The following is a 144,179-nucleotide window of genomic DNA, read 5'->3' on the forward strand; positions in this document are numbered from 1 at the left end:
TTTGAGGAACCAAAGGAGTTGCCACCAAGGCGAATGACGAACCATCGCATAGAGATTGTGCCCGGGGCTACATCGGCAAATGTGAGGCCATTCAGTATCTGTGCAAAAGGAAGTTATTTCATAGATGGTAGTCAATATGTTAGGAGTAAGGCCTTATACAACCAAGTTATAGCTCTTACTCATCGCTCGTGCTATTGGTGCGAAAGAAGGATAGGGTATGGCGTTTTGTGTCGACTATCGGGGACTAAACGCTATCACCGTCAAGGGTCGGTATCCCATTTCGATCATAGAGGAGCTGCTGGATGAGCTTGCAGAGGCAACTATATTCAGCAAGCTTAACTTGAGGGCCGGGTATCATCAAATTAGAGTTCACCCGGCGAATGTGTACAAAACTATATTTCGAATTCCAAACGGGGGGCACTATGAGTTCCGGGTGATGCCTTTTGGACTCACCAATGCTCTAGCTACTTTTCAAGGCCTCATGAATGATATTTTTCGGCCTTTATTGCGAAGGTATGTCTTGGTATTCTTTGACGACATTTTGTTAAAGCAAAACCAGCTTAAAATCAAGAAGTCCAAGTGCCTATGGGGAGATATAGCGGCGGATCCTTAAAAGGTAGCATGCATGACCGCTTGGCCGATCCTTACTACCACCACAGGATTGCGAGGATTTTTGGGGTTGACCGGATATTATCATCGTTTCATCGCCGGGTAGCATGCATGTCCGATGGATCCTCAAGAAGTTCGCTGCTCCTCTCACTTTTTTATTAAAAAATGACTCTTTTAGATAGATGGATGAAGCCACTACAGCTTTTGAAAAATTAAAAACAGCAATGTCGACGGCTCCCTTTCTAACGCTACCGGAGTTCCTTAAAGAGTTCATTTTGAAATTTGATGCGTCGGGAGTTGGCATAGGAGCTGTACTAATGCAAGGAGGACATTCCATAGCTTTTCTTAGTAAAGCTTTATCACAAAAATCTTAGTAATTATCGACTTACGAGAGAGAGATGTTGGTAATTCTGTATGCGGTGACAAAGTGGAGGCCTTATTTGATCGGTAGGCGATTCATTATCCAAACCGATCGAAGGAGCCTTCCATAGTTTATGGGACAATGTATATACACTCTGACATAGCCAAGATGGGTCACAAAATTGCTGGGGTACGATTATGAAATTTAATACAAGAAAGGAACGGAAAATAGAGCAGCGGATGCACTATCATGCCAACCCGATACCGTTGAGCTTGTAGCCTATTCTTCTCCCACTTTTTCTTTTCTTGATAAGCTGAGGTATGCATGTACATTTGACCCAAATATTTTGAGATTGTTGCAGGAGGTGATGGATGATCCGAAGCGCCATTAAGAGTTGGAGAATCGAGGCAATTTGTTGTTGGACCGCAGATGCATTCGGGTACCCGTAAATGTTGGATTGTGGCAGAAATTGTTGGAGCACTTCCACCAAACTCCAGAGGCTGGTCATGAGGGTGTCTTGAGGATTTATAGGAGGATATCTCAGAGTTGCACGTGGCTAGGATTGAGGCGAGATGTGAAGAGTTATATCCGTGCTTGCGAAGTCTGTCAAAGGGCTAAAGCAATCATATTGAAACCGACCGGATTACTATAGCCTTTACCAATACTGGATCATGTTTGGGAAGACATTTCTATGGATTTCATAGAGGGTATGATACACTTTGTTAGTCTTTTTTTATTGCATTCGTTATTTATTTTTATTAAAATAAAATTCCTATAGGTCGCATTCGAACGCCTTTGCAAACGCATGCATTAGGTTTATGCAAGAAGCGTGTTCGAATACGGTCGGGCGCATTCGAACGACTGCATCGCGTTCACACATACAAAGAATATTTTTTGTGCGTTCGAATGCAATCGGGTGCGTTCGAATACGATTGGCGGGATTCCACTAGGATTAGAGTTAATTATTATTATTAGGGCTTGTTAGCTAGCCTCTATAAAGGTGTGGATGGCAGCCAAATTTATTAAGTTATTGGATTATTGATTTCTTGCCTCCTATCATCTCTCTATTATCTCTCCCTTCTCCCTCTTCACCAACCTACCACTTTTACCGTTGGCAATGACTCTCCTAACTTCTAATCTCCCTCGTTTGTCGAGTCCTCCCTCTTCTTTGGGATCTCGACCATTTCTTTCCCTTCATCTATATCCCTTAACCACATCCACTATCCACCTTCATCTTCATTACCCTCCATAATCCTAACATCCACTCCACCCGTCACCACCACCATTACCTGCGTTATTTCATGTTTTTCGTCTCACTTTCAATTCGAATCTGTGACGGAGATAAATACAGGTGGTGGATTCAAGGGGGTGGACTCGCGTCATGGGGTTGATGGTGCGTTCCCGTTCGCCATTGCTTCCCTTATTGCCCTTAGTTCCCGCATCATCTCCATCATCATCTGGTTGTTGATGGCCATTTGCTCAGAAAGAGACCCCAACATGGCTTGAACGCTAGGTACTTCTGTATTCCGATTAGATCGGGCGGTTCCACGAGTGGAGGTCCCCGCAATCGTTTCCCCCTCCTCTATTAGGAGAATCTCTTCTTCATCATCTCGCTGTACAGCCATGGATCTGGTGGTCGTCATTGGAAGCGCTTGCCCGAGGAACGGTGGCTCTGATACCAAATTGATACGATCTCCCCGTTTTGGGCTAAGGCCCTAATACCAAGCTTGATATGATCTCTCCTTTAGGCTAATATTCGATCTTTTCTAATTTCCTAATCTGGACTAGATCTAGCACGGAACTTTGATATGTTGTAGCCCTAGAAAAGGGCTTTCCAACGAATCTAGTTTCAGGCGAATCGGATGTGGGGATCTCGAGATATCGTCCGATTAATGGATGATGGTCAGGGTAGTCTGTTTTGAATCCGTGGATGGAGGCACGTGATCTTAGGTAATGGTGGTTGGTAGAGGACTGACGTTAATGGGGTGGCACCGGTGAAAAGTGGTGGATGAAGGGTTATGGTTGATGGAAGGGTTAGGACAAGTGTCGGATAGATTGGAAGAAGGGGAAGGAGGGGGCCACCCCTAAGGGACTAGGGTGATTGGCCGGTCGAGGAAGGTTAGAAGCGGCGTCGCCGGGAATTGAGAGAACGGGAATGAAGAAGACGAAGGAGGCAAGATAAAACTCAATTCTCAAATAATCAATAATGACTTTGGTTGCCATCTACATCCTTTTAGAGGCTAACCACAACTCAAAATTAACCCTAACAATACAATTTTCGCCGACGGCGTTCGAACCCACCGAGTTCGTTCCTCTAGATTTGCGAACGCGATGCAGGCGTTCGAATGCACGATCGAACACGCTTGTCGGTATTTGCGAATCCGATGCGGCGTTCACAGTGCGTTCGAACGCACAGTGCACTCTCTTCACCCACGTTCACAACCCCGTTCACAAACCGCGTTCGAACTCACTACACCCACGTTCGAACGCGACTTACAGAAAACTTATTTTAATAAAAATTAAACATTAAAACATGAAACAAAAACACTCCTAAAGTGAATCCAAACTCAAGACGATTCCGAATCGTATCAACAAAATCTAATTATACGCAGAAAACCTCCACTTATTAACTAATTAGTTAGTGTTGCATTTCAGAATCAGAATATCTTATACATATATATGAATTTATATATTATATATATATATATATATATATATATATATATATACAGAGAGAGAATATATAAATAGAGAGAGAGAGAGTAGTGCTAGAGAGAGAGAGTAATGCGATATAATTACAATTAACACCCTATATTTTAATGATATTGAAAATAATAACTCTTATGCCAGTTCCCGTACCGTGTCTCTTCCCGCTCAGTTGTTTAGTCACCTCTTGATCCGCACGTCTTGATCTGGGAACAGAATTCATGGGTGTCGACCAATTTGCATATTGGCTCAGGTGATCACCATATTGAGTAATCGGAATTAACTTGATCGGACCCAGGCTCAATAAGCAAGGCTAGTTTTACACCCCTGAACTTGATCTCACACGTGCATATGTATATGATTTGGTTTCCTCTATAATAGTGAGTTTTCGCACATACAAACAAGAAAGCAGCAGATAATTCTTCCGATCACAACAAGAGGAATCATCATTCAACATTTGTTGCTGTTACACATGTAACTTCCAATACATCTTGGCTTCTTGGGGTGTTTCAAACGAAATCCAACCTAAAAGAACATCATAGATACTGAAGAAATTTAACTAGCTAATGATTGAAACCCAAAGACATCCGGTGCGTAATTTCTTCTACGCACCGGAGCCATTCATCTGCAACGGCGGGTTATGGCGATCAGGAGGCAGCTTGATCCGGCACATCGACCCAGCCGGCACGAGCTCCAAGTTCTCGCAATTGCATATCTCTATCATGAACCCGTCTGGATCGTTGAAGAAGAGCTGATCGATGGGCGCCCCCTCCTCCTCGTTAATTGTCCTCTTCAAGTAATCTATCTTCATCTTCTTCAATCTTCTCTCCATTGCTCCCATGTCCTCGCACTACCGTATAACATAGAATTTTTAATGCAAGAACGACATGTTCAAGTTGTAGAAACTAAGTAGGATTAATTTAGTGGTCACCTGGAAGGAGATGTGGTTGTCCATGGGATCCAGGCGATCGGGTACGGCATCCGGTGAGTTTCCGCCGTCCTCGTTTTGGACCAAATGGATTCCAATTCCATAGTTAAACAGCCTACATATGGAGGGAGTATATAACGTACGCATAAGAACACTAGAAGAGTAGTACAGAGATCGATACTATATACTTTATCTATATCTATATACCAAGCTCCCTTGAAGTCGAGGGAAGTGGGCCGGTTGATGAGGACGAAGCCGAGAACCTTGACGTAGAAGTCGATTGAGGCGTCGACGGACTTGCAAAGCCTGGAGACGTGGTTGAGAGCCATGAGAGGCATGGGAGAGACGTCGTCGTACTCGTTGGACTTCTGCTTCGTTGCTACGTCTCCCATTTTCGGCTCTAATTCCGACATCGAAGGAGACGTGATGAAGTCCTTGTATTTTATGTGATGAGCACCGAATCGAACTGCGGAAAGCGTACGTGGATCAAAGTAGCTCGGGCACGTCGACGAGTTGCATGAGAAATGGGTTACATGTCGACTCCTGATCAATTCCACCGCCACTAAACTGATATATGGCTGCCGCGCTATACTTTTTTAGTTGTTTTCAAATTAATTAAGATTACTTGGACATCTTTTGCATACCAATCCCCTTGCTAGAATTTCTTGTTTTCAATGAAAATGGAGCTGCAAGCTGCTTACAGCAGTCGGCCTATTGTAGTGGTCAAAAACGGACAAAAGCCCTAAGTGGATGGATGAGGCATATTCTTAGAGCCATAAATCCAAAACTAATCCCCACTGATCTAGTTATGTTGGCCGAATCAGTCAGATTTTCTTGCCTATATGTGTGTAGAAGACATTTACAAAATATTGTAAAAGAAATGTTCATTCCTGAAAAATACTGTAAATAGCACAGGGGTAATTTAGCCCAATTTTTAGAAGCATCACCGGCTCTTCAGCATCTAGCTCTAGCTCTAAATTCTTCACTTCCAAAGCTGTCGCTGCCGTCAATGCCTCTAGTGCTCCCTTTGCCTCTGACCAAAGTGGACCAATCCCAGCTCCTTTCCTCCAGCACATAATAGAATACCATTAGGATTCCTCATTATGTAACTCGAACCCCAATAAGGGGCTTCCAGCTAACAAAATAAAATGGACGAGGTTTAGAAAGTGTAACGCCTCATGTAAAAGATACCAGGGCTGCTGGGAAGGAGGCGGATAACCTCCCTAGACCAAAGGACGGCGACATGCTATGCTGGGTGGACGCTGCATGGAAGGGAGGTCATACAGGAGGTGTTGGCATTGCTCTCTGGAACTTCCCAAAGGAGTTTCTAATAGGCAAGTCCCTCCATCTGGAGCATTGTGAGAGTGCGCTGGTAGGTGAAGCGAGAGCTGTCTTGGAAGGAGTGAAGGAGATATCTAAGCTGGACACACGAGGCTAGTGCTGGCTGTTCAACGATTCACAACTGGTGGTTAAGGCAGTTAACGGTGGCAAAGATGATTTATCTAGTACGCATTGGACAATCTTTCGGATCATCCAAGAATGCATGAGTTGGGTATCCAATTTACCCCATGTTAAAGTCTACTATACTAGTAGGAGCAATAATAAGCTTGCTCACTTGTTAGGCAGTTTGACTGACCCTAGCACACCTTGTAAAATTTGGGCCAAACCGCCCATGGATGTAAGCGGCAACTTGGGTTTGAATGAAACTATCTAGTCTACGGACTATTCTTATTCTTCAAAATAAAAAGAAATGCCTCATGTAAAAGGGAGAAATTAAATAGAACGAGGTCATTGTATATTTCATTAAGATGAATCGAGCATATAAATAGGAGGAGATTACAACTCTCCTACAATTAATCTTATTTATCCAACAAATTAGAATAGAGGTGCTATCTACAAGGAAAGTAAATAACAAAAAGATAATAACAGATTAACCAAATCAATGACAATAGTAAAAAATCTAATTTCAATATTTCTTTCCAACACTCCCCCTTAAGTTGGAGAGTGGATATCTTTCACCCCCAACTTACGAACCATATGTATAAATGTTTCCTTTTCCAAAGGTTTATGATACACCTTGTTAGAGCTTTTTCTTATTATATTAGTTATTTATTTTTATTAAAATAATTTTTTTTGTAGGTCGGGTTCAAACGTAGAAAGGGGCGTGTTAGAATGGTTTTGCGAATGCCTACATCAGGTTTGCAAAAATAGAGAAAGCAAAATATGTGTTCAGGCGCGTTCGAACGCCACATTCGAATGCTTGCATCAGGTTCATATCGATAGAAAACGCCTTTTGTGCATTCGAATGTGGTTGAGCGCGTTCAAACGCCTGCATTAGATTCACATCGATAAAGAATGACTTTTGTGCGTTCGAACGCGATTAGTAGGAGTCCACTAGAATTAGGGTTAATAATTATTATTTTGGCTTATTAGTTAGCCTCTATAAAAGTGTGGATGGCAATTAAAATCATAATGCTTAATGAATATTAATTTCTTGCCTCCTCTATCCTCTCTCTAGTCTCTCTACCCTAATCTTCCTCCTCCCTCTTCACCAACTAGCCATCTCTACCGTTGGTAAGGTCTCTGCTAATTTCTAATCTCTCTCGTTTGTTGAATCCTCTCTTTCTTGGGATCTCGATCACTTCTTTCTCTTCATCTTTATCCCTTAAACAATATTAACCATTCACCGTCATCTCCATTATTATCCATAATCCTATCATCTACTCCACCAGTCACCACCACCATCATCCACACTATGTCATGATTTCGTCCCAGTTGTAGTTTAAATCTATAAAGGGCGTAAATACAAAAAATATAGATCAAGGAGTTACGGATCGATTCCACTTGGTTTGGCAATTTTTGGACTATGGCAAAATATGTGGTGAATATTTTTTCTTGATTTCGCGAATTGCTTCCTACAATAAATCCAGATCTTAAAAGAATTGTTCCGTATACCCTATCATTGGTATTAGAGCTAGGCAAATCTTAAACCTTCATTAATGGTGGAAATGAGGAAGATGACATCAACAAAAAGATCAATGGAGAACACACCGACAAGGAAAGACTCAAGCCATGATAACCCTAACCGTGAGGCTGATTCCTTTGGGGCGGCCATGGTAGGACCGAGTCAACTAACGTCCATGGGTGTGAACATGGGCTTGGCGGATGATTTTAGGGGCATGTTCCAAATATTGCCGCATAGGGTTGGCGTAATATAGAATGATCATAATGCTTTAAAGGAATATGCCATAAATTGATTGGCTTCGTTATCTCCTCGACGAAGATCGGTGCCTCAAGAAGGACCAGTGGTAGGACTACACTGAATCGATACCCTACAGGTCCAGGTACGATATGTTAATATCAATGATCCTCTTTTACCTATTCCTACACATCATCTCCCATCTATGATACACAACCCAAGACTGGCGATGGTGGAACTCAAGAGGCGTGCCACACCAATGCACTTTGTCGATGAAGAGGATTTGCACTTAGAAGATGATGTTAATCCCTTCGAAGATGGTGATGGGCATGCTCGAGGATTCAGAGAAGAAGATCAATAAGTACAAAGGTTCAAACCGGAACCAAAGATTTTTCGCGAACCCGACATGCTATTCAGGGGAGAACCGCACGTTTGGACTTTCTAAAATTCCAAGGTAGTGATCCGATGGATTGGGTGTTTCAAGTGAAATAATACTTTGTTAGGTTTTTATTTGTTGGCAATTGTGTACAAAATATTCTAAGTGTATTTTTTACATGTATATGAGCTTTACACAAGTCTAGAATATCTATGGTCTAAAGAATTGCAAGGTTATTGGAGAAAAGCTGTTGAGTTCACACCGCGTTCACAAACGCGTTCGAACACGGTGCGTTCACAAAAGAGTTCGAACGCGAAATCTGCGTTCACACAGACAGACAGCCGCGTTCACAAACGCGTTTGAACGCGGGCACTGCGTTCACACAGACAGAGAGCTGCGTTCACAAACGAGTTCGAACGCGGTGCGTTCACAAACGAGTTTGAACGTGAAATCTGCGTTCACACAGACAGAGAGCCGCGTTCACAAACACGTTCGAACGCGGGCACTGCGTTCACACAGACAGAGAGCCGTGTTCACAAACGCGTTCGAACGCAACCTGAAGAATTCAAGCTGTCGCGTTCAAACGCACTCGAGCCCGTTCGAACGCACCAACAAAGTTTAAAAATATTGGACTTTCATGAGTACGGATAAGACTCGGAGTTGGCTCTATCTTGAAGATCATGAGTACGGATAAGACTCGGATTTGGCTCTATCTTGAATATCATATATAAGGATTATGAAACCCTAACTCTAGGGTGGTGGAAGAAACATTATTGAGGGTGACTTCTTGAAGCTACATCGGTTCTTCTACCAACAAGGTTCCACTCATCTACAAGAATTTAATCTTTCGTCTTAAGGGTGATCTAGACGAAAGATCAATCTCGAGGGCTACTGAGATTGGACTTCAATCACAAGAAGCAGTGAATCGTGGGTTCTAGCGATCAAGACTGAGAGAAACAAAGTCGTTTGGATCGACGGGGTGTTTTGTGAGTCAGTCTTGTAACTGCTACTATTATAGTGATTGGTTTTGATCCGAGTTTGGATCCGTGGTTTTTTCCCGTTTTGGGTTTTTCCACGTTAAAATCTTGGCGTTCATCTCTACTTTCGTTTTTAATATTTCTTCCGACTTTTACTTAAGCGAACGAGAAATATCATTGCCTAGAGGTTAGATACATACGTGTGTCTAGGGATTTATTTTTTTTCATACTTTGATTGTCAAGGGACAACAGAGGATGCAAAGGTCTAGATGGCAAGTTTTTACCTCCAAGGAACGGCATTGCATTAGTATCGATGGGCTATTCATGGTGGAGGATTTACCGATTGGGCTGACTTTTGTAGGAGGATTACACGTAGATTTGGGACAGCGATATATAAAGATTTTGCGGCCATATTAAGTAAGATAGTTTAGAGGACAACCGTATTGAAGTACCAAGCAGAATTTGAAAGAGTTAGTAGTTGTTGCGAGCCACCTTGGCTAACCGACATTGATGAGCATATTCATTTCAGAGCTGCGGGAGGAGATATAAGCGGATGTTCGTGCTCTCTGTCCTACCACTCTTAAGGAGGCCTTTGAGAAGGTCGTGAGAATGGAGCAAAAGCATAAGGCTCTCAAGATGGCGCAAAAGCAAGTTGGGGCAACCTAGAACGTCGATTGAAAATTCTGCGAGTTCAAAGACAGCGGCTACTAATATTAGAGTATGACCATATTTGAGACTTTCTTCTAATATTAGAGGAGGCACAAGACCCTCCGCTTCGAACTCTCACACCTGCTTAGGGGGAGGAGCGAAGAGTGAAAGGCCTTTGCTTTCGATACGATGAACGTTTCACCTGTGGTTATCGGTGTTCCAAAAAGATCAGGAGTGTAATGCTCATCGACGGTCTTGAGGAGGACGATGAGGTTGTTGGTGATGGAGTGTTCAGAAGAGGTCTATGAGGAGGTCGTAGAGTAGGGCACGAAGGAAGATATCTAAGCTGAAATATCGATGCATGCATATTCGGGCACTTCCATGTCGAGGACATTACAGGTGGACAGAGTCATTAGAAAGCATTGTGCACATCCTCATCGATTCCAGGAGTACACATAACTTTCTAGATGAGTGGTTAGTGAGGAAGTTGGGCTTGAATGTTGAACCGACCGTGGGGTTTCACGTTACTATTAGAGATGGTATGAAGCTTCGGGCGGACTTGTATCCGTTGGCACTACGAGGAGTAGACATTGTCCTTAACACTCAGTGGTTGCAGAGCTTCGGACCCATCACTTTTAATTTTTGGAGCATGTGCATGAAATTTAAGCAAGGAAACAAAGATGTGAGGCTTGATGGTGTTTGATATCCATCGATTCCAGTAATGCAGCCGATGGTGGGGCTGCTTTGTATGAGTGATTTGGTCAATCTTCTTCAGTTAGGATTAGTAGGAGATGAGCTTATAATGAGTCCAGGTACTACAATTGATTTGTCTAATTTATTAGATAAATTGGCTATACTGTTTGAGAAGTCAAAAGAGTTGCCACCAAGGAGAACGACGGACCATCGCATAGAAATTGTGTCTGGGGCTACACCGGCGAACGTGATGCCGTATCAGTATCCACATATGCAAAAGGAAGTTATCTCTAAGATGATAGCCAATATATTGGAGTAAGATCTCATACAACCAAGTCATAGCTCTTACTCATTGCTCATGCTATTCGTGCGAAAGAATGATTGGACATGACATTTTTGTGTCAACTATAGGCACTAAACGCTATCATCGTTAAGGACCAGTATTCCATTTAGGTCATAGAGGAGCTACTAGATGAACTTATAGGGGTGATCATATTCAGCAAGCTTGACTTGAGGGTTAAGTATCATCAAATTAGAGTTCACCCATTAGATATATATAAAACTGCATTTCAGACTCCGAACAGGCACTATGAGTTTCGGGTGATGCCTTTTGCTCTTACCAATGCTCCAACTACTTTTCAAGACCTCATGAATGATATTTTTTAGCCTCTACTGTGAAGGTATGTCTTGGTATTCTTTGACGATATTTTGGTATACAGTGGGGACTAAAATAGAACTTTGGCGGTATTTGGAGGATGTGCTGAACTTGTTAAAGCAAAACCAACTGAAGAGTAGGAAGTCTAAGTGCCTATGGGGAGTACCACAAGTGGAGTATTTAGGGATATCATCACAGTGGAAGCAGTGGCGATGGATCCTCAAAAGGTGGCGTGCATGACCACTTGTCTGATCCCTACTTCCACCATAGGATTGTCAGGATTGTTGGTGCTGACCGGATATTATCGTCGCTTCATTGCCAGGTATGGCAAGATTGCTTCTTCTCTCATTCTTTGTTGAGGAAGGATTCTTTTAGATTGACGGATGAAGCCACTACAGCCTTTGAAAAATTAAAAACAGCAATGACAACGGTGCCCATTCTAGCTCTATCAAACTTCACCAAAGAGTTCGTTGTGGAATGTGATGCGTTAGGAGTTGGCATAGGAGCTGTACTAATGCAAGGAGGGCATCCCGTAGCTTTTCTTAGCAAGGCTTTATCACAAAAATCCCAGCAATTATTGACCTACGAGAGAGACATATTGGCAATTCTTTATACGGTGACAAAGTGGAGGCCTTATTTGATTGGTAAATGATTCATTATCCGAGCCAATCAAATGAACATTTCATACTTTATGAGGCAACATATTCACACTCTGACACAACAGAGATAGGTCGCAAAATTACTGGGGTATGATTATAAAATTCAATACAAGAAAGAAACATAAAATAAAGCGGGGGATGCACTATCGCACCAACCCAATACTGTCGAGCTCGTAGCTTTTTATTTTCTTGACAAGCTAAGGTATATATGTACATCTGACCTAGATGTTTTGAGATTGTTATAGGAGGTATTGGATGATCTGAAGAGCTATCTAGAGTTAGAGAATCCAAGCAGTTTACTGCTGGACTGTAGGTGCATTCGGGTGCTCGTAAATGATGGATTGTAGTAGAAATTATTGGAACACTTCCACCAAACTCCAGAGACTAGTTATGAGGGTGTCTTGAGGACTTATATGAGGATATCATACAGTTGTACATGGCTAGGATTGAGGCGAGATGTGAGGAGTTTTGTCCATGCTTGCAAAGTTTGTCAAAGGGCTAAGGAAACTATATTGAAACTGGCCGGATTACTACAGCCTCTACCAATACTGGATTGTATTTGGGAAGACATTTCTATGGATTTCATAGATGGTCTTCCATTGGTACGTGGTTATTCCATTATTTTTGTGGTGGTTGATAGGTTGAGCAAGTATGCACATTTTTCTGCATTATCACATCCGTTTTCAGCCAAGTTAGTAACTAAAATTTTTGTTAGAGATGTTGCTCGGTTGCATGGCATGCCACGCATGATGGTCTCAAATCATGATCATGTATTGATGAGTGACTTTGGAGTTTTTTAGATTATAGGGGACTCAATTAAAGTTCAGTTCAGCCTACCATTCATAAATGGACGGCCAAACAAAGGTGGTCAATCAAAACATTGAGTAGTACTTGCGGTGCTTTGTTTAAGAGATGCCGAGACAATGGTTGGAGTTCTTACCGAGGGTGGAGTGGTCTTAAAACACTGCCCACCACAGCAGTATTGGCATAACTCCATTCGAGGTGATGTATGGGCGCACGGCTCTGATATTACGTGTTTATGACTTAGTGGCATCTGCAAATCGGACGAAGGTGGACTTAACTTTGATGGATAGAGATGCCACATTGAGGTCGTTGTGTGCCCATCTTAAACTTGCTCAAAACTGTATGAAGGAAGTTTGCAATTACAGTCATCGAGAGTAGGAGTTCAACATCGGCAGTTGGGTGTTCGTGAGGGTACAACCGTATCGGCAGATGACCTTGCATCTGATGCGAAACTAGAAGTTAACACATCGTTATTTTGGTCTATTTCGAGTGTTAGAGCATATTGATTCGGTTGCATATCGTTTGGAGCTGTTGGAGGGGTCGAGAGTACATCCTATCTCCATGTTTCACTACTGATAGAGTGGATTATTGATCATGAGGTCGTTGGATCAGTTCTACCGGAGCCATTGGAGGAGACAAAGACCATAGAGCCAATTCGTGTACTTGCTAGGCGTTGACGATGGCATGGTACCAGATTAGACATGTAGATTCTAGTCAAGTAGCTTGGCAAGCCATTCAATGAGGCGATGTGAGAGTTGGAGACAGACATTTTGGAGCATTTCCTCGACTTTACACTTGGAGGACAAGTTGGGGAAGCATGGTGGGCTGATACACCTTGTTAGAGTCTTTTCTTATTTCATTAGTTATATATTCTTATTAAAATAAATTTTTTCTAGGTCACATTCGAACACAGAAGTTCAAACGCTTTTGCGAACGCCTACAACAGGTTTGCAAAAATAGAGAACGCAAAATGTCGTTTGAATGCCTGCATCAGGTTCATATCGATAGAGAACACCTTTTGTGCATTCGAACGTGGTCGAGTGCATTCAAACGTGATCAATAGGAGTCCACTAGAATTAGGGTTAATGATTATTATTTTGACTTGTTGGCTAGCCTCTATAAATGTGTGGATGACAGCCAAAATCATAATGTTTAATGAATATTAGTTTCTTACCTCCTCTATCCTCTCTCTAATCTCTCTATCCTAATCTCCCTCCTCTCTCTTCACTAACTAGCCACCTCTACCGTTGGCAAGGTCTCTCCTAACTTCTAATCTTCCTCATCTGTCGAGTCCTACCTCTTCCTTGGGATCTTGACCACTTTTTCCTCTTTGTTTTTATCCCTTAAATAACATCAACCATCCACCCTCATCTCCATTATCATCCATAACGCTATCATCCACTTCACGTGTCACCACCACCATCATCCGTACTATATTATAATTTCATCCCAATTGCAATTTGAATATGTGAAGAGTGTAAATACAAAAATCATACGTCAAGGAGTTTCAAATCGATACCACTTGATTTTGTAATTTTTTTACTACGAGAAAATATTTGATGAATATTTTCCCTTGGTTGCCCGGACTACTTTGTGCAATAAATCTAGGTCTTAAAGGAATCGTTTCATATACCCTATCAGTTTAGTTAATTAATTTGCCAATTGATGTGTTGAGCCAATATACTTAGTAATTATTGAACTATCTTGAATCTTGTCTCAAATATAGTGACAATCTATTTCTATGTGCCTCGTGCATTCATGAAAGGCTGGGTTTGTTGCTATACGCAGAGCGTCCTTGTTGTCATAATATAAGGAAGCATGTCCATGATGAATAAGGCCTAAGTCTCCTAATAGGCATCGAAGCCATATTAACACGCAATAGACTCTAGTCATTGCACGATATTCTGCTTAGGCTGAAGGCAATGATATAGTTTTCTGCCATTTTGATTTCTATGAAATTAATAAGGACTGAAGGAACACACAGTATCCTGTAGTGGATCTTCTAGTGGGAGGACAACCTCCCTAGTCTGAATCACACTAAGCTCACAATTGAAATCATTATTTGAAGAAAAGAATAGACCTTAACCTAGGTCACCTTTTAGATATCAAACAATGTGTAAGGCTGCCTCCATATGATATCTTCCAAGTTGATGCATGAACCTACTCAAGACATGAACAGAATAGGTGATATCAGGTCTTGAAATTGTCAAATATATCAGGTGCCCAACTAATCTTCTGTATCAGCCTGAATCTTTAAGCAATTCATCTTTATCGAGCAATTTCAAGCCTCTTTCCATAGAAGTGTCTACTGGATTCGCATTTAACAGACTTGCATCTTTGATTATTTCGAATGCATATTTTCTTTGTAACATAAAAATCCCATTCCTAGATGTAGAGATTTCTATTCCTAGAAAATATTTCAACTTGCCAAGGTCTTTAAGATTGAAATTTTATGCAAATGCTTCTTGATGGTAGCAATACAATTTGGATTATTTCCAGTGATTAAAATGTAGTAAACATAAATTAGGAGAATGATAAAGCACTTGCCTTTCTTTTTGGTGAATAGAGAGTAGTCGGCTCGTGATTGTACAAAGCCAACGGAAGTGATGATAGAATAAAACTTTGAAAACCACTGGTAGGAGACTTGCTTCAATCCATAGAGCAATTTGTGTAGGTGGCAGACGAGATGTTCCTCCCCTTATCTCCGAAGCCTTAGCGGTGTGAGACATGTAAATATTCAATCAGGTCACAATGGAGGAAGGCATTGTGGACATCAAGCTGATGAAGTGGCCAGCCTCTGGTAGCAGCTAAGGTAAGAAGACAACGAATAGAAGTAATTTTTGCTATGTGAGAGAAAATCTTGTGGTAGTCGATGCTCTCATTTGGGTGAATCCTTGGGCAATCAGATGCGCCTTTTGTCGCTATATTGTGCCATCAGAGCGATGCTTAATCTTGTAAACCCACTGACATCTTATGGGTTTCTTGCCAACCAAAAAAGAGGTCAGACTCCATGTGTCATTGGCGGTAAGGGCATATAACTCAATCATTGTAGCATGCCATTGAGGGTTGGTGATAGCTTCATTATAAGAGGCCGGCTCTTGCTCTTGACTAATAGAAGCAAGAAATGATTTGGGTGTAGGTGTATATTGATGATAAGAAATGTAATTGGTCAGTGAGTACCTTGTCCCTTTGTGCGAATCTAGAGAGGAGGAGGTGACTAGATCGGAGGGTGGATGCGTGATGGTAGAGCAAAGGTAATCGTTGAACCTCACAGGTGGATTAGATTGCCGAGTGGAGCGGCATAGAGGAATATCGGCTGGTTGTGGTGGATTAGGTGTTCCGATAGAGAGAATGGTGGTAGTATGGCAAGGTGGTGGTGGTGAGGAGGAAATAGAGGGGAGAAGGTTGTTGGGTGAAGAAATTTTAGGTGGTTGCAGGTGTGGTGGTGGTGGAGTTGCGGTGGAAGGTGGTTGTGATGTTGCCGATGTGGGTTTAGAAGGGGCAACATTTACGGATCGTGGAAAATAATGTGAAGGTGGGCTAGGTGATGGTGAGGAGGGTGGGTTAGGTTCAATTGATGGTGATGTGGTTGAGTTGGGTTCAGAGTTGGTGTTAGGTTCAAAGGAATGGTCATATGGGCTTATGCGACCTGTATCATCTCCCCTTAATAGGCTTGCTGTTTGGATCAATGGAAAGGATAGAGAATAGGTATTATTTGGAGAATAAGTAAAAATATCTTCTTTAAAATGAACATCTCTGTCTCTGCTTGTCAAAATTTTTTATTAATAAATCAAAATGTTTGTAACCTTTTTGACCTATCAAGTATCCAATGAAAATGGAAGGTGTAGCTCGGTAGTCAAATTAATGAGAGGTATGGACGTTTGTGGCATAAGTCAAGCAACCAAAAACTTGTAGATGGGAAAAAGTAGGAGGTTTTGAGTAAAGAAGCTCAAATGGTGTCTTGTCGGCTAAAATTGGAGAAGGTAGCTGATTAATGATGTGTATAGCAGTAAGAGCACATTCTCCCCAAAATTGGGAAGGAAGATTAGCTTGAAATTTTAATGCTCTTGCTGCTTTGAGAATGTGACGGTGTTTGTGTTCCACAACCCCATTTTTTTGAGATGTGTAGATGTAAGAATGTTGAAAAAGAACACCATTATCTTGAAAAAAAGAGTGAAGAGAGATAAATTCATCACCATTATCATTTCGAACAGTTTTGATGCGAGTTTCAAATTGAGTAGAAACATAACTAAAAATACGTATTAAAAGCTATTGCGATTCATCTTTATGTCGCATTAAAAATATCCAAGTAAAATGTGAAAAGTCATTGACAATGGTGAGAAAATAATGAGAACTAGAAAGAGAAGGATGTCGATAGCGACCCCAAATATCGCAATGAATAACATCAAATGGTTTAATAGAGAAAGTATTATTGATGTTGAAATGTAAACGATTTTGTTTGGCAAGTGGACAAATGGAGCAAGCTTTATTGGAATTAGTAGAAAAATTTAAGAAATTTTGGATAATAAAATTCAAATGGGAAGATAATACATGCCTTAAGCGGTTGTGCCAAAGGTCGGTAGGTGAGATGGTGAGATTGCTTGTCAGTTGGCTTGAGGACATGGCTTGTTTAGTGGTAGACTTTCTTGCTCCTAATGCTACCAGATAATAGAGTCCATTAGTAGAAAAATTTAAGAAATTTTGGATAATAAAATTCAAATGGGAAGATAATACATGCCTTAAGCGGTTGTGCCAAAGGTCGGTAGGTGAGATGGTGAGATTGCTTGTCAGTTGGCTTGAGGACATGGCTTGTTTAGTGGTAGACTTTCCTGCTCCTAATGCTACCAGATAATAGAGTCCATTACACATTTCACCCAAACCAATCATTTTCCTCGTATCCAGATTCTGCAAAATACACCAATAAGTGAAAAATGTCACTAAACAATTTAAGCCTTTTGCTAATAGCCCTATTGACAACAAATCAACTTTGAATGTAGGAATAGATAACACATCATGCAATTTATAGACAGAATTCAAGGGCATGGATCTTTTAGTAATAGTTTTGGCCTTCTCTCCACTAGGTAATAATATAGGTGACGACAAGAAACTTTTGTCTTTATGCAGTATTTTTGATGATGAGGTGATATGATTTGTTGCACCACTATCGATAATCCAATTTCAATGAGCTAATTGAGACAAACCTAGTTTTGTGACCGCATTTGTGTTAGGATTAGGGGTACCTTTTGCTTGATTATTGAGAAGTTCTATAATCTATTTTAATAAGGCCTCTATAAATGTGGTGTTAGGTCCACCTTCTTCATAGTTCGCTTGGTTGACTATAGAGTAATTGGGCTGAGCAAAGCCTGAGCCTAAATTGGACTTGGCTTTTGGATGGCCAGGGGGGTAGGCATGTAATTTGCAACACTTTTGGACCCAATGTCTATCGGCATCACACTAGGTGCAGTGGGGTCGCACCTTTCCAAAACTGGGTCCATTGCATTGTAATATGCTCTGATACCAATTGATAGGCTATGATACCACTTGATAGACTCTGATACCAAATTGATAGGATCTGGAGCCAAAAGATCGACTATGGAACAATTCCTTAAGATCTGAATTTATTGTAGTAAGCAGTCTGTGTAATCGTGGGAAAATATTCGTCAGATATTCTCCAGTAGTAAAAAAGTTACGAAATCAATTGGATTGGATCCGTAACTTTCTAATCTACAACTTTCATATTTACGCCCTTTGCAAATTCGAACTATAGCAGGGACGAAAATACGGAATAACGTGGGTGATGGTGGTGGTGATGGGTGGAGTGGATGTTAGGGTTATAGATGGGTATGGAGATGAGGGTGGATTGTGGAAGTGATTAAGGGAAGTAGACGAAGGGAACAAAGTGGTCAAGATCCCAAAGAAGAGGGGTGGCTCGACAGTTGAGGGAGACTAGAAGCGAGGAGAAACCTTGCCAACGGTAGAGGTGGAAGGATGGTGACCACACCAGGTTCGCAAAAACAGAGAACGCAAAATGCATGTTCAAATGCGTTCGAACACCTGTATTGCGTTCGCATCGACAGAGAACATCTTTTCTGCATTCGAATGCGTTCGAGGGTATTCGATGTTCAAACGTGATCGGCGGGAGTCCAGTAGAATTAGGGTTAATAAAGGTGTGGATGGCAGCCAAAATCATAATGCTAATTGATTGTTGGTTTCTTACTTCCTATCTTCTCTCTATCTTCTCTACCCTAATCTCTCTCCTCCCTCTTTACCAACCTACCACCTTTACCGTTGGCAAGGTCTCTCCTAACTTCTAATCTCCCTCATCTGTCGAGTCCTCCCTCTTCTTTGGAATCTTGACCACTTCTTTCTCTTCATCTTTATCCCTTAAACTACATCAACAATCCATCCCCATCTCCATTATTATTCATAACCCTAAAATTCACTCCACCCGTCACCACCACCATCATCCGCAATATATCATATTTTTGTCCTAGTTGCAATTCAAATCTGAAAAAAGCATAAATATGATAAACGTAGATTAGGGAGTTATAGATCAATTCCACTTAGTTTCATAATTTTTTGACTATAGGAGAATATTTAGTAAATATTTTCTCTCGGTTGTGTGGACTACTTCCTACAATAAATCCAGATCTTGAAGGGAATTATTCCGTAGCCTTTCATTAGTATCAGAGACTATCAATTTGGTACCATAGACCCTATCATTGGTATTAGAGCCAGGCAAACCTCAAACCTCAATTAATGGTTGAAACAAGGAAGATGGCATAACAAGGAGATTAATGGAGAACACACCGACAAGGGAAGACTCAATTCACGATAACCCTATCCATGAGGCCGATTCCTTTGGAGCAATCATCGCAGGACCGAGTCAACCAACGTTCATGAGTATGATGACGCAATACAGAACGATCATAATGCTTTAAGGGGCATATTCTTAACATTGCTATATAGGGTTGACGCAATACAGAACAATCATAATGCTTTAAAGGAATATGTGATGAACCAGTCAGCTTCGTCATCTCCTCGATGAAGATCGGTGCCTCAAGAAGGACCAATGGTAGGATCACACTGAACCGATACCCCATAGGTCTAGGTGCGACATGTTAATGTCAACGATCCTCTTTTACCTATTCCTTCACATCATCCCCCACCTCCGATACACAACCCAAGATTAGTTGTGGTAGAACCCAAGAGGCGTGCGGCACCGGTACGCTTCGTTAATGAAGATGATTGGCACTCAGAGAATAATGTTGATCCCTTATGAGATGGTAATGGACATGCTTGAGGATATAGAAAAGGAGATCAATAAGCACAAAGGTTTAGACATGAACCAAGGATCTTTCGCGAACCCGATAGTGCTATTCGAGGGAGAACCGCACGGTTGGACTTTCCAAAATTCCAAGGTGGTGATCCGACAAATTGGGTGTTTCAAGTTGAATCATACTTTGATTATCAAGGGATAGCGGAGGACGCAAAGGTCCAGATGGCAAGCTTTCACCTCCAAGGAACGGCATTGCATTGGTATCGATCGGCTATTCGTGGTGGATGATTTACTAGTTGGGCTGACTTTTGTAGGAGGATTACATGCAGATTTGGAACAGCGATATATAAAGATTTTACTGCCACATTAAGCAAGATGGTTCATAGGACGACCGTTTTGGAGTATCAAGTTAAATGTGAAAGAGTTAGTAGTCGTTGTGAGCCACTTTGGCCCGAATCGACATTGATGAGCATATTCATTTTAGGGCTAAGGGATGAGATACAGGCGGGTGTTCATACTCTTTGTACTACCACTCTTGAGGAGGTCTTTGAGAAGGTCGTGAGGTTGGAGCAACAACACAGGACACTCAAGATGGCAGCGAAAATAAGTTGCGGTAACCAAGATGTGTAGTTTGCGCCTACAACGTCGACTACAAATTCTGCGGGTTTAAAGACAACTACTACTATCCAAGCTGAAATATTGATGCATGCATATTCGGATACTTTGGCGCCGAGATGAGAGTTTAGTGAGGAAGTTGGGCTTAGATGCTAAAACGACTACGGGATTTGACGTTGCTATTGGAGACGACAAGTAACAACCCAATCCCAAAAAAAAAAAAAAAAAAAAAAATCTTTGCATGGGCACGACGTGGCCGGCCATAGTGTGACCGGCCTCGTGCCCATGCAGTGGGGCTGCGTGGGGGAGGTGCCACGCACCCGCCCTCGCGTCACCACAGCCAACCGGCTGCGGCCATCTGGCAGCGGCGGGCCCCAGCGCCGCCGCAGCCACCGCCAACCTCCCACCGCCCTCCCTCTCTCTCTTTAAATCTCTCTCTCTCTCTCGTTTGGTCTCTCTCTCTTTAAACCTCTCTCTCTCTCTTTCTCTCTCTCTCACACATCAAGGCCGGCCTATCGCCGCTGCCACCTCCGCGAGCTTCGGCGAGTTCCTTTCTCTCCCTTGAAAAAATAAATCCCTAGACACACGTATGTATCTAACTTCTAGGCAAGGATATTTCTCGTTCGCTTAAGTAAAAGTCGGAAGAAATATTAAAAACGAAAGTAGAGATGAACGCCAAGATTTTAACGTGGAAAAACCCAATCGGGAAAAAACCACGGATCCAAACTCGGATCAAAACTAATCACTATAATAGTAGCAGTTACAAGACTGACTCACAAAACACCCCGTCGATCCAAACGACTTTGTTTCTCTCAGTCTTGATCGCTAGAACCCACGATTCACTGCTTCTTGTGATTGAAGTCCAATCTTAGTAGCCCTCGAGATTGATTTTTCATCTAGATCACCCTTAAGATGAAAGATTAAATTCTTGTAGATGAGTGGAACATTGTTAGTTGAAGAATCGATGTAGCCTCAAGAAGTCTCCTTCAATAATATTTCTTCAACCCCCTTGTGATAGGGTTTCACAATCCTTATATATGATCTCCAAGATAGAGACAAATCCGAGTCTTATCCGTACTCATGAACTTCAAACCTTTTTCTACTCGGAACAAACCTTTTTCTACTCACCTTATGTCGAGGAGAGTGATTAGAGTTTACCTTTGGTACCGTCGAATATTCACCAGTTTGTATATTCAAGTTCTGTTTAGAAGGGTTCATCCACAATTGCTTTGTAAATATGGTTGATGGCTTCAGGTATTATTTCTTTTGTATACCTGCAGAAACAAATACAGTTTTATTATTATTTGAATTACCAGTGTATCCAACACCATACCTGTCTTTTCTAGAGATCTGAGCTTTTAGAATTTCGTCAAGTTTGTTCTTCCCTTTCAGAAATGTAACTTCCTTATGCAATCGCTCTAGTTCAATTTCATCAGCCTTCATTTTATTTTTTGCATTGTCAAGTTGTTCAGAAAGGTTTTTGACACGTTCAAGCTCCAATTTGTACATCTCTTCAAATTGAATTCTTTCTGGTTCGATTACCTTGAGTCGTTGAAGTAGTCTAAGATTGCTTTTCTTGAGTTTAAACGACTCTAAGTATAAGTCATTATATGCCTTTTGGATTTCAGATTCATCTTCCTCAGCAGGTAACATATCCTGATCATCTGTACTATCAGTATCAACAATAGAGTCAGTATAAAGTAGAGAAGAGGTAAAAGCTACAAAGTTTTCTTCGTCCTTTTCAGAATCATCAATAGATTCATCTGAGTCATCCCAAGTAACTTTCATAGCTTTGCCCTTCCTCTTAAGACGATTAGGGCATTCTTGTGCGATGTGTCCAAAACCAGAATATTCAAAACATTGAACTTTATTCTCAAAATTCTTATTTTTCTGTTTGACATTGTTGTTGGTACCACCTATATTTGAACTCACAGTATTTCTTCCTTTTTACAAAGGCTTTGCTTTTCTCAAGTTTTTCAGCATTTAACTTGTTTGGCTTCCGAAAGAAATTATTGAACTTTTTGACAAACATGATCAACATCTCAACATCTAAATCACCTTCATCATCCGACTCCTCTAAATTTTGTTCAACTGTAGATAGGGCCATCCCTTTGGACTTCCTTGGTTTTGAAAGACTGGACTCAAATGTTTGTAGATTTCCTATCAATTGTTCAACTTTCATTGAATCGATATCCTTACTTTCCTCAATAGCTGTAACTTTTGCCTGAAACCTTTCTGGAAGGGACCTAAGGATCTTACGGACAATTCTGTTTTCAGGAAGTTTCTCTCCTAGGTTGAAACTAGAGTTGACTATATCACTCAGCTTTGCATAGAACTCATCAAATGTCTCATTCTCCTCCATACGTACGGTTTCAAAACTAGTAGTCAACCTCTGAAGTTTCGAAGGTTTTACAACCATGGTTCCTTCGTGAGTAGTTTCTAAGATCATCCAGGCTTCTTTTGCTATCTCACACGTAGAAATTCTTCTAAATTCTTCTGAGGAAACACAACTAAAAATAGCATTTATTGCTTTGCTATTCCAGCCGACTTTGTCATAGTCTGACCTATCCCATGAGTCAATCGGTTTCTCAATAAGTTTTTCATTCACCATGTACATTGGTGGACTCCAACCGTTCACAATGGCCATCCATACTCTCTCATCTATAGACTTCAAATAAGCTCTCATCCTAGCTTTCCAATATCCATAATTTGATCCATCTAAAATAGGAGGTCTAATAGATGAGGGTCCATCTCTATGAAAATCCATGCCTATTTGATCTCTCTCAAAGGGTGAGAGAACCTGCTCTGATACCAATTGAAAAAATAAATCCCTAGACACACGTATGTATCTAACTTCTAGGCAATGATATTTCTCGTTGGCTTAAGTAAAAGTCGGAAGAAATATTAAAAACGAAAGTAGAGATGAACGCCAAGATTTTAACGTGGAAAAACCCAATCGGGAAAAAACCACGGATCCAAACTCGGATAAAAACCAATCACTATAATAGTAGCAGTTACAAGACTGACTCACAAAACACCCCGTCGATCCAAACGACTTTGTTTCTCTCAGTCTTGATCGCTAGAACCCACGATTCACTGCTTCTTGTGATTGAAGTCCAATCTCAGTAGCCCTCGAGATTGATCTTTCGTCTAGATCACCCTTAAGACGAAAGATTAAATTCTTGTAGATGAGTGGAACATTGTTAGTTGAAGAATCGATGTAGCCTCAAGAAGTCTCCTTCAATAATATTTCTTCAACCCCCTTGTGATAGGGTTTCACAATCCTTATATATGATCTCCAAGATAGAGACAAATCTGAGTCTTATCCGTACTCATGAACTTCAAGATAGAGCTTACTCCGAGTCTTATCCGTACTCATGATCTTCAAGATAGAGCCAAATCCGAGTCTTATCCGTACTCATGATCTTCAAGATAGAGCCAAATCTGAATCTTATCCGTACTCATGAAACTCCAATATTTTTAAACTTTGTTGGTGCGTTCGAACGGGCTCGAGTGCGTTCGAACGCGACAGCTTGAATTCTTCAGGTTGCGTTCGAACGCGTTTGTGAACACGGCTCTCTGTCTGTGTGAACGCAGTGCTCGCGTTCGAACGCGTTTGTGAACGCGGCTGTCTATCTGTGTGAACGCAGATTTCGCGTTCGAACGCGTTTGTGAACGCGGTGTGAACTCAACAGCTTTTCTCCAATAACCTTGCAATTCTTCAGACCAGAGATATTCTAGACTTGTGTAAAGCTCATATACATGTAAAAAATACACTTAGAATATTTTGTACACAATTGCCAACAAATAAAAACCTAACATCCCTCTCTTTCTCTCTCTCTCTCGCTCACACCCGAGCTCGGGCACGTCGGAACCGAGCCGCCGGTGAGAGGCCAGCCGCTGGTTAGCCAGCAGCGGTCGGTGCCCTCCCCGCCGACCCGGTTCCGCAGTTCCTTCTTTCTTCTTCCTTTCTTCTTCTTCTTCCTCAGCTGCTTCTCCTCTTCTTATTTTCTGCAATAGTGCTGGGCTAGGCCCAGCACTGTAGCAGGCTAGTGCTGGGCTCGAGCCCAGCACTGTAGCAGAGATCCTTTATCCTTTTAATTTTATTATTTATTTATTTAGGTATTTCTGTCTTAATTAATACAAATAGATTTAGACATTATTTATTTTAATAATAATACATATTCATCATTATGATTATTATAATTAATTAAGTTATAAACTATTACACATAAATATAGGTGATACTTATATTTATTTATTTATTTATTTACTTATATGTATATTAGATTAATAGATAAATTTGTAAATTATAATTATTAGATTTATATTCTAATATTCTTATGATATACATTTTAAGTAATTTTATTAATTTAGTATACATTATTATTTTGTAACAAATAAAATAATGACTACATAGTCCCTAATTAATCAAAATATAATTTAATTATAATTAGTTTTTTTATCTATATTTATATTTTATTTATAATAAAAATCTAGCCAATTATAAAATTAAGTAGAAATTCTAAAATCTAATAAATCATCATATTTTACTCGAACGGATTATAATGGGATAAACAACTAACTTTATGTTACTTAAACATTTTCAGATCCCGAACCTCTTATTTGAGACCCCGTGGACCTTGCTAGCGAGAAGTGTCACACGGTTGATGGGCGGATGGATGTAAAGGATACGTGGTTTGTATTTTCTGATCAGTGTGAGTAGTCTTATCCCCTAGATCCCTTTCTCAAATTAGGTTATATTATATATTATGTACATGCATGTTTTGGCCTCCAGCATGATTATATGACTTTATTTAGAGATGATTTCAGTCGAGCATACTTTATCATGCATTTGATTAGGCTGATTTGGGATATGAATACATTGGTGATATATAGAGATGATTGGAGATGATTATACTGTTCTGATTTTATACCGAGATGATCTCTAGCATGAGTGTGCATGTGATAGACTAGCAAGAGTATGCATGTGTTGACTATATAGTTGGAGACTGTATTGCATTATTTTTCTCTTGATTCCTATTCCACCTACATTCCTGTTATGCATTGACTTGTTATCGTACTGGATATATACATGTGATCTGGCATTTAGAAGAAAAGCATGAAATGTGATTGATAGGATAGTTGATAGAAAGCGTGGGGATACCCAAGTAGGCGCTAGGGTTAGGGGTGCCTGGAGTGATGATTATGGTCGCTGATATGCGATATCTCGTGGCCCATGTCCGAGGTCAGTTGAGTCTGTGCGCACAAACAATCAGATACATGCCGTTCGCCAGGGCATATGTGGCGAGTTATCCTCAAGAGGTGTTGGATGATCCGAAGCGCCATCCAAAGTTGGAGAATCAAGGCGATTTGCTATTGGACCGCGGATGCATTCAGGTTCCTACAAATGATAGATTGCGGCAGAAATTGTTGGGGCACTTCCACAAAACTCCAGAGGCTGGTCATAAAGGTGTCTTGAGGACTTAAAGGAGGATATCATAGAGTTGCACATGACCAGGATTGAGGAAAGATGTGAGGAGTTTTGTCCATGCTTGCGAAGTCTATCAAAGGCTAAGGCAACCAAATTAAAACCGGTCGGAATACTACAACCTCTACCGATATCGGACCGTGTTTAGGAAGACACTTCTATGGATTTTATAGAGGGTCTTCCGCTGGTACATGGTTATTTAGTTATTTTTATAGTGGTTGACAGATTGAGCAAATATGCACACTTTTCTACATTGTCACATCAATTTATAGCCAAGTCAGTGGCTGGAATTATTGTTAAAGATGTTGTTTGGTTAGATAACATGCCATGCACGATTGTCTTGGATCGTGATCGTGGAGGGAGGAGTCTAGGGAGAAGATAGGAGAAAAGAAATTAAAAATTCAATAACATAATGAAGTTGGTTGCCATCCACATATTTATAGAGGCTAGCAAACAAGTCCTAAAACAATATGAAACCCTAATTCTAGAGGATTCCCGTCGATCGTGTTCGAACGTGCCCGATCATGTTAGAATGCACTCAAAAAAACCCTTTCTCTGGATTTGCGAACGCGACACAGGCGTTCAAACATGGGCGTTCACAAGGCGTTCGAATGTGGGCATTCACAAGGGCGTTCGAACACGACTCCACCTGCGTTCGAATGCGACCTACAGAAATTTTATTTTAATGAAAATAAACACCTAATGTAATAAGAAAAGATTCTAACTACGTGTATACATCGGTGATTAGAATCAAGGCAATCACTCCTCTCATTCGTTGCTGGTGCCGGTGGATGGCCATGGCAACAATCGAGGTCGGCTCGGTGGAGGAGGAAGCAACTCCTAGATGGCGTTGTTTCTCCTCTTGAGCAACGAAGGAGTATGCTTTGGACACCAAAGGGGAAGGTTTCATTATGAGGGTCTGCTTGCAGATTGCACTGTAAGATTCATTCAAACCCATTAGAAATTGCATTACCTTTTGTTGCTCTAGTTGTAGTGTTTCACAATGCATCCCTAGCTCATCCCATAGGGTTTTCAATTGAGTGTAATAGGTGGAGATAGAGGTGGTTTCTTGGTTGTGGAGGGCGATGTCCTGTTTGATCTCTAAGATGTGGGCTAGCAATTTCTAGATCACAGGTGTTGACTATCCAAGAATGAATAATGTCATTGCATCTTGACCAAATGGCGTGACCTTTAGGATCATTTGCTTCTGAAAGAACTGAGGTAGACCTATTAATGAATCCGAGCTTGTTTCTTGTATTCAAGGCTTGAATCATGGATCTTTTCCAACTGGAGTAGTTATCTCCATTGAGGGGTTTGGAAATGAGAACTAATCTGGAATGATCAGAATAATGGATGAAGTAAGGATTAGAGGGGTCGGCAAGGGATTTTTCTTTCCCTACTTTTGATGGATTTGGTAGAACAACACCTTGGTAAGAAAAATGATCATCTTCAGCCATTGAAGGTAATGAACGTTTCAGTGGATTAGAGTATGGCTGCAATAGAACTTAGTTGCTAGGATTCTAGCTTTGATACCATGTAAAAGGAAGAAATTAATAAAATGAGGTGATTGTATATTTCATTAAGATGAATCGAGTACATAAATAGGAGATTATAGCAACCTCTCCTACAATTAAGCTTATCTATCCAATAGATTAGGATAGAGCTGCTATCTACAAGGAAAGTAAATAACAAAAAGATAATAGCAAATTAACCAAATCAATTACAATAGTAACAAAATATTATTTCAATATTTCTTTCCATCACCTCAGTTGTACGACTACATGCATGCTAAGTGCTCACATAGTATGAACACATGACAAAATGAGCGAGCCTATCACACGAAGATAAATATGTACAGCCCATCATATAAAAAAATTAATATATTTCTCAATATTTTAATCATTAATATTAACTCTAAATAACATCATCATACTAGCCCACCGTGCATAACGACACCTAGTATTTGATCTCATCATCCCACCCCAATGCTCAAAGCATCCTACCATTAGCTAAAGATGTCTTAATCGTAATTAAACTATGTCATGTGCTAAGGATATCCCATCTAGACTTGATATGTAATAACCCAAATAGTAAAAATAAAAATAAAAAAAAAATAGTTAGGAAAGCACGATGCGACCGGCATTCTTTCCATGTTGTGGCAGCAATGGAGGTGCCACGCACCTCTGATACAAACTGGATCAGATCGGATCACATCAAAGGGAGATTAGGCTCAATGGATTGAGTCTAATTATCTTATTTGGTTATTTGGTTTAGTTAGAGTCTTAGTAGGTTAGGATTTTATTTAATTAGCTAAATTCAACTCTACGCAGTTTTGGGAAAATATTTGTAGAATATTCTACACATATCGAAATAATATCAAACCAGTTGGATAAGGTCACCAACCTCTAGATCTACAACTTCTAGAATATTCTACACATATCCAAATAATATCAAACCAGTTGTATCATCTTCCCACTTGAATTTATTGCCCAAAATTTCTTAAATTTTTCTCATAATTCCAATAAATCTTGCTCTATTTGTCCACTTGCCTAACAAAGTCTTTTACCTTTTAATGTCAGTAATACTTTCTCTATTAAACCATTTGATGTTATTCATTGTTATATTTGGGGTCGCTATCGACATCCTTCCCTTTCTAATTCTCATTATTTTCTCACCATTGTCGACGATTTTTCACATTTTACTTGGATATTTTTGATGCGACATAAAGATGAAACACAACTGCTTTTAAAACATTTTTTCAGTTATGTTTTATACTCAATTTGAAACTCGCATCAAAACTGTTCGAAGTGATAATAGTGGCGAATTTATCTCTCTTCGTTCTTTTTTCCAAGATAACGGTGTTATTTTTCAATATTCTTGCGTATACACACCTCAACAAAATGAGGTTGTTGAACGCAAACACCGTCACATTCTTCAAGTAGCAAGAGCATTAAAATTTCAAGTTAATCTTCCTTCCCAATTTTGGGGAGAATGTGCTCTTACTGCTTTTCACATCATTAATCGGCTACCTTCCCCAATTTTAGCTAACAAGACACCATTTGAGCTTCTTTACTCAAAACCTCCTACATTTTCCCATCTACAAGTTTTTGGTTGCTTGGCTTATGCTAGAAACATCCATACCTCTCATAAATTTGACTACCGAGCTACACCTTCCATTTTCATTGCATACCCGATAGGTCAAAAAAGTTACAAACTTTTTGATTTATTAACAAAAAAAATTTTCACAAGCAGATGCGTCCATTTTAAAGAAGATATTTTTCCTTATTCTCCAAATAATACCTATTCTCTACCCTTTCCTTTGATCGAAACAACAAGCCCATCAAGGGGAGATCATACAGGTCCCATAAGCCCATATGACTATTCTTTTGAACCCAACTCAACCACATCACCATCATTTGAACCTAACCCACCCACCTCACCACCCTCCACTGCAACTCCACCACCACCACACATACAACCGCCTGGAATTTGTTCATCCATGAACCTTCTCCCCTCTACTTCCTCCCCGCCATCACCACCTTGCCATACTACCACCATTCCCTCTACCGGAACACCCGATCCACCACCACCAACCAATATTCCTCTTCGCCGCTCCACTAGACAATCTAATCCACCTGTGAGGTTCAACGATTACCTCTGCTCCGCCGTCACGCATCCACCTCTCCAGATTCGCACAAAGGGACAAGGTACCGATTGACCAATTACCTTTCTTTTCATCGCTATACACCTACACACAAATCGTTTATTGCTTCTATCAGTCAAGAGCGAGAGCTAACCTCTTACAATGAAGCTATCACCAACCCTCAATGGCGTGATGCAATGAAGCTTGAGTTAGATGCCCTTGCTGCCAATGGCACATGGAGTATGACCTCTCTTCTGGTTGGCAAGAAACCCATAGGATGTCGGTGGGTTTATAAGATCAAACGTCGCTCTGATGGCATAATAGAGTGACATAAGGCGCATCTGGTTGCCCAAGAATTCAACCAAATGGAGGGCATCGACTACCATGAGACTTTCTCTCCCACAGCAAAAATTATTTTTGTTTGTTGTCTTCTTGCCTTAGCTGCTGCCAGAGGCTGCCACTTCATCAGCTTGATGTCCACAATGCATTCCTCTATGGTGACTTGACTAAAGAAATTTACATGTCTCCACCACTAGGGCTTCAGAGATAGGGGGAGGAACATCTCATCTGTCGCCTACACAAATCGCTCTATGGATGAAGCAAGCCTCCCGCTAGTGGTTTTCAAAGTTTACTTCTGTCATCACTTCCGCTGGCTTTGCACAATCAAGAGCCAACTACTCCCTCTTCACCGAAAAGAAAGGCAAGTCCTTTACCAATCTCCTAATTTACGTCGACGACATTTTGATCACTGGAAATGATCCAAACAATATTGCTGCCATCAAGAAGCATTTGCATAAAAATTTCAATCTTAAAGACCTTGGCGAGTTAAAATATTTTCTAGGAATAGAAATCTCTGCATCTAGGAATGGGATTTTTATGTCACAGAGAAAATACGCATTAGAAATAATCAAAGATGCAGGTCTATTAAATGCTGCTCCAGTGGACACTCCTATGGAAAGAGGCTTAAAACTATCAGATAAAGATGAATTGCTTAAAATTCCAAGCAGATACAGAAGATTGGTGGGCCGCTTGATATATTTGACAGTTTCAAGACCTAATATTACCTATTCTGTTCATGTCTTGAGTAGATTCATGCATCAACCTAGAAGACATCATATGGAGGCAGCCTTATATGTTGTTCGATATCTAAAGAGTGCCCCAGGTCAAGGTTTATTCTTTTCTTCAAAAAATGATTTGAAATTGCGGGCCTACTGTGATTTAAACTGGGGAGGTTGTCCTCTCACTAGACGATCCACTACAGGGTATTATGTGTTCTTTGGGTCCTCACTAATTTTTTGGCAATCAAAACGGCAGAAAACTATATCATTTGTCTTCAGCCAAAGCGGTATACCGCGCAATGACTGGAGCTTGCTGCGAGTTAACATGGCTTCGGTACCTATTAGGAGACTTAGGCCTTATTCACCATGGACCTGCTTCCTTATATTGTGACAACAAGGCTGCTCTGCATATAGCAGCAAACCCAGTCTTTCATGAACGCATAAAGCACATAGAAATGGACTGTCACTATATTCGACACAAGATTCAAGATGGTTCAGTAATTACCAACCATATTGGCTCAACAAATCAATTGGCAAATTTGTTAACTAAACCTTTCGGAAAAGAAATATTTATACCTATGGTACGCAAGTTGGGCGTGTAAGATATCCACTCTCCAACTTAAGGGGGAGTGTTGGAAAGAAATATTGAAATCAGATTTAATTCCAACTTGAGGGGTAGTATTGGAAAGAAATATCAAAATCAAATTTTATTACTATTATTATTGATTTGGTTAATCTTTTTGTTGTTTACTTTCCTTATATATAGTAGCTCTATCCTAATCTATTGGATAGACAAGCTTAATTATATGAGAGATTGTTGTAATCTCCTCCTATTTATGTACTTGATTCATCTTAATGAAACATACAATTATCTCATTCTATTTTAATTTCTTTCCTTTTACACATCGACAATCCACATTCATCTCCATACCCATCCATAACCCTAATATCCACTCCACTCATCACCACCACCATCACCCACATTTCTTTGTATTTTTGTCCTTGTTGTTCAAATCTACAAAGGGCATAAATGCGAAAGTTGTAGATCAGGAAGTTACAGATCTAACCCGATTAGTTTCGTAATTTTCTAACTATCGAAAAATATTTGACGAATATTTTCCCACTTTTGCGCGGACTGATTTCTATAATACATCTAGATTTTAAAGGAATTGTTGCATAGAGAAACCATCAAAATGGTATCAGAGCACTTCAATTTTGATATCAGAGCCTATCCTTTGGTGCCGTAACCCATCAGATTGGTATCAGAGCAACCTCCACCGAGCCATTCTTTCTTAGCGTTACAACGATGCGTGGAGGTGGGACCGAGCACCCTGGCCTCTCTCCCTCTCCCTCCCTCTCTCACTAATTTTTTCTTTCTCCTCCTCTTATTCTCTCTCTCTCGCTAGCTCACTCTCCCTCTATTCCCTAGCAACCATCGACCACCGAGTGTGCTACCATCGGCCCTTCTAGCCTCTCTCTCTCTCTCTCCTTCCTTCTCTAATTCTCTCTAGCTCTCTCTTTAGTTCCCTCACTCTCTCTCATGGTTTCCTCTCAAGGCTACAAGAGGACTGAGCCACAAGCGAGAGGTCGGCCACTAACTAGCCACCAACAACCGTTCCCCTCCTATGTGGCCTAGCCCCCCTTCCCTTTTTCTTTTTACTTCTTCCTTCCTCTTCTTCTTCTTCTTCTTCTTCTTCCTCTTCTTCTCCTCCCTTTCTTTTTCTCCTCTCGGGAAAACTGCCCTTGGCTGCATGGTGCTGGGCTGAGCCCAGCACCTACAATGTTGAGGTGCTGGGCTGAGCCCAGCATTGTGTATAATATATATATTTAAATTTTTTATTACTATTAAATTATGTTAAATTATGTTATTAGTTATTTAATTATTATAGTTAATCTAAAATATTTAATTTCTATGATTAAATCTAATTATATCATGATTAGTAAATTAATCTAATAATAGCAGGATTAGCAAAATACATGCAATATAATTTACTATATTAATCCTAGCTAGGTAAAGCAATTGTTTTATGTACATATATTCATATGTAATTACTTACATTAATTTAATTCTTATTTTCTTAATTATGAAAGAGAATAATAGGCAGATAATTATGTCTTAAATAAATATAATTATGGTTAACAAATAACAAATAAAATATAGGAATTAATAGTATATAATTATGATGAGCTTTGATACCAAATTGATGGGTTCTTGTACTAAAGATAGGCTATGGATGTATTATAGGAATCAGTCCACACAATCGTGGGAAAATATTCGTTAGATATTCTCCAGTAGTTAGAAAATTACGAAATCAAGTGGGTTAGATCCGTAACTTTCTGATCTATAACTTTCGTATTTATGCCCTTCGCAAATTCGAACTAAAATTAGGATGAAAATATGAAATAATGTGGGTGATGGTGGTGGTGATGGGTGGAATGGATGTTAGGGCCATGGATGGGTTTGGAGATAAAGGTGGATGGTGGATGTGATTAAGAGATATAGACGAAGAGAGGTGGCTCAATAGACAAGTGAGATTAGAAGTTAGGAAAAACCTTGCCAACAGTAGATGTAGAAGGATGGTGAAGGAGGAAGGAGAGAGTCTAGAGAGAAGATAGGAGACAAGAAATCAATAATCTAATAGCATAAAGGAGGAGGGAGAGAGTTCTCAAGACACCCTCATGACCAGCCTCTGGAGTTTGGTGAAAGTACTCTAAAAATTTCTGCCGTAATTCATCATTTGTGGGCACCTGAATGCATCCGCGATCTAGCAGTAGACCACCTCAATTCTCTAACTATGGATTGCGCTTCGGATCATTCATCACCTCTAGCAACAATCTCAAAATATCTCGGTCAAATGTACATGCATACCTCAGCTCATCAAGGAAGGAAAAGGTAGGAGAAGAATAGGCTGCAAGCTTGGTGGTATCGGGTTGGCGCGATAGTGCATCCGCCGCTCTATTTTCTATTCCCTTGTTGTATTGGATTTCATAATCATATCCCAGCAATTTTGTGACCCATCTCTGCTGTGCCGGAGTGTGTATACGCTATCCTATAAAGTATGGAAGGCTCCTTTGATCGGTTCGGATAATGAATCATCTATCGATTAAATAAGGCCTCCACTTTGTCACTGCATATAGAATTGCTAACATCTCTCTCTTGTAAGTCAATAATTGCTAAATTTTTTGTGATAAAGCCTTGCTAAGATAGGAAATGGGACGTCCTTCCTGTATTAGTATAGCTCCTATGCTAACTCCGATGCATCACATTTCAAAATGAATTCTTTGGTGAAGTTCGGTAGCACTAAAACGGGTCCCATCGTCATTGCTGTTTTTAGTTTTTCAAAGGCTGTAGTGGCTTCATCCGTCCATCTAAAAGAGTCCTTTTTCAACAAAGAAGTGAGAGGACCAGCGATCTTGCCATATCCGGTGATAAATCGGCGATAATATCCGGTCAGCCCCAAAAATTCTCTCAATCCGGTGGTAGTAGTAGGAATAGGCTAAGCGGTCATGCATACAACCTTTTAAGGATCTGCCACTACACCATCCGCTGAAATGATGTGGCCTAAATACTCCACTTTTGGTACTTCCTATAGGCACTCGAACTTCTTGATCTTCAATTGGTTTTGCTTCAATAAATTCAGCACGTCCTCCAAATGCCGCTAATGCTCCAATTTATTTTTGCTATACATCAAAATATCGTCAAAAAATACCAAGACATACCTTCGCAAGAGAGGCCGAAATATATCATTCATGAGGCCTTGAAAGGTAGTTTGAGCATTGGTGAGACCAAAAGGCATCACCCGGAACTCGTAATACCCGTTCGGAGTCTGAAATGCAGTGTTGTGCACATCCGTCGGGAGAACTCTAATTTGATGATACCCGGCCCACAAGTCAAGCTTACTAAATATGGTCGCCCTAGCTAGCTCGTCCAACAACTCCTCTATAACTGAAATGGGATACTGTTCCTTGACAGTAATAGCGTTTAGTGCCCGATAGTGGACACAAAAATGCCATGTCCTATCTTTTTTTGTACCAATAACACGGGGGATGAGTATGAGTTATGACTTGATTGTATGAGGCTTTGCTCCAACATCTCGGCTACCATCTTTGAGATAACTTCCTTTTACACATGTGGATACCGATATGGCCTCACGTTCACCAGTTCAACCCCGGGTACAATCTCTATGCGATGGTCCGCCGCTTTCCTCGGTGGCAACTCCTATGGCTCCTCAAACAGTCCAGAAAAGTTATCTAATAAATTAGACAATTCAATGGTAGTACCTGAACTCATTTGAGGCTCATCTCCTACTGGTCCTAACTGAAGAAGACAGGCCAAATCATACGCACAAGGCAGCCCCACCATAGGCTGAATTGCAGGAATCGGTGAAGACCAAACACCACCAAGCCAAACATATTTGTTTCCCTGTTTAAATTTCATCAACATGCTTTGAAAATTAAATGTGATGGGTCCCAAACTCTATAACCACTGAGTACCAAGGACAATGTCCACTCCTCATAGCGCTAACGGATACAAGTCCACAATGATGTCGTGTCCTTGCACCTGTATACCGACTCGGCGACACAAGAGCTTTGTGCCATCTCCAATAGCAATGTCAAATCCTGTGATCAGTTCGGCATTCAAATCCAATCTCCTCACTAACCTCTCGTCTAGAAACTTGTGTGTACTCTCCGAATCGATGAGGATGTGTACACAATGCTTTGTAATAAGTTCGTCTACCCATAACGTCCTCAATGCGAAAATACCCGAATATGCATGCATCAATATTTAAGCTTGGATATCTTCCTCCGCACCCACCTCAATAGCCTTCTCATGGACTTCCTCTGGACACCCTCATCATTAACAACCTCATCATCCTCCTCAAGACTGTTGATAAGCATCACACTCCTGATCGGTTTAGAACACCGATGATTGGGAGTGAAACGCTCATCACATTAAAAGCAAAGGCCCTTCGCTCTTCGCTCCTCCACCTGGGCAAGTGTGAGAGTTCGAACAGGGGGTCTTGTGCCTCCTCTAACATCGGAAGAAGGTTTCAAAGGTGGTGATGGTCTAGTGCTCGCAACCGCTATTTTTGAACCCGCAAAATTTCCAACCAACGTTCTAGGTGCAAACCGCCCATCTCGGTTGCCCTAATTGGTTTTCGTTGCCATCTTTAAAGCCCTATGCTTTTGTTCCATTCTCACGGCCTTCTCAAAGGCCTCCTCAAGAGTAGTAGGATAAAGAACACATACATCCGCTTGTATCTCATCCCGTAGCCCTAAAATAAATGTGCTCATCAATGTTTATTCGGGCCAAGGTGGCTCACAACGACTACTAACTCTTTCAAATTCAGCTTGGTACTCCAATACGGTCGTCTTTTGAACCATCTTGCTTAATGTGGTAGCAAAATCTTTATATGCCGCTGTCCTAAATCAACATGTAATCCTCCTACAAAGATCAGCCTATTCGGCAAATCCACCACCACAAATAACTGACTTATACCAATGCAATGCCGTTCCTTGGTAGTGAAAGCTTGCCATCTAGACCTTTGCATCTTCCGCTGTACCTTAACAATCAAAATATTGTTCAACTTAAAAAACCTAATCCATTGGACCACCACCTTGAAATTTTGGAAAGTCCAAGCGTGCGATTCTCCCGCGAATAGCATTGTCAGATTTGCAAAAGATCCTTGGTTCAAGTCTAAACCTTTGTGCATGTTGATCACCTTCTCTAAATCCTTGAGCACGTCCATCACTATCTCCAAAGGGATCAACCTCATCCTCAAAGTGCCAATCCTCCTCACAACGAAGAGCATCGGTGCTGCACGCCTTTTGGGTTCTACCGCCGCCGATCTTGGGTTTTGTAACGGAGGTGGGGGATAATGTGTAGGCATAGGTAAGAGCAGATCATTGACACTCACATGATGCACCTAGACCTGTGGGGTATTGGTTCTATGAGGTTCCACCGCTGGTCCTTCTTGAAACTCTAATCATCGTCGAAGAGATGACGAATCCAATCGATTCACGACATATCCCTTGAATTTATTGTGATCCTTTTGAATTGTGTCAACTTTATATAGCAATGTTTGGAACATGCCCCTAAGTTCATCCATATATTCGCACTAATGGACATTGGTTGACTTAGTCCTACCGTGGTCGCTCCAAAGGAATTGGCCTCACAGTTAGGGTTATCGTGGATTGAGTCTTCCCTTATCGGTGTGCTCTCCATAGGTCTCCTTATTGATGTCATCTTCCTTGTTTCAACCATTAATAAAGGTCTGAGGTTTGCCTAGCTCTGATACTAAATTGATGAGCTCTGATACTAAATTGTTAGGTTCTCGTACCAAAGATAGGTTACGCAACGATTCCTTCATGATCTAGATGTATTATAGGAATTAGTCCGCGCAACAGTGGAAAAATATTCGTCAGATATTTTTCCCTAGTCAGAAAATTATGAAACCAACTAGGTTAGATCTGTAACTTTCTGATCTATAACTCCGTATTTATGCCCTTCATAGATTCGAATTAAACTAGGACGAAAATATGAAATAACGTGGGTGATGGTGATGGTGGTGGTGACGAGTGGAGTAGATGTTAGGGTTATGGATGGGTATGGAGATGAAGGTGGATGGTGGATGTGATTAAGGGATATAGATGAAGGGAACGAAGTGGTCGAGATCCCAAAGAAGAGGAGTGGCTTGATAGACGAGGGAGATTAGAAGTTAGGAGAAACCTTGCCAACGGTAGAGGTGAAAGGATGGTGAAAAAAGAGGAGAGAGATTCTAGAGAGAAGATAGTAGGCAAAAAATCAATAATCCAATAGCATCATAAATTTGGCTGCCATTCACATATTTATAGAGGCTAGACAACAAGTTCTAAAATAATATGTAACCCTAATTCTAGAGGATTCTCGTCGATCGCGTTTGAACGCGGCCGATCGCGTTCGAACGCACCAAAAGCTCCATCTTTGTATCTGTGAACGTGATGCAGGCATTCGAACGTGATTGGCCGCGTTCGAACTTGGCCAACCACGTTCGAACACACAATATGTTCTCAAGGGCTTTCGAACGCGTCCCCTCCTATGTTCGAATGCAACCTACAGGAATTTTTTTTTAATGAATATAAACAACTAATACAATAAGAAAAGATCCTAACTATCTGTATCAGATTACAACGAGAAATCATCTTTTAGTCGGGTTAATTTTAATTAGTGGAAACACTGACATACATGTTATAAATAATTTTATATTTTGACCCCCCTGTTCAAGACCCTGTGGACCTTTCTATTAAGGACTGATCATTGTTCTCGCAAACATGAATGGGTGGTTGCTTGGTAATTACAGTTGTGGTGAGTAGTCTTATGCCCTAGACACCTTTATCAAATTAGATTATATTATATATTATGTGCATGCATATTTTGGCCTCAAGCATGATTATATGATCCTATATAAAGATGATTATAATTGAACATATTTTATCATACATTTGATTAGACTGATTTTAGATATCAATATACTAATGATATATAGAGATATTTGAAGATGAATAGATTATCTATACTTTATGTCAAGTTAATCTATAGCATGAGTATACATGTGATGGAAGGGTATGTATCTGTTGAATACATGGTTGGAGACTACATTACATCATTTTTTTCTTGACTCCTCTTTCACCTAAATTTCTAATATGCATTGACATGTTATCGTACTAGAAATATGCACATGATTTGTCATTTAGAAAGAAAGCATGAAATCCGATCGATAGAATAGTTAATAGAAAGCATGAGGATACCTTACTGGGCACGAGGGTTAGGATGCGCTTGGTGGATGATTGATCGCTCGACATAGTCGCGATCCTATGGCCTTACATCTGAGGTGCTGATACACCTAGTTAGAGTCTTTTTTTATTATATTAGTTATTTATTTTTATGAAAATAAATTTTTTGTAGGTTGCGTTCGATCGCGGTTGGGGGCGCATTCGAATGCATTTGCAAACATTTATAAGCGACTTTCGGATAGAGTTTTTCAAATTACAAAGGACTCGATTGAACTTCAGTTCGGCCTACCATTCACAAACGAATGACCAAAACGAGGTGGTCAATCGAAATATTGAGTAATATTTTCGGTGCTTTGTTAGAGAGATGCCGAGATGATGGTTAGAGTTCTTACCGTGGGCGGAGTTGTCTTACAACACCGCCTACCACAGTAGCATTGGCATGACTCTGTTCGAGGTGGTGTATAAGCACACGGCTCCGACATTACGCGCATATGACCCAGTGGCATCTACTGATCGGAGGAAGGTGAACTTAGCTTTAATGGATAGAGGTGCCACATTGAGGAGGTTGCGTGCCTATCTTAAACTTGCTCAAAATCGCATGAAGCATGTTAATGATCGCAGCCATAGGGAGTAAGAGTTCAACATCGGTAGTTGAGTGTTCGTAAGGGTGCAACCATATCATTAGGTGACCTTGCATCCAATGCGAAACCAGCAGTTAGCACATCACTGGTTTAGTTGGTTTGTTAGGGTTTCATATTGTTTTATGACTTGTTGGCTAGCCTCTATAAATATGTGGATGGCAACCAACTTCATATTGCTATTTGGATTCTTGATTTCTTGCCTCCTATCTTCTCTCTAGACTCCTCCCTCCTCCCTCTTCACCATCCTTCCACCTCTACCGTTGGCAAGGTTTCTCCTCGCTCCTAATCTCCCTCGACTATTGAGCCACCCCTCTTCTTTGGGATCTCGACCACTTCGTTCCGTTCATCTACTTCCCTTAAAATAAATGGATTCATCAATATACGTTCGGGCCACGGTGGCTTACAACGACTACTAACTCTTTTAAACTCAACTTAGTACTCCAATACGGTAGTCCTTTGAACCATCTTGCTTAATGTGGCAACAAAATCTTTATATGCCGCTATCCCAAATCTGTGTGTAATCCTCCTACAAAAATTAGCCCATCCGATAAATCCACCACGAATAATCGATCTATACCAATGCAATGCTGTTCCTTGGGGGTGAAAGATTGCCATCTGGACTTTTGCATCTTCCGTTGTACCTTGATAATCAAAAATTTTTCAACTTGAAATACCCAATCCGTTGGATCACCACCTTGGAATTTTGGAAAGTCCAAACGTGCGGTTCTCCCCCGAATAGCATTGCCAGGTTCGCGAAAGATCCTTGTTCAGGTCTAAACCTTTGTGCATGTTGATCACCTTTTCTAAATCCTCAAACACGTCCATCACCATCTCTATAGGGATCAAGCTCATCCTCATAGTGTCAAAACTCCTCATCGACGAAGCGCACCGATGCCTCACGCCTCTCGGGTTCCACCACCGCCGGTCTTGGGTTTTTGTTACGTTCTCCCCTTTTGGGCTAAGGCTCTGATACCAAGCTTGATACGATCTCCCCTTAGGCTAAGGTTCGATCTCTTCCAATTCTCTGATCTGGACTAGATTGGGCACAGAACTTTGAAATAATATCTCAAAAGATTCTGCCGTCAGATCGATGTAAAATATGGATATATTGTAGCCCCAGAAAAGAGCTTTCTCACAAATCTAGTTTTAGGTGAATCGGATGTGGAGATCTCAAGACATCGTCCTATTAGTGGACGAAGGTCAGGGTGGTCTGTTTAAGATCCGTGGATGGAGGCACGTGATCCTAGGTGATGGTGGTTGGAGGAGGACTGGCGTTAATGGGGTGGCACCAGTGAAAAGTGGTGGAGGAAGGGTTATGGTTGATGGAAGGGTTAGGGCAAGTGTCGGATAGATTGGAAGAAGGGGGAGGAGAGGGCCACCCCTAAGGGTCTAGGCTCATTGGCCGGTCGAGGGAGGATAGAAGCAGCGTCGCCGGGGATTGAGAGAACAGGAGCGAAGAAGATGAAGGAGGCAAGGCAAAACTCAATTCTCAATAATCAATAATGACTTTGGTTGCGATCCACATCTTTTTAGAGGCTAACCAACAACTCAAAGTTAACCCTAACAATACAATTTTTACCGATCGCGTTCGAACGCATCGAGTTCGCTCCTCTGGATTTGCGAACGCGATGCGGGCGTTCGAACGTGCGATCAAACGCACCTGTCGGTATTTGCGAAATGCAATGCAGGCGTTCACAGTGCGTTCGAACGGGGCGTTCGAACGCACAGTGCACTCTCTTCACCCACGTTCACAACCCCGTTCACAAACGCGTTTGAACTCACTCCACCCGCGTTCGAACGCGACTTACAGAAAACTTATTTTAATAGAAATTAAACACTAAAACATGAAACAAAAACACTCCTAAAGTGAATCCAAGCTTAAGACGACATCAGTGAAGTCCGAATCGTATCAGTTTTGTAACGGAGGTGGGGGATGATGTGAAGGCATAGGTAGGAGGGGATCATTGACACTCATATGACGCACCTGGACCTGTGGGGTATCAATTCAATGGGGTCCCACTACTGGTCCTTCTTGAAACTCCGTTCGTCATTGAGGAGATGATGAACCCAATCGATTCACAACATATTCCTTGAATTCATTGTGATTTTTTGTATGTTGTCAATTCAATGCAACAATGTTTAGAACATGTCCCTTAGTTTATCCATATTCGAACCCATAGATATTGGTTGACTTGGTCCTGTCGTAGTCGCTCCATAGGAATCGGCCTCAGGGTTAGGATCATCGTGCATTGAGTCCTCCCTTGTCAGTGTGCTCTCCATAGGTCTCCTTGTTGATGTCATCTTCCTTGTTTCAACCATTAATGAAGGTCTGAGGCTCACCTGCTCTGATACCAATTGTTAGGCTCTGATACCAAAGTGATAGGCTTTGAGCCAATTGATAGGCTTTGATACCAATTTGTTAAAGCTCTGATACCAAATTGATAGGATCTAGAACCAAATGATCGGCTACGGAATAATTCCTTGAGATCTGAATTTATTGTAGGAAGTAGTCCGTGCAATTATGGTAAAATATTGGTCAGATATTATTCGGTAGTCAGAAAATTACGAAACTGATTGGGTTGCATCCGTAACTTCCTAATCTACAACTTTCATATATACTCTCTTTGCAAGTTCGAATTGTAATAGGGATGAAAACATGGAATAACGTGGGTGATGGTGGTGGTGACGGGTGGAGTGGATGTTAGGGTTACGGATGGGTATGGAGGTCAATTCTCAATAATCAATAATGACCTCTGGTTGTCACCCACATCCTTTTAGAGGCTAACCAACAACTCAAAATTAACCTTAAATAATACAATTTCGCCGACCGCGTTCAAACGCGCTCGATCGTGTTCGAACGCACCGAGTTCACTCTTCTCTGGATTTGCGAACGCAATGCAGGTGTTCGAACACACGATCAAACGCGCCTGTTTCCCACTTCTCGAGATTTACGAACGCGATACAGGCGTTCATAGTGCGTTCGAACGCTAATACACACTCTTCATCCACATTCACAACCCTGTTCACAACCATGTTCGAACTCACTCTACTCGCGTTCGAACGCGACTTATAGAAAACTTATTTTTATTGGAAATTAAACACTAAAGTAAGAAACAAAGACACTCCTAAAGTGAATCCATACTCGAGACGACGTCGGTGAAGTCCAAATCGTATCAATCCACCATGCTTCAGCAACCTTGTCTTCAAGGTTTGAAATTTGAAAAGCGATCCATGATATCTGACTCTAGCGCCCATGTAGACTCATGATAGGCTCTGATACCAATTTGTTATGGTTCTGATACCAAATTGATAGAATCTAGAACCAAAAGATCATCTACAAAATAATTTCTTAAGATCTGAATTTATTGTAGGAAGCAGTCCGCGCAATTGTGGGAAAATATTCTTCAGATATTCTTTGGTAGTTAGAAAAGTATTAAAATAATTGGGTTGGATCTGTATCTTCCTAATCTACAAATTTTGTATTTATGCCCTTCGCAAATTTGAATTGTAGCAGGGACGAAAATATGGAATAACGTGGGTGATGGTGGTGGTAACGGGTAGAGTGGATGTTAGGGTTATGGATGGGTATGGAGATGAGGGTGGATTGTGGAAGTGATTAAGGGAATTAGATGAAGGGAACGAAATGGTCGAGATCCCAAAGAAGAGGGGTGGCTCAACAGTCGAGGGAGATTAGGAGCGAGGAGAAACCTTGCCAACGGTAGAGGTGGAAGGATGGTGAAGAGGGAGGAGGGAGGAGTCTAAAGAAAAGATAGGAGGCAAGAAATTAATAATCTAATAGTAATATAAAGTTGGTGCCATCCACATATTTATAGAGACTAGCCAACAAGTCCTAAAACAATATAAAACCCTAACAAACCAACTAAACCAATATTCCTTATCTTCTCCGAATACCTTTTGGATTAAGTTTTTGTTTTGTCATAGATATATTCTAAAAAAACTCCTAGACACACATATGTATCTAACCTTTAGGCAATGATATCGTTTGTTCGCTTAAGTAAAAGTCGGAAGAAATATTAGAAACAAACGCAGAGATGAACGCCAAGATTTTAACGTGGAAAAACCCAAAACAGGAAAGAAAACCAAGGATCCAAACTCGGATCAAAACCAATCACTATGATAGTAGTAGTTACAAGACTGACTCACAAAACAACTCGTCGATCCAAACGACTTTGTTCCTCTCAGTCTTGATCACTAGAACCCACGATTCACTACTTCTTGTGATTGAAGTCCAATCTCAGTAGCCCTCGAGATTGATCTTTCGTCTAGATAGCCCTTAAGACGAAAGATTAAATTCTTGTAGATGAGTAGAATCTTATTTGTTGAAGAACCGATGTAGCCTCAAGAAGTCTCCTTCAATAATCTTCTTCAACTACCCTAGAGATAGGGTTTCACAATCCTTATATATGATCGTTAAGATAGAGCCAAATCCGAGTCTTATCCATACTCACGAAAATCCAATAAATTGCAAACTTCATAGGCGCGTTCGAACGCGGCCCAGGTGCATTCAAACGGCCTAACTTAATCTCAGGTGTATTCGAACGGACCCAAGTGCGTTCGAACGCGACAGCTTGAATTCTTCAGATTGCGTTCGAACGCGTTTGTGAATGCAGCTCTCGGTCTGTGTGAACGCAGTACTCGCGTTCGAACACATTTGTGAACGCAGTTCTCGGTCTGTGTGAACGCAGTACCCGCGTTCGAATACGTTTGTGAATGCGGCTCTCTGTCTGTGTGAACGCAGATTCCAAGTTCAAACGCGTTTGTGAACGCGGTGTGAACTCAACGACTTTTCTCCAATAAACTTGTAATTCTTCAAACCAGAGATATTCTAGACTTGTGTAAAGCTCATATACATGTAAAAATCCACTTAGAATATTTTGTACACAATTGTCAACAAATAAAAATCTAATATATTCCGAATTTGGTGAAGTGATGAATATCAAAGTTGTAGATCTAGAGGTTGTCGATGTTATCCAACTGGTTTGATATTATTTGGATATGTGTCGAATATTCTACAAATATTTTTTTAAAATGGCACAGAGTTGGATTTAGCTAATTAGATAAAATTCTAACTAAGTGTATTAGCCGCCCACTACGCTTCCCTCACCTTGCCCTCAAAGTGAAAAGTGGGGGAAACGCTCCAAGATATCAGTCTCTAACTCCCATGTCATCTTATCAGATGGCTTGCCAAGCCACTCAACTAGAATCTCCATCTCCAATCTGGTAGCATGTCGTCGTCGTCTAGCAAGTACTTGAACTGGCTCTACGATCTCTATCCCCTCCAATGTCTCAATAATGAAACATGAAAGACAGGGTGCACTCTCGACCCCTCTAGCAACTCCAAACGATATGCAACCGGACCAATACACTCCAATACCCGAATGCATCCGCGGTCTAGCAGCAAATTGCCTCGATTTTCCAACTCTAGATGGTGCTCTAGATCATCCATCACCTCCTACAACAATCTCAAAATATTTGGGTCAGATATACATACATACCTCAGCTCATCAAGGAAGGGAAAGGTAGGAGATGAATAGGCTGCAAGCTCGGCGGTATTGGGTTCGCGCGATAGCGCATTCACCGCTCTATTTTCCGTTCCCTTCTTGTATTGAATTTCATAATCATACCCCAGCAATTTTGTAACCCATCGCTGCTGTGTCGGAGTTTGTATGCGCTGTCCCATAAAGTATGGAAGGCTCCTCTGATCGGTTCGGATAATGAATTGTCTACCGATTAAATAAGTCCTCCACCTTGTCATAGCATGTAGAATTGCTAGCATCTCTCTCTCATAAGTTGATAATTGCTGAGATTTTTGCGATAAAGCCTTACTAAGATAAGAAATGGGACGTCCTTCTTGCATTAGTATAACTCCTATGCCAACACCCAACCCATCACATTCAACAATGAATTCTTTGGTGAAGACCGATAGCGCTAGAACGGGTGCCGTCATCATTCCTGTTTTCAATTTTTCAAAGGCTAAAGTAGTTTTATCCATCCATCTAAAAGAGTCCTTCAACAAAGAAGTGAGAGGAGTACCGATCTTGCCATATCCGGCGATGAATCGACAATAATAACCAGTTAACCCCAAAAATCCTCTCAATCCGGTGGTAGTAGTAGGAATAGGCCAAGCGGTTATACATGCAACCTTTTGAGGATTCGTCGCTATATATGTTCGAACGCACAATATGCATTCTCTATAAATATATGGATAGCAGCCAATTTGATTATGCTATTGGATTATTGATTTCTTGCCTCCTTTTTTCTCTCTAGGCTCTCTCCCTTCACCCTCTTCACCATCCTTCCACGTCTACCATTGGCAAGGTTTCTCCTAACTTCTAATCTCCCTCGTCTATCGAGTCACCCCACTTCTTTGGGATCTCGACCACTTCGTTCCCTTCGTCTATTTCTCTTAACCACATCCACATCCACCTTCACCTTCATATCCATCCAAAACCTTAACATCCACTCCACCCGTCACCGCCACCATCACCCATGTTCTTCCATGTTTTCATCCCAATTTCACTTTGAATCTGTGAAGGGTGTAAATACAAAAGTTGTAGATCAGGAAGTTATGAATCTAATCCAATTAGTTTAGTAATTTTCTCACTATCAGAGAATATTTGGCGAATATTGTCCTACGATTGCGCAGACTGATTCCTGTAATACATCCAAATTTTAAAGGAATTGTTGCGTAGCCTATATTTGGTATGAGAACCCATCAATTTGGTATTAGAGCTCATCACCAGTCCATGTCAGGTTTGGGCTTAGTGCGGCCTAGCCCATGTGGTTTTTTGGTTGGGTTGTAGCCCAACCCAAATTGGTAGTGTGTTGGGTTGGACTGCTGTCAGCCTAGCCCATGTTGGGTTTGGGTTGGGTGCAGCTCAGTCCATGTAGTTGTGGGTTGAGCTACGACCTAGCCTATGTTGTTGTCGGTTGGGCTATGGCCCTGGGGTGGCTTTCTTTTTGAATTAGGTTTATGACTCATGTGTTTTTAATTGTTTTTAAATTATGGTAATCTATTTTTTATCCTTTTTAATTAATGATCATTACCAACTCAAGTCTTAATTAATCTATTTTTAAGGATAGCTTACTAATTATAATAATGGTTGTAAATCAATTTTAATGAATTAGACCTCGCCTTTAAGTGCCATTGCTAATTGCTCCTAAATAGGAATTAGCTCTAAGTAGAGTTTAGCATGGTCGATTATGATATTCGTTAAATTAATTGTAACAAAAGAGTCGACAATCAGGATGTATCCGTATTAATTGCTCCTAATAGAGAATTGATATAGATCAATGTAGAGTCAGTTTATAAAGAAATTTCACTATTAACGAAGCTGATTAATTAAATGTTGACTATATGAATTGATGTAAATTGATAGTAATGGTATGAACAATAATTTGAGGTAAATTATTTCAATTACATTTAATAACATGTTAGGCCTTCGTACAACTGTATAGTTCTACTTAGCTAATGAATATGAGAATTCTTAAATGGACCTACCTAAGCCTATAGCGGACGTCAGAAGGATTATTTAATTAATCAATGGGAGGTATTTGTGCTTATATTTTTTATTACTTTTCTTATCGAGGTAGACTTTGTACCCTATGAGGATGATCCCATGGTGCAATTGCAGCTAGTTTGAGGAAAGTGATGCCAAGCAAATAAAACTTCTATAATCTAGTAGTGTAGAGAATGCAATAACTTACCTTATGATATCATCACATTCATATCATGTATGTGCATACGTTTTTCTTACTATTATTATTACATGTTGTGTATGTTTTTTTCTATTTTGTTGTTCGATAAGATTTTGAGTATCATATTTATTAGACATGATTACGTGTGTTAGCACGTTATACATGATAATGATGTGTGTTCTATTATGCTTGTTATGCTGTATAATAGTATCCCACTTGCACACGTGCACCACCAAAAAGGGGTGACTACTACATCTCGATAGTACCCGACCCTACTCCAGCTAGGTTAGGAGGGAGAGATATTATTATACTTATATATTAGGGCCCACGTTTAAGGTCTCAATCTATTAATCATAAATAATCAAGCAGCCATTTTGTCGGGTGATAAGCGATTTACAATCGATCGACGAAAGTCATATCCTTTAGGGTATTTAAGATAGAAAGAGAGAAAGGTAAGATGTCGTAGACCTAGTAGTACTCGATGACGTAGGGTGAGGACCTCTATGAGCGACAGCTCATGATTGTCACACGGTGGTGCAATGATGTGGAGCCGATAGCTTGGATAGTAATATCGATATGCGATATTGACCTATATGATAGGCTTACGATTGAGATTCTTAGTCTGCGATGGCGGACAATTAGTCATGACGCAAATGGGTGAAGGGCTGGTGAGTTACCACTAAGATCTAGCCTCCCTTATGGATTTGTGTCGTCGGATGTGAGTGTTGATATAGCCTACAGGTATAGCTCTACATGAGCCTAAGTTACAAGTTTGGTAGTCTGAGATGATGCATATCATGTGGTATAGTGTTGATATTGATTATGGGCAGAACTCAATGTGAGCTTGAGTTTATGGACTTGATAGTTCGAATTGATGTATGGAGGATTATTGATTGCTAATACCTGTGCGCATTACATGAACATATTGAGTATGGAATACTGGTACATTGATTTGATCATAATACGCATATTCATATTTACTTATTGTTGCATCATTAATTGTACTACTTTTGCACTACTTGATAGTTCGGATTGATGCTGGGCTTTATGCTCACCACTTTCTGTTGAAACTATTTTCAGATCTATAGATGGCAGTGAGCCCATGGAAGATCTAGCAAAGACCAATTTAGTTTCTTTTTACTTATTTTATTCTTGTAAAATAAGCTAAATGGCTTGTAACCCCTACGTAGACATTAGGATATATCTATGGTTATATATTTTGGGACTTGTTATCGATTATAGTGTTATGGGTCTTCTTATGTTTCATATTATTTGTAGAAATATGGGTTTTTCTCCTGTTTATTATATTGAAACAATGACTAACAGGTCATATGGACATCACATAGGTTCCACCTACATGAGGAGCATGTGTATTTGGTAGTGGGTGTTATATTTATGCAAGAAATTTATCCCCAAAATCTCTTCTCTCAATACACCTTTGCTTTGAGTTAAAAAGTCCATCAATTTTTTCCAAGGGATCCACTCGATCTCACCTACAAACTACAAAGGCTTTTTTCACCTTCTTCACTAATCAAATCAAAACCAAAAAAAAATGCTTCCAAGGTGTGCAATAGTTTCCAAAGAGTTTGTTTACAATAAATCTCGCTAAGAAAAAGAAAAAGAAAAAGAAAAGAAAGTTAAATTGCTATCTTTTGTATTCTTTGACTTGACTTTAAAACTCTTGTTTCAATATAAGGTATAAACCTCCTTTTATAGGCTTGAGAAGTCTCTTTCACATTTAAAATAGTTTGAAGCAATCAAGACTATTTACAAAGCATAAAATATTACGAACCAGATTTAGAGGAAGGTGATGGCTAGGGTTTGGAAGCTTTGGAGGTTCTATAGCTATAATATACTTCTAGAAAGATAAAAACGATCTAACAGCTATGATATAATGGTAAATGTAAAAATAATAACTAAACTTAATTAATTTTCGATGCTTTAATGCTTGGATGATTAAACAAATAAGCCCAACTCCTCTTTATATAGAGGTCGAGCATAATAAATCCAACTCAGACAAGCCCTAAAGGTTTATTCAATTCAAGCTAAGTGTAACGCCCCCGCCAGGCACGGACACGTGCATGCCCACGCGCCCACACGGCACGCGCGGCGCACGCGACAGGTCAGGCGGGGCCCGTCACGCACAGATACACTCCTGTGCACATACAATCATGACATCATCAAATAACACCTACTAACATATCCATGATCACATAATCCATCACCAAATAAATCATACTCTTAACCAAATAAACCTGTTAACATATGAATATCAAAATACACAATAATACACACTAGACCGCTACATAATCTGGCAGGACCCACACAAGCCACAACAAACCATCAAGATACAACTAAACAACTGATACAAGAGTACACTATGATTCGACCTGTATTATACAAATCATCGTCTAATACAAAAGAGTACAAATATCAAATACTAGTACAACTCAATTTCTATATAAACTATCATCTATGCCATCTCGCATCTATAGCTCACTTCATCATCACTCTAAAATATCTTCTCAAGTCGCTATCACGTACCACATATCTGAGGGGTTAGAAAAGAAATAAAGAGAGTCATGAGCAAAAGGCTCAGTGAATAGACCTTACCCCGAATTAGTGAAGCCAAACAGAGAATAAATCATGTACTGGATAATATGAATCAGAAAGCAGTATGATGTCATGTATGAACATATATATATATGTATCCTCAATGACATATATATGAATGAAATCAGTTCTCATGAATGACCATATTATATCCTCAACCGAAATTATATAACATGATGAAATTACCATATAACATCACCGAATATAACACCATATCATGTATAACAATTATGATCCAATGATACTAGTCACAACAATGATGATGCATGATGCATGCCAACTACTAGATAATCATATATGTCAGAGCCAGATATAATTCACATATCTCTCACTATCACAATCATCCGTCTCAACTCTGAATATCATCCACCATGCTGGACTACGGTACCCGACCCCAAACTCGATACACATCATGTCACAAGCTCAGAGTATACCCTGTCATACGCTAAGAGTATCTCTGTAGATAAATCATACCCTGCCATACGCTAAGGGTATCTCTGAAGAAAGTAATCATACCCTGCCATACGCTAAGGGTATATCAATGATAGTTGTACCCTGTCATACGCTAAGAGTACAACTATCAGCTATCACCATACTCTGCCATACGCTAAGAGTATGTCCAGTACCAGTCCGGACCAGATACCGTTCCAGCCATCACATCACATCACATCACATCACATACACATGTACTTTTATGATTTCCTATACATGATAAATCATATGCATATATCCAGTACGACAACAGATCATACAACTCAGGAATTTAGGTGGTAAAGAAGCCGAGAGAAAAATGATGTAATGCAAACTCCAACCATGTATCTAACACATGCATACTCATGCTAATCTATCACATATATACTCATGATAGAGATCATCCCAATATAAAACCATAATAGCATAATCATCTCCAATCATCTCTATATATCACCAATGTACTCATGTCCCAGATCAGTCTAATCAAATACATGATAAAATATATGCTCGACTGAAATCATCTCTATATAAAGTCATATAATCATGCTGGAGGCCAAAACATGCATGTACGTAATATATAATAAATCCTAATTTGAGAAAGGGATCTAGGGGATAAGACTACTCACACTGATCAGAAGATATAAACCACGTATCCCTTACATCCGCCCATCAACCGTGTGACACTTCTCGCTAGCAAGGACAACGGGGTCTCAAATAAGGGGTTCGGGATCTGAAAATGTTTAAGTAACATAAAGTTAGTTGTTTATCTAATTATAATTCGTTCGAGTAAAATATGATATTTTATTAGGTTTAATATTGATTAGATTTATAGGATAAATTTAATTATGGCAATATTAATATGCTATTTATATTTATTTAATAAAATCCTAATTTGGTAATTATAGAAAATAAGTATATAGTAATTTATCTCCTTTTTATAAATAACCAAGACGTCTATATATATGATTTAATAAAAAAATAATTATAGAATAATATTATTACTAGTTATTTTGTAATACTTACTCTTATTTAACTAATCCTAGATTATACATAAAATAATCATTATCCTATTATACAAAAATAATCTGCAATTCTAGTATTCCATTTTATACAAACTATTAGACAATACTAATATACTAAAAATAGACATATATAATATAAGTTAAATATAAATATAAGACTACATATATTCACTAATAAATAATAACTAAAACTCTAAATAAATTTATAGGCAATATTTATAATTGTAATTAATAAATTATTATACTAAAATGCTTAGTAAAATTATATTAGTTATAAATTATCAAAATAATTAATTATCTAAATAGACTATGTTACTTATCATTAGGAAGTAATTATATAAAAAAATAATAATAATAGTCCTCTTCCAACACTGTCTGCTACACAACAAGAGGAGGAGGAGGCCAAGAATGGAGAAGAAGAAGAGAGGAAGGAGAAGAGAAAGAAAGAAAGAAGAAAGAAGAAAGAAGAAGAAGAAGAAGAGAAGGAGAAGGAAGGGAGGCTCACCTAGGCTGCGGCGGTGGCGACGGCGACGGCGACAGCGACAGCGGCGGCTGGCGTTGATAAGAGAAGGGAGAGAGCTCAAGAGAGAGAGAGAGAGAGAGAGAGAGAGAGAGGAGGGTAAGAGAGAGAGAAGGTGGTGCGGCGGCGACGACGGCGACAACGAGAAGCCGTCGGCGAGGAGAGAAAGAGAGCGGTGCTAGAGAGAGAGAAAGAGAGAAGGGTAGAGAGAGAACGAGGGAGTTAGAGAAGGAGAAGGTGGTGCGGCGGCGACGGCGGCGGTAGGCTAGCGTCGGCAAGGGAAGGAGAGAAAGAGAGGGTTCGAGAGAGAGAGAGATCAAAAGAGAGAGAGAGAGGCGGTGAGGGTGGTGTTGCGGCGGCGACGGCAGCGACGGCGGTGGTAGACCGGCGTCGGCAAGAAAATATGTGAGAAAAGAGAGAGAGAGAGGGAGAGAGAGAGAATGTGAGAGAGAAAGAGAGAGAGATATATAAAGAGAGAGAGGGAAGGCGGCGGCTGCGGCGGCGGCGGGGCCCGCCGCAGCTAGCTGGTCCGGCCCGGTTGGCCGGGCCGGCGGTTGTGGGCGCACGTGGCGCCCCCAACACGCGCCCACGTTGCATGGCACGAGCTCGTGCCATGCAACGCCAATATTTTTTATTTTATTTTATTTCTTTCTTGTTGTCTCTTTTATTTATTTTTATTATTATTATTTTTTTTCAATTTATATATTATTATTATTTTTTCTTTTCTTTTTTTTTTTTTTTTTTGGGGGGGTTATTACACTAAGACTTACTTTAGAGGCTTACATGACATAATTGAACATGTACTAGTGGCTTACATGACTTAATTGAACTTGCATTAGTGACTTTAATGACTTAAATATACTTGTCTTAAAGGCTTATATATGAGATAGACATGAATCAATTAAAAGATAAATAGACTTGACTCATGTGACTCAACTAACTTAACCTACATAGTCAGGTCGTAACAATCCACCATGTTTAAAAACCTTGTTGATACACTTAGTTAAAGTATTTTCTTATTGCATTAGTTATTTATTTTCATTAAATAAATTTTCTTTAGGTCGCGTTCGACGCCTTTGCGAACGCCTACATCAAGTTCGCAAAAACAGAGAACGCAAAATGTGCGTCCTAATGCGATCGGGCGTATTTGAACGTTTGCATCTCGTTCACATTGATAGAGAATGTCTTTTGTGCGTTCAAACACAATTGGCGAGAGTCCACTAGAATTAGGGTTAATAATTATTATTTTGGCCTGTTGGCTAGCATCTATAAAAATGTGAATGGCAGCCAAAATTATAATGCTATTGAATTATTGGTTTCTCGCCTCTCTATCTTCTCTTTACCCTAAATTAGAGGTCGAGATAAAAAGTTATAAATAAAATAGTAAAGAAATGTCAGAATGGGACAGATTGATAAATATCTGATGTTGCGACGGTCGTCGAAGGGTGGCAGATGGCAAAGGGTTGTAGTGGATAGGGTATAGTAGGGTGGCTGCTAAAAGAAGATAGTGGCTAGAGTTTGGAAGCTTTGGAGGTTCTAAGGCTATGATCTACTCCTAGAAAGGTAAAGACAATCTAACAACTATAATAAAACGATAAATGCAATAATAAGAAAATAGCTATACTCAATTAATTTTTAGTACTTGGATTCTTGAATGATTAAACAAAGAAGCCTAGCCCATCTATATATTGAGATCAAGTATAATGAATCCTACTCGAATTAGCCATAAATACTTATACGACTCGAATTAGGACTTGCCTCAGAGGCTTACATAACTTAATTAAACTTGCATTAGTGGTTTACATGACTTAATTGAACTTGTCTTAATGACTTACAAGACTTAACTAGACTTATCTTAAGGGCGTACATGATATATCTAGACTTGTCTAAGGGCTTACATAAAAGATAAATAGACTCAACTCAACCGACTCGACTAATTTAACCTAGGTGGTTGGATCATAACATTAAATGTGTGCAGTTTCTAGTTAGATTTTTTTTTTTTTTTTCTTGACTTACAGCACATTGTTAATAGCAAAATCAATCGAATTAGACTTTGTGGCCCAAAGATGTCAACCTAGAACATAACAATGAATTGTCAATTTGTAGGTCTTATTGCACATAGGTAACTTCTGAATTTTAAACATATTTGTACATATAAATTATAGAATATCAAATGTGCTATTCACATATAAAATCTCATAATTATCATATCACTATAAAGAAAGTTATAAATAAAAAAACAAACATGCATCAAGAATCTATTTATTAGAAATACAGTTTTTATAATCTCTAAATTGTAACTTAATTTTGAAAACTAAAACTTGAGGATTGAAAATTATATATTATAACAAAGATATATATAAATGAATCTTATATTACAATTAAAAGTTACCCTTCAAATACTAACTATGGTTCAAATTAATTCAGCTTTTTACATAGGAAAGAAGAAGCTTCTCAATTAATGATGACAAACAATAAATGCAAATATATATTTATTTCGGAATACCATTCTTTTGCATGAATTAAATATTTCTCCTTCTATTGAAATCAACAAAAATAACTACAAGTTTTAAAAAATATTGATATGATACCAAAGGAAATCAAATGACTGATCATAATTTGTGATAATATTTAAGCATAAGAAAGAGAACATGAATTTAAATTTGTCAAGATATATTGAGATATTCATAAGGTTCAAATTCGATATCTCTCCCTATCTATATGTAAAAAAATTAATAGATAACATATATTCATAGGTAAAATATTTTTGAATATTATTTTTCAAGACAATTAGACATATCAAGTTCTCTTGTGATATAGAAAAATCTGTTCTCACTAAGAGGTTTTATAAAAATGCTCGCTAATTGATAATCAGTGCTAACAAATTCAAGTTCAAAATAGAGTGGTAGGGTGCCACAACTGACTATCATGGTCCTCATGTAATGCCTCCACCAAGCATGGGCACATGCTTAACCATGCCCACATGGCATACGAAGCACACATGATAGGATGGATAGGATTGCCATAGGAAGATACACTTGTGTTCATATAATCTATCTCAAGATAAATTATGTTATCATCCAAATAAGCATATTGACATATGAATAACATAATCCATAATAACCATACTAGACGACTATATAATCTGGCATGACTCACAGAAACCACGACATACCATCAAAATATAACAAGTAACTGAGTAAAATATAATCCAACTTGTATTATACAAATCATCGTCAAATACAAATGGATACAAATATATCTAATATTAGTACGACTCTATATAAGTTATCTTTTATATCACCTCACATTTAACTCACTTCGTCTTTGTCTTAAAATATCACTTCACGATATCTCAAATCTCTATTAGATAACTCATATTTGGAGAGTTAAAAAAAAATAAAGTTATGAGTTAAAGGTTCAGTAAGTAGACCTTGCTTTAAATCAGTGATATCAAATAGAGAGTAAATCATATACTAGATAATATGAATTAGAAACAAGCATCATATCATGAATAAGTATATAAATATATCCTCAATAATATATAAATATATAGTAGATATTATGTCATGACTAACTAAGTATATAATATTTGATAATGTATACATAAATATTTAGTCATATCATCATCATATCTTTCTCAAATATAACACATATGATACATGTCAACTATGACCAAGCTATGATAGGAGGGAAACAGCTATGGGGAGGGAGGGAAGAAAAGAAGGAGAAGAGAAAAAAAAAGGAAAGGGAGGGGAAGAAGGCATGCGCGCTCAAATTTCTTTTTTCTTTTTTTTCTTTTTTTTTATGTTACAACACTCCCACAAAAAACAAAATTTCAACCTCAATAGAAGATAGCTCTTGGAGTAAAGTCTAGGATTGAGATAAAAATTCCAAGAATTGCTAGATACATGTTAACATCTTGCACTAAAGCTCTAATCAGCTCACAAATATTAACACACTTATTAGGAAAACAAACTCTTTAAAGCAAAAGTTGCATGCACCACGAACTTAACTCTTTTCGCTCTTATGACTACAAAAATACACTTTAGATTTAAAACTCCTCAAAATTAAAAGATGAACCAATTGGTGCGAGATTGATTCATAATAAACTATGATCATAATGTTCACAACTAACACCCCCTCTCCTTTTTTTCTTAGCATAATCTTCAAGCACCATATACCATTATGTTTAGTCTTTCTCTAAGTCTGGCGGATGGTTGAAAGCTAGAGGGATAGAAACCTAGATGTCCATTCGATGTTTGAAACCTCCGACTACATCCCAAACTCCTTTAGAGAGGTGAGAAATTTCTTCAGAAGAAATGATAGCCCTAAATTGGAACATCTTATTCCACCAACAACTTAAAACTCCAAAGAGCTTATGATTTACTTTACTAACTTCTTTGTCTAACAATCAAGAGGAAGGCTAAATAAAATAATCCAAGCATAATAAGCACGAGATACATTGGTGGCGCCCTAGTCCATCTAACATGGTTGAGGATAAAGTCTCCTCTTAACGCTGAAAACTAACTCCTAATGGTGGTTTCTCGAAGAAGCTTAGGCGATGGGAAAGGAACAATATACATTCCCTCGATTTTCTTAGCTCATAATTTTCAACAAAGTGGACCTCCACATAAAGAGTAAGAACAGTTTCAATGCTACTCACTATGACTTGCTTGTAGCTAGAACCACTACCAAGCGGGAGAGTCTAGAGAAGGTTCTTTAAACAGTAGGAGGAGATGAAATATGGACTGTAAATTTCTTTGCTCTCTTAACACAACCTACAAAAGAAGTTTTCTATGACCCAGATAGCCACACTAGAAACAATAATGTGTGTTTCTACAAGAGAACATGTGGTGGTCCAACACAACATAATGGTAGCACTCGCTACCTTATGAGGAGGGTGGTAGGATAACGAAGGAAAAAGATGGTTAATTATCCCATGCTTAACCCACTTCTCAAAGGAAAAGGAAGGCTTATGTGACGCCATAAAAGGAATTAAATAAAGGCTCTTATGCTTAAGCACAATCTTGTAAGAAGAGGAAAAGTAGAATAAAATTACTAGTGAAGCAGATAAGATGTCAATTTAGAACTAGGGTTATCAGGCTGGGAGGATTTTCATTTAGTTTCCATTTGTGCTCCTTGCGATGGTTAGGTTTCCTCAAAGAACGTCATCTTCCTACGAGAAACCACATGCCGCCTATCATTGTTTGTAATAATGCGACTAGACTTGGGTGAAACTTTATGACCACCCAACTTCTTGATAGCATGAGCTAGCTAAGAGTTTTCATTGAGACAACCCTTGGCTCTTTTTATCTTTGTAAATCCTTCCCAAACACAAGCCCAGTTATTCCATTTATTTTCACATAAGCTAAATTTTTGCACTTGCACCATAAATTTGGACAAAAGATCTAACAAAAACTGTTTTAAGTGTTTAAGTTTGATGTACAAGGAATAAATTAAAATTAGACCAAACCATAGAGACTGAACAATAATTTGCTCTAAAATATAACTAGGTCTGATCAACTCTCTCCAAAAAATATGATGGATGATAAAAACCTGACCATCAATGACCTATGTAGCTATTGCCAATGCTTAATAACAGTTTGCTCTTATGAACTTTATCTCAATGTCACTTTGCTCCCTCCAAATATGTGTATATAAATTATTCCTTATAATATCTCAAGCACAACACAACACTTTATAAGCGTGAATATTGTAACATTTTAAATAGTTCAGAGAGCAAATTGTATACTTCTATCCTTAGAAAAATCATTGAATCAGAAGTTCAGAGTAAATAATAAAGATTGCTACAAGTCATCGAGTGATTTTTATTTATGCTGAAAATATCTGAGATGATTGATCTGAAGTAACACACTTTGTATAAATGTGTATTTGCTTATTCCTCTTCAGTTCCACATTGTATCGATGCGTTTCTATTTGTAAAACCGCTATCTACTAGAACACATTGAATACCTTCAAGGATTGCACTGAAGTCAAATCATTTTGTGAACACACTTTTCTCATCAATGAATTTCTAGAAAGACCACCGTGCGCAATCTATTTGCAGCCCCATCAAAACTCTTCCATTTCGTAATAATACCTCGTGAGGTGGCCATGCTATTCAAGATTTGTAAAATGACCATGTTGTGGCCTATCCTAATATGTCATTTAAGGGGTATTCAAACGGAATAATTATCAAGAGTTCCAAGACCAAAAACAGAATCACAGGATTCAGAACAAATTATTATAAAGATGAAGGAATAAATAATACCTCTTTAAAAAAATAAACCTTCCCAATACATACCTGAATCATCAAGACCATTTAACAGGGAAGTTAAGGAACAAATAGGCCAATCTCTTCAAAAAGACTTTTTAATCCAACAACTCAATCGCAAAATTAGCAAACTAATAAGAGGTAAAAGGGGCAGAAAAGGTGTGAAATGGGGACCATATTGTCAGTTACAACAAAGCTACAAAAAAGATCAGCAACAAAAGAACTTGATGCACTCAATGTAGCTAGTCTTCTATGGAAAGGGGCCTTCAGCAGCCCAGTGAACTAGCATACTGTAAATAGATTAATGAAATCTTCTGACGACCCTAGGAGGAATAAATTTCTTGACGAAGATAATGTATACAGACAATAGAGGCTTGAGGAACCACCAGGTTAATCATCATCTTATGGTCTGCCTTGTCTTGATCATGCGCTTCAATACTGGAAGCCAGAAGTTGCACTCATCCCAGTCACTCGTTGTTAAGAGCACCTGCCAAATGTTAAATAATGAAGTTCAGAAAGGCAAGAAAATCAGATCAGTTCCCTCACACAGAACAGGTCGTCGAGGGGCAAGAAAATGAGATCAGTTCAGAAAGGCATCCATGTTAGTATGAGATGGAAGCAATGTCCTAAAGGCCAGCTAATTTTGAAATTGTGCAGGCTGTCGAGGGGCAACATAGCATTGCAGAAGCAGACAAATATTACTACATTCTTAAAGTAAATAAATTTATTGAACCGTCAAAAGTAAGTAGAATAAAATTACTATAAGAATTGCACTAGACCACTATTTTTCCCATAGCTGGACCTATCCCGTAAGTACTATAAAAATTTAGTTGGAAAATCATATCACTGAACTTCTATGATCTGTTGGATCCATGTTGGCCTTTTGCATTGCCATACAGCCCACAAGCACTTACAGCCGCATTTCCTGGTGCCTATACATTTCAGAATAATATGGATATACAAAAGCAAATGAAAAAATTTCAAGATGAATAAAGAAATAATAATAGAAAAATAAACTAGGTGAAGAGGTGAAAGCAACAATCCGTTGCCTTGTTTATATGTAATGGAGTTAACTGGAAATGGCATATTTGCACCAATCTGCTGACTACAAGAATCCAGGCAGCAGAGGTTGCACAAATGTGCTTGTCCAATTGATACTGGCATTCAAGACATTCTCCAGTTCAACTTATCATGTTCTATGGAGAAGTTCTAGATATAATTAATCAGATGCTTGACCATCAAAATTGAAGAAGATAAACTGCAGAGTAATGTCCTGTACATCTGCAGCATCCTCAACAACCATCTAATATACAATTCGCATGAGATAGCTTAATACATGGATTATGAGGTGGACTCTTCTTGGAGCTCACAAGTTACAAGCTCTACAAAATGGAGAAGTGTGAACCGTCTCACCAGCACCACATAGCTATATCAGCCTTGATTCGAGTGATGATGGTTATGCAGTGCCTGAATACTAAGAATGACTTGTGTCCACCAAAATGGATTTGACACAGCTTGTAGTAACTGAGATGGCAGTCAGCCTAATTTCATCATATGACTATATGAGGACACGTTGATCCATATATATGTAGAAAATTAGTGTATTACATAATTTCTTGTATCTAGATAAATAATAAACTGATGAACATGGTACAAGCTAGACAACTGCAAATGCATATAATTCACATGTACATACAACAATATACTTTAATCTTAACAAATAAAGCTAAAACCCAAGAAGTGCCTGAGTGAGCTTTGAATGTCTATATAGAATTGCTTTCCTAAGGATGCACATAACTAAGAGAGTGGCTAACTCCACATAAATAAACGGCTTTTTTAGCAACTCTAAAGATATGAACATGCTGAGGTCTAATTTTATCTTTGAATGTAGTGAAATTTGAATCTCATTGAACAAGCATAAAAGTCAAACTAGTGCATGTTGGACAAGGCACTGTGACGAAAGGAGTACTGGCATGCAAATAAAAAAAAAATTAAAATTTAAGCTTCTTTGGCAAGCTGCAAATCAACATTCATCATGTCCAAATGAGTACAAACCATTTTGTGCACACACTTGATTCTCAAGTAGGGCATCTCTAAAATACACATAAACCAGAGTTTACACTTAACCAAATATGTAAGTTCTAAATGAAAGATGAATCCCCACAAGTGTCTTCTATGGGGATCCATGCCCATCTTTCTAACAGGCGAGACATTTCAAGGAGAAGGTTGTGAGATCACATCATGAAAGCGAGCGACAAAACAGGACACAGGATTCACTTACTAGAATGTGAGTGCAAGCCCACAGGACATGGACAACAAAGTATCATTCACACCACAAACAAGAGGGCCCTCCCAAATTTCTTTTCCTTTAGCTCTATCACGCATCATGCATGCCAATAGAATAAATGCATAATGCAGAGGTGTATACTAAATACACGCACTTATATGTAATATATAGCATATCTACCTACATGTATGTCACATGCTCATATTGCACATTATCTTCTATGTGATGCAACTCCATTACACATGACTTATACTTTTACTAGAATAAACTGATTGTGTTGAAGCAGTTACTAGTTGATATTCACATAAAAATATTTTATTTATAAAGAAACCCTAAAATGTAATGGAAAAATAGCACAAATAATGACACTAGTGCCAATGGAATTCCACTTTGCAGTATGATTGCACAGGATATCATTTGGGCCAATGATCTATATAGCAGCACGGTGTAAATATGTGGCACATTAAAACCTTTGTCAATACTGGAGAGAAATCAACTTCAACAAACATTCCCAAACATACTCAACTTCAACAAACATTACCAAACATACTCAACTACCTGGAGATGCATTGCAGCAGGAAAATCCCCATTGTCCAGTGCACTGCATAGCTGAATGAGCTTTGATGCAGCATTTCGAGATATATCTCCACCATTGAGTTTTGCAAACAAGGAGCCAATTTTCTTTGAATTGTCCTCAATTTCACGCTTTTTAGATCCCTGTGGTCCTCCAAGAGCTTTTGAGGTCTCATTATAGAGTTTTGTCAGTGTAGTGATCACAGGTCTAAGCTCAGCTGTAAGCATAAAACCAACCACATCTCAGTACTTTCTAGAATACACTATAGAATCACTTTGCAAAAACAATCTACCACATGGCTCATACAATCAGTAATTGATCATCACTACGAAGATAAGGGTTTAACAGATACATCCACACATTTCAATCAAGAAAATGACCCAAGATATGTAGAAATAAAACCCCAACTAACTAAATAAATAACTATATATATTATATATAAAGAGAGAACTAAATTTTTAAAAGAAATTCAGTGTATTGAAAAGCAGATTATGCAGCCACCTAAGACAGTCACCCCACAAAAAGTATGCAGCCCTCTCTTGGCGATCCAATCGCCATAGCGGACTGGTAGCTGGTCGTGTTGGGCTAGCGGGTCTGGTTTTCTCTTACCAATATAGTTTCACAAAAAAACAAAAAAAACTAATGCTTTCACCATTCGAGCCCTGATCCTCTCGAGTAGTTTCCCTTAAGTAATTTTCCAAGATATGTTTCATATGTACATATATATCTGAATAACAAACAAATACAATGACTCCAATAAAATTCAAATTCTCTGATTCCACTCACCTCTAGAGCTATATGACTACTTTTGTATTGTTGGCAAGCATATGTTTCTTCTATTACAAAGGTATCCATATTCAAACACAGAAAAGAATGAGTAAAAGGTCTTTATACGATAGAGAAATTGCAACATTTATCTTAACAAACTCTATCACTAACAATAACATGCTACCTTAAAGAACAAAAATAAAAATATATAATATTTCAGGAGTATTCTTATAGGCATGACAAAACTGCAGGAGTTTAATATTCCAGTCTCCGTTCTAGTTCTAATAAAGTAATAATTAGGTCATCTTATGGACAAAAATCTGAAATCAATTAGACTACAATTGGTATACCAGTCTCATATTTTTCCTCTTCGTTTTGATTTATAACACAGCCTATATTCTTCCATTTATTAATATCACATAAATTGGATGACAAATATTATCCTAAAATCAACTAGATATTATGGATCACACAGAAAAAAAAAAAAAAAACAAATATTCCTAGATGGAGATAAGAGGAATGCATTGGATGAGGGCCATGCGGCAAGGGATTTCTAAGTTCCTATATTTTATGCATGTATAACATATCTTAACTCTTAAGTGAATACTTCTCTTATAATGCTTGCAATGAAATAACCTATTCTAAAGTCAATATACAGCTCTATAGTTGCCATTTCACTATGTTATTTAACAAATGGAAATGTAAGCAAATTTGTAGCTTTAAGAACCTTAGATGATTTAGGAGTGAAAAGATGTTGTATCAAGGTGCATCAAGTCATGCAAACATGATATATAACCTACTACCACGTCATGAATTTAAATTATACAACTGTTTCTTTGACCACTGGATAATATGCAAAATTTAACCAGTTGAAATCTAACTTTCACCAATTTGACCAATATTGGTTGCTTCAAGCCTTCAACAGAAACAAATTGACAGAAGACAAACAAGCATTGAAACCCAATATTCTCCTATCTAGTCATACCTTCATAAGTTCAGTCCAAAAGTCAATTAGGAGACAAAGAAAACTATATCAGTTAGTTTAAGAAGGTCAGTAACATCAACACATAAAATACATTGCAAGTCAGCGATAGAGCTGTACTTAGCTGAGCAAGAATGAAATATGAATCTTGTTCACTGATCTGGTAACTTACCAGAAACATTTGAAGTATCTACTGTTTGCACTGTAGGAGGAGGAGCAGGAGGGGCAAAAGAAGGTTGTGTCAGTGATGGTTGAGTTGGACTTGAAGGCTGTGCAGGATTCAACCCAGGCCTTTGACTAAGACCTTGATTGGTTACTGGCATAAATCTAGATGCTTGATTGGTTGGAACAGCTTGTGGAAACTTGTGGCTAGGAGCATTTCCTGTTAAAGATGCACCAACACCCTGAGGAGCAGAGACTGATGGTCCAGTTTGGTACGTAGGATTCACGACCCCCTATAACATATAAGGATATCATTTAGTTATGACTACACATAAAATTCAACAGTTTCCAAAGGATATCCAAAAATATACAGACCGGATAAAGCTGAGAACCCAGGCTGGGTTGCTGATATTGTTCTGCATTTTTCAGACCAGGTAAACTTGAAGGTATAAAGGTCTTCGTAGAAGGTTGTGACACAGAAGATGGAACAAAATTTGGCTGTTGCAGTTGTCAAATAAAGATATTATGCTCCAGAAGAGGTAAAGGAGAATTATATATACACAGCACATTTAAGTAAACCATAGATTGCACCATAAACAAAAGAAAAGAATAAATACAGAATATCTAAATAATCGACTGGAAGTAGGATATTTTTCCAGATCTTATATATTGAAAAAATATTCAAGATAAACAATGTAGCAGAAGTCTGAAAGGACCACTTCCGATCAATAATAATTTGATAAAAACTAATATAACTGTTTAGGGTTTTGGCAGTTTCCATTAAAAAATTTACTTGTCACTTTACATCAACTAAAGTCAGATGCAGGGACCTGGTTCAAAAAAACTAATTCCCATTCACAAACCTATTCAGTAAAACAGTACAGTAAAGCAAAAGAAATTAATTATAATTGGACAGATTAAGAATAGAAATACCTGAGGGGCCTGTTGTGACTGCGAAGGGAGAAACATCTGGGTTGCCTGTGAGGGTTGAAATGCCACGGGATTGTTATACTCCTGCAACTGTTGTTTCTGCTGCATAGGTTGATATCCTCCATAGGACTGTTGGTAGCCTTCTCTATACTGATTACCAGGAACATTCTGCTGTGGTTGAGCATGTGGCTTATTTTATTAGAGAGAAAAAAAAAAGAACAAAAGGAAACACAACAGGAAGGCTGGATAATTGCATGATTTCAGGGCATAATTAATAACTTAATATAATAAAAATTTTGAACTATTAAAGGATCTTTATAAGCAAAACCTGATAATATTGCTGAGAATGGTCAGCTACACCAGCGGTAGACGGATCTGCACCATAAAGAGATCCAACTTGCGTTGCACTGCTTTCATAAGGCAAACTTGTAGCAGCATCTCTCTCTGCATGAACATGTTCAAAATGGTGGAAATTATGCGAGTCAAGTAATTGCACTCACAGTTAACACCAAGCATTATGTAAAGGACTATTTCTCCTCACACTTCACGGTGGATCTTTTAGAATGGCGTAAAGTGTCAGATGACAATACAAGAGGCATATTTATGTCAACCTTACAGCTAGATATCATGCCTTATGTTGGACATACAAACCAATAGGAAGGACAGAAGCCATGATTTTCGAAACTACATTGAAGATGAATAAACCAAACACTATTGTCCTCCCAAAAATAATATCATTGTCATATGGTGGTAGTCAGCTATTCCAAGTGATCAGGGAGCAAATATTGGACCCAATGATGACTGTGCCAACCGGCAGGAGGCGTGCCAGCGACATACCGACACGTGGCATGAGCGGTTGCACAGCACCCTTCCTAGTAGCGATCCACTCGCCGTCGAGCTTTCCATCACCACCGACCTTGTCGTTCGCATAATCCGCAACTTAAGTTTTTATTCACCCGTCCCGACGCACTTGAGGTCTTCTTCCTCCTCAAGCTAGGGCATCCACGTCGAATGCAAACGACATCTTCATTGACGAGCTCAGACATGTGAATGACGGGCAACAACATCAACAAGGTCGGCAGGGAGCGGCAACGACAAGGTCGAAGAGTGGAGGTGAGTAGTCTCCCTCTTTTTTTTCTCTCCTTGTTGTATAGCCGCAAGTGTCACAGCACGTGTCGATCGATGGTCGGCATAGGCCGTGCCTGTGGCACGACCATCCTTGATTGGACCCTCTTAGAAGCCACTCAAGCAAGATGAACTTTTACCTAAACGTGCATCCTTCTTGAACTACTTCGAGTAGTTCGTATTATATGATGATTTGCTTTGAGCAAATTGTCTTCTACGACAACCCCTTTGTGCCATGTGATGATTTCACATCAACACAATAAGTGTTGTCTAGCATGACAATCCATGTCAAAACGTATACAACATATTGGGGAACAATATCATATAAAGGACAATAGCATGAAGAGGACAAAGGTAATTAAGTATTTTGTTCCAATATAGGACAATACAAGGCCCAAAATCTCAAACTAACAATGACTTTCCATTTTAAAATCTGGATCAATTAAACAAAATATATCACTTGTAAGAGTCATGCTGATATATAATATGTATATCTTCACCAACATTTTACAACAAAATCAGTCAAAAAGAAAAGCAATTGCTAGCAGTGATTTCTAGTAGAGGAATGATAGAGGATGCCGGTAATTTATGGTCATATAGGGCAGCGGAGGGGTGGGGGAAATCGTGGCAATAGAAAAGGGCGGGAGGTATAAAGAAGCCAATAGGATTGTGTGCGGAAGACAAGCGGATTCTCTTTAATTTCCTGCTTAATGGATCTAACTTAAAGTAAGTGGATATTTGTTTAGTTTAAGTTAGATCCATTAAGCAAATCTTTAGGCCTTGTTTACTTTAAGGATAAACTCAATTATAGAATAGATATTCTTTTATGTTATTTCTAAAATGATGTCTTTATTCTAGGAATAATTATTCTTATATTCACTTGTATTTTAGAATAAAAGTATAATAATTACCTTTAATATAATTATAGTGAAGTAAAAGATAAGAAAAAAGTGTTATATTTTTTATGAAATTATTATGAATACCTTTTAATTTGATATAAATTAGGTTAATGGGATATATATTGAGGGTAAATTAGTAATTGAATTAGTGTGTGGTATAAGATGTAATTTTAAGGAATAGTGTTTATATTCTAGAATTGGGTTATTATAATATTTAATTGTTATTCTGAAATAAGAAAAAAGTTCATTCCTAAAGTGAACGAGGGCTTAACCTTTCACAATCTGCTCTACCTCTACTCCTTTCTCCATATAGGCAGATCAGTTAGCGCACGGAAGGATTCGTGTGCTCAGTGGGGAGAGTGGCTAGGGCTGACGACAATCAAATGGTGGTAGGTCATCTCTGTCCTCTCTCATCCTCTCTCTCTCCCTGTATTTCTCACTGCCCTATTCTAACTTCTTCCTTAATATTGGCATGGTGTGTCCGCAAGGCACTCACCATGCCAACTGCCGACCAGCACTCCCCAGTGCCTATGCTAATGGCACATAAATCCTTGATCCTATTAATTGCAAAAGAAGTCAGAAGGTCATAAGGTCCAAATACAAATATTCTATCATAACAAAGTAGCAATCAAGGTTGCTGTATAGATAACTAGTTCCTACAAATGGGTCACTTCATGGGAATAGAACTCTTCTATTGGTGCAGCAATCTGTCGATAAGTTATTTTTCCAAGAAAGCTAAATCACATTATTCATTTGCTTTCGTCTATAGATCTTACCACTTTCTACTGAGAGAGCAATTCGATTTCTCAAGATTCCTAGATCATGCACAGATTCTTCTGATCCCAAAAGCTTCAAATATTCCATTGCTGTTGTCAGGAGACCTTGACTAGCTAGCATTTCAGCATAGTTCTCTACAAGTTTCGACAAGGATGTACTAAGCTGCTTATTTCCAGTTGCGAGAGCAAGGATTATTGTTTTCTCCATTAAATCCTGCATTGCAATAGAAAAAATTGCTAACTTATCCAGTTATCCCAGTGTTACAAATGACAGTAGAGTTTTTGATATTAGAGGTCACCTGAAGAAGGTCAACATAAGTTCTTCCACATTCAGACTTCAAGTTGCGAGACCAAATTTCCACAGTTTTATCAATATTTCCAGCGCAGATATAACAAAGAGTTGCAGCAGTTGTATTTCCTACAGTCATAAGTTTTGAACCAAGAGTGTCGCACAGAACAGTCCATTCCTCTTTTTGTGCAAACTGTGACACAATGATAGTTGGAAAAACACGAGTTACTCTATAAGCTATTATGATTTAGTGAGAGTGACTTATATACAAAAATAAGCTACAGATACAGAAATTAACTATAACTGATATATGTAAAGCTACCAAATTCAACACATAAAAAGATACCAAATTCAGAAGATATTATATGCATAAAAATTCATTCAATTTTAATGAATTCTGGAATATGCCATATAATTTATTATATAAAACTTGCTCTATGAGACATTATGTTAAGAGCCACAAGACTTACTCATGATCAATTTATGGGCAGTTTTAAAAGAAAACAATGCATGAAAATAACACTGGTATGACTGCACAAAATAATTGTCACAAGTATCAACATGTATCAAAAGAAAAAATAGATCTCTGGTCATATTCTTCCAATTCCAACAACGCCATTCTTGGAAACAAAACATCAAATTCACAGTCAATCCACCTCATAACCCTAAGAACAACTAATTCTCAGAACAAGGATCACAGATAATTATCATTTCTATAAATTTACAAACATTCAGCAACATGGATTTGAAACAAAACATAATATGGATGGAACATATAGATCTTAAAAAGTCATAACAGATTTGCAATTCAAAAGGCAGAGTACATAGGAGACATGGAAAACTAAATAATTGGATACGCATATTCACTCCATGCACATGCGCTACACTCACCATTAATCCTATCTGAAACTCCAAGAAGGAAGATACTGAAAAAAAATCAGCACACTACTTCTATCTATTAAAGTAAGAATGAGAATCTTACAGTGCAAAGAAGAGCAAGTGTTTCCTTCCATGAATTCAGTGGCCTGGTATTGACGAGGGTCATGAGATCGTTGCTCACCATTGCAGAAATAACCTGAATTTACAAAAATTCAGCATAACGACTAACTAATCAAATATTTCATATTTTGAAAGAAATTTTGAAATTGAATCAAAGAAGAGTTTCAAATAAATATTTAACAGGCCAACCATATATGTGACCCCCAAAAAAAAACAGGAAATAGAGCAGACCTTTAGATAGGGTGAGGTACTATTCTTAAGATACCGATCACGAGTAGTTTCCCACAACGATGGACCTCCTACATTTGCAATAACCAAAGCATCAGCCATTCGATTTGCAGAAATGCACTGCAAAACTGCTCCTTTATAGTCTCCAACAACTAGTGCACGTTGTATACTATCATCAATAGAAGGATCAGAAGTTTGCTGAGGTTCCTCAGGTTCTTTCTGTATTTGATTCCCATTTTTAGAACTGTTTTCTTCAAACAAGATGCTATCATCAGATAGCTGAGGATTGTTGAAGAACTCTTCTCCATTGTCAACAGGGAATTGATTGCCCCCACCTTCAGTGAGCCCAACATTATTAAAACCAAGAGCCTCTGTAAAACTTTTTCCAAGATCATCTGTTACATTCTCAGTCTCTTCAACAGGTACACTGAAACCAAGATGTGCAAGTAACTTTGTCCTTGCTGTCCCCTCTTCCTCAAACATAACCTTCAAAAAGCCCCACATTTCTCTTTCATCCTCAGATCTGTTTGAAACATTAAAAAGCATACTAGTGAATGAATCAAAACACAACCCATCCACGAGAACTCTTTATATAGACAAGTGCATAACATACACAGAGTCCTCTGACTTCTTCTCACACAAAGATCGAAGTGAACTTCTCTCCCCACTATGTATGGCAGCTTCGAATTCAGTTGAACGGCTTACCAAATTATGTTCAGTGACCAAATTATGCACATAAACCTGCAAAAATAAGAAGTCAGACAACACAACATAATGGTAGCATACGGAAATGATGGAACCATTAGGCTACCTCCGAATTACAGTTTGGAGTACTTGCTGCTGATTGGTTTGGAAGAAATGAAACAAATTTTCCTCCAAAACCAAATGATGCACCAGTTGGGCATTTCAACCATTTTGGAGCTCTGAGTCGTGCTAAAGATACAGAGAAAAATTAAAACCAACAATAAACCACACCAGAAAAAAAAAAAGCAAATATCTACAAAAAAAAATTGAAATACACAATGAATAAACTGAATAGGCCACCTAAATGCCAAGAAAAGAACATTACAGTTGCAGAACATTTTAGGGGTAAAGGAAGCAAGATTACAAAACAATGGCCAAAAGGAAATTAATACATAATAGACATCAATGAAGATGAAAAAGAACAAGCCTTATTGGGTGCGATTCAAGATGAATTTTCCCATACACATCCAAAAACCCTTCTTTTGAGCAAAGGGACCAATAACATCAATATAGAATCTGTCCTTTAGCCATCACAGCCCAACTCAACCCTGTCGCCCCCGCCCAAAAAGAAAGGCCAACTAGGCATTGGAGTAAAGTTTCTTTCCGGCAATGAACCTAAGGGGGAAATAACAATAATCAATCAAAAGAGGCACTCCATCTATCTAGGTCACACTTAGGTCAGATCAAACCTAAATCCATCCCAATAGTGCTTCTCTGACTTCACACCAACACAAGATCTACAACCAGACAGGGATGAAAGCAAATAAAAATTTTCTGTTGCGCCTACTAAATCTGAAACCTCAAGTATTTAAATGATCCATCCCTAAGTTAAATTTCTGTTATAAGAGATATCCCCCCCTCTGAATCCCAATTAATGACCGCATGGGCTCATCATGCCAAGTAGGCAATAACATGCCTTGCAAATATTTTCTTTTTTTTCAGATTTCTCATGGATGGTTATGCCATAGACACGTGCCTTGCCGACCATCAGCCGTGCTCCAAGAGAGAGAAAAAGTTGAGGGAGGCTACTCACTTTCACCCTTCCTCGTCGACCAACCGTCGCCGCTCCCTGTCGACCTCATTGTCGCCGTTCATCACCGTCTTGTCGCCCCTGAGCTCTAGCTGCCAATCACACATGACGGGATGCCTGAATTCGCAACTTAAGTTTTTATGTCACCCGATCCGATCCAACCCGCCACTCCTTCCTCAGTCTAATAGGGTAGCTCAACGCCTGAAATTGGCGCCTCGAGCTCGAGGGCAACGTAACAACAGTGAGACGGTGACAAATGGCAATGATGAGATCGGCGGGGAGCAGCGTCGACTGGTCGACGATGTGCGACAAGCGACGAAGCTGCTAAAAGAGGTGCCATACGACACCTCTTGCGCCACGTGCCGGTATGCCACCGGCCTAGTAAGTGCCTACCGGCACTCCCCATGTCGATCGGCACGGCCATCATTAGATTTTTCTGAATTTCTTGACATGACAGGAAAGAGCAAAATTGCAACAATCAAAATCAAAAACGAGATCAACCATATATCTAAAACATTTATTTCATTCACGAAACAAAAGAAACTATGAACATCAATTGACACATTGACAACTCGATTAGTTAGTCTTCCACTGCTTGCTCCAATTAGCTATGCCCTAAGGTAAGTTGTTTGATACTCGTTTTATCCCACAAATTGAACTAAAGAGAAGCAAATGCATTTTAATATAATTCTTGTACTTTTCATATCTATAATTATTTCCATGAATAGCAAAATCAGCCGATCCCGAGTTAGATCGGTCAATCCGGACCTGAAACTAGTCTAGTGAATGGTTTCGATTTGGGATCAGTCGCATCAGCCAATTTCAGCCGTATTAGCCAATCCGTCTCAATTGTATCAGCTAAAATCAACAATATCGGCTAAAATTAATTATTTTTAAAATTTCGGTCAAATCTAAAATGTATCTAACCAAGGAGATGTTAGTAATTGATGTCATTCAAATTTATCTAACCAAGCTTATTCGATAGCCAACCCGGTGAGCTCTTCTGGCTAATCCACACTTTGATAAACTCGAATGAGTTTTTTTTTTCTCATTTCTTTTTTCCCTCTTTTCTTACTGCTATAGAACAACAATTTAGAGTAACCTCTCTCTTCATGTTGTTCTGTAGTAGTAATTTATAAATATAAAAATCTAAATCTGTCTAACATGAGTAGAAATTCATTAAAGTTTTGAGTGAATTTTTTTCTTTAGTTTTTAGGGTTCATATGTGACTAATTTTTATTTTCTTATTTTTCTATTATTTTTTCTAAATTTTTAGAAATTTTTCTACGTTTTAAATAATATTTAGAATTTAACCTAATTAAAAAATAGTCTAATCCAAGACGGGTGGCTGATAAGACCGATACGTATCAACCAATACATATCGTTCGATACCAAGCTTCAGAACCTTGGTTCTTTCAACAAATTGGCAAGTGGGGACTCTCAAATTAATTTAACAAAATTTGTATGGTTGAACCACTAAAATATAGATCTACAAGATATATCCTCCCAAGGTTATCAACTTTATATATTTTTCCCTTTTATCCTAAATTTTCTAATTTTGAGTAGACAAACTTATGATATTTATTTTACTCCACTTCCAGTGTTTCACCTAAAATTTAGAGGAATGTATGTACGAAAGTCGAAACATTCATTTTTTTAAGTGTTTTACTCCATTTCCAGTACTTCAATTTTTTTAAGTCTAATGCCTTCTTCTGATTTTAAAATAGCAAAAAGTTGGCAAAAAGTTTCACTGCATCTTTGTAAATACACACTGATAAGTTATTAAAAATGGCCTCTCTTCAGAGATATCCAACAAAAGAAAATGGCAAGCCTACAAATAACCTTCCAATCAAAAATTTTAGACAGGTCATTTGGTCAAATCATTCATTTCTCCATTTATGTGAACTCAATCCTTTTCTACTTCTTGCATTTGATTTGAGTGGTGTATGAGCCTGGAAAGTGAGTCCTAAGCTCATAGACTATCTAAGCTTAAAAGTCCGGTGCATCCATCAATATGTGGGTATCATGGGTAACACTTTATCTATATTCCAATGCCTTGCCAACATAGTGAGAGGACAGAAATACATGGTTCAAGAATTTAGTAGCAACAAAGTCAATAGAGTATGGTCCATATGTTAATCTACCCAGAGCAACCAACAGGCATATTAAGGTATGCAAACTGCTTATCATTCGTAAAATTATCCCTATAGAATTAGCAAAGTGACATACCAGGAGAACCAAAGCCAGCATCTCCAACTGTATATCGACTACAAGACTGCAAAAGAAAGTAAAATGTTAAATTGCACCAAGGAGAAACAGAAAGGAAGTTCCCTGCATAAAAAGAAAAGGTCCTAATTGCTAGCCTTATATGTAACATAACTTGCGTAATTATTGTTGGCGAGTGTATCTTGATGAAGAACAAATTGATACTTTTATTGACACCAAGATCATGATACCACAGAATCTAATAATTTGTTTTACACTCCATGATTAGAAACGACCAGCAAAAGATTCTTTCTCCAAATTGTAGGTTCCTCTTTTACTCGTAGACTATATTCCAATGACTAGAGCAATGACTTTGTTGACACTGCTGATTAGCTGAACAGGTGCTTCATGGTGCTAGGCAGCATTGTTACTGCAAGTGTGCCCAACTATTTCATCCGTTCAAAATAAATGAGTCACATGGAGAATTAATAGAAGAATTCTTCTAAATAGATTAATTCTTGAGCTACTGCATCTCAGTTTGGACCCTTAATGCAACCACAGAACAAAAGAGTGATGAATCCTAATCTGATCCCAGGCAGATCTAAAGACTTGTGTGTTAACAAGTAGGAGAGTTTCAGCAAGACTCAATATCTAGAAAAGCAACCCTATCTATAAAGTCAACTTCATTATCAAAGATAAGAGCATCATAGATTCTGAACTTTGTATCAGGCTATAGGAAAAATATTAAAATGATATTGACAGTCCCAAAGAGTAATCCGACTACAATCTTGCACCGAAAGGATCAGAAGTTAAACATCAATTTTAAGGAAAACAAAATTTTAAAGTGCCTGACAACAAATTTAAGAAAGGCGACAAAAATAATATAGAAGGAAGAGAAGATCTATAACATAGATGTCACTCTATATTAGCTACTCTCCAAACAAAACCTTGCAAATTATCCAATTCTAAATTCGGCTAGAAATACTATGACAACTTTGTTATGAGTGAAATCATTCAATTGGTTCATCAATTGCCTTAAATCAGAATATTATTTTGACTCTGCACCATTGCGTCCACTAAGAGAAGTAGAACTAGAAGTTCCAACATGATTCCTATTAACATAGGCTATTAGTGCTTCCACAATTAGCAATCTTAAATAGATTAACACTTAATAGGGAAAAAAAGGTGGCTTACCTCAATATTGTAAATCCCAACTTTAACATCAAAAGAAGAGGCTGATATAATTCCTGGAATTTTTGGATACCAGTGAACATCAAAATTCCAATTAGTGCTTGCTGGCAGCTCACATACTATCTGCATAAGGCAAGGGAAGGAAAACAAAACAGTATCTACCATCAAAAGACAACTTAATGTTGATGTCAGTAACTCAGAAATATAAGCAGAGGTGTAAATAACTATTGCTTTGATACCTCTCCACTAACTGTATCCCAGCAAATTGTTCTATTGTCCTTTGCACAAGTAAGCAAAAATGAACTGTCATAAGGGCACCACGACATGGCAATCACACCTGGTTAAGACAAGAAACCAAATGAATGAGAAGATAGTATGAATTATCTAGTTTGGCACAGGAAAAAAGAAAGTTAAAAAAAACACACCGAAAATTATTTACTATCTCATTAAGAGAAGTAGCACATTGATCAAACTAGAAGATTGGCCATAGATATTTGGGGTCTTAAACAAGTAAGAAAGTTAAACTGAAAAGTACTAGATATCAGAAGGAATATAAGAATGACAGATATTTAATTGGAAGTAAAGAAGAAAAAGAAACCACAGGACTACCAGTTGGATCCTGAAACAGTACAATTCCACAGAAAAACATACTGCAAATTTAGACTAAGAACCTAATAGTGTCTAACATTCTAACTTGCTCTAAACCTTCTTGAATAACCTTTCTTTTTAAACCACACAACTACTCACATCATTTTCTAAAGATTGTCTCAGTACAAGCCGCAACATGTGGACCAGATATGCATATGACCACCACATATGGGCCACTTTTTTATGAATTATTCATGTGCCGAAATATGTATATGATAACTACAATATGTATCATTTATATATGTAATCAAATTTTCTACAGATTTTTCTGGTTATTAATATTTTGTTGGTGGTCTTCAACCAACCGGATTGCTAGAAATATTTACTTTTAGTTTACTTCAGTAACCATATTGCATAAGATCATGTTTGTAGACACTATTTGAAAAAGATAATTCTCCATATATATTATATAGTGTTTTATATATGTATTAGTTTGACACTAATAGGATACTCAGTATACCATATAATTAGACTGTACATATAGTTATTTTTAATATCTTATCACTAGACTACATAGGCACCAACCTATAACTTATATAATGCATATGAATTATTCAGTGGCTTGACCACCACATGCTGCGGGTGCTTTTCACAAGATTGCCCTTAGCCATTATGCACCAGTCTTAACACTCTAAAATTGGTTTACTCTACCTACTAACTTTCCAATACAAATCTCAGGATTCTCAGCATTAAGAAAACATTTTCAGGTCACTATAACATGGGCTTGTTCTAATCAGATTTCCCATCATCATACCCAAGGGATAAAACTGTTGCACAACTTTAGAGCCAAATATTATCTACATGCCATATTAAAAAGTGAAGGCATTGCAGACATCTGTTGATCTTCCAACTTTCCTCCATGCTGAAAATCTAGCGATCCAAAGAACATTTTGTATTAAACTCATGACGAATACCATCTGGAACAGGTTCTGATTCTCTCTATACCTCAGCTCAAGATAGTTCCGAAGATTAAACAGGAAACATGAATATGACAATGTAATAGTGTCAGTCTTGTGAGAAAGCTCCTTTTAGATTGGTTTTATGTATCATGACCAATTCTATGAGTTAGATGTTAAGTATAGGCATTCTCATCACTTAATCATGATACGACTAGATGAAGGGATGAAGTTATTGAAAGCCTCTTGCATTCTCATGCAGAAAGTCTAAATAATCTGATATTCCTTCTTTGCCACCTATAGAATCAAAGAGGCAGTCTATTCTTGTGATCATCAATCATGCTTTTCCTTATAACATTTTAACTAGAAATAAATCAAGTTACTTTGCATCTAGAAGGACATCACAGATTTTCATAGCCACCAGCTAGTGGCCTTAAACTCGCACAATGGTCATCTGATTCCTTTCACCAATGCATCTTTTATGATCCTATATCGATACAAGACTAAGTTTGTAGCAATAGCCAGGATATAATCATCAAACATACTTGTGTATAATCACTTCTAAAGTAAGAACATAATGCACTAGCAGAAAATGAAATTTTTATGGTATTGACTTTGATTATACATACTGCCAAATTCTATCTTGACCTCATACACTTATCATACTTGTAATGAATAAGCATTAGTGGAATAAACTAATCACTCTAAGAGTTCGATACAAATTCCTTATCCAAGTGCTCAATGTAAAAGCTTTGAAAGAATAAACAAACTACATGATACATTTAGTTAGGATTTTTTCTTATTACATTAATTGTTTATTTTTATTAAAATAAAATTCCTGTATGTCGCGTTCGACACAGAAGGGGTCGCGTTCGAACGCTCTTGCAAATGCCTGCAACAGGTTCGCAAATACAGAGGGTGCAAAAAGTGCGTTCGAACGCGGTCGAGTGCGTTCGAACACCTGCATCGTGTTCGTACATATAGAGAACGTCTTTTATGCGTTCAAATACAATCGGGCAGGGTTAATTATTGTTATTAGAGCTTTTGGCTAGTCTCTATAAAGGTGTAGATGGCAGCTAAATTAATAATACTATTAGATTCTTAATTTCTTGCCTCCTATCTTCTCTCTATTCTCTCTCCCTCCTCCCTTTTACCAACCTTCCACCTCAACCGTTGGCAAGATCTCTCCTAACTTCTAATCTCCCTCGTCTATCGAGTTCTCCCTTTTCTTGGGATCTCGACTACTTCTTCCCCTTCATCTATATCCCTTAACCACATCCATCCTCCACATTTATCTCCATTATCATCCATAACCCTAACTTCCACTCCATTCGTCACCACCACTATCACCCGCATTCTTTCGTGTTTTCGTCCCTATTGCAGTTTGAATCGGCGAAAGGTATAAATACGAAAATTGTAGATCAGGGAGTTACGGATCTAATCCACTTGGTTTCGTAATTTTCTGACAACAGGAGAATATCTAGTGAATATTTTCCCAATTACGCGGACTGATTTCTGTAATAAATCCAGATCTTAAAGGAATCGTTCCGTAGCATATCTTTTGGTACCATAACCCATCAATTTGATATCAGAGCCAGGCGAACCTCAAACCTCCATTAAAGGTGGAAACAAGGAAAATGACATCAACAAAGAGACCAATGGAGAGCACACCAATAAGGAAAGACTCAACCCATGATACCCTAACCGTAAGGCCGATTCCTTTCGAGCAACTACGACAGAACCGAGTCAACCAACGTCCATGAGTGAATATGGGCTTGGCGGATGAACTTAGGGGTATGTTCCAAACATTGCTGCATAGAGTTGACGCAATGCAAAAAGATCATAATAATTTAAAGGAATATGTCATGAACCAATCGACTTCGTCATTTCCTCGACAATAATCGATGCTTTAAAAAGGACCAACGGTGAGACTTCATCGAACCGATACCCCACAGGTCCAGGTGCGACATGTGAGTGTCAATAATCCCCTCTTACCCATGCCTACACATCATCCCCCATCTCTGTTATAAAACCCAAGACCGATGATGGTGGAACCCGAGAGGCGTGCAGCACCGGTGCGCTTCGTTGATGAGGAGAATTGGCACTTTGAGAATGAGGTTGATCTCTTTAGAGATGGTGATGGACGTGCTCGAGAATTTAGAAAAATTGATCAACATGCACAAAGGTTCAGACATGAACCAAGGGTCTTTCGCAAACCCGATAATGTTATTCGAGAGAGAACCGCATGCTTGGACTTTCCAAAATTCTAAGTCAGTGATCTAACGGATTGGGTGTTTCAAGTTGAACAATACTTTGATTGTCAAAGGACAGCGGAGGACGCAAAGGTCCAGATAGCAAGCTTTCACCTCCAAGGAACAGCATTGCATTAGTATAAATCGGTTATTCGTGGTGGAGGATTTACCAGTTGGGCTGATTTTTATAGGAAGATTACATATAGATTTAGGACAACGGCATATAAAGATTTTGCTACCACATTAAGCAAGATGGTTCAAAGGACGATCGTATTGGAATACCAAACTGAATTTGAAAGAATTAGTAGTCATTGTGAGCCACCTTGGCCCGATCCGACATTGATGAGCGCATTTATTTCAGGGCTGCGGGAGAAGATACAGGCGGATGTTCGTGCTCTTTATCCTACCACTCTTAAAGAGGCCTTTGAGAAAGCCGTAAGGATGAAGCAAAAACAAGTTGGAGCAACCGAGATGGACAGTTTGTGCCTAGAACGTCGACTAAAAATTATGCGGGTTCAAAGATAGCGGCTGCGAGTACTAGACCACGACTACCTTTGAGACCTTCCGATGTTAGAGGAGGTATAAACCCTATGTTCGAATCCTCACACCTACCCAAGTAGAGGAGCGAAAAGCAAAGGGCCTTTGCTTTCGATGCGATGAACGTTTCACCCCCGATCATCGGTGTTCTAAATCGATCGAGAGTGCGATGCTTATCGACGGTCTCGAGGATAATAAGGTTGTTGATGATGGAGAGTGTCTAGAGGAGGTCCATGAGGAGGCTATTAAGGAGGGCGTAGAGGAAAATATCCAAGCTGAAATATCGATGCATGCATATTCGGGTACTTCCGCGCCGAGGACGTTACTGGTAGACGGATTCACTAGAAAGCATTGTGTGCACATCCTTATCGATTTTAGGAGTACGCATAACTTTCTAGACGAGAGGTTAGTGAAGAGATTGGGTTTGGATGCCGAACCGACCATCGGATTTGGCGTTGCTATTAGAGACGACACGAAGCTTAAAGCGGAGAGCTTTTGTTGCTGGGTCAGTATACGGGTGCAAAGACACGACATCATTGTGGACTTGTATCCGTTAACGCTGCGAGGAGCGAATATTGTCTTTAGCACTCAGCGGTTACAAAGTGCGACTTGATGGCGTTCGATCTCCACCGATTCCTGCGATACAGCCGATGGTGGGGCTGGCATGTGCGAGTAATTTGTCCTATCTTCTACAGTTATGACCAGTAGGAGATAAGCCTCAAATGAGTCTAGATACTACCATTGAGTTATCTAATTTATTAGACAAATTTGCTGGACTGTTTGAGGAACCAAAGGAGTTGCCACCAAGGAGAACGGCGGACCACCACATAAAGATTGTGCCTGGAGCTGCACCGGCGAATGTAAGGCCATATTGATATCCATATGTGCAAAAAAAAGTTATCTCCAAGATGGTAGCCAAAATATTGAAGCGAGTCCTCATACAACCAAATCATTGCTCATACTCATCCCCCGTGCTATTGGTGCAAAAAAAGGACGGGATATGGCGTTTTTGTGTCGACTATTGGGCACTAAATACTATTACCGTTAAGGCAACCACATTGAAACCAACTAGTTTACTACAGCCTCTACCGATACCGGACCGTGTTTGGGAAGACATTTCTATGAACTTCACAGAGGGTCTTCCACTGATACGTGGTTATTCTGATATTTTTATGATGGTTGACAAGTTGAGCAAGTATGCACACTTTTTGGTATTGTCATCAATTTTCCGCCAAGTCAGTGGCTGAATTTTTTGTTAGAGATGTTGCTCAATTACATAGCATGTCACACACGATTGTCTCATATATTGATTGTGTATTTATGAGCGACTTTTGGATGGAGTTTTTCATATTGCAGGGGACTCGATTAAACTTCAGTTTGACTTACCATCCACAGACGGACAACCAAACAAAGGTGGTCAATCGAGGCATTAAGTAGTGCTTGAGGTGCTTTATTGGAGATATGCCGAGACAATGGTTGGAATTCTTATCGTGAGCGAAGTGATCTTACAACACTGCCTACCATAGTAGCATTGGCATGACTCCATTTAAAGTGGTATATAAACGCCCGACTCCGACATTACGCGCTTATGATCCACTAGCATCTGCAGATCGGCGTTGATAGATAGAAACGCCACATTGAGAAGATTACGTGCCTATCTTAAACTTGCTCAAAACCGTATGAAGTAAGTTTATGATCACAACCATAGGGAGCAGGAGTTCGACATCGGTAGTTGGGTGTTTGTGAGGGTGCAACCGTATTGACAGATGACCTTGCATCCAATGCGAAATCAGAAGTTACCACATCGCTACTTCGGTCCGTTTTGGGTGTTGGAGCGTATTGGTCCGGTTGCATATCATTTGGAGCTGCCGGAGGGGTCGAGAGTGCATCCTATCTTCCATTTTTCATTGTTGAGGAAGCGGATTAGAGATCATGAGGTCGTTTGATCAATTTTACCGAAGCCATTGAAGGAGATAGAGATCGTAGAGTCAATTCGTGTACTTGCTAAGCGGTCGACGACGACATGGTACCAGATTAAAGATGGAGATTCTAGTCGAGTGACTTGGCAAGCCATCCGATGAAGCGACATGGGAGTTGGAGACTGACATTTTGGAGCGTTTCCCAGACTTTTCACTTTGAGGGCAAGGTGGGGAAAGCGTGGTGGGCTGATACATTTAGTTAGAATCTTTTCTTATTACATTAGTTATTTATTTTCATTAAAATAAAATTCTTGTAGGTCGCGTTTGAACGAAGGAGGGGTTGCGTTCGAACGCCATTGCGAACACCTGCATCAGATTCGCAAATACAGAGGATGCAAAAAGTGCGTTCGAATGCAATCGGGTGCGTTCGAACGTCTACATCACATTCGCGCATACAGAGAACGTCTTTTGTGCGTTCAAACGCGATTGGCGAGATTGTACTAGGATTAGGGTTAATTATTGTTATTAGAGCTTTTGGCTAGCCTCTATAAAGGTGTAGATGGCAGCCAAATTAATAATGCTATTGGATTCTTAATTTCTTACCTCCTATCTTCTCTCTATTCTCTCTCCCTCCTCCCTCTTCCCTCTTCACCAACCTTCCACCTTAACCATTGGCAAGATCTCTCCTAACTTCTAATCTCCCTCGTCTGTCGAGTCCTCCCTCTTCTTTCCCTTCGTCTATATCCCTTAACCATATCCATCCTCCACCTTCATCTCCATAATCATCCATAACCCTAACTTCCACTCCAATCGTCACCATCACCATCATCCGCGTTCTTTTATGTTTTCGTCCCTATTGCAATTCGAATCGGCAAATGGCGTAAAGATGAAAATTGTAGATCAGGGAGTTACGGATCTAATCCACTTAGTTTTGTAATTTTCTGGCTATAGGAGAATATCTGGTGAATATTTTCTCACAGTTGTGCAGACTAATTCCTGTAATAAATTCAGATCTTGAAGGAATCGTTCCGTAGCCTATCTTTTAGTACCGTAACCCATTACTACACAATTAAGCTTACTTCACATTCTAGCACATAAAAATACATAGGTATACTAAGACTACATCACAGCTCAACAGAAAGGAAATTTTCCATAGTAAGCAAAGTTTTGCCATAAATAGGCCAATTATTTGCAGGATCAGCTCATTCTAAGTTCATTTCTGCTAGAAATATACCAACAATTCCTCATACATATTCGTAAGATAACCAATGAATACAGAATCTGTGGTTTTCCATTCAAGCCATAATGAAATAAGCCCAAATAATGGACGTAGGACACGAAAGGAGCTTGACACAAGCTCATGTAAGCCATCACTTAGGCCAAGCCAAGCATGAGAACTCTCGAAGTTACCTTCGGCCCTTGGCACAAGTTCACAAGCTGCCTTATACCAATGAAAATGAAAAACTTTTACAGAAGTTCTATATCCATATAGATTTGCATTGATGCAATTATTCAATATCAACCTTCAATGTTACAGTAGTCAAAATCATCATTATATTTTTTTCATCACTTGATGCTTAAGTTCTAGTCATTCTTTAGTTCAACCAGAGGTTTTTGTGGTATATTGATATTTCTATGGGAACCACTGACACTTCCACATATCATATTATCATTAAAGAATTGTTCTGAATTATAATGCTTCATTTAACAACATCTCACATAACATTGTTTATTTCTGGCCACAATCCTTCCTATCATCTAAAGTTATCAATCTCAATTAAATCCTAAGCAAACTGCAGCTCATACATCAGCATTGCAAAACTCATGGCAAGACAACCAACTAGACTGGTGACATACTCTTATTTATGGAGCATTGCCAGTTAAGAAGCTTTCCAAATTTGCAAATTTAAGTGATTGAATTAAATGCTAATGTAGCATGTAGAAATGAAAACAAAGTGAACTTGTTTCTGAGCAATTATATAGGTTAGACAGTACAAACTATATACAATTTAAGATTGAAGGAAATGTCATAAAAAATACTATTAGTTACAATTACATGGTATATCAGAACTCACATGCATCAAAAGCACAGAAAAGAAATTGAACAATCCTAAGTGACAGATTAGCAACCAAACCTTTTGTATGCCCCACAAACTCTCTCAAAGGTGATATTGTTTTCCTCACATCCCAAACCTGTGAGAACAGATAGACATACCTAACTGATTAAAATTGTTAGACAATAAGTATGAAAGGAGGTTTTCGAATTCTAAAGCCGAAAAGGATTACTCCCAGAACATTCAGGTTTAACTATTTTCAGAACATGTCACTAGTTTTGATCAGATAAAGTAGAAATTATAAGTATAGTTAAATGACTTGCTATACCAAAACCAGCTCTTTGACAATAAATTTCTTAACCTTTTAGATAAAAATTTCTTAACCTTTTAGATAAATTTCTTAACCTTTTAGATACAAAATTAAATTACGAAGTATGAAAAATAGTGTGAAGTGTTACCCTGAGAGAAGGTGAATTATCATCATCAGATGCAATAATTAACTGTGTTGAAATATCAGGATTCCATTGCAAAACAGAGCATCTCCTTCTATTTGAGTCTGAAAAGCTGTTAAACAAACAAAGAAGGAAAACAATATTAGACTTCCTATTTAGGACCTAAATAGAATATGAAATACACAACCAATGAAATTCCAAATAATGAGAAGAAAACTTGCCTTGTGACAGGCTTCTGCTGTCTTAAATCCCAAACAACTACAAAAGTAAAGAAAGGAAGAAAAATATGTGAGCTGCTTCTGTGACCTAAATGAACATACCAAAGGATTATAAGAATGAAAAGGAAAAGGAAGAGAAATTACCTGTCATTCCATTGTAGGAAGTAGATGCTAATATGTGTTGAAACTTTGGATTCCATGATGCAAACGAGACTTCAGTTTGGGAGCTGGAGCCAGCACTCTATTGAATATAAAAAGCTAGGATTAATGCCTAAAAATAAAGTATATAAAGACATTTGCACAAAATGAGCAAACTATCTTAACCATGAAAAGAGACTCGCTGCATCACCCAGCCAGAATATTAAAAATACTGGGCAAATTGTGCCAAACAGTAAAAGTGTTTGTACATAATGATGATGTTTTTCCAAATCATTACTTTTCCATAGAATTTCCCAACACATACTTGGAATCAACAACTGAACCAAAATGAACCCTTTATAAACAACAATAAATCCTTTAGTAGGTTCTCAAGATACTAGATGAAATTGGAAGTATTATAAAATTATATGCTCCAACTCTCCAAATCCTGTAAAGGGCTTCTTTGGCTTCTAAACGCTTCAAATTAAATTTTGAGGAACCAGCAACTATTAGACACCAAAATTTAAATATTTGCTAAAGTAACATTTACTTTTTCTAGCTTCAATTTTTTCAAAAGAGAAAAGACAAAAGTGTCCTAATGCACAAGGCTCCTACGTACAAGAGGTCTTGAGAGGAAAGACATTTACAACCTTACTCTTTGTTTCCATGACATGAGCCCAAACCTGTTGGACGCAAGAGGCAAGCCTTATCTCACACCAAGTAACACATTCTATTTTTCTAAAGTTCAATCCGTTCTAATATTCCCTTGATCACAATCCCGTAACCTTTGGAGTATAGAGAAACAAAAATCTAATGCACAACTTTAAATGGACATGCAACACTATTCACACAGATGTTATTCTCGTGTATAAGGGCATTTAGGTCCAGTATAGCATGGATGGGCCATCTCGTTGTGAACAAAAACAACCATATTAACCATGACTAAGAAAGCTCAAAAGAAAAGGAGGGTTTCACTTTTGAGTTTCGACTCGCATAGAGCAACAAGGCATCCAATTGTAGGCTTGCTAGATCTGAGAGGATTGTAACAAAGCTATATAAATCAATATATATCCAACAACAATATTTTTTAAAAAAAATGATCTCAGTTTTGAGTTTAAACTTTATTGACTCTAGTAACTTGTTGCCGTAAAGAAAGTAAAATAGGATACCAAAGAAAACTTAACCTACATCAAAATTTAGAAGCTTACATAAAATCCTGGATGGCCATGCTAGTTGGCACGCCCTGTGCCAACTGGCACAACCCATGCCAGTAATGGCACGGGGTGTACCAGACCTTGTGCCGAGCTATGTCGGACTTTTTTTTAAAATTTTTAATTTTCATCAATCATTATCAAATCAACTGATAAATTAATAATAATGATGAGACTAGAGATGATAATGGTAATGGTGATAATAATGAGACTAAGTCTGGTGGCGATAATGATGGAGATGAGATATTCATCCCTATTACACAATCTTCTCAGAAAAGAATTATTTTTATAAATGACTTGAGTCTGTAGATAATAGGACATTAGAGAGGTACACTAACAGAATGATATTAATTCATCATTATTACCATCATGTCAATCACACTAACTAGAATCACAACACTCTTATTATACTCTATATCCAATTTATATATACTTATGGTGTGTCTGTGCCTATGCTAGTGATGATCATTTTCATACATGTTCAATATCAGTTTCTATTTGTATGAAGACTATGTGAGACGTAACAATGAGCAATACTATCTGTGGATGAATTTTAAAGAATATAGACGGTATTTAATGCAGCATTCTAGTGTTATTTTTGTACCAACAAATAAAGTCTTTGATCCTCCTCGTTATTCTACGTTCAACTAGATATTAGTTTTAATTTTTAAACTATTATCAATTAATATTATGTGTTTAATTTTATTATGAAATATTCAATTATATTATGGAATGTTCAATCATTAATATTAGTTTTAATAAATGTATTTCAATCATATTATGTGTTGAATAATATTTTTATTTAACTATTATTTTATTTTTAATAAAATAGGTTATTTACAAAAATAATCTAAAAATAAAACACTATAATATAGGTTTTAATACATGTATACCAAAAACTAAAGATTAACATACCCAAAATCTAAAAATATCTCTAAATATCTTAAAAGATTTATTAAAAATATTATAAAGGCATGCCACTAGCATGCAAAGCATGCCGTTCGGCACGCCCCGTGCCAATGGTGGCACGGTCATCATTGCATTAAATAACCACAAAACTTTAAAATTTATACTAAAAATTGAGATTCCTTCCTCCCCAATTATAAGACTTTACATGCACCCTGTGGTAATATAGTTTGCTGCGAATAATTATAATGTATTTATTCACAGTCCAAAGTATCTGTTAGAGCAAACTGTTTTAGCAAAAACTTTTTGGTTTTAATAGAACCTGTCTAAAGTCAAGCCCAAACTTGTATTACCTACTTTGGGAGAAATGACCCAAAACAAGCTTGCGACTAATCTAGGTTGGACAAAAGCAGGTTCTGACCCAGATCTAATTCGTGTTTTAGAAACATCCGTACAGAAGTGTTGTGGACAACTGTCTTGATAGAACTAATAAACATATTGAGGAAACTATTAATGACTAGGTAATCAGCAGCTTAATAGATATTGTAACTTCACTGAAGACATATCCTTTTCTTTCTTCAACTAAGATTTGACCCTTTAATTCCTACTTAATTTTCACAAGGTATTTTTTGTGTTAAATATGTGAATAATCAATTATAAGACCAGCAGACCAAGCATAGGAACTACTTCTGATTTTAGCATTTCTTTTTTTTCCAAGTTCAATTGATTTGTTAGCACCACAAAATCAGTTCGTATTTTTTCTAGCATATGTTCCAGACTTTCAGTATGTTGATTAGGTGAGATTTTCATACAGAATAATTTACCACAAGGATATAAGAGAAGTATAATGCAATGTGCAGACAAACTACAACATACACCATAATAGAATTCTGGAATCTAAATAACCAATTGACTATTCAATGAAGATATAATATTAGCAAATTTAAAACAGTATATAATTTGAGATGAAGCGAGATTAAAACCTCAGATGTAATTAAATTGAATTCTTTTATAAGAATCATGAAGCATATGCTTACTAAAATGACATCCATGTGCACCAAGTACTATATCATGTGAATCACTACATACCTTGAGCGACGGAAATAGATTTGGCTCCGGAGGATTAGCTAGATCCCAGATGCAGAGCTCACCTTCATCAGCCCCAGAAGCTAGTAGATTTGGTGAAAGTGCACTAAACTCCAAACCTCGAACCTGAAATATCAGAAAAAAGAATATATATATATTAAGAAAATTTAATCTAGAAACTTAACAAAACCATCTAAAATGGAACGCCAGAATTACCGGTCCTGTATGCTTCTCAAGCCGCGCAACAAAAGCACTCTCTTGATCCTGCGAACTGTAACGGAAGCAAGCAGAATTGTCATCATAATTCACCAAAAACATCAGAATTCAACAAAAGACAATCCAATTCTCATAAAGAACAGTCAGATCTCAGTAAAACCTCATCAACTTTAAGGGATTCCAGACACCAATGCTGCCGTCGCCAAGGCCACCAGCGAGTAACCCCAAGGTGTAGTCCCCCGAGGCGCCGGATCCGGGCTTCGACCAAGAGAGGCGATTGAATCGCTCCGTGCTGGGGCACGACGCGACGATGGGGAGCTCCAAGGCGTCGGATTGGAAGTCGAGCTTAAAGATCTCGAGATTGGCGGAGGAGCTGAAGGAGAGATCGACAGCGCCGGCCATGGTGCCGGCGGCCATGTAAGGAGCATCTGGGGCGAAGGCAACCAACGCAGATCGCTGCGCGCTCTTTATGCACGCCATGTGAGGCAGATCGAGATGCCAAGATCTGGAGGAAAGGATCAGATCTAGGGTACTTGCTTCGGTTACTCTTCCCTCGATTGCGGAAATGTAAAGGGGATCGCGAGAAGAGAGGGAGCGGGGGTGTGGGAGAGGAGATGAAAGGAAAGAGTTCGAGGTGGGCAAAATGACTCAACCCTTATTAAGTGTTCCGAGGTCAGAGATGGGTTTCTAGATCCGGGCTTCCGATACAAACACAAATTGTGATCACACCGCTGTGATAGTATAAAGCCCTTTTCGACGTGGCGTCGAACTTTCACCTGAAATGGTGAAACGGGCCGCCGGTTCGCGTCCGGCTAACCAAGTGGACCGCTTGATCACGTTGATCACTATTAATTAACTCCTTATATTTTTCCACAAATTGTGAATCCAAGCATTATGAATAATTAAGTTTAATTATTTCTTATTCTCGTATTTATTATTTTTTAAATCATCTTTATTTTTTTAAAAGCAGATCTAAGTTAGAAACTTAAATTTTACCTCCTACCCATAGTTATCATAACCTTTAGTAGTCACCCAACCCTACGGCCGTCCATCACCACCCTTGGCCATCCGCCACTCTTCAACAACTACCACAATTTCGGATATTTACTGTTTTGGCTCATTGTGACCTTGCTCTACTATTTTAATTATATCTTTTTATCCAGACATTCGATTGATGTGAAACAAAAGCCATTAAAACCGTATCTCGTGAGGCTATCACTAATTTTTATAACTTTCTTATGTCCGGATCGATCCAAATCTAGTTCATAATAGGAGAGAGGGACGAGAATATTGATAGGACATGAAAATAATAAATATAAATCATTCCTTGAAAAAATTGGAATCTATTTAAATTCAAATTGAATTTTTTTTACTTTCTATCTCTTTATTTGGGAGTGAACTTAGTTAGAGATAAAATGGAGTTTTGTTACTAAACATGGCTACTCTAAACTCAAACCAAACATGGGTGAAGTTAATTATAGTTTATAATTATATTACCAAGCTAAACTATATTGAAACATCATAACTATGTCTTGGTATCAATTACACTTCATAAGGATAAAAAAAACATAATTTGATGGCCATGCCAATGTTGAAAGGTTTTAAAACAAACATTAGAAAAGTCTATCAAAAATACCTATATTTTATTTTTTATTATTGCCTACACTATAGGTATTTATCTTTTGACCCCTATATTTAAGACTTAATGCCTCAAAAATACCTTGACATCTCTAAGGGAGGGAGGCTCCAAATATAGAGCCAAGAGGCTGGTGCACTCTAATACAACGGGCACTATATTTATTATTTAATTAATATAATATATATATAATATATTTTAAATTACTTAATAAGTCCTCTTAATGTTATTATTTTTAGTAAAAAATATATGGTTAGAATACTCTCATCGATATCTTTATATAATAAGACTAATATTTAATAGCTTCAGAAATAATTTTAAATTACTATTTTTTTAAATAAACGTATCAAAATTATATTACACGAGTCCGTCTACCCCTAACTTTCTCGGTAAGGAAGTACCCGAACATACATGCATCGATATTTCAGCTTAGATATCTTCCTCCACACCCTACTCAACGGCCTTCTCATGGACATCCTCTCAACACTCTCCATCATCAACAACCTCATCATCCTCCTCGAGACCATCGATGAGCATCACACACCCGATTGGTTTGGAACACCGATGACCGGGGGTAAAATATTCATCGCATCGAAAGCAAGGGCCCTTCGCTCTTTGCTCCTCCACTTGGGCAGGAGTAAGAGTTCGAATATGGGGTCTTGTACCTTCTCTAACATCGGAAAAAGTCTCAAAAGTTGTTATGGTCTAGTACTCGCAGCTACTGTCTTTGAATCTGCAGAATTTTCAACCGGCGTTCTAGACACAAACCACCCATCTCGGTTGCCCCAACTTATTTTTGCTGCCATCTTGAGAGCCTCATATTTTTTCTCCATCGTCACGGCCTTCTTAAAGGCCTTTTCAAAAATGGTAAGACAAAGAGCACGAACATTCGCCTGTATCTCATCCCATAGTCCTAAAATGAATGTGCTCATCAATGTTGGTTCGGGCCAAGGTGACTCACAATGACTACTAACTCTTTCAAATTCAGCTTGGTACTTCAATATGATCGTCCTCTAAACCATCTTGCTTAATATGGCAGTAAAATCTTCATATTCCACTATCCCAAATTTGCGTGCAATCCTCTTACAAAAATTAGCCCAACCGATAAATCCTCCATTACGAATAACTGATCTATACCAATACAATACCATTCCTTGGAGGTGAAGGCTTGCCATCTTGACCTTTGCGTCCTTTGCTGTCCCTTGACAATTAAAATATTGTTCAACTTGAAACACTCAATCCGTTGGATCACCGTCTTAGAATTTTAGGAAGTCCAAGTGTGCGGTTCTCCCCCGAATAGCATTATCGGGTTCGCGAAAGATCCTTGGTTCAAGTTTGAACCTTTGTGCATGTTGATCTCTTTCTCTAAATCCTCGAGCACGTTTATCACTATCTCTGAAGGGATCGACCTCATCCTCAAAGTGCCAATCCTCCTCTTCGACGAAGCACACTAGTGCCACTCACCTCTCGAGTTCCACCACCATTGGTCTTGGGTTTTGTTACGGAGGTGGGGGATGATGTGTAGGCATAAATAAAAGAGGATCATTGACACTAACATGTCGCACCTAGACCTATGAGGTATCGGTTCGGTGTGGTCTTGTCGCTGGTCCTTCTTGAGGTATCGATCACCATCAAAGAGATGACGAAGCCGATCGGTTCATGACATATTCTTTTAAAGCATTATGATTGTTCTGCATTGCGTCAACTCTATGCAGCAAAATTTGGAATATGCCCCTAAGTTCATCCGCCGAGCCCATATTCACACCCATAGATGTTGGTTGACTTAGTCCTGTCGTGGTCTCTCTAAAGGAATTGGCCTCACGTTAGGGTTATCGTTGGTTGAGTCTTCCCTTGTCAGTGTGCTCCATTGGTCTCCTTGTCAATGTCATCTTCCTTATTTCAACCATTAATGGAGGTTTTTGGTTCTCCTAGCTCTGATACCAATGATAAGGTTACGGAACGATTCGTTCAAGATCTGAATTTATTGTAGGAAACAGTCCGTATAATCAAGGGAAAATATTCATCAAATATTCTTCCGTAGTTAAAAAAATTACGAAACTAAGTGGAATTGATTTGCAACTCCCTAATCTATGTTTTTCGTATTTACTCCCTTCATAGATTTGAACTATAACTAAGACTAAAACACAATATATTGTAGATGATAATAGTGGTGACAAATGGAGTGGATGGGTTATGAATAATAATGAAGATGAGGTTGGATGATTGATATTGTTTAAAGGATAAAGACGAAGGGAGAAAAGTGGTCAAAATCCCAAGGAAGAGGGAGGGCTCAATAGATGAGGGAGATTTGAAGTTATGAGAGATCTTGCCAATAGTAAAGGTGGTAAGTTGGTGAAGAGGGAGGAGGGAGATTAGGATAGAGAGAATAGAGAGAAGATATAAGGCAAGAAACTAATAATCTAATAGCATAATGATTTTGGCTACCATCCACACCTTTATAGAGGCTAGCCAACAAGCCAAAATACAATTATTAACACTAATTCTAGAAGATTTCTGCCGATCACATTTAAATGCACAATAGGTGTTCTCTGTATGTGCGAACGCGATGCAGGCGTTCGAACACGCCTGACCGCGTTCGAACTCACATTTTGTGTTCCCTATTTTTGCGAACTTGATGTAGGCATTCGCAAGGGCGTTTCAATGTGACCCCTTCCGCGTTTAAACGCAACCTACAGGAATTTTATTTTAATGAAAATAAACAACTAATGTGATAAGAAAAGACCCTAACTTAATGTATCAGTCGAGAACGGACGCACGATCTATATCAAGTGGTATTAGTGTAATAACCTAAGTAATAAAAAAAATTAGCTAGGCACGATGCGACCGGCCACGTTGTGACCGGCCTTGTGCCCAACATGCTTTGCATGCTGTGGCAGCGGTGGAGTGCCATGGACCTCCATCGAGCCACTTTATCTTGGCGTCGCGATGAAGCTTGGATGTGGGACCAAGCCCATCGGCCACTCACGTGACCACCTCGACCCCTCTCTCTCTCTCTTCCTCTCTCTCTCTCTAATTTTCTCTTTCTCCTCCTCTCATTCTCTCAACCTCTCTCTCTAGCTCTCTCTCCCTCTAGTCCCTCAACAACCACCGACTACCGGGAGGAGCCGCCGTCAGCCCTTTTACTCGTCAGTGAGCCTCTCTCTCTCTCTTTCCTTCTCTTTCTCTCTCTCTCTCTCTCTCTAGTTCTCTACCTCTCACTATTTTGATATGATTCGAACTTCACCGATGTCGTCTCAAGCATGGATTCACTTTATGGGTGTCTTTGTTTCTTGTTTTAATGTTTAATTCTTAACAAATAAGTTTCCTGTATGTCCCGTTCGAACGCGGGTGGAGTGCATTTGAACGTGGTTGTGAACGCCTACATCACGTTCGCACATCCAGAGAGTGCGAATTGTGTGTTCGAACGTCGAGTTCGAACGCGCTGTGAACGCTTGCATCGCATTTGCAAATCTAGAGAAGTGGGAAATAGGTGCATTCGAACCTGAACACGGACCTAAACCACGGCGAGTTAATCAAAATCGAAGGAGGGATCATCAACCATTCATGGTGCATCCTCCTCCAGTTAGACAAAGACTTGGACATGATTCGGATCGAGAAAACGGCATCCGTGGGCAAATTGTGCGTCTCAAATTTTCCAAGTTCAAAGGTGGCGATCCGATTGATTGGTTGTATAGGGCAGAGCAATTCTTCACATACTAGGGTACGGCGGAAGAATACAAGGTGACGCTTGTGAGCTTCCACCTTGAAAATGTAGCGCTTCATTGGTTTCGAGCATCCAATGCCAATGAGGCTATCGAAACTTGGGCTAACTTTTGCGCTAATATCACGCAGCGATTTGGAGCGTCGGGGTATGAAGACTTCGATGCTCTCCTCTCAAAGATGGTGCAAAAGACCACTGTTGGGGCATACCAAGAAGAATTTAAGAGGATAAGTAATCGATGTCATCCCCCATAGATGGATCAGCAACTTTGCAGCACCTTTATCTTCGGGCTGCGGGGAGACATACAAGCCGACATGAGGGCTTTAAGGCCTAGAACTTTAAAGGAGACCTTCGAAGATGCGGTACTCATGGAAGACAGACACAGGGTCATGAAGTTACACTTGAAATAGAGTTGGACGAGCCAAGGAAGCCGCAATTCGGTTCAACCAACCATAGCGGTAGGAAATGTTACCGGGGTACCAAGAACCGTTGCTGCAATGGTGCCTCCTCGAGCACCCCTGAAGCCATCCCAAAATGTGAAGTATGCACCTAGAGGTCCGGGATGAGTACTCACACCTGCTCAAGTAGAGGAACGAAAAGCCAAAGGCCTATGCTTTCATTGTGATGAGAAGTTTATACTCGAGCATCGCTGTGCTAAACCAATGGGACCGGTGATGCTAATAGATGGATTGGAGGATGTGGAGGATGAGTTTGTAGCTGAAAATGAAGGTGTGGCTGGACATCAAGGAGAAGTAGCTGAGGAGCAACCCATGAAGGACATGATAGCCGAAATCTCCCTCCACACCTATTCAGGGACAACCACGCCAAAGACTTTGCGGGTGAACAGTGTAGTCAAGAAAACTACAGTGAGAATCTTGATCAACACCGGGTCCACCCACAACTTCATTGACAAGAAGCTCCTTAGGAAGATTGGGCTCTAGTCGGAACCCACGAAAGGGTTCGATGTGACGATTGGAGATTGCACCACATTGCGAGCGGATTTTATTTGTGGAGGTGTGGAATTGAAGGTGCAATGCCAAACTTTCACATTGGATCTTTATCCATTGGCCTTGCGAGGTACTGACATTGTCTTGGGGACCTAATGACTTTAAAGCTTGGGGCCCGTAACATTTGATTTCTGAAACCTCATAATGACATTTCGGAGGAATGGTCGAAGGGTGCTGCAGGATGGAAATCAACCACGGCAAGGGCTGACATTGCAACCACTTTTGGACATTCCTTGTGTAGGGGACCGACCTCAATTATTGCAAATGGCTGTTATTGAACCAGAACATCCATCACCAAGGGAAATAGCCGCTGACATGCAAGAGCTGCTGCAGGAATTCAAGGATCTCTTCGAGGAACCCTGAAGACTACCGCTAACCCGTCGGCACGACCATTGCATCTAGATCATTCTAGGGGCTGAACCAGCAAATGTCTGACCCTATCGATACCCGCATATCTCGAAGGAAGAGATTAGTAAATTGGTAGTGGAAATGCTCAAGTAAGGGATTATTCAATCGAGTAGAAGTGCCTACTCATCGCGGTGCTGCTAGTTCAGAAGAAAGTCCAGAGTTGGCAATTTTGCGTCGACTACCGAGCCTTGAATGCGATTACCGTGAAAGACCGGTATCCAATACCGGTGATCGAGGAGTAACTGGATGAACTCACAGGGTCGGCTTACTTCAGCAAACTTGACTTAAGAGCGGGGTACCATCAAATCCGCGTCGACTCGGAAGATGTGCACAAAACGGCGTTCCGAACTCACGATGGCCACTATGAGTTTCGAGTCATGCCGTTTGGGCTCACCAATGCGCCGGCCACCTTCCAAGGGCTGATGAATGACCTTTTCCACCCGCTCTTGCATCGGTACGTGCTCGTCTTCTTTGACAATATTCTAGTGTATAGCAAGAATTAGAGCGAGCACTTGCGGCATGTGCGTGAGGTGTTGAATATCTTGCAACAAAACAAGTTAAAAGTTAAGATGAGCAAGTGTCTTTGGGGAGAGCCATGAGGGGAGTACTTGGGACATATAATCTCAGCAAGAGGAGTGGAAGCCGATCCAAGTAGGATCAAGAATATGGTGGACTAGTCGATTCCCACTAATCAGCGGGAATTGAGGGGATTCCTTGGGTTGATGGGGTACTACTGGCGATTCGTTGCCAACTACGACAAAATTGCTGCCCCACTGACCTCCTGACTCAGAAAAGGTGGGTTTCAATGGATGGGCAAGGCGACGGAGGCCTTCAAAGCCTTGAAGATAGCTATGTCTACTACTCTAGTTCTAGCACTACCAGATTTCAACAAGCCCTTTGTGGTGGAATGCGATGCTTCGAGTGAGGGCATTGGAGTAGTTTTGATGCAAGAGGGCAAACCCGTGGCAAATATGAGCAAGGCATTGTCAAACCGGTCACGACAGCTATCCACCTACGAGCGCGAAATGCTAGCAATTTTATACGCCGTCACCGAATGGCGACCTTACTTCATTGGCCAACGGTTTACTATCCGCACGGACCAGCGTAGCTTACCCTACTTCATGGAGCAATGTGTGCACACCCCGACACAGCAACGGTGGGTCACAAACTCCTTGGGTATGACTACAAACTAGTTACAAAAAGGGGATCGAGAATCGAGCGGCCGATGCCCTTTCGCGCCAACCGGACATAAGTGAGCTCGCCTCTTTTTCAGCACCAACCTTTCCCCTATTTTCAGATATGTGGGGAACCAATGTAGAGGATCAAATCATGGAGGAGCTTGAGACAGAGTTCAAAGATCGCTTCCCTAATTTCAAACCTTGAGGACAAGGTTGCGGAAGCGTGGTGGATTGATACGATTCAGACTTCACCAATATCGTCTCAAGCATGGATTCACTTTAGGGGTGTCTTTGTTTCTTGTTTTAATGTTTAATTATTAAAAAATAAGTTTTCTGTATGTCGCGTTCGAATGTGGGTGGAGTGCGTTCAAATGCGGTTGTGAACGCCTACATCACGTTCGCACATTCAAAGAGTGTGAATTATGCGTTCGAACGCGTTGTGAGTGCCTGCATCGTGTTAGCAAATCTAGAGAAGTGGGAAATAGGTGCGTTCGAACGTGCTGCGAATGTCTGCATTGCGTTCGCAAATCTAGAGAAGAGGAAAATAGATGCGTTTGAATGCAATCGGGCACGTTCGAACGCGGTCAGCGAAAATGTAGTGTTTAGGGTTATTTTTGAATTGTTTGGTTAGCTTCTAAAGGATGTGGATGGCAACCATGGGTCATTATTGATGAATTGAGTTTTTGCCTTGTCTCCTTCGTCTTCTTCGCTGCCATTCTTTCGATCCCCGGCGACGCCGCTTTTAACCTCCCTCGACCGGCCAATCACCCTAGTCCCTTAGGGGCGGCCCACTCCTCCCCCTTCTTCCAATCTATCCCACACTTATTCTAACCCTTCCATCACCCATAACCCTTCCATCACCCATAACCCTTCCATCACCCATAACCCTTCCACCACCACTTATTCACCGGTGCCACCCCATTAACGCCGGTCCACCACCAACCACCATTATCAAGGATCTCGTGCCTCTATCCACGGGTTCTAAGATAGACCCTCTGATGTTTGTCCATTAATCAGACGATATCTCAAGATTCCTACATCGGATTCGCATGAAACTTGATTTGTTGGAAAGATCTTTTTCGAGGCTACAACATATCAAAATCTCAAGTCGATCCAATGGCAGTATCGTTTAGGATCTATTTTCTAATTTCTATGTCAAATCCTATCCAGATCTGAAAATCGGAATAGATCGAGCCTTAGCCAAAAGGGGAGATCGTATCATATTTCTCTTCGAGGTGGTCGAAGGACCGAGCCGCCAGCGAGAGGCTGGCCACTGAGTGGCCACTAGCAGCCACTCTGCTACCGCCATGTGACCACCTCGACCCCTCTCTCTCTTCTCTCTCTAATTTTCTCTTTCTCCTCCTTTCATTCCCTCAACCTCTTTCTCTCTAGCTCTCTCTCCTTCTAGTCCCTCAACAACCACCGACTGTCGGGAGGAGCCATCGTCAACCCTCCTACCCGTCAATGAGCCTCTCTCTCTCCTTCCTCCTCTATTTCTCTCTCTCTAGTTCTCTACCTCTCACTATTTCTCCTCTAGGTGGTCAGAGGACCGAGCCGTCGGTGAGAGGCTGGCCGCTGAGTGGCCACTAGCGGCCGTTCCCCTCCCTTATGGCTCGGCCCTCGCTCCTCCCTCTTTTTTCCTCTTCTTTTTCTTCTCTCAGGTGTCTGCTGTAGTGGTGCTGGGCTCAGGCCAACACCCTATAGCAAGTGCGCTTAAGTGCTGGGCTCGGCCCAACACCTTGAGGCTGTGAGGTGTTGGGCTGAGCCCAACACTATGTGTAATTTATTTATTTACTATTTAAATTATGTTAGATTATGTTATTCGTTATTTAATTATTGTAGTTAATCTAATTTATTTAGTTTATATGAATTAAATCTAATTTTATCATGGTTAATAAATAAATCTAATTATATCAGGATTAGCAAAATGCATGTAATATAAATTACTATATTAATCCTAGCTATATATAGTAATTATTTGAATTATGCACTTATTTTCATATGTAATTACTTGCATTAATTTAATTCTTATTTTCTTAATTATCAAAGAGAATATTAGGATAATATAATTATGGTTAATAAGTAACAAAATGAATATATGAATTAATAGTATATGATTACAAAGAGGAACTATCTTTTAGTCGGGTTAATTTTAATTAGTGAAAAGACTGATATTATATGTTATAAATAATTTCAGATTCCGACCCCCCTATTCAAGACCCTGTGGACCTAGCTATCGAAGATGTTGTAGCAACCTGAACAAGTGATTGTTTGGTAATTACAATTATGGTTACTAGTCTTATCCCCTAGATGCATTTCTCAAATCAGGATATATTATATAATTATATATATGCATGTTTTGGCCTTCAGCATAATTATATGACTTTATCTAGAGATGATTTCAATCAAGCATATTTTATCATATATTTGATTAGGCATATCTAGGATATGAGTACATTGGTGATATATAGAGATGATTGGAGATGACTATGCTGTTATGATTTTATGTCGAGATAATATTTAGCATGAGTGTGCATGTGATAGACTAGCAGGAGTATGCATGTGTTCCATATATGGTTGGGGTCTATATTGCATCATCTTTCTCTTGGCTTCTTTAGACCTAAATTCCTAAGTTGGATGATCTGTTGTAATACTAGATATATGCATATGATCTATCATGTATAGAAAATCATAAAATACATGTGTATGCGATGTGATGGCTGGAACGGTATCTGATCCAGATAGGTATTGGATATACTCTTAGCATATGATATAGTATAGTGATAGTTGATGATTGTACTCTTACCGTATGATAAGGTACAACTATCATTGATATACTCTTAGCGTATGGCGGGGTATGATTAACTACAGAGATACTCTTAGTGTATGACAGGGTATGCTCTAAGCTTATGCCATGATGTGTATCGAGTTTAGGGCCGGGTACCATAGTCCAACATAGTGGATAATATTCAGAGTTTAGACGGATGATTGTGATAGTGAGAAATATGTAGATTGTATCTGATTCTAATATATGTGATATTAAGTAGTTGGCATCCGTCATGTATCGATACTAATATGACTATTATCATTAGATCATGATTATGATACATCATATGTTGTTATGTTAAGTGATTTTATATTATAATTTTATCATGAGATATATTTTGGTTGAGAACATAATATGCTTCGTAAGAATTGATTACATATATATATAATGAATTGGTTCAGATAATAAATCGTTTGATCGGTTCGGATAATGAATTATAATAAGGCCTTTGATCGGTTCGGATAATAAATCGTCTACTGATCAAATAAAGCCTCCACTTTGTTACCGTATGCAGAATTGCCAACATCTCTATCTCATAAATCGATAATTGCTAAGATTTTTATGATAAAGCCTTGCTAAAATAGGTAATGGGATGTCCTTCTTACATTAGTACAGCTCCTATGACAACACTCGATGCATCACATTCAACAATGAGTTCTTTGGTGAAGTCCGGTAGCGCTAGAACGAGTGCCATCCTCATTGCTATTTTCAATTTTTCAAAGGCTGAAATGGCTTCAACCATCCATTTAGAAGAGTCCTTCTTCAACAAAGAAGTGAGAGGAGCAGCGATCTTACCATATTCGGCAATGAATCAACGATAATAACCAGTCAGCCCCAAAAATCCTCTCAATCCGGTGGTAGTAATAGGAATAGGTCAAGCAGTCATACATGCAACCTTTTGAGGATTTGCCGTTATACCATCCACTGAAATGATGTGGCCTAAATACTCCACCTTTGGTACTCCCTATAAGCACTTGGACTTCTTGATCTTCAATTAGTTTTGCTCCAACAAATTCAACATGTCCTTCAAATGCCACCAATGCTCCAATTTAGTTCTGATATACACCAAAATATCATCAAACAATATCAAGACATACCTTTGCAAGAGAGGCCGAAATATATCATTCATGAGGCCTTGAAAGGTAGCTGGAGTATTGGTGAGACCAAAAGACATCACTTAGAACTCTTAATGTTTGTCCGGAGTTCGAAATGTGCACATCCGCCGGGTGAACTCTAATTTAATGATACCCGGCCCTCAAATCAAGCTTACTAAATATAGTCACTCCTACAAGCTCGTCCAGCAACTCCTCGACAATTGGAATGGGATACCGGTCCTTGACGGTAATAGCGTTTAGTGCTCGATAGTCGATACAAAAATACCATGTTTTATCCTTTTTTCGTTCCAATAGCATGGGGGATAAGTATGAATTATGACTTGGTTGTATGAGGCCTTACTCCAACATTTCAGCTACCATCTTTGAGATAACTTCTTTTTGCACATGTGGATACCGATAAAGCCTCACGTTCGCCAGTGCAGCCCTGGGTACAATTTCTATACGATGGTCCGCCGCTCTCCTCGGTGGCAACTCCTACGGCTCCTCAAATAGTTCAGAAAAATTATCTAATAAATTAGACAATTCAATGGTAGTACCTAAACTCATTTGAGGCTCATCTCTTACTGGTCATAACTGAAGAAGATAGGCCAAATCATACGCACCAAGTAGCCCCACCATAGGCTGCATCGCAGGAATCGACAAAGTCTGAACACCATCAAGCCACAATCTTTGTTTCCTTGTTTATTTTTCATCCACATGCTTTGAAAATCAAATATGATGGGTCCCAAACTCTGTAACCACTGAGCACCAAGGACAATGTCCGCTCCTCGTAGAACCAACGGATACAAGTCCACAATGATGTCGTGTCCTTACACCCATATACTAACTCGGCGACACAATCTCCTCACTTGCCTCTCATCTAGAAAGTTGTGTACTCCCCGAATCGATGAGGATGTGCACATAATGGTTTCGTAACGTTCTCGACGCGGAAGTACCCGAATATGCATGCATTGATATTTCAGCTTGGATATCTTCCTCAACACCCTTCACAATGGCCTCCTCAAGGGTCTCCTCTAGACACTCTCCATTATCATCAATCTCATCATCCTCCTCAGGACCATCGATAAGCATCACACTCCCTATTGGTTTAGAACACCGATGACCGGGGGTGAAACGCTCATCACATCGAAAGCAAAGGCCCTTCGCTCTTCGCTCCTCCACCTAGGCAGGTGTGAGAGTTCGAACGGGGGTCTTGTGCCTCCTCTAACGTCGGAAGAAGGTCTTAAAGGTGGTCATGGTCTAGTACTCGCAGCCGCTATTTTTGAAATCACAGATTTTTCAGCCGACGTTCTAAGTGCAAACCGGCCATCTCGGTTGCCCCAATTATATTTCGCTGCCATCATTAAAGCCCTATGCTTTTGTTTCATCCTCATGGCCTTCTCAAAGGCCTCCCCCAAGAGTAGTAGGACATAGAGCACGAACATCCACTTGTGTCTACTCTCGCAGCCCTGAAATAAATGTACTCATTAATGTATGTTCTGGATACGGTGGTTCACAACGACTACTAACTCTTTTAAACTCAGCTTGGTACTCCAATACGGTAGTCCTCTGAATCATCTTGCTTAATGTGGCAGCAAAATCTTCTTATGCTGCTTTCCTAAATCTGCGTGTAATTCTTCTACAAAAATCAGCCCATCTAGTAAATCTACTACTACGAATAACCGATCTATATTAGTGCAATGCCGTTCCTTGGAGGTGGAAGCTTGCCATTGATACGATTCGGACTTCACCGACATCGTCTCAAGTTTGGATTTACCTTAGGATAAGATTGAGTTTTAGGATAAGATTGAGTTTTAGGATAAGATTGTGTTTTAGGATAAGATTGAGTTTTAGGATAAGATTGTGTTTTAGGATAAGATTGAGTTGTTGGTTAGCCTATAAAAGTATGTGTAGGGTAACCAAAATTATTATTGAATGATTGAGAATTGAGTTTGCCTTGCCTCCTTCATCTTCTTCGCTCCCGTTCCCTCAATCTCCCCGGCGACGCCGCTTCTAATCTCCCTCGACAGGCCAATCACCCTAGTCCCTTAGGAGTGGCCCTCTTCTCCCCCTTCTTCCAATTTTATCCATCGCTATCCCTAACCTTTCCATCATCCATAACCCTTCCACCATCACTTTTACACCGGTGCCACCCCATCAACACCGGCCCTCCACAATCCACCATTACCTAGGATTTCGTGCCTTCATCCACGGAATCCAAAACAGAGTATCCTGACGTTCGTCCACTAAACGAACGATATTTCGAGATCCCCATCTCCGATTCGCCTGAAACGAGATCCGTTGGAAAGCTCTTTTCCGGGCCTACAACATATCAAAATTTCACAGCGATCCAACGGCGGGATATTTCGGGATCTGATCTCAAAGTTCCGTACAAGATCGTATTAATCTTGAATCAGAGCCATAGCACCAAAAGAGGGTTCGTATCAATCTGGTATCAGAGCCTATAGCCGAGGAAGGATCGTAACAAGCTGGTATCAGAGCCACCGTTCCTCGGACAAGCGCTTCCAATGACGATCACTCGATCTAATAGGAATACGGAAGAACCTAGCGTTCTATCCATGTTGGGGTCTATTTCCAAACAGATTGCCATCAACAAGCAAATAATGATGGAGATGATGCAGGAAATACGGGCATGGACGAAACCTTTTTCAACAAGCAAGGCAATCACAAGACAGCATTGGGAACCCTCCACAACATACCCAACATCCTCCACGGCCTCCCCGTTCATCACAAAAATAGGGGAGAGTTCGGCTATCCGGCAAGATCGAGATTCTACACCTCGACCCATGGTCAGCCGCAACGAACTGCCACCGGCTACAATGAGATCCTCAACCATTGTAGCAGCCCTCGGAACCTCCACATCTTCCCATGCACCGGAGACCTCGTCGACAAACCGCGAAGTGCTGGCTACCCCACACCTGGTCGCTGGATATCCCTCATCAGGAATCCTCATCAGTGGTGAAGGAGATGATCCGAAATCGCGAATTTCGACACTTGGGCCGCCTTTCACTAGCTCCCTTTGCAACCATAGTGAGTCGGCAACTAAGAAGAAATCGCATATGGCCTCCAGCGATCTTCTACCATTCTCCTCGGTCAATCGACAGTCGACCACGACAGCTTCATCACCAGCGATGACGTTGCAGCTCCCTGCCAAGCTACCACTCAAAGGAGAAGGCCACGATCTTCCACCCATGGCAGCTGAAAGTGCAGATGTGGCTGGACATCGAGGAGAAGAAGTTGAGGAGCAACATCACGCGGAGGACACGATGGCCAAAATCTCCCTCCACGCCTATTCGGGGACAGCTGCGCCAAAGACATTGCGGGTGAACGGAGTAGTCAAGAAGACCACAGTGAGAATCTTGATTGACACCGGGTCCACCCACAACTTCATTGACAAGAGGCTCCTTAGGAAGATTGGGCTCGAGTCGGAACCCACGGAAGGGTTCGATGTGACGATTGGAGATGGCACCACCTTGCGAGCAGATTCTATTTGTGGAGGTGCAGAATTGAAGGTGCAAGGCCAAACTTTCACATTGGATCTTTATCCATTGGCCTTGCAAGGTGCCGATATTGTTTTAGGGACCCAATGGCTTCGGAGCTTGGGGCCCGTGACCTTTGATTTTACAAGCCTCACATTGACTTTTTGGAGAGATGATCAGAGAGTGTTGTTGGATGGAAGTAAACCGCTGCTTGAACTTCCAAAAGAAAGGGGGCTCGCTTCTTTCTCGGCACCCACTTTTCCTTTCTTTTCAGATCTACGGAGAGCCAGTGCAGAGGATAGTGATCTGGTCCGACTCATGGAGGAGTTGAGAGAGAACCCCTCAAGCAACCCCGAGCACGAGGAGCGCAATGGGTTAGTACTAGAGCACGGGCGAATCAAGGTACCCCGAAACGAAGAGCTACGGAGGCTATTGATGTCACACTTCCATGATACTCCTATAGCAGGTCATGAAGGGGTATTACGTACTTACAAGCGGCTGGCCCAAAACTGTACTTGGACTGGGATGAAGACGGACGTGAAGAAGTATGTGCGTGAATGTCAAATCTGCCAACGAACCAAATCAGAGGCACTCAAGCCTAGCGGGCTACTGCAACCACTACCAATACCAGAGCGTATTTGGGAGGATATCTCCATGGACTTCATCGAGGGGCTGCCGGAAGTTCGAGGACAATCGGTGGTGTTTGTTGTGGTGGATAGATTGAGCAAGTATGCACATTTCATAACATTGTCTCACCCGTTTTCAGCAAAAAGGGTTGCTGAAATTTTTGTTCGGGAAGTGGCACGCTTGCATGGGATGCCTAGGACGATCGTGTCAGACCGGGATCGCATCTTCATAAGTGAGTTTTGGTCCGAGTTCTTCAGACTGCAAGGGACTCAAATCAATCTTAGTTCAGCATATCACCCCGAGACGGATGGCCAAACCGAGGTGGTGAATCGTGGACTAGAGCAATACTTGCGATGCTTTGTGGCGGATCGACCAAAGGATTGGGTCAAATTTCTTCCCTGGGCTGAGTGGTCATACAATACCGCTCATCACTCAAGCATTGGCATGACCCCATTTGAGGCGGTTTATGGGCGCACTCCCCCTGTCTTGCGTGCCTACGATAGACTCGCGACGACGGATAGGACTGAGCTTGACTTGGAGCTTGCTGATCGAGATGAAACATTGAGACGGCTCAAGACTCACCTAGCCACAGCACAAAACCGCATGAAGCAAACGCATGACAAAGGCAGACGTGAGCGAGAATTTGAGGTGGATCAATTGGTGTTCGTTCGAGCTCAACCGTATCGACAATCCACATTGAGGCCAATTTTGAACCAAAAGTTGGGATACAAGTACTATGGTCCGTACCGAGTGCTACAACGAATCGGTCCAGTAGCTTACCGATTGGACCTACCTGAAGGAACCAGGATACATCCCGTCTTCCATGTCTCGGCATTGAAGGCCCAGATCGGGCCTAACCATGTAGTGGGTTCGACCTTACCCGAACCAATGGAGGAAGATGGCTCCACTGAGCCGGTTCGAGTCCTAAGTCGTAGGAGAAGACGCCAAGGATCCAGATTAGAGACTGAAGTGCTGATTGAGTGGTTGGGCAAACCTACTGACGAGTCTACATGGGAGCTAGAGGCAGACATCATGGATCGCTTCCCAAATTTCAAACCTTGAGGACAAGGTTGCGGAAGCGTGGTGGATTGATACGATTCGGACTTCACCGACATCGTCTCAAGTTTGGATTTACCTTAGGATAAGATTGAGTTTTAGGATAAGATTGAGTTTTAGGATAAGATTGTGTTTTAGGATAAGATTGAGTTTTAGGATAAGATTGTGTTTTAGGATAAGATTGAGTTGTTGGTTAGCCTATAAAAGTATGTGTAGGGTAACCAAAATTATTATTGAATGATTGAGAATTGAGTTTGCCTTGCCTCCTTCATCTTCTTCGCTCCCGTTCCCTCAATCTCCCCGGCGACGCCGCTTCTAATCTCCCTCGACAGGCCAATCACCCTAGTCCCTTAGGAGTGGCCCTCTTCTCCCCCTTCTTCCAATTTTATCCATCGCTATCCCTAACCTTTCCATCATCCATAACCCTTCCACCATCACTTTTACACCGGTGCCACCCCATCAACACCGGCCCTCCACAATCCACCATTACCTAGGATTTCGTGCCTTCATCCACGGAATCCAAAACAGAGTATCCTGACGTTCGTCCACTAAACGAACGATATTTCGAGATCCCCATCTCCGATTCGCCTGAAACGAGATCCGTTGGAAAGCTCTTTTCCGGGCCTACAACATATCAAAATTTCACAGCGATCCAACGGCGGGATATTTCGGGATCTGATCTCAAAGTTCCGTGCAAGATCGTATTAATCTTGAATCAGAGCCATAGCACCAAAAGAGGGTTCGTATCAATCTGGTATCAGAGCCTATAGCCGAGGAAGGATCGTAACAGCCATCTGGACTTTTGCATCTTCCGTTGTACCTTGACAATCAAAATATTGTTCAACTTAAAACACCTAATCCGTTGGATCACCGCCTTGGAATTTTGGAAAGTCCAAGCGTGCAGTTCTCCCCCGAATAGCATTGTCGGGTTCGTAAAAAATCCTCGTTTCAAGTCAAAACCTTTGCACATGTTGATCACCTTCTCTAAATCCTTGAGCACGTTCATCACCAACTTTATAGGGATCAACCTCATCTTCATAGTGCCAATCCTCTTTATCGACGAAGCGCACCGGTGCCGCACGCCTCTCGAGTTCCACCACCGTCGGTCTTGGGTTTTGTAATAGAGGTGGGGGATGATGTGAAGGCATAGGTAGGAAGGGATCATTGATACTCATATGACGCACATGGACCTGTGGGGGTATCGATTTGATGGGGTCCCACCGTTGGTCCTTCTTAAAACTCTGTTCGTCGTCGAGGAGATGACGAACCTAATCGATTCACGACATATTTCTTGAATTCATTGTGATCTTTTTGCATGTTGTCAACTCTATGCAACAATATTTGGAACATGCCCCTAAGTTTATCCATATTCGAACCAATAGACGTTGGTTGACTTGGTCCTGCCATGGTCGCTCTAAAGGAATTGGCCTAACGATTAGGATCATCATGCATTGAGTCCTCTCTTGTCGGTGTGCTCTCCATAGGTCTCCTTGTTGATGTCAACTTCCTTGTTTCAACCATTAATGAAGGTCCGAGGTTTGCCTGCTCTAATACCAATTAATAAGGCTCTGATACCAATTGATAGGGCTCTGATACCACTTGATAAGCTCTAATATGAATTTGATAAGATTTAGAACCAAAGATAGGCTACGCTAAGATTCTTTCAAGATCTGAATTTATTGTAGAAATTAGTCCGCGCAACTGTGGAAAAATATTTATCAGATATTCTTCCGTAGTCATAAAATTACGAAACTAATTGGGTTGGATCCATCACTTTCTAATCTACAACTTTTGTATTTACGCCCTTCGCAGATTCGTACTGTACCAGGGACGATAACATGGAATGACGTGGTTGATGGTGGTAGTGATAGATGAAGTGGATGTTAGGGTTATGGATGGGTATGGAGATGAGGGTGGATACTAAAAGTGATTAAAGAAAGTAGATGAAGAGAAGGAAGTGTTCGAGATCCCAAAGAAGAGGGTGGCTCGATAGTTAAGGGAGATTAGAAGTGAGGAGAAACTTTGCCAACGGTAGAGATAGAAGGATGGTGAAGTGGAAGGAGGGAAAAGTCTAGAGAGAAGATAAGAGACAAAAAATTAATAATCCAATAGTATAATCAAGTTGGCTGCCTTCCACATATTTATAGAGGCTAGCCAACAAGTCCTAAAATAATATGAAACCCTAATTCTAGAGGATTCCCGTCGATTGCGTTCGAACGCACCCGATCGCGTTCGAACGCACTCAAAAAACCCATCTCTAGATGTGCGAACATGATATAGGCGTTCAAACGTGAGCGTTTGAACTCGCCCAATTGCATTTGAACACACAATATGCATTCTCTATATTTGCGAACCTGATGCAGGCGTTCACAAGGGCGTTCGAATGCGACCCCACCTGCGCTCAAACGCGACCTATAAGAATTTTATTTTAATAAAAATAAACAGCTAATGTAATAAGAAAATATCCTAATTAAGTGTATGATGGTGCCACCCATTACCGCCGGTCCACCATAAAAGACGTTCTCTGTATGTGCGAATGTGATGCAGCTGTTCGAACGCGGCGTTCAAACTCGCCCGATCGCGTTCGAATGCACAATTTGTGTTATCTATATTTGCGAACCTGATGTAGGCGTTCGCAAGGGCGTTCGAACGCGACCCCTCCTGCGTTCGAACGCGACCTACAGGAATTTTATTTTAATTAAAATTAACAACTAATACAATAAGAAAAGATCAAAACTAAATGTATCAGCCCACCACGCTTCCCCCACCTTGCACTCAAGGTGAAAAGTCAAGGAAATGTTCCAAAATGTCAGTCTCCAACCCTATGTCTCCTCATCAGATGGCTTGCCAAGCCACTCAACTAGAATCTCCATCTCCAATCTAGTACTATATCGTCGTCGGTGCCTAGCTAGTACACAAACTGGCTCTACGATCTCTATCTCCTCCAATGGCTCCGATAGAATTGATCCAATGATTTAATGATCTCCAATGCGCTCCCTCAACAATGAAACATGAAAAACAGGATGCACTCTTGACCTCTCCGGCAGCTCCAAACGATATGCAACTAGACCAATACGCTTTAACACTCGAAACGGACCAAAGTAGTGATGTTCTAACTTTTGGTTACGTATCGGACATAAGGTCACCTGTCAATATGGTTGCACCCTCACAAACTGTAACGCCCCCGACCGGCACGGGCATGTGCACGCCCATGTGCCCACACGGCACACGTGGCGCACGTGATAGGTTGAGTGGGGCCTGTCACATACAGATACTCTCCTATGCACATATGATCATGATATAATCAAATAAAACCTGCTAATCTATCCATGATCACATAATCAATCACCAAATAAATTATACTTTTAACTAAATAAACTTGTTAACATATGAATATCCAAGTCCATAATATTATAAACTAAACCACTACATAATTTGGCAGGACCCATACAGGCCACAACAAACCATCAAAATACAACTAAAACAACTAATACAATAGTACACTATGATTCGACCTGTATTATACAAATCATCGTCTAATACAAAAGAGTACAAATATCAAATACTAGTACAACTCAATTTCTATATAAACTATCATCTATACCATCTCGCATCTATAGCTTACCTTATTATTGCTTTAAAATATCTTCTTAAGTCGCCATCACGTGCCACATATATGAGGGGGTTAGAAAAGAAATAAAGAGAATCATGAGCAAAAAGCTTAGTGAATAGACCTTACCCCGAATTTGTGATGCCAAACAGAGAGTAAAGCATATACTGGATAATATGAATAAAAAAGCAGTATGATGCCATGTATGAGCATATATATATATATATCATCAATGACATATATAAAAACGGAATCAATTCTCATGAATGAGTATATTATATCCTCAATTAAAAGTATATCTCATGATAAAATTATAATATAACATCACCGAATATAACAACATATGATGTATAACAATTATGATCCAATGATACTAGTCACATCAATGATGATGCATGATGCATGCCAACCACTAGATAATCGCATATGTTAGAGGCAGATATAATCCACATATCTGTCACTATCACAATCATCCGTCTCAACTCTAAATATCATCCATCATGCTGGACTATGGTACCCAACCCCAAACTCGATACTCATCATGCCACAAGCTCAGAGCATACCTTATCATACGTTAAGAGTATCTCTGGAGATAAATCATACCTTACTATACGCTAAAGGTATCTCAGAAGAAAGTAATCATACCCCTACCATACGCTAAGGGTATATCAATGATAGTTGTATTCTGTCATACGCTAAGAGTACAACCATCAGCCATCACCATACTCTACCATACGCTAAGAGTATGTCTAGTACTAGTCCGGACCAGATACCGTTCCAGCCATCACATCACATCACATCACATATACAACTATTTTTATGATTTTCTATACATGATAGGACATATGCATATATCCGGTACCCCAACAGATCATGCAACTCAGGAATTTAGGTGGTAGAGAAGCCAAGAGAAAAATGATGTAATGCAGACTTCAACCATGTATCTAACACCTACATACTCTTGCTAGTCTATCACATGCACACTCATGCTAGAGATTATCTCAGTATAAAATCATAATAGTATAATCATCTCCAATCATCTCTATATATCACCAATGTATTCATATCCCAAATCAGTCTAATCAAATGTATGATTAAATATATTTGACTGAAATCATCTCTAGATAAAGTCATATATTATGTTGGAAGCCAAAACATGCATGTACATAATATATAATATATCCTAATTTTAGAAATTTTAGAAAGGCGTCTACGGAATAAGACTACTCACCGTCTGATCAGAAGACCCAATATGCGTATCCCTCACGTCTATTGATCAATTGTCACAAATCACTAGCAAGGTCTACGTGGTCTCAAATAAAAGGGTTGGAATTTAAAAATGTTTAAGTAATATAAAATTAGTTATTTATCCAATTGAGATCCGTTTGTGTAACATATGATGATTTATTAGGTTTAAAATTTCTTCTTTTGCTTTTATTAAATAATTTGATCTATATGATAGATCTAATTATAATAATATTAATATGTTATTATTCTAATTGTAGATTTATTTATAAAATCATAGTTTGCTAATTATATATTAAGTATATAATAGTCAATCTCTTTTGATAAAAAAAAAACGTAAAAGAGCTACATGCACAAAAATATAATTTAAAATACAAGCAGCTATATTATATAATATTATATAATTATACTATAATTATTTTATCACTACTACCCTTAATAAGCAAATTAAGAGTTGCATATAAAATAATCTTTACTTAACTATGTAATATAAACATTTAGTAAGCCTACTTATACAGACATGTATTAATCTAATAAAAATATATAAATTTAAAAATATACCTAATTATAAAGACATGTATTAAGACATGTATTAATCTAATAAAAATATACCTAATTATAAAGACATGTATTAATCTAATAAAAATATATAAATTTAAAAATATATTTATGTACAAATATTTATAATTATTATAATTAACTGAAATTACACTAATTACACTTATCTAATAACCATGTTACTAAATATCTATTCTTGAAAAATTAAACTAAAAATCTAATTTTGATTAACTAAATAACATAATTAATTTAGACATGTGTTTTATTGCCAGAGATAAAACGAAGAGAGGAAAAAGGAGTAGAGGAAAAGAAGAAGAAGAAGAAGAAGAAGAAGAAGAAGAAGAAGAAGAAGAAGAAGAAGAAGAAGAAGAGAAGGGAAGGGTGGGAGGCTCACCTAGGCTGCGGCGGTGGCAGCGGTGATAGCAACAGCGGCAGGCCGGCGTTGGTAAGAGAAGGGAGAGAGAGCTCGAGAGAGAGAGCTCGAGAGAGAGAGGTGATTGAGAGAGAGAGGAGGGTATGAGAGAGAGAACGAGAGAGTTAGAGAAAGAGCACTAAAGAGAGAGAAGGTGGTGAGGAGTGCGGCGGCGACGACGGCGATGGCGAGAAGCCGTCGGCAAGAAGGAAAGAAAGAGAGAGATGATAGAGAGAGAGAAAGAGAGGAGGGTAAGAGAGAGTTAGAGAGAGAGCACTAAAGAGAGAGAAGGCAGTGAGGGGTGCGACGGCGACGATGGTGACGACAAGAAGCCGTTGGCGAGGAGAGAAAGAGAGAGGTGATAGAGAGAGAGAGAGGAAGAGAGGAGGGTAAGAGAGAGAGAGAGAGTGAGAGAGGGAACGAGCGAGTTAGAGAGAGAACGAGCGAGTTAGAGAGAGAGCTATAGAGAGAGATGATGAGGGGGGATTGCGGCGGCGACGGCAGCGATGGTGGCGGTAGGCTGGTGTCGGCAAGGGAAGGAGAGAAAGATAGAGCTCAAGAGAGAGAGAGAGAGGTGATTGAGAGAGAGAGGAGGGTAGGAGAGAGAGTGAGAGAGAGAGAGAGAGAGTTAGAGAGAGTTGGAGAGAGTTGGAGAGAGACCTATAATGAGGAAGAGAGAGAGGCGGTGATGGGGGGGGGGGGCGGTGCAGCGGTGATGGCAGCGACGACGATGGTAGGTTGGCGTTGATGAGAGAGAGAGAGAGAGAATAGGTGAGAGCGAGAAGGAGAGAGATTTAGAGGAAGAGAGAGAGAGGCGGTGGAGGAGGTAAGGTGGCAGGTGTGGCGGCGCTGGGCCCGCCGCAGCCAGCTGGCCAGGTTGTGGGCGCACATGGCACCCTCAACGTGCGCCCACAATTTGCATGGCACGAGCTCGTGCCATGCAACACCAAAATTTTGTTTAATTTTTTTATTTTTATCTCTTTTTTCTTTATTTAATTTATACATTATTATCATTATTATTATTATTATTATCATCATCATCATTTATTTATTTAGGTTATTACATTATTATTATTATTATTTTATTTTTATTTATTTATTTATTTTTTTGGGTTATTACACAAACACCCAACTACCGACATCGAACTCCTGTTTTCTAAGGCTGCAATCATAAACTTGATCAGTTTTGAGTAAGTTTAAGATGAGCACACAACCTCCTCAATGTGATGTTTCTATCCATCAACGGTAAGTCCACCTCTGTCCGATCTATAGATGTCACTGGATCATGAGCGCGTAACGTTAAAGCCGTGTGTCCATACACCATCTCAAATGGAGTCATGCCAATGCTACTATGGTAGACGGGGTTGTAAGACCACTCCGCCTATGGTAAGAACTCCAACCATCATCTCGGCATCTCTCCTATAAAGCACCTCAAGTACTGCTCAATGCCTCGATTGATCACCTCAGTTTGGCCGTGCATCTGTGGATGGTAAGCTAAACTGAAATTTAATCGAGTCCTCCACAATATGAAAAACTCAGTCCAAAAGTCGCTCATAAATACACGATCACGATCCGAGACAATCGTGTGTGGCATGCCATGTACCGAGCAACATCTTTAACAAAAATTTCAACCACCGACTTGGTTGAAAACGGATGTGACAATGCCGAAAAGTGTGCATACTTGCTCAATCTGTTAAACACTACAAAGATAATCAAATAACTACGTACCAGCGGAAGACTTTCTATGAAATCCATATAAATATCTTCCTAAACACGGTCCGGTATAGGCAAAGGCTGTAGTAATCCGGTCGGTTTCAATATGGTTGCCTTAGCCCTTTGACAGACTTCGCAAGCACAGACAAATCTCCTCACATCCCCTCTCAATCCTGGCCATGTGCAACTCTGAGATATCCTCCTATAAGTCCTCAAGACACCTTCATGACCAACCTCTAGAGTTTGGTGGAAGTGTTCCAACAATTTCTGTCGAAATCCATCATTTGCGGGTAATCCGAATGCATCCTTCGTCCAACAGCAAACCGCCTCAATTCTCCAACTCGGGATGGTGCTCCTAATCATCCACCACCACCTACAATAATCTCAAAATATCTGGGTCAGATATACATGCATACCTCAGCTCATCAAGGAAGGGAAAAGTAGGAAAGAATAGGCTGCAAGCTCGACGGTATCGGGTTAGCGCGATAGTGCATTTGTCGTTTCATTTTCCGTTCCCTTATGGTATTGGATTTCATAATCATACCCCAATAATTTTGTGACCTATCTTTGTTGAGTCGAAGTGTGTATGCGCAGTCCCATAAAGTATGGAATGCTCGTTAGATTAGTTTGGATAATGAATCGCCTATCGATTAAATCAGGTCTCCACTTTGTCACTACATGTAGAATTGCCAATATCTCTCTTTCTCATAAGTCGATAATTGCTGAGATTTTTGTGACAAAGCCTTACTAAGATAGGCAATGGGACATCCTTCTTGTATTAGTACAGCTCCTATGCCAACACCAGACGCATCACATTCCACAATGAACTCTTTAGTGAAGTCCGATAGCGCTAAAACGGGTGCCGTCGTCATTGCTGTTTTCAATTTTTCAAAGGCTGTGGTGGCTATATCCGTCCATCTAAAAGAGTCATTCTTCAATAAAGAAGTGAGAGGAACAGTGATCCTACCATATCCGGCGATGAATCGGCGATAATATCCGGTTAGCCCCAAAAATCCTCTTAATCCGGTGGTAGTAGTAGGAATAGGCCAAGCAGTCATGCATGCAACCTTTTGAGGATCCGCCGTTACACCATTCACTGAAATGATGTGGCCTAAATACTCTACTTGTGGTACTCCCTATAGGCACTTGGACTTTTTGATCTTCAATTGATTTTGCTTTAACAAATTCAGCACATTCTTCAAATGCTGCCAATGCTCCAATTCAGTCCTGCTATACACTAAAATATCACCAAAAAATACCAAGACATACCTTCGCAATAGGGGCTGAAATATATCATTTATGGGCCTTGAAAGGTAGCTAGAGCATTGGTAAGACCAAAAGGCATCACCCGGAACTCGTAATGCCCGTCCGGAGTCCGAAATGCAGTTTTGTGCACATCTGCCAAGTGAACTCTAATTTGATGATACCCGACCCTCAAGTCAAGTTTACTAAATATAGTTGCCCTTGCAAGCTCGTCCAGTAGCTCCTCTATAACCGAAATGGGATATCGGTCCTTGACGGTAATAGCATTTAGTACCCGATAGTTGACACAAAAACGTCATGTCCCGTCCTTTTTTCGCACCAATAGCACGGGGGATGAGTATAAGCTATGACTTGGTTGAATGAGGCCTTGCTCCAACATCTCAGATACCATCTTGGAGATAACTTCTTATTGCACATGTGGATACAGATATGACCTCACGTTTGCCAGTGCAGCCCTGGGCATAATCTCTATGCGGTGGTCCACCGTTCTCCTTGGTGGCAACTCTTTTGGTTCCTCAAACAGTCTAGCAAATTTATCTAATAAATTAGACAACTCGATGGTAATCTCTAGACTCACTTGAGGCTCATCATTTGCTGGTCCTAACTATAAAAGATAGGTCAAATCACTCGCACATGGCAGCCTCACCATTGGCTGCATCGTAGGAATCAGTGGAGATCAAACGCCATTAAGCCGCACATCTTTATTTCCTTGCTTAAATTTCATCAACATACTCCGAAAATCAAAAGTGATGGGTCCCAAGCTTTGTAACCACTAAGCGTCAGGGACAATATTTGCTCCTTGCAGTGCTAATGGATATAAGTCAATAATGATGTCATGTCCTTGCACCCGTATACCAACTTGGCGACACAAGCTCTCCGCCTTAAGCTTTGTGCCGTCTGCAACAGCAACATCAAACCCCGTGGTCGGTTTAGCATCCAAACCCAATCTCCTCACTAACCTCTTATCTAGAAAGTTTTGTGTACTCCCCGAATCGATGAGGATGTGCACACAATGCTTTCTAACGAGTCCGTCTACCCGTAACGTCCTCAACGCGGAAGTACTCGAATATACATGCATCGATATTTCAGCTTGGATATCTTCCTCTGCACCCTCCTCAACGACCTCCTCATGGACCTCCTCTAGACGCTCCCCATCGTCAACAACCTCATCATCCTCCTCAAGATCGTCAATAAGAACCACACTCCCGATTGGTTTAGAACACCGATGACCGGGGGTAAAACGCTCATCACATCGAAAGCAAAGACCCTTTGCTCTTTGCTCCTCCACCTGGGCAGGTGTAAGAGTTAGAACGGGGGGTCTAGTGCCTCCTCTAACATCTGAAGAAGGTCTCAAAGGTGGTCGTGGTCTAATAGTCGCAGAATTTTCAGCCGACGTTCTAGGTGCAAACCACCCATCTCGGTTGCCCCAATTGGTTTTCGCTGCCATCTTTAGAGCCCTATGCTTTCATTCCATCCTCACGGCCTTCTCAAAGGCCTCCTCAAGAGTAGTAGGACATAGAGCACTAACATCCACTTGTATCTTATCTCATCAATGTCCGTTCGGGTCATAGTGGCTCATAACGACTACTAACTCTTTCAAACTCAGCTTGGTACTCTAATACGGTTGTTCTCTGAACCATCTTACTTAATGTGGTAGCAAAATCTTTATATGCCGCTGTCCCAAATTTGAGTATAATCTTTCTACAAAAATCAGCGCATCCGATAAATTCACCACCACGAATAATCGATCTATACCAATGCAATGCCATTCCTTGGAGGTGAAAGCTTGCCATCTGAACTTTTACATTTTCTGCTATATCTTGACAATCAAAATATTATTCAACTTGAAACACCCAATCCATTGGATCAACTCTTTGAAATTTTGGAAAGTTGAAGAGTGCAGTTCTCCCCTGAATAGCGCTGTCGGGTTCGCGAAAGATCCTTGGTTCAGGTCTTAACCTTTGTGCAGGTTGATCACCCTCTCTAAATTCTCGAGCACGTCCATCACCATCTCCATAGGGATCAACCTCATCCTTATAGTGCCAATCCTCCTCATCGACGAAGCGCACTGGTGCCGCATGCCTCTCGTGTTCCACCATCACCAGTCTTGGATTTTATAACGGAGGTGGAGGATGATGTGAAGGCATAGGTAAAAGAGGATCATTGACACTCATGTGACGCACCTGGACCTGTGGGGTATTAGTTCGATAAGAGGGGATCATTGAAACTCTGATCGTCGTCGAGGAGATGACGAACCTAATCGGTTCACGACATATTCTTTGAATTCATTGTGATCTTTTTGCATATTGTCAACTCTATGCAACAATGTTTGGAACATGCCCCTAATTTCATCCATATTTGCACTCATGGACATTGGTTGACTCGGTCCTGTCGTGGTCGCTCCAAAGGAATTGGCCTCACGGTTAGAGTCATCGTGGATTGAGTCTTCCCTTGTCAGTATGTTCTCCATAGGTCTCTTTGTTGATGTCATTTTCCTTGTTTTAACTATTAATGGAGGTCTAAGGTTTGCCTGGCTCTGATACCAAATTGATAGGTTCTTGTACCAAAAGATCGGTTACGAAATAATTTCTTAAGATCTGAATTTATTGTAGAAAGCAGTGCGCGTAACTATGGAAAAATATTTGTCAAATATTTTCTAGCAGTTAGAAAATTATGAAACTAATTGTGTTAGATTCGTAATTACTTTTTCTACAACTTTTGTGTTTATGCCCTTCACAGATTCGAATTGCAATTAGGACGAAAATACTAAAGAATGTGGGTGATGGTGGTGGTGACGGGTGGAGTGAATGGTAGGGTTATGGATGGGTATGAAGATGAGGGTGGATTAGGGATGTGATTAAGGGAAGTAGACGAAGGGAACGAAGTGGTCGAGATTCCAAAGAAGAGGGGTGGCTTGATAGTCGAGGGAGATTAGAAATTAGGAGAAACTTTGCCAACGGTAGAGGTGGAAGGATGGTGAAGAGGGAGGAGGGAGAGAGTCTAGAGAGAAGATAGGAGGTAAGAAATTAATAATCCAATAGCATAGTGAAGTTGGCTGCCATTCATATATTTATAGAGGCTAGCTAACAAGTCCTAAAACAATATGAAATCCTAATTTTAGAGGATTCTCGTCGATCGCGTTTGAATGCGCCCGATCGCGTTTGAGTGCACCCAAAAGCTCCATCTCTGTCTGTGTGTATGCGATGCAGGCATTTGAACGTGAGCGTTTGAACTCGTCCGACCATGTTCGAACGCATAATATGCGTTCTCTGTATTTGCAAACCTGATGCAAGCGTTCATAAGGGCCTTCGAACGCGACCCCCTCTTGCGTAACACGACCTACATGAATTTTATTTTAATGAAAATAAACAACTAATGTAATTAGAAAAGATCCTAACTAAGTGTATCGCTATGCTTTCGCTATGATGAGATGTTCATACCTGGACATCATTGCGCTAAACCAATGGAATCGGTGATGCTAATAGATGGATTGGAGGAAGCTAAGGATGAGGTTGCAGCTGAAGATGAGGATGTGGCTGAACAGCAAGGAGTAGCGGAGGAGCAGCCCGTGGAAGACATTATGGCCGAAATCTCCCTCCACGCCTATTCTGTAACAGCCTCACCAAAGATCTTGCGGGTGAACGGTGTAGTCAAGAGAACCACAGTGAGAATCTTGATCGACCCCGGGTCCACTCACAACTTTATTGACAAGAGACTTCTTAGGAAGATTGGGCTTGAGTCAGAACTCACGGACGGGTTCGATGTGATGATCGGAGATGGCACTATATTGCGGGCTGATTTTATTTACGGAGGTGTAGAGTTGAAGGTACAAGGCCAAACTTTCATATTGGATCTTTATCGATTGGCCTTGTAGGGTGTCGACGTTGTCTTGGGAACTCAATGGCTTCAAAGCTTGGGCCCGTAACTTTTGATTTTACAAACCTCACACTTACATTTCGGAAGAATGGTCGAAGAGTGCTACTGGATAGAAATTAACCACGACAAAGGCCGGCGTTGCAACTACTGTTGGGATTTCTATGTGTAGGGGGCCGAGCTCTACTCTTGCAAATGACAATTGCTAACCTAGAACATCCACCATCAAATGGAATATCCGCTGACATGAAGGTGTTACTGTAGGAATTCAGCGACCTCTCCGAGGAGCCCCAAGGATTGCCATCAACCCATCAGCATGACCATCAAATTCAGACCATTCCAGGGGCTGCCATCACCTATAACCTTTCCATCTCCACATACTCACTGATGCCACCCCATTAACGCCGGTCCACCAACCTTCACCAACACCAAGGATCTCGTGCCTCCATCCACGGATCCTAAGACAGACTCCCTGATGTTCATCCACTAATAGAATGATATCTTGGGATCTCATCGTCTGATTTGCCTGAAACTTGATTTTTTAGAAAGAACTTTTCCGGGGCTACAACATATAAAAATTTCACATCGATCCAACGGCCAAATCTTTCAAGATCTATTTTCAAATTTTCATGTCAGATCCTGTCCAGATCTGAAAATCGGAATAGATCGAGCCTTAGCCAAAAGGGAAGATCAGATCAAGATGGTATTAGAGCCACCATTTCTCGGACACATGCTTCCTTTGACGACAACCAGAGCCATGGTTGTATGGTGAGATGAGGAAGAAGAGATTCTCCCAATAGAGGAGAGGGAAATGGTTGTGGAGACTTCCACCCGTGGAACCGCTCGACCAAAACAGAATACGGAAAAGCCTAGCGCTCAGGCCATGTTTGGGTCTTTTTCTGAACAAATGACCATCAACAACTAGATGATGATGGAGATGATGCGGGAATTACGGGCGACAAGGGAAGCTACGGCAAACGGGAATGCACCATCGACCCCACAACGCGAGTCCACCCCCACGAACTTGCCGCTACCGATTCAGAACTTGCAACCACAAGAGCCTCTGTTGTCACCACCCTATGGGCAGAGACAAGCAAGGATGGTTCTAACCGGCCCAATTATAGTGAGCCCATCCAACGAGCGAACCACTATGGAGATCATCTTGGAGATCGAGATCCGTGGGCGGGACAATACGAACCAGAACTGCGTCGAGTTAACCAAAATTGAAGGAGGGATCATCAACCATTCATAGTGCATCCTCCTTCGGTTAGACAAGGACTTGGATATGATCCGGATTGAGACAACGATATCTGTGGGGAAATCGTGCATTTTGAATTCCCCAAGTTCAAAGGTGGTGATACGATTGATTGGTTGTATAGGTCGGAACAGTTCTTTGCATACTAGGGTACAGCGGAAGAATATAAGGTGACGCTTGTGAGCTTCCACCTTAAAGATGCGGCGCTTCACTGGTTTCGAGCAGCCAATGCCCATGAGACGATTGAAACATGGGCCGACTTTTGTGCTGATATCATACGGCGATTTGGAGCGTCAAGGTATGAAGACTTCGATGCTCTCCTCTCAAAGACGGTGCAAAGGACCACGATTGGGGCATACTAAGAAGAATTTGAGAGGATAAGTAGCCGATGCCAACCCCCATAGATGGATCAGCAACTTTGCAGCACCTTCATCTCTGTGCTGTGGGGAGATATACAAGCCGACATGAGGGCTTTAAGGCCTAGAACCTTAAAAGAGGCCATCGAAGATGCAGTACTCATGGAAGACAAATATCAAGCCATGAAGTTACACCTCAAACAGAACTGGATGAGCCAAAGAAGTTGCAATCCAACTCAACAAACTATAGCGGTAGAAAATGTAATCGACGTACCAAGAAGCGCTGCTGCAATGGAGCCTTCTCGAGCACCCCTAAAGCCCTCCTAAGATGTGAAGCATGCGCCTAGAGGTTCGAGACGAGCAATCACACCTACTCAAGTAGAGGAACGAAGAGCCAAAGGCCTATTCTTTCGTTGTGATGAGAAGTTTGTAACTGAGCATCGTTGCACTAAACCAATGGGATCGGTGATGCTAATCGACGGATTGGAGGAGGCTGAGGATGAGATTGCAAATGAAGATGAGGGTGTGGCTGGACAACAAGGAGGAATAGCTGAGGAGTGACCTGTGGAGGACATGATGGCCAAGATCTCCCTCCACACCTATTCTAAGATAGTTGCGCTAAAGACTTTGTGGGTGAACTGTGTAGTCAAGAAAACCACAGTGAGAATGATACACTTAGTTAGGATTTTATTTAATTAGCTAAATCTAACAATATACAGTTTTAGGAAAATATTCATAAAATATTCTACACATATCCAAATAATATCAAACTAGTTGGATAAGGTCTCCAACATCTAGAGCTATAACTTTGATATTCATGACTTCTCCAGATTTAGAATCTATCTATGATAAAATGAAGGGTTAATCCGAGAAGATAAGGATGACTAGTTTAGTTGGTTTATTAGGGTTTTAACTTAGTTGTTGATTTGTTAGGATTTGTTAGAGTTATTTAATTTAGCTGATGAGTCCCTAGGGTGAGCCTCTATATATATGTGGAGGAAACCCCAATTAGAGTAGGATGATGATAATGCAATTGGATTATTGATTTCTTGCCTCCTATCTTCTCTCTATACTTCTCCCTCCTCTCTATTCACCATCCTTCCACCTCTACCGTTGGTAAGATTTCTCGTAACTTCTAATCTCGCTCGACTGTTGAGCCACCCCTTTTCTTTGGGATCTCGACCACTTCGTTTCCTTTGTCTACTTCCCTTAATCACATCCATATCCATCTTCATCTCCATACCCATCCATAACCCTAACATCTACTCCACCCATCACCACCACCATCACCCACATTATTCCATGCTTTCATCTCTACTATAATTTGAATCTGTGAAGGGCATAAATACAAAAGTTGTAGATTAGGAAGTTACGGATCTAACCCAATTTATTTCGTAATTTTATGACTATCGGAGAATATCTGATGAATAGTTTTCCACGGTTGTGCGGATTGCTTTCTACAATAAATTCATATCTTACGGAATTGTTCCGTAGCCGATCTTTTGGTACAAGAACCCATCAATTTGATATCAGAGCTTATCAATTTAGTATTAGAGCTCATCAATTTGGTATTAGAGCCTATCAAAGTGGTATTAGAGCACATTAGAGAATCTTGATTGACACCGGGTCCACCCACAACTTTATTGACAAGAGGCTCCCTTCGAAGATTAGCCTCGAGTCGGAACCCACGGAAGGGTTTGATGTGACGATTAGATATGGCACCACATTGCGGGCAGATTTTATTTGTGGATGTGTGGAGTTGACGGTGCAATGCTAAATTTTCATATTGGATCTTTATCCGTTGGCCTTGCGAGGTGTCGACATTGTTTTGGGGACTCAATGGCTTCGAAGCTAAGGGCCTGTGACATTCGACTTTACAAACCTCACATTGATAATTTGGAGGAATGACCAGAGAGTGCTGCTGGATGGAAATCAACCGCTGTTTGAACTTCCAAGCATAGGGGATGCAAGGGAGCTCTCCTCTTTCTCGGCACCCATCTTTCCTCTCTTCTCAAATCTACGGAGAGCCATCACAGAGGATAGTGATCTAGTTCGATTCATGGAGGAGCTGAGAGAGAACCCATCAAGCCACCCTGAGCACGAGGGTTAGTACTCGAGCGCGGGCAGATCAAGGTATCCACGGACGAAGAGCTACGAAGACTATTGATAGCACACTTCCATGATACTCCTATAGCAGGCCATGAAGGAGTCGTACGTACCTACAAGCGGCTGGCCCAAAACTATACATGGACAGCGATGAAGTCGGACATGAAGAAGTATGTGCGTAAATACCAAATCTGCCAACGAGTCAAATTGGAGACACTTAAGCATAGCGGGCTGTTATAACCACTACCTATACCAGAGCATATTTGGGAGGACATCTCTATGGACTTTATCGAAGGGCTGCCGGAGGTTCGAGAACAATCAGTGGTGTTTGTTGTGGTAGATAGGCTGAGCAAATATGCTCATTTCATAGCATTGACGCACCCATATTCAGCGAAAAAGATTGCTAAAATTTTTGTTCAGGAAGTGACGCGCTTGCATGGGATGCCTAGGATGATCGTGTCAGACCGGGATCGTATCTTCATTAGCGAGTTTTGGACCGAGTTCTTCAGATCGCAAGGGACTTGAGTCAATCTTAGTTCAGCTTATCACCCCGAGACGGATGGCCAAACCGAGGTGATGAATCGCAGACTAGAGCAATACTTGCAATGCTTTGTGGCAGACCGACCAAAGGATTGGGTCAAATTCCTTCCATAGGCGAAGTGGTCATACAATACAGCTCATCACTCTAGTATTGACATGACCCCTTTTGAGGCGGTTTATGGGCGCACTCCTTTTGTCTTGCGTGCCTACGATAGACTCGCGGCAGCAGATAGGACTGAGCATGACTTGGAACTTGGTGATCGAGATGAAACCTTGAGACGGCTCAAGATTCATCTAGCAATAGCCCAAAACTACATAAAGGAGACTCATGACAAAGACCGACGTGAGCGAGAGTTTGAGGTGGATCAATTGGTGTTCGTTCAAGCTCAACCATACCGGCAATCCACATTGAGGCCAATTTTGAACCAAAAGTTGGGTCGCAAGTACTATGGTCTGTACCGAGTGCTACAACTAATCGGTCTAGTGGCTTACCGATTGGACCTACCCGAGGGAACCTAGATCCATCCAGTTTTCCATGTATTGGCATCGAAAGCCCAGATCGAGCCTAACCATGTGGTGGGTTTGACTTTGCTCAAACCAATGAAGGAAGATGGCCCAACTGAACCGGTCCGAGTCTTAGGCCATAGGAGAAAATGCCATGGATCTAGATTAAAGACAGAAGTGCTGATCGAATGGCTAGGCAATCCCACTAACGAGTCTACCTAGGAGTTAGAGTCAGATATTATGGATCGCTTCCCCAATTTCACACCTTGAGGGCAAGGTTACAGAAGCGTGGGGGATTGATACAATTCAGACTTCACCGATGTCATCTCGAGGATGGATACACTTTAGGGGTGTCTTTATTTCTTGTTTTAGTGTTTAATTCATACAAAAATAACTTTTCTGTATGTCGCGTTCGAACGCGGATGGAATGCGTTGGAACGCGCTTATGAACGCTTGCATCAAGTTCGCACATACAGAGAGTGTGAAATGTGCGTTCGAACGCGTTTGCAAATACTTGCATCGCATTCACACATACAGAGAACGCAAAATGTGCATTTGAATGCGATCGGACGTGTTTGAACGCGGTCGAAAATCTACTATTTTAGGGTAAATAATTGCCATTTTTGAATTGTTTGGTTAGCCTCTAAAGGTGTGGATGGCAACTATGGAATCATTATTGAATGAATTGAGTTTTGCCTTATCTCCTTTGTCTTCTTCTCTCCCATTCTCTTGTTCCTTGGCGTCGCCGCTTCTAGCCTCCCTTGATCGGCCAATCACCCTAGTCCCTTACGGGCGGCCCACTCCTTACCCTTCTTCCAATCTATCTATCACTTTGCCCTAACCCTTCCATCACCCATAACCTTTCCATCTCCACATACTCACCAGTGCCACCCCATTAACGCCGTCCACCAACCTTCACCAACACCAAGGATCTCGTGCCTTTATCTATAGATTCTAAGACGGACTCCCTGATGTTCGTCCACTAATCAGACGATATCTCGAGATCCCACTGTAGGATTCACCTGGAACTTAATTTTTTTGAAAGCTCTTTTCTAGGGCTACACCATATAAAAATTTCACGTCGATTCGATGGCTAAATATTTTGAGATCTATTCGTGTCAAATCATGTCCAGATCTAAAAATCGGAATAGATTAAGCCTTGACCAAAAGGGGAGATCGTATCAGTTGTGCATGCCACCATCCCAACCTCCCTTATTTCTCCCCCCATCGCACCATCTCCCTCCCTCACCTTCTCTCGAGTTGTTGACCCCAGAGACGACAAAGCCCTAGAGCTGACGACCGATGAAGCTAACCGCACGACCCTCGGTATATCTTTTTTTTTCTTCTTTTTGTTGTTTTTCTTTCTTTCCCCATACTTACCCCTCTCGGCCGCGTGGCTGCGCTGCCGGCACTATCGGCCTCAATAGTGGCCACGTCTCTTCCTCTCCTCAATTTCCTCCTCTCTTTTCCCTTCCCTTCCCTCCGGCCAGCCACCCGCCCTGGGTGAGGGCCCCAGGCCACTGACATCAAGGGCGGGCTGTCGATGGCGTGGGCCACCGACGGTGTCGGGCCCTTCTCTCTCCTCCCTCTGTCTCCTTCCCCTTAGTGGGCTGCGGTTCAGACTGCAGCCCATTGAGCCCAATCTTGGTGGGCTGCAAATCGCAGCCCACCAATCCACTTTGGTGGGTTGCTGTTGGATTGCAGCCCACAACTAACCTTGTGGGCTACAGCAACCCACCAAGGCCTTCCTTACCTTTTGGGTTAGGCTTGGGCCTAACCTAACATCCTAGCTTAGGCCCATTTGGGGTCATTTGGACTCTATAACCCTATTTCTCTATTGCACTTGATTAATTAGCCTAATTACTCTCCTAAAGATAAATTATTATCACCTAAATAATGTGAATTTTAGGATGATATAGAACTCACCCTAAGGGACCCTTGACTCATGTATATGCCTAAAGCTAAATTCTCTTATAAGGTAATTAATTCTATTAATTCGCTAACCTTATGTATGGCTTTACTTGTGTGAATTAATAGGATTGACACTGTGTGAGGAGGATTTTGGGATTCCGGAGGAGCCGGCTAGCTGAGAAAAACTAGAATACTATGGAGACTCCCTAGACGAGTAGAGTTTATACAAGTCCAGAATAATATAGTTATAGCTATTATACCTTCCATGACACTATAGGAAATGTTAATATTAATACATACGTCTAGTGTACCATGATATATCTTGACATGTGTAGTTATTGATAGTTTTTGATGATATTATGAGAATGTTAATGTTAGCATATGGATTAATGTAACGATGCTCTACATGTATCTTGTATGACAAATTCTTGCATAAATGTTGGTTGTGAATATAGAATGTAACAATCATGATGACTATGATATGCCTTATACACTTACAGACACTGCACCACTTTCACCAATCATTAGTAGTCGGGTTTTGATTAGGTAGTGCCCCTACTCACTCAGCCTGGGGTTAAGGATAGAGTATATCATATATGACTATATTATTAGCAGCCTACACTTGAGGTCGGGAGCTTGTATGTTATTCAGGTAATTATATTGTATAGTTAGAACTAGATTATGATAATAGAAGAACATGATTGTGAAGCGGAGATATATCTCTAGCAGTACCTGACGATGCATGGCTAGGGCATACATTGATGAGCCGAGGGCTGTGATGATTTAGAGATTGATTTATAGATAATGAGATATAGGCCCACGACCGTGATCCTTAGTCTGATGGCCATAGACAACCGGTCATATGTAGTGTCGCCATGCATGTTTGAGTGGCATTACTGCTAGATGTGTATATATCCCTCCTCGATGTATGAGATGATGGATGGTTATATGATAGATAATTTTCTTGAGAATATCTACACTGTGTGGTGAATGGCTTGGTGAGCTATGATAAATATGATTAATGTCTTAGTGAGTATGAAATGACTAAACTACTCTTTTACTTCTAAGCATAACATGTAAACACTATGATTGAAATTTGTATAAATGAAAGATTGTATCTGGCTTTATATCTGTGTGGACTTATCTTAATATGATTAGGAGTTGACATGTTCCAAGATAGTGACATGTAGTCTTTATTAATTGCATTGATTTAGTAACTCATGGTAAGTCATCTAGACAAGCGTATTGTTATTGCTAGCAACTATAAGCATGCATTGGATATGCATCTGTGATTTCATTGTTATAGATTGTATAGATTCTACTCACTAGGCTGTGTACTCACCACCTCTTGGCGGTATCATTTCAGAGCTAGGGGAAGTAGGTGTGGGTAGCGAGGAGTAGCAGCCTTTATTTCAGTTATGTCTATGCCTTTTAGTTGTATTGAGCCCCTACGAGGGTGTTATGATTGACGTTGTATTTTGGACTTTAGAGTTATACAGGAGGCATAAGACCTTCCGTTCGAGCTCTCACACCTGCCTAGGTGGAGGAGCGAAGAGTGAAGGGCCTTTGCTTTCGATCTGATGAACATTTCCCCCCTGGTCATCGGTGTTCTAAACTGATTGGGAGTGTGATGCTCATCGATGGTCTTGAGGAGGATGACGAGGTTGTTGGTGATGGAGAGTGTTCAGAGGAGGTCCACGAAGAGGCCGCGAAGGAGGGCGCGGAGGAAGATATCCAAGCTGAAATATCAATGCATGCATATTTGGGTACTTTTGTGCTGAGGACATTGCGGGTGGACGGACTCGTTAGAAATCATTGTATGCACATTCTCATCGATTTTGGGAGTACACACAACTTTCTAGATGAGAGGTTAGTGAGGAAGTTGGGCTTGGATGTTGAATTGACCATAGTGTTTGACGTTGCTATTGGAGACGGCACGAAGCTTCGAGTGGAGAGCTTGTGTCGCCTGGTCGGTATACGAGTGCAAGGACACGATATTATTATGGACTTGTATCTATTGGCACTATGAGGAGTGAACATTATCCTTGGCACTCAGTGGTTACAGAGCTTGGGATCCGTCACTTTTGATTTCCGAAGCATGTGGATGAAATTTAAGCAAGGAAACAAAAATGTGCAGCTTGATGGCGTTCGGTCTTCACTGATTCACCTATCTTTTTCAGTTAGGACCAGTAAGAGATGAGCCTCTAATGAGTCTAGGTACTATAATTGATTTGTCTAATTTATTAGATAAATTTGCTAGACTGTTTGAGGAACCAAAGGAGTTGCCACCAAGGCGAATAGCGAACCATCGCATAGAGATTGTACTAGGGCTGCACCGACGAACATGAGGCCATATTGGTATCCGCATGTGCAAAAGGAAGTTATCTCCAAGATGGTAGCTGAGATGTTAGAGTAAGGCCTCATAAAACTAAGTCATAGTTTTTACTCATCGCCCGTACTATTGGTGCGAAAGAAGGATGGGACATGGCATTTTTGTGTCGACTACCGGGCACTAAATGTTATCATTGTCAAGGACCGATATCCTATTCCGGTCATAGCTCGTTGGACGAGCTTATAGGGGTAACCATATTCTACAAGCTTGACTTGTGGGCCGGGTATCATCAAATTAAAATTCACCTAGTGGATGTGCACAAAACTACATTTCAGACTCCGGACGAGCACTACAAGTTTCGAATGATGCCCTTTGGTCTCACAAATGCTCCAGTTACTTTTCAAGGCCTCATGAATGATATTTTTTGGCCTAAACTATGAAGGTATGTCTTGGTATTCTTTGATGACATTTTGGTGTATAGCAAGATTGAAATGAAGCATTGGCGGCATTTGGAGGATGTGCTGAATTTATTGAAGCAAAACCAGCTAAAGATTAAGAAGTCCAAGTGCCTATGGGGAGTACTACAAATGGAATATTTAGGCCACATCATCTCAGCGGAAGGTATAGCAGCGGATCCTCAAAAGGTAGCATGCATGACCACTTAGCTGATCCCTACTACCACCACAGGATTGCGAGGATACTTGGGGCTGACCGGATATTATCACCGCTTTATCGCTGGGTATGGCAAGATCGCTGCTCCTTTCACTTTTTTGCTAACGAAGGACTCTTTTAGATGGATGGATGAAGCTACGACAGCCTTTGAAAAATTAAAAATAGCAATGACAACAGCGCCTGTTCTAGCTCTACCGAACTTCACCAAAGAGTTCATTGTAGAATGTGATGCGTCGAGAGTTGGCATAGGAGTTGTACTAATACAAGGAGGACGTCTCATAGCCTTTCTTAGCAAGGCCTTATCACAAAAGTCCTTGCAATTATTAATCACGAGAGAGAGATGTTGGCAATTCTACATAACGATGACAAAGTTGAGGTCTTATTTGCTCGGTACGCAATTCATTATCCGAACCGATCAAAGGAGCCTTCCATACTTTATCGGACAACGTATTCACACTCCGGCACATCATAGATGGGTCACAAAATTGTTGGGATATGATTATGAAATTCAATACAAGAAAAGAATGGAAAGTAGAGCGACGGATACACTATCATGCTAACCCGATACCGCCGAGCTTGCAGCCTATTCTTCTCCTACTTTTCCTTTTCTTGATGAGGTGAGGTAAGCATGTATATCGGACCTAGATGTTTTGAGATTATTATAGGCGGTGTTGGATGATCCGGAGCGCTATCTAGAGTTGGAGAATTGAGGCATTTTGCTGCTAGACCGCGGATACATTTGGGTGCCCGCAAATGATGGATTGCAGCAGAAATATTTAGAGCACTTCCACCAAACTTCAGAGGCTGGTTATGAGGGTGTCTTGAGGACTTATAGGAGGATATCTCAAAGTTGTACGTGACCAGGATTGAAGTGAGATGTGAGGAATTTTATCCGTGCTTACAAAGTTTATCAAAGGGCTAAGGTAACCACATTGAAACCAACTAGATTACTACAACCTCAACCGATACCGGACCATGTTTGGGAAGACATTTCTATGGACTTCATAGAGGGTCTTCCACTAGTACGTGGTTATTCTGTTATTTTTGTGGTGGTTGATAGGTTGAGCAAGTATGCACACTTTTCGATATTGTCATCCATTTTCAGCCAAGTTAGTGGCTGAAATTTTTGTTAGAGATGTTGCTCAGTTACATGCCATGCCGTACATGATTGTCTTGGATCATGATCGTGTATTGATGAACGACTTTTGGATGGAGTTTTTCAGATCACAGGGGACTCGATTGAACTTCAATTCGGCTTACCATCGACAAACGGATGGCCAAACCGAGATGGTTAATCGAGACATTGAGTAGTACTTTAGGTGCTTTGTTGGAAAGATGCCAAGACGACGGTTAGAGTTCTTATCGTGGGCGGAGTGGTCTTACAACACCGCCTACCATAGCAGCTTTGGCATGACTTAGTTCGAGGTGGTGTATGGGTGCACAGCTCTGATATTACGCGCTTATGATTTAGTAGCATCTACACATTGGATAAGGGTGGACTTAGCTTTGATGGATAGAGATGTCACATTGAGGAGATTGCGTGCCCATCTTAAACTTGCTTAAAACCGCATGAAGCAAGTTTATGATCACAGCCATAGGGAGCAGGAGTTCAACATCGGCAATTAGGTGTTCGTGTGGGTGCAACCGTATTGACAGGTGACTTTGCGTCCGATACAAAACCAGAAGTTATTATATCGCTATTTTGGTCCGTTTCGGGTGTTAGAGTGTATTGGTCCAGTTGCATATCGTTTGGAGCTACTGGAGGGGTCAAGAGTGCATCCTGTCTTCCATGTTTTATTGCTGAGCGAGCGGATTGGAGATTATGAGGTCATTGGATCAGTTCTATCGGAGCCATTGGAGTAGACAGAGATCGTAGAGTCAGTTTGTGTATTTGCTAGGCGCCGACGACGTCATGGTACCAGATTAGAGATGGAGATTCTAGTCGAGTAGCTTGACAAGCCATCCAATAAGACAACATGGGAGTTGGAGACGGATATCTTAGAGCGTTTTCCTGATTTTATACCTTGAGGACAAGATGGGGGAAGCATGGTGTGCTGATACACTTAGTTAGAATCTTTTTTTATTGCATTAGTTATTTGTTTTTAGTAAAATAAATTTTCTATAGGTTGCGTTCGAACGAGGTTGGGAGTGTGTACGAATGCCTACATCAGGTTAGCTAAAACAGAGAACGCGAAATGTGCGTTCGAATGCGATTGGGCGTGTACGAACGCAGCATTCGAACGCCTGCATTGCGTTCGCATCGACAGGGAACGACCGACGGGAGTCCACTAGAATTAGGGTTAATAATTATTATTTTGGCCTGTTGGCTAGCCTTTATAAAAGTGCGGATGGCAGCTAAAATTAGAATGCTATTGGATTATTGTTTCTTGCCTCTCTATCTTCTCTCTAACCTAATCTCCCTCATCCCTCTTCACCAACCTACCACCTGTACTGTTGGCAAGGTCTCTCCTAACTTCTAATATCCCTCGTCTGTCGAGTCCTCCCTCTTCCTTGGGATCTCGACCACTTTTTTTCGTTCGTTTTCATCCCTTAAACAATATCGAAAATCCACCCTTATCTCCCTTGTAATCTATAACCCTAACATCCACTCCACCCGTCACCACCACCATCATCCACGAAGGGCGTAATTACGAAAAGTGTAGATCAGATAGTTATGGATTGATTCTAGTTTGTCTCATAATTTTCTGACTACGGAAAAATATTTTCCCTCGAGTGTGCAGAATATTTTCTACAATAATTCTAGATTTTGAAGGAATCGTTCCGTAGCCTATCATTGGTATCAGAGCCTATCATTTGGTATTGTAGACCTATCAGATGATTTGGAGAGATCATACCAACAAAAATTTTACTTTAAAGCTTCACCCCATTCAGCATTCCTTATAGAGTTAGCTGGATTAGGACAGAAATTGAGAATTTATTACACCCCACGATATTTATTTTTCTTCCCTCACCTCTCTTTGTATTCTTTTAACTTCTGTATTCCTATACATTGTCCCTTTAATTTGTAACTAGGATAAGACCATTATTTTCTCAGAAAGATGCAAATAAATGGAATCAAAACAAACTTAATTTGTGGGGAGGTTACTAATGCATTAGAGGAGACTACTCACATCAAATGACCTATAAAACCCTCATGTGAAAAAACACAACAACATCAATAGTAAACAAACCTGTCATCTATTCTATTTGACTCATTTTCCCTCTCTTTCTGTACATTGTAATCTGATCAGATTAAAGGAATTCGATTTTCATTGAGAAATGTAAAAGAATTGCACTAACCGACAATGCAGGAATAGAGTCGTATCATTAGAGGAAGGAGTGGGAATAAATTTGTATAGAAGGAACCTCTTTCTTTAATAGTATTTGCGCTTCCCCGTGGCTTGTAGGCAAGGTTCATAAACCATTATTTTATTATTGATTAAGCATGCAATAAATTTAGTTTTATGTTATAAAAACAGAACACAATATTAGGTAAATATTTTTTCTGTGACTAATGCATTGTGGTAGACTGATTCGAATGTAAGAAAATTATAAAAATTTAGAAAATGGTAGCCTCATGAGATAGAATTTTAATAGCTCTAGTATTATGTCAATTTGATGTCTGAATAAAAATATATAATTAAATTAATGGAGCAAGGTAAGAATAGGACAAAACGGTAAATATCCAATGTTGCCGCGGTCGTCGGAGGGTGGCGGATGGCCAAAGACAGTGGTGGACGCCTATATAGTAGGATTACTGTGGGAGGTGATGGTGGCTATGGGTGGGAGATAGAATTTTGATTTCTAACTTAGATCTACTTCTAGAAAAATAAAGATAATTTAACAGTTATGATAAAAACGATAAATGTGAGAAGAAAAAAATAACTAAACTCAATTAATTCTTAATGCTTGGATGGTTGGATGAATAAAGCGCAGCCTCTCTATATATAAAGGTTGGATACAATGAGTCATACTCGGACTTAGCCCTAAAAGCTTATACGAGTCGAACTAGGACTTATCTTAGAGACTTACATAACTTAATTAACCTTGCTTTAGTGACTTACATGACTTAACTAGGCTTGCTTGAAGGGTTTACATTAAAGATAAATATAAAGATAAATATAAAGATAAATATAACCTAGATATAAACATGACTTAGCTAAATCAGCCTTCATTATTTTTCTCATAATATTCTTTATTATGTCATAGATGGAGTTATAATATGGTGAAACTTTGAATACAAAAATTATAGATCATGATGTCTTTAATCTTTTCTAAGTAGTCTCATAATATTCGGTCAACTAATAAATATCTATAGAGTATTTTCTTAAAACCGTGTAGAAGTTAATGAGCTTAGCTATTAACCTGGTTGGGATCGAGGTTGGTCAAAAAAAAAAAAAAAAAAAAACTCTTTTTGAATTGGAGCCTTATTTTAGGAAAAAGTCGAAGAATTTCATTAACTCACTAAAATGTAATAAGCCTCAAACACAAAAGAAAGAAAAAGGGGATGAGATGACTGACCTTGAAACAAACCCCACTGCTAATAGACATCTACTACATATTAAATATAATTTATAAAGCCCAGAGAGCATATAAAATATTAAAGAACACACAGTTTAGAGATGATAAAAGGTGCAAAGGCTTGAATATCAAGCAACCGGACAAACACAACATTGTAGAACACCAAGCTGCAGCTTCTGATAGCATCTCCAACCGTGGCTCCATATTTAGAGAGTCAAAAATTAAAATAATTATATAATATATATTATTATATTAGTTATTTTAAATTATTTAATAGGTCATCTTAGCGTTATTATTTTTTAATAAAAAATATATAGTTAGAAAATTCTCATCGAAATCTTTAAAATAAGACTAATATTTAATACTTTCAGAAGTAATTTTAAATTACTAATTTTTTAACTAAATGCATCGAAATTACATTACACGAAATAAACATCAAAATAAGCATTAAATGTCATTAACTAAAAATATCAAAATTACATTACATAAAATAAGCAGAAATTAACCAAACATAATAAAAACAATAGATGTTTAATATTCTGGTAAGGCATCTCCATAGCCACCGGTTCCGATTCCGGTTTCATTTTTAATGTATATCATATTTGATGTATTTCATATCTAATATATTTTAATATTTAATATTTACATTGGGAATAATTTTGAGTAATTATATTTTAGGACACATAATTTATTAGACTCATTTTTATAAATAATAAAAAATATTAAATTTAAATTAACTCAAAAAGAATTTAATATTAGACTCATTTTAAAAGTCTCGATGAGACATTTCTAATGGTATTATTTTTGTTAAAAACCGATTAGTAAAACTAATTATATACTCAGTTTAACTAATACAAATGGAATTAAAATTATTAAATGTAATAATTATTGGACAATTTTGGTATTTCAAAAGGTTGAAATGACAAATGGAGCTGGGCTCCATTTTCATCGTGAGGCTCTAAATTTGGAGCCCCACTATTACTAGCTCCAAATTTGGAGTTAGTTTTAGAGCCCTATTGGAGCTCAACCGGCTCCAAATTTAGAATTTGGAGCCTGGTTTGAGTTGCTCTGACATACCTAAGGGTATGCTAGAAATTATCACCGAAACACAACTAGTAGATAGAGCTAAACAAACTAAAATAGACAACAAAATTGAAGTCCAGAAAACGAAAACAATAAAGCCCAAGTGGACATAAAAAGCTTTCACTCACCAAGAAGATAGCAAAAACATCTCTTAACTCAAGCCACCAAATTCTATTCCACCCCAAAACCTCACATTCTCATTGTTAAAATTAAGAAGGGAACGGACATGAGCATGGATTAGGATATGGGAGCCCTACCCATCCCACACCATGCCGAACCTTGTTGGACTTATGGAGAGGCATGGACAAAGCTAGATGCGAAAGGAGAAAATTTGAGAAAGGAGAAGGCCTCTCCCCACATTTAAGCTAAAATCATGGAGTAGAGGAGAAAGGGAGCCCAATGCTAAAGGCGCTCGAGAAAATAGGGAGGCAAAGGGACTGCTCTCCCCTAATGCTTTCATTGGAAGTCTTATTGGCTATGATGATACTACACCATTTTTTTTTCTTTTTTATTCCTCTACAAAATTTTTGTGTAGTCAAGCTAAACAAGTTTGGAGATAGTAGAACACCTCTTTGGTTGCAACATCTCAAGGGTAGCTTCGTTTGTCAGCCTTCTGCTAAGGCAAAATGATCACCTTCACAACGCGTTCAAATCAGATAACATCCAAAAGCTCTCTTCTTTTTGAAGAGCAGATGTCCTTTGCCTTTGCATGTTATGGTTATGCTCGATGATGATAATCGTCTATCCGATTTATTAATCTAGACAAAACTCAACATAAACCTTGTAAAGGCAATAGGGATTGATCCAACCATTGGAACGATCTAAGATTTGGATATGTTGTTCCTTTGGAAGTTAGAAATCCAAAACCAGAATCTCATCGATCGAGCTAGTAGGTCAAAAGTTATAAAGAAAAAAATGACAAAGGTCAAGAGGTGGCGGGATGGACGTGGATTATGTGGTTAGGGTTATAGGATGTGATGATGGTTATGTTGATGGGTTAGTGCCCTGAACAAGATGAGATGGGAGAAGGGAGCTTTTAGGTATGGCTAGTCACTGGAGGAAGAGGGAGAAGTAACAGAGGATTAATCTCAGCCGTAGACGAGAGCTCAAGTTGGGTACTAAGGGGAGGAAGGAGGAGGGAGAAGTTGGCTTAAGCCTAGAAGCAAAACAAATTCCAATAATCAATAATCCTAAAATGGCTGCTTTTTCACATATTTAGAGGCTAGCTAATTCTCCAAAAGCCCTAAACAAATCCTATCACGACACAACTTATTCGTCGCTCATTCGGACGCCCCTTGATCGCGTTGGAATGCTAAAAAAGGGCTCTGGATTTGCTAACATGAATTAGGCGTTCGAATGGCTAAAAATTGTGCTTTGGATATGCAAATATGAATCAGGCATTTGAATGCCCTCCACTTACGTTCGAACACACCTGCCAAAAGTCATCTTATTTTCCTAAAACATAAATAGAAAATGATACAATTTGAATGGATTTGATCTTGTCCAATCTGTATTTAAATCAAGAACCGCAATAACCCACCATGCTTCCTTCACCTTATCCTCAAGGTGCAAAGTGAGAAAAACGATCCATTAAGTCATCCTTCATCTCCCACTTTGCCTCGTCGATGATATGATATGATTCGGACTACACCGATGTCGTCTCGAGCATGGATACACCTTATGGGTATCTTTTCTTATTGTTGTAGTATTTATTTCAGAGAAAAATAAGATTTCTGTATGTTGTGTTCGAACGCACCCACGTCGATGATTTGATATGATTCGGACTACACCGATGTTGTCTAGAGCATGAATACACCTTATGGGTATCTTTTCTTATTGTTCTAGTATTTATTTCAGAGAAAAATAAGATTTTGTTGCGATCCTTCCTCGGCTATAGGCTCTGATTCAAGATTAATACGAACCCTCTTTTGGTGCTATGACTCTGATTCAAGATTAATACGATCTTGCACGGAACTTTGAGATCAGATCCCGAAATATCCCGCCGTTGGATCGCTGTGAAATTTTGATATGTTGTAGGCCCGGAAAAGAGCTTTCCAACGGATCTAGTTTCAGGCGAATCGGAGATGGGGATCTCGAAATATCGTTCGTTTAGTGGACGAACGTCAGGATACTCTGTTTTTGGATTCCGTGGATGAAGGCACGAAATCCTGGGTAATGGTGGATTGTGGAGGGCCGGTGTTGATGGGGTGGCACCGGTGTAAAAGTGATGGTGGAAGGGTTATGGATGATGGAAAGGTTAGGGATAGCGATGGATAAATTGGAAGAAGGGGGAGAAGAGGGCCACTCCTAAGGGACTAGGGTGATTGGCCTGTCGAGGGAGATTAGAAGCGGCGTCGCCGGGGAGATTGAGGGAACGGGAGCGAAGAAGATGAAGGAGGCAGGGCAAACTCAATTCTCAATAATCAATAATAATTTTGGTTGCCCTACACATACTTTTATAGGCTAACCAACAACTCAATCTTATCCTAAAACACAATCTTATCCTAAAACTCAATCTTATCCTAAAACTCAATCTTATCCTAAAACTCAATCTTATCCTAAGGTAAATCCAAGCTTGAGACGATGTCGGTGAAGTCCGAATCGTATCAATCCACCACGCTTCCGCAACCTTGTCCTCAAGGTTTGAAATTTGGGAAGCGATCCATGATGTCTGCCTCTAGCTCCCATGTAGACTCGTCAGTAGGTTTGCCCAACCACTCAATCAGCACTTCAGTCTCTAATCTGGATCCTTGGCGTCTTCTCCTACGACTTAGGACTCGAACCGGCTCATTGGAGCCATCTTCCTCCATTGGTTCGGGTAAGGTCGAACCCACTACATGGTTAGGCCCGATCTGGGCCTTCAATGCCGAGACATGGAAGACGGGATGTATCCTGGTTCCTTCAGGTAGGTCCAATCGGTAAGCTACTGGACCGATTCGTTGTAGCACTCGGTACGGACCATAGTACTTGTATCCCAACTTTTGGTTCAAAATTGGCCTCAATGTGGATTGTCGATACGGTTGAGCTCGAACGAACACCAATTGATCCACCTCAAATTCTCGCTCACGTCTGCCTTTGTCATGCGTTTGCTTCATGCGGTTTTGTGCTGTGGCTAGGTGAGTCTTGAGCCGTCTCAATGTTTCATCTCGATCAGCAAGCTCCAAGTCAAGCTCAGTCCTATCCGTCGCCGCGAGTCTATCGTAGGCACGCAAGACAGGGGGAGTGCGCCCATAAACCGCCTCAAATGGGGTCATGCCAATGCTTGAGTGATGAGCGGTATTGTATGACCACTCAGCCCAGGGAAGAAATTTGACCCAATCCTTTGGTCGATCCGCCACAAAGCATCGCAAGTATTGCTCTAGTCCACGATTCACCACCTCGGTTTGGCCATCCGTCTCGGGGTGATATGCTGAACTAAGATTGATTTGAGTCCCTTGCAATCTGAAGAACTCGGACCAAAACTCACTTATGAAGATGCGATCCCGGTCTGACACGATAGTCCTAGGCATCCCATGCAAGCGTGCCACTTCCCGAACAAAAATTTCAGCAACCCTTTTTGCTGAAAACGGGTGAGACAATGTTATGAAATGTGCATACTTGCTCAATCTATCCACCACAACAAACACCACCGATTGTCCTCGAACCTCCGGCAGCCCCTCAATGAAGTCCATGGAGATATCCTCCCAAATACGCTCTGGTATAGGTAGTGGTTGCAGTAGCCCGCTAGGCTTGAGTGCCTCTGATTTGGTTCGTTGGCAGATTTGACATTCACGCACATACTTCTTCACGTCCGTCTTCATCCCAGTCCAAGTACAGTTTTGGGCCAGCCGCTTGTAAGTACGTAATACCCCTTCATGACCTGCTATAGGAGTATCATGGAAGTGTGCCATCAATAGCCTCCGTAGCTCTTCGTTTCGGGGTACCTTGATTCGCCCGTGCTCTAGTACTAACCCATTGCGCTCCTCGTGCTCGGGGTTGCTTGAGGGGTTCGCTCTCAACTCCTCCATGAGTCGGACCAGATCACTATCCTCTGCACTGGCTCTTCGTAGATCTGAAAAGAAAGGAAAAGTGGGTGCCGAGAAAGAAGCGAGCTCCCTTTCTTTTGAAAGTTCAAGCAGCGGTTTACTTCCATCCAACAACACTCTCTGATCATCTCTCCAAAAGGTCAATGTGAGGCTTATAAAATCAAAGGTCACGGGCCCCAAGCTCCGAAGCCATTGGGTCCCCAAAACAATATCGGCACCTTGCAAGGCCAACGGATAAAGATCCAATGTGAAAGTTTGGCCTTGCACCTTCAATTCTGCACCTCCACAAATAGAATCTGCTCGCAAAGTGGTGCCATCTCCAATAGTCACATCGAACCCTTCCGTGGGTTCCGACTCGAGCCCAATCTTCCTAAGGAGCCTCTTGTCAATGAAGTTGTGGGTGGACCCGGTGTCAATCAAGATTCTCACTGTGGTCTTCTTGACTACTCCGTTCACCCGCAATGTCTTTGGCGCAGCTGTCCCCGAATAGGCGTGGAGGGAGATTTTGGCCATCGTGTCCTCCGCGTGATGTTGCTCCTCAACTTCTTCTCCTCGATGTCCAGCCACATCTGCACTTTCAGCTGCCATGGGTGGAAGATCGTGGCCTTCTCCTTTGAGTGGTAGCTTGGCAGGGAGCTGCAACGTCATCGCTGGTGATGAAGCTGTCGTGGTCGACTGTCGATTGACCGAGGAGAATGGTAGAAGATCGCTGGAGGCCATATGCGATTTCTTCTTAGTTGCCGACTCACTATGGTTGCAAAGGGAGCTAGTGAAAGGCGGCCCAAGTGTCGAAATTCGCGATTTCGGATCATCTCCTTCACCACTGATGAGGATTCCTGATGAGGGATATCCAGCGACCAGGTGTGGCGTAGCCAGCACTTCGCGATTTGTCGACAAGGTCTCCGGTGCATGGGAAGATGTGGAGGTTCCGAGGGCTGCTACAATGGTTGCGGATCTCATTGTAGTTGGTGGCAGTTCGTTGCGGCTGACCATAGGTCGAGGTGTAGAATCTCGCTCTTGCTGGATAGCCGAACTTTCCCCTATTTTTGTGATGAACGGGGAGGCCATGGAGGATGTTGGGTATGTTGTGGAGGGTTCCCAATGCTGTCTTGTGATTGCCTTGCTTGTTGAAAAAGGTTTCGTCCATGCCCGTATTTCCTGCATCATCTCCGTCATTATTTGCTTGTTGATGGCAATCTGTTTGGAAATAGACCCCAACATGGATAGAACGCTAGGTTCTTCCGTATTCCTATTAGATCGAGTGATCGTCATTGGAAGCGCTTGTTCGAGGAACGGTGGCTCTGATACCAGATTGTTACGATCCTTCCTCGGCTATAGGCTCTGATACCAGATTGATACGAACCCTCTTTTGGTGCTATGGCTCTGATTCAAGATTAATACGATATTGCACGGAACTTTGAGATCAGATCCCGAAATATCCCGCCGTTGGATCGCTGTGAAATTTTGATATGTTGTAGGCCCGGAAAAGAGCTTTCCAACGGATCTAGTTTGAGGCGAATCGGAGTTGGGGATCTCGAGATATCGTTCGTTTAGTGGACGAACATCAGGATACTCTGTTTTTGGATTCCGTGGATGAAGGCACGAAATCCTAGGTAATGGTGGATTGTGGAGGGCCGGTGTTGATGGGGTGGCACCGGTGTAAAAGTGATGGTGGAAGGGTTATGGATGATGGAAAGGTTAGAGATAGCGATGGATAAATTGGAAGAAGGGGGAGAAGAGGGCCACTCCTAAGGGACTAGGGTGATTGGCCTGTCGAGGGAGATTAGAAGCGGCGTCGCCGGGGAGATTGAGGGAACGGGAGCGAAGAAGATGAAGGAGGCAAGGCAAACTCAATTCTCAATATTCAATAATAATTTTGGTTGCCCTACACATACTTTTATAGGCTAACCAACAACTCAATCTTATCCTAAAACACAATCTTATCCTAAAACTCAATCTTATCCTAAAACTCAATCTTATCCTAAAACTCAATCTTATCCTAAGGTAAATCCAAGCTTGAGACGATGTCGGTGAAGTCCGAATCGTATCAGATTTCTATATGTTGCGTTCAAACACGAGTGGGTGCGTTCGAAAGCGCTTGCGAACGTCTACATCAGGTTCACAAAAATGGAGAATGTGAAATGTGCGTTCGAACGCGATCAAGCGCGTTCGAATGCCGCGTTTGAATGCCTACATCAAGTTCACATCAACAGAGAATATCTTTTGTGCATTCTACCCTGTTCGAATGTGGTTGGTGAAAATCTACTGTTTCTAGGGTTAAAATTTGTTATTTTTGAATTGTTTGGTTTGCCTCTTAAGGTGTGGATGGCAACCAAAAATGGATTATTGAATGAATTGAGTTTTTGCCCTAATCTTCTTCTTCTTATTCTCTCTCGTTCTCTCATTCCCCGACTTCGCCGCTTCTACCCTCCTTCAACCGACCACTCACCCTAGTCCCTTAAGGGCGACCTAGTCCTCCTCCTTCAAATATCTCTATCATTGTCCTAACCCTTTTCATCATCCATAATCCTTCCACTACCACTTTACTCATCGGTGCCACCCTTTATCGTCGACCTACTACCTCCATAACACACCTAGGATTTCGTGCCTCCATCCACGGTTCTATAGAATGGACTCTTTGACATTCGTCTACTTATCTTATGATATCTCCAGATCCCGCTATCTAATTTTCCTGATATTAGATTCGTTGGAAAGGTCTTTTCTAGGGCTACAATATACAAAAATTTGTGTTGATTCGACGGCTATAACTACCAGAATCCTCTTCCAAAGTTCTATGCTAAATCCTGTCCAGGTCTAAAAACGGAATAGATTAAACCTTAGCCCAATGGGAGATTGTATCAAGAGTGGTATCAGAGCCACCGTTTCTTGGACACGCGCTTCCTATGACAACAACCAGAGCCATGACTGCATGGCAAAACAAGGAGGACGAGATCTCCCCAATAGAGGAGGGGGAAATGGCTGCGAGAACTTCCACCTACGAAACCGCTTGACCGAATCTGAATACGGAAGATCCTAGCATTCAAGCTATGATTGGATCTCTTTCCAAATAGATGGCCATCAATAATCAGATGATGATGGAGATGTTGTAGGAAATACGGGTGACAAGAGAAGCTATGGCAATCGAAAATGCACCAATGACCTCCTGACGTGAGCCTACCACCATGAACCCACCGCCACCGGTTCAGAATCTTCACCAACAAGAACCTCTGCTGCCACCACCCTATATGGGTAGAGACCAGCAAGGATGGTTCCGCGAGGCCAAGTTGCAGGTGAGCTCTTCTGTCGAGCAAACCTAAATGGGGATGTATCTAGACCCTTGGGAGTGGCAAGATGAACCGGAACCGCGTCGAGTTAACATAAACTGAAGGAGGGATCATCAACCATTCATGATGCATCCTCCTCATACTAGACAAGGGCTTGGATATCATCCAAATCGAGACAACGATATCCGTGGGCGAACCATGCGTCTCGAATTTCTAAAGTACAAAGGTGGTGATGCGATTAATTGGTTGTATAGAGCGGAATAATTCTTCATGTACCAGGGTATAGCGGAAGAATATAAGGTGACTCTTGCTAGCTTCCACCTTGAAGATGTGGCACTTCATTAGTTTCAGGCAGCTAATGCACGTGATATAATTGAAAGTTGGGCTAATTTTTGCATCAACATCACGCGACGATTTGGAGCGTTGGGGTATGAAGATTTCGATGCTCTCTTGTCAAAGACTATATAAAGGACCACGGTTGGAGTATACCAAGAAGAATTTGAGAGGATAAGTAATCATTGCCAACCTCCTTGGATTGATCAACAACTCCACAACACTTTCATCTCGGGGCTGCGGGGAGACATACAAGCCGAAGTGAGGGCTTTAAGGCCTAGAACCTTAAATGAGGCCTTTGAGGATGCAATACTAATGGAAGACAAGTATCGAGCAATGAAGATATACACATCAAATAGAAGTGGACGAGCCAAGATAGTCACAACCCGGCTCGGCCTATTATAGCGACAGGAAATGTGGTCGGCGTACCAAGAGCTGCTGCTACAATAGTGCCTCCTTGAGCACCCGTAAGGCCCTCCCATGATGTGAAGTATGCACCTAGAGGTCCGGGTCGAGCACTCACACTTGCTCAAGTGAAGGGGCGAAGAGCCAAAGGCCTATGCTTTTGCTGTGATGAGAAGTTCGTACCAGAACATCGCTGGGCTAAACCGATGGGATCAGTGATACTAATAGATGGATTGGAGGAAGCTGAGGATGAGGTTACAGCTGAAGATGAGGGTGTGGCTAAATTGCAAGAAGGAGTTGTGGAGGAGCAGCCCATGGAAGACATTATGGCTGAAATCTCTCTCCACGCTTATTGTAGGACAGCCACACCAAAGACCTTGCAGGTGAACGGTATAGTCAAGAGAACCACAGTGAGAGTCTTGATCAACACTGGGTCCACTTACAACTTCATTAATAAAAGGCTTCTTAGATAGATTGAGCTCGAGTCGAAACCCACAGACGGGTTCGATGTGCCGATCGGAGATGACACCACATTGCAAGCTGATTTTATTTGCGGAGGTGTGGAGTTGAAGGTGCAAGGCCAAACTTTCACATTGGATCTTTATCCGTTGGCCTTGCGGGGTGCTGACATTATCTTGGGGACTCAATGGCTTCAAAGCTTGGGGCCCGTGATATTTGATTTTATAAACCTCACACTTACATTTTAGAGGAATGATCGGAGAGTGCTGCTGGATAGAAATCAACCATTATAAGAGCCAGCATTGCAATCGCTGTTTGAACTCCCATGTGTAGGGGATGTAAGTGAGCTTGCTTCTTTCTCAACACCAACTTTTCCCTTCTTCTCAAATCTACGGAGAGCCAACACAGAGGATAGTGATTTGGTTCGACTCATGAAGGAGCTGAGAGAGAACCCATCGAGCCACCCCGAGCATGAGGAGCACGACGAGTTGGTACTCGAGCGTGAGCGAATCAAGTTATTTGCGGACGAGGGGCTACAGATACTATTGATGGCACACTTCCATGATACTCCTAAAGCAGGCCATGAAGAGGTCTTACGCACCTACAAGCGGCTGGCCTAAAGCTGTACATGGACAGCAATGAAGTTGGACGTGAAGAAATATGTTCGTGAATGCCAAATCTATCAACGAGTCAAATTGGAGACGCTCAAACCAAGCAGGTTGTTGCAACCACTGCCTATACCAAAGCATATTTGGGAGGACATCTCCATAGACTTCATCGAGGGGTTGTCGGAGGTTCGAGGCCAATCAGTGTTGTTTGTTATGGTGGATAGGTTGAGCAAATACGCTTATTTCATAGCATTGACGCATCCATTTTCAGCGAAAAAGGTTGCTGAAATTTTTATTCGAGAAGTGGCACGCTTGCATGGGATGCCTAGGATGATAGTGTCAGATCGAGATCTTATCTTCATTAGTGAGTTTTGTTTCAAGTTTTTTAGATTGCAAGGGACTCGAGTCAACCTTAATTTAGCTTATCACCCCGAGACGGATGGCCAAACCGAGGTGGTGAATCGTAGACTATAGCAATACTTGCGTTGCTTTGTGGCGGACCGACAAGAGATTGGATCAAATTCCTTCCATGGGCCGAGTGGTCTTACAATACAGTTCATCACTTTAGCATCGGCATGACCCCCTTTGAGGCGGTTTATGGACGTACTCCCTCTGTCTTACGTGCCTATGATAGACTTGCGGCGGCAGATCGGACCGAGCTCGACTTGGAACTTGCGGACCGAGATGAAACCTTGAGATGGCTCAATATTTACCTAGCATTAGCCCAAAACTGCATGAAGCAAACTCATGACAAGAGCGGGTGCGAGTGAGAGTTTGAGGTGGACCAATTGGTGTTCGTCCGAGCCCAACTGTATCAGCAATCCACATTGAGGCCGATTTTGAACCAAAAGCTGGGTCACAAGTACTATGGACTGTATCGAGTGCTACAACGAATCGATCCAGTAGCTTACCGGTTGGACCTACCTAAAGGAACCCGGGTCCATCCAGTTTTCCACGTGTTGGCATTGAAGGCCTAGATCGGGCCTAGTCATGTGGTGGGTTCGACTTTACCCGAACCAATGGACGAAGATAGCCCAGTTGAACCGGTTTGAGTCTTAGACTGTAGGAGAAGGCACCATGAATCTAGATTGAAGATAGAAGTGTTGATCGAGTGGCTAGGCAAGCCCACTGACGAGTCTACCTAGGAGCTCGAGCTAGATATCATGGATCGCTTTCCCAAATTCACACCTTGAGGACAAGGTTGTGGAAGCATGGTGGATTAATATAATTCGAACTGCATCGATGTCGTCTCAAGCATGGATACACCTTATGAGTGTATTTTCTTATTGTTCTAGTGTTTTATTCAGAGAAAAATAAGTTTTCTATATGTTACGTTCGAACGTGGGTGGGTGCGTTCGAACGCGTTCGAACGCGCTTGCGAATGCCTACATCAGGTTCACAAAAATAGAGAACACGAAATGTGCATTTGAATGCAATCAAGCACGTTCGAACATTGCGTTTGAACACCTACATCAGGTTCACATCAACAGAGAACGCCTTTTGTGCGTTCGACCCCGTTCAAACATCGTCGGTGAAAATCCACTATTTCTAAGGTTAAAATTTATCATGTTTGAATTATTTGGTTAGCCTCTTAAGGTGTGGATGGCAACCAAAAAGAAATTATTGAATGAATTGAGTTTTTGCCCTAATCTTCTTCTTGTCCTTCTCTCTCGTTCCCTCATTCTCCGGCTCCGCCGCTTTTAGCCTCCCTCGATTGGCCATTCACCCTAGTCCCTTAGTGGCTACTCACTCCTCCCCCTTCTTCAAATCTCTCTACCCCTACCCTAACCTTTTCATCATCCATAATTCTTCCACCACCACCTTACTCACTGGTGCCACCAATTATCGCCGACCTACCACCTCCATAACCCACCTAGGATTTCGTGCTTCCATCCACGTATCCATAGAACAGACTCCCGGATATTTGTCTACTTATCTAATGATATCTTTAGATACCATCGTTCGATTTTCCTAAAATTAGATTCGTTTGAAAGCTCTTTTCCAGAGCTACACCATATCAAAATTTCACATTGATCCGACTGCTATAACTTTCAAAATCCTCTTCCAAAGTTCCGTGCCAGATCTTATCTAGATGTAAAAATGGCATAGATCAAACCTTAGCCCAAGGGAAAATCGTATCATGATCCGCCCAAGCCACTCTACTAGAACCTCCTTTTTTACGCTTTGGTGGTAATTCCTTTGGTTCCTTAGAAACGACTAAAAACTCTTGTAGTAGACGAGCCAAACCATCAGCTACATCTACTTGGTGTGTCTTCCCAAGCTCGGTAGGAACCAACTACATCAAATAGGCATGGTGTTACGATCCTTCCTCGGCTATAGGCTCTGATACCAGATTGATACGAACCCTCTTTTGGTGCTATGGCTCTGATTCAAGATTAATACGATCTTGCACGGAACTTTGAGATCAGATCCCGAAATATCCCGCCGTTGGATCGCTGTGAAATTTTGATATGTTGTAGGCCCGGAAAAGAGCTTTCCAACGGATCTAGTTTCAGGCGAATCGGAGATGGGGATCTCGAAATATCGTTCGTTTAGTGGACGAACGTCAGGATACTCTGTTTTGGATTCCGTGGATGAAGGCACGAAATCCTAGGTAATGGTGGATTGTGGAGGGCCGGTGTTGATGGGGTGGCACCGGTGTAAAAGTGATGGTGGAAGGGTTATGGATGATGGAAAGGTTAGGGATAGCGATGGATAAAATTGGAAGAAGGGGGAGAAGAGGGCCACTCCTAAGGGACTAGGGTGATTGGCCTGTCGAGGGAGATTAGAAGCGGCGTCGCCGGGGAGATTGAGGGAACGGGAGCGAAGAAGATGAAGGAGGCAAGGCAAACTCAATTCTCAATCATTCAATAATAATTTTGGTTGCCCTACACATACTTTTATAGGCTAACCAACAACTCAATCTTATCCTAAAACACAATCTTATCCTAAAACTCAATCTTATCCTAAAACACAATCTTATCCTAAAACTCAATCTTATCCTAAAACTCAATCCAAACTCGAGACGACGTCGGTGAAGTCCGAATCGTATCAATCCACCACGCTTCCGCAACCTTGTCCTCAAGGTTTGAAATTTGGGAAGCGATCCATGATGTCTGTCTCTAGCTCCCATGTAGACTCGTCAGTAGGTTTGCCCAGCCACTCAATCAGCACTTCAGTCTCTAATCTGGATCCTTGGCGTCTTCTCCTACGACTTAGGACTCGAACCGGCTCAGTGGAGCCATCTTCCTCCATTGGTTCGGGTAAGGTCGAACCCACTACATGGTTAGGCCCGATCTGGGCCTTCAATGCCGAGACATGGAAGACGGGATGTATCCTGGTTCCTTCAGGTAGGTCCAATCGGTAAGCTACTGGACCGATTCGTTGTAGCACTCGGTACGGACCATAGTACTTGTATCCCAACTTTTGGTTCAAAATTGGCCTCAATGTGGATTGTCGATACGGTTGAGCTCGAACGAACACCAATTGATCCACCTCAAATTCTCGCTCACGTCTGCCTTTGTCATGCGTTTGCTTCATGCGGTTTTGTGCTGTGGCTAGGTGAGTCTTGAGCCGTCTCAATGTTTCATCTCGATCAGCAAGCTCCAAGTCAAGCTCAGTCCTATCCGTCGTCGCGAGTCTATCGTAGGCACGCAAGACAGGGGGAGTGCGCCCATAAACCGCCTCAAATGGGGTCATGCCAATGCTTGAGTGATGAGCGGTATTGTATGACCACTCAGCCCAGGGAAGAAATTTGACCCAATCCTTTGGTCGATCCGCCACAAAGCATCGCAAGTATTGCTCTAGTCCACGATTCACCACCTCGGTTTGGCCATCCGTCTCGGGGTGATATGCTGAACTAAGATTGATTTGAGTCCCTTGCAATCTGAAGAACTCGGACCAAAACTCACTTATGAAGATGCAATCCCGGTCTGACACGATCGTCCTAGGCATCCCATGCAAGCGTGCCACTTCCCGAACAAAAATTTCAGCAACCCTTTTTGCTGAAAACGGGTGAGACAATGTTATGAAATGTGCATACTTGCTCAATCTATCCACCACAACAAACACCACCGATTGTCCTCGAACTTCCGGCAGCCCCTCGATGAAGTCCATGGAGATATCCTCCCAAATACGCTCTGGTATCGGTAGTGGTTGCAGTAGCCCGCTAGGCTTGAGTGCCTCTGATTTGGTTCGTTGGCAGATTTGACATTCACGCACATACTTCTTCACGTCCGTCTTCATCCCAGTCCAAGTACAGTTTTGGGCCAGCCGCTTGTAAGTACGTAATACCCCTTCATGACCTGCTATAGGAGTATCATGGAAGTGTGACATCAATAGCCTCCGTAGCTCTTCGTTTCGGGGTACCTTGATTCGCCCGTGCTCTAGTACTAACCCATTGCGCTCCTCGTGCTCGGGGTTGCTTGAGGGGTTCTCTCTCAACTCCTCCATGAGTCGGACCAGATCACTATCCTCTGCACTGGCTCTCCGTAGATCTGAAAAGAAAGGAAAAGTGGGTGCCGAGAAAGAAGCGAGCCCCCTTTCTTTTGGAAGTTCAAGCAGCGGTTTACTTCCATCCAACAACACTCTCTGAT

At 40.5% G+C, this 144,179-nt stretch overlaps 2 protein-coding genes and 1 long non-coding RNA gene across 4 annotated transcripts; all 3 read right to left on the minus strand.

The window, feature by feature from the left end:
- Positions 1 to 4,280: 4,280 nt before the first annotated feature.
- Positions 4,281 to 4,996, minus strand: LOC140775673 (glyoxylase I 4). Its single transcript, XM_073119065.1, has 3 exons — positions 4,812 to 4,996; positions 4,608 to 4,719; positions 4,281 to 4,526 (listed from the first exon to the last, which is right to left on the minus strand). The coding sequence occupies exons 1-3, from the start codon at positions 4,994 to 4,996 to the stop codon at positions 4,281 to 4,283; spliced, it is 543 nt and encodes a 180-aa protein (XP_072975166.1).
- Positions 4,997 to 49,145: 44,149 nt separating this feature from the next.
- Positions 49,146 to 51,688, minus strand: LOC140776682 (uncharacterized). The gene is made up of 3 exons (XR_012106926.1): positions 51,449 to 51,688; positions 50,548 to 50,651; positions 49,146 to 49,385 (listed from the first exon to the last, which is right to left on the minus strand). It is a non-coding gene; the product is annotated as an uncharacterized lncRNA (long non-coding RNA).
- A 6,112-nt stretch (positions 51,689 to 57,800) lies between these two features.
- On the minus strand, positions 57,801 to 86,142 carry LOC140775652 (protein transport protein SEC31 homolog B-like). 2 transcript variants are annotated; one of them, XM_073119039.1, is made up of 22 exons: positions 85,623 to 86,142; positions 85,463 to 85,517; positions 85,250 to 85,372; positions 82,050 to 82,146; positions 81,909 to 81,945; positions 81,694 to 81,799; positions 81,317 to 81,374; positions 73,169 to 73,266; positions 72,933 to 73,052; positions 71,763 to 71,808; positions 68,571 to 68,692; positions 68,373 to 68,500; positions 67,763 to 68,282; positions 67,515 to 67,607; positions 66,543 to 66,725; positions 66,244 to 66,457; positions 63,772 to 63,887; positions 63,447 to 63,611; positions 62,889 to 63,011; positions 62,524 to 62,806; positions 60,586 to 60,818; positions 57,801 to 58,227 (listed from the first exon to the last, which is right to left on the minus strand). In XM_073119039.1, the coding sequence occupies exons 1-22, from the start codon at positions 85,940 to 85,942 to the stop codon at positions 58,138 to 58,140; spliced, it is 3,330 nt and encodes a 1,109-aa protein (XP_072975140.1). In that variant the 5' UTR covers positions 85,943 to 86,142; the 3' UTR covers positions 57,801 to 58,137. The 2 variants fall into 2 exon arrangements, with proteins under 2 accessions (XP_072975140.1, XP_072975139.1); XM_073119038.1 differs by having other exon boundaries at positions 63,447 to 63,614.
- Positions 86,143 to 144,179: the final 58,037 nt, after the last annotated feature.

Source organism: Typha angustifolia, chromosome 14 (assembly GCF_048772165.1).
Source record: "Typha angustifolia cultivar Huaian chromosome 14, ASM4877216v1, whole genome shotgun sequence".
NCBI classification, from domain to species: domain Eukaryota; kingdom Viridiplantae; phylum Streptophyta; class Magnoliopsida; order Poales; family Typhaceae; genus Typha; species Typha angustifolia.

Bases quoted from the DNA above. Each gene is read 5' to 3' on its own strand.
- LOC140775673 (XM_073119065.1), bottom strand. From the start codon at position 4,996: ATGGGAGACGTAGCAACGAAGCAGAAGTCCAACGAGTACGACGACGTC. The intron at 4,720-4,811 runs GTATATAGATAT...CTCCATATGTAG, and splicing joins CTCGACTTCAAGGGAGCTTG to GCTGTTTAACTATGGAATTG. The intron at 4,527-4,607 runs GTGACCACTAAA...GTTATACGGTAG, and splicing joins ACAACCACATCTCCTTCCAG to TGCGAGGACATGGGAGCAAT.
- LOC140775652 (XM_073119038.1), bottom strand. From the start codon at position 85,942: ATGGCGTGCATAAAGAGCGCGCAGCGATCTGCGTTGGTTGCCTTCGCC. The intron at 68,693-71,762 runs GTATGTCACTTT...CTGTATCTTTAG, and splicing joins TGCTGGCTTTGGTTCTCCTG to CACGACTCAGAGCTCCAAAA. The intron at 68,283-68,372 runs GTATGTTATGCA...TGTTTCAAACAG, and splicing joins AAGAAGTCAGAGGACTCTGT to ATCTGAGGATGAAAGAGAAA.